General features: G+C 35.7%; 2 protein-coding genes and 1 long non-coding RNA gene across 3 annotated transcripts in view; 1 reads left to right on the top strand and 2 right to left on the bottom strand.

Annotated features, from left to right (window-relative positions):
* LOC136033104 (uncharacterized) overlaps positions 1 to 5062 on the top strand; it is a 10705-nt gene extending 5643 nt beyond the window's left edge. The window contains exon 2 of the long non-coding RNA XR_010618852.1: positions 4713 to 5062. This is a non-coding gene — a long non-coding RNA (uncharacterized LOC136033104). The remainder of the gene's footprint in view (positions 1 to 4712) is intronic.
* LOC136033102 (uncharacterized) overlaps positions 1 to 16035 on the bottom strand; it is a 52883-nt gene extending 36848 nt beyond the window's left edge. Inside the window, exons 1-2 of the mRNA XM_065713716.1 lie at positions 15834 to 16035; positions 13898 to 15021 (exon numbers count right to left, since the gene is read on the bottom strand). Coding sequence (XP_065569788.1) covers positions 13898 to 15021; positions 15834 to 15915 — 1206 coding nt within the window. The 5' untranslated portion in view covers positions 15916 to 16035. The remainder of the gene's footprint in view (positions 1 to 13897; positions 15022 to 15833) is intronic.
* Positions 16036 to 55322: 39287 nt separating this feature from the next.
* Positions 55323 to 115121, bottom strand: LOC136033096 (opsin, ultraviolet-sensitive-like). Its single transcript, XM_065713707.1, has 9 exons — positions 115009 to 115121; positions 110307 to 110390; positions 109256 to 109435; positions 104411 to 104626; positions 84024 to 84154; positions 81608 to 81780; positions 73862 to 74022; positions 60576 to 60677; positions 55323 to 55484 (listed from the first exon to the last, which is right to left on the bottom strand). Exons 2-9 carry the CDS (start codon positions 110336 to 110338, stop codon positions 55379 to 55381), a joined length of 1101 nt encoding a protein of 366 aa, XP_065569779.1. The 5' UTR covers positions 110339 to 110390; positions 115009 to 115121; the 3' UTR covers positions 55323 to 55378.
* Between the last annotated feature and the right edge of the window lie 24370 nt (positions 115122 to 139491).

Here is a 139491-nt window from a genome sequence, read left to right as displayed (position 1 = left end):
CGTTTTATATAGATAGATGGATAGATAGATACAATACAAATTAACTGCGTAAAACTTGCGAATATACAACATTTTTCGCTGTCCAATTGTCGCTGCATATAAATAGATTATCAGGTTTACCGACCCTCGAACATGCCAACGCACAATTGTCCATGGGAAAAACAATCAGTATTAAGATCTATACCACATTTTTCTAATGATTGACCTTGAGCTTTGTTAATGGTGATTGCAAATGCTAATCGAATTGGGAATTGCAATCTTTTAAAATTAAAAAGGCAGATCCGTTGGAATCATGGGAATGCGAGGAATAAGAACAGCCTCACCCTCAAAAGGCCCTGTCAAGATTGTGGGCCTCTATTAGGTTTTCCATTGTTTTTTTTTTACGGCAAGTCGCGTGCCATTGCAAAGCTTTGGTGGGTTGATATTTCTTAAAAGTATTATTGGTACGCCTATTTTTAGCTGTAGCACGTGTGGTGGAAACCCTGAAAGATCTATGGAATTTAAAAATTCAGATGGATAATTAACCGCTTCATTTGGTTCCAAAACTGTGTCGACTGACTTGTAAAGGACTGCCTGGTCTCGAATCTTGGTCAAAACAATATTGTTGATTTCGTGGACGTCTATATTTTTGGGTGCGAGAATCGCTCTTTCACTTAGCCATTTATTATTTTTTTAATTTTTTAAAATATTCGGAAATACTTTTTCAATCAATTCATTTTTGGACGTCACTAAATTACAGAAATCAGCAGGTAGTTGTATACGTCCTGAAATTGAGTCTATCGTATCATAAATGTCTTTTTGTTCCGACGTTAACTTGGAAATGTTATTTTGTACATACGACAATAGATCATTCGTACTGTAACTTTTTTCACGATCCAATTCTACACATGGCGAAACAGCAGCGATACGGTTAGGCGAAGGCATTCCCAAATCCTGAAGAGGTTTGTTTGCCATACGTACGCACAAATCTTCTATAATAACTAAAGTGTATTTATGAATTTCTGATGTAAATCAAAAGTCATATCTGACGTCTCTAACTGTTTTCGATGGAGTATATCTTCGGACATTTTTGACTTATATTTTTCCCATAACTCTGTAGGAGCTGATGGAGAGCAAGTTGTTAAAATGATGCCAAACAATGCAGGAATTTGACTTGGGGTTGACGTTTCGCACTAATGGGGAATATGGAACAACCCACTGGTTATCTACTTCGATGGTGGTACCGTTGCCATTGTAGGTTCTTCAGTCATTTTACAATTAGAAATTTCTCTTTCAACGGTCTTCTTAGAATTAAAACTTTGTCTTTGAACGATATTCTTAAATACCTGTATCCTGGTCGTCATTTATATTCCCTGTGTCCCGGTCGTCATTTGTGTCCCGGTATCCCAGTCTGTAATTTCTCTTTGAGTGTCCCGGTCGTTATTTATATTCCCTCTGTCCCGGTCGTCATTTGTGTCCCGGTCTGTAATTTCTCTTTGAGTGTTTTTTCTTTTTAGTATTTTTTAGTTTTTTACATTTTTCCTTTTTTCAGTTTTCTTTTTCTTCTTTATTTTTCAGCTTCACTATGAAATAAATATCGCCGAACCTTTGTTTTTTTAACTAAAATCTGGTAGGCATTGATGACCTTATCCAAGTCAAAATCCCAAACCCAATCATCATCGCTATCATTTTCAGTTTTGATATGTTTTGACTCTCGCTGTCCAGGTGGATCTTCATCTAACTGCGCGGTTTTGCGTTCTTTAGCCTCAAGCCTGTTTCCTTGCTGTTCTTTTGATTCCTCGGCACGCTTTCTTTTCTGACTTTCTCTATCAGCAGCAAGTTTTTTGGCATAGACTCTTTGAGCATCTTCATCGGCTTTTGCCATTGTAAGTTCATCAGTCATTTTAAACTTAAACATTAATAGATTTCTACGTGAACATATATGTCTTAAATATCTTTAATGACGTCACCGTCATAGTAAAAATGACGACAACTAACTTCATGACGTCAGCCGACACAGAAACATGACGTCACCTGATCCACAGATAGACACACAGACAGACAACTTATTTATATATATACTAGCTGTTGGGGTGGCGCTTCGCGCCACCCCAACACCTAGTTGGTGGGGCGCTTCGCGCCCCCCCCCCAAGCCCCCCCGCGCGCGTAAGTCGTTACGCGCCATATTAGTTACGCGCCATTGTAGTTGTGTCCCTATGTCCCACCTGTGAATATAGATATATATATATATATATATATATATATATATATATATATATATATATATATATATATATATATATATATATAATATATATAGAGTATATGTTTTTAACTACGTAAAACTTGCGAATATACAACATTCTTTGCTGTCCCATTGTCTGTGCATATAAATAGATTGTCAGGTTTACCGACTCTTGAACATGCAACATATAATGGTCCATGGGAAAACAATCCGTATTCAGATCTATACCTCATGATTCTAATGATTGCCCTTGAGCTTTGTTGATGGTGATTGCTAATCGACCATTCCCTGAGTCGCCATCGTCATTTATATATCCCCCTGTGCACCCCGGCGTCCCCTTTGTAGTTATGTCCCTGTGTCCCGGTCGTCATTTATATTCCCTGTGTCCCGGTCGTCATTTGTGTCTCGGTGTTCCAGTCTGTGATTTCTCTTTGAGTGTCCCGGGCGTCATTTATATTCCTTGTGTCCCGGTGTCCCGGTCGTCATTTATATCCCCCTGTGCCCCCCGGCGTCCCCATTGTAGTTGTGTCCCTGTGTCCCGGTCGTCATTTATATTCCCTGTGTCCCGGTCGTCATTTGTGTCCCGGTGTCCCGGTCTGTATATACATTCGTTTTTTAGTTTTGTTTTTCTCCTTTATTTTTTTCCTTTTTTCTTTTTTTTCTTTTTTAGTTTATTTAGATTTTTAGATTTTTTAGTTTTTTTATTAGTTTTTAGATTTTTTGTAGTTTTTACCATTTTTTTAGTTTTTTTAGTTTTTTTTTTTTACTTATGTCCTGGTCGTCATTTATACTCCCTGTGTCCCGGTCGTCATTTGTGTCTCGGTGCTTTGTTGATTGCTAATTTATATTATATTTATATTTATATTTTTTATATTTATTAATATTTTTTTAGTTTTCTTTTTCTCTTATTTTTCAGTTTTTTCCTTTTTTTTAGTTTTTTCTTTTTTAGTTTTTAGTTTTTTTTTGTTTTTTACCTTTTTTTAGTTTTTTTAGTTTTTTTAGTTTTTTAGCTTTTTTAGTTTTTTTATTAGTTTTTAGTTTTTTTTTTAGTTTTTGCCTTTTTTTAGTTTTTTCAGTTTTTTTTAGTTTTTAGTTTTTTACCCTTTTTTAGTTTTTTAGCTTTTTTAATTTTTTTTCTTTTTAGTTTTTTTTGTAGTTTTTACCTTTTTTAGTTTTTTTTCTTCTTTTGTATTAGTGTGAAATAATTCAGACGTCATATGCGGACAAACACGACGTCACTCGACAGACAGACAGACAGACATAACCCACAAACAACTTATTTTTATATATATTTATTCATATTTTTTTAGTTTTCTATTTCTCTTTTATTTTTCAGTTTTTTCCTTTTTTTTAGTTTTTTTCTTTTTTAGTTTTTAGTTTTTTTAGTTTTTTACCTTTTTTTAGTTTTTTTTAGTTTTTTTTAGTTTTTTAGCTTTTTTAGTTTTTTTATTAGTTTTTATTTTTTTTGTAGTTTTTGCCTTTTTTTATTTTTTTCAGTTTTTTTTTAGTTATTAGATTTTTACCTTTTTTTAGTTTTTTTTAGTTTTTTAGCTTTTTTAGTTTTTTTTTTCTTTTTAGTTTTTTTTGTAGTTTTTACCTTTTTTAGTTTTTTTCTTCTTTTGTATTAGTGTGAAATAATTCAGACGTCATATGCGGACAAACATGACGTCACCTGATCCACAGATCCACAGATCCACACACAGACAACTTATTTTTATATATATAGATATATATATATATATATATATATATATATATATATATATATATATATATATATATATATATATATATATATCTATCTATCTATATATATAAAAATAAGTTGTCTGTCTGTGGATGGATCAGGTGACGTCACCTGAAAAAACTGGATCAGGTGACGTCAAAACTGAAAAAACTAAAAAAAGGCAAAAACTACAAAAAAAACTAAAAACTAATAAAAAAAATAAAAAAGCTAAAAAACTAAAAAAACTAAAAAAAGGCAAAAACTACAAAAAAAAACTAAAAACTAATAAAAAAGCTAAAAAACTAAAAAAACTAAAAAAAAGGCAAAAACTACAAAAAAAACTAAAAACTAATAAAAAAAATAAAAAAGCTAAAAAACTAAAAAAACTAAAAAAAGGTAAAAAACTAAAAAAACTAAAAACTAAAAAAAACTAAAAAAAAGGAAAAAACTGAAAAATAAGCTAAAATAAAGGTAAAAACCAATAAAAAACTAAAAAAAAAACTGAAAAAACTAAAAAAAGGCAAAAACTACAAAAAAACTAAAAACTAATAAAAAAAGTAAAAAAGCTAAAAAACTAAAAAACTAAAAAAACTAAAAAAAGGTAAAAAACTAAAAAAAAATAAAAAATAAAAAAAAAATAAAAAAAGGAAAAAACTGAAAAATAAGCTAAAATAAAGGTAAAAACCAATAAAAAACTAAAAAGAAAAAAAGGAAAAAACTAAAAAAAATTTTCATCTAAAAAACTAAAAAAAACTAAAAAAGGTAAAAACTAAAAGAACTAAAAAAGAAAAAAATAAATGACGACACTCAAAGAGAAAGCGACCAGGACAAAAGGAATGTTCGATTAGCAATCAACAAAGCACCGGGACACAGGGAGTATAAATGACGACCAGGACATAAGTAAAAAAAAACTAACAAAAATAAAAAGAAAGTAAAAACTACAAAAAAACTAAAAAGAAAAAAACTAAAAAAAGGCAAAAACTACAAAAAAAACTAAAAACTAATAAAAAAGCTAAAAAACTAAAAAAACTAAAAAAAGGCAAAAACTACAAAAAAAACTAAAAACTAATAAAAAAAATAAAAAAGCTAAAAAACTAAAAAAACTAAAAAAACTAAAAAAAGGTAAAAAACTAAAAAAACTAAAAACTAAAAAAAACTAAAAAAAAGGAAAAAACTGAAAAATAAGCTAAAATAAAGGTAAAAACCAATAAAAAACTAAAAAAAAACTGAAAAAACTAAAAAAAGGCAAAAACTACAAAAAAAACTAAAAACTAATAAAAAAAGTAAAAAAGCTAAAAAACTAAAAAAAATAAAAAAATCCAAAAAAAGGTAAAAAACTAAAAAAAATAAAAAATAAAAAAAAACTAAAAAAAAGGAAAAAACTGAAAAATAAGCTAAAATAAAGGTAAAAACCAATAAAAAACAAAAAAGAAAAAAAGGAAAAAACTAAAAAAAATTTTCATCTAAAAAACTAAAAAAACTAAAAAAGGTAAAAACTAAAAGAACTAAAAAAGAAAAAAATAAATGACGAGACAAAAGGAATGTTCGATTAGCAATCAACAAAGCACCAGAACACAGGGAGTATAAGGCAAAAACTACAAAAAAAAACTAAAAACTAATAAAAAAAATAAAAAAGCTAAAAAACTAAAAAAACTAAAAAAAGGCAAAAACTACAAAAAAAACTAAAAACTAATAAAAAAGCTAAAAAACTAAAAAAACTAAAAAAAGGCAAAAACTACAAAAAAAACTAAAAACTAATAAAAAAAATAAAAAAGCTAAAAAACTAAAAAAACTAAAAAAACTAAAAAAAGGTAAAAAACTAAAAAAACTAAAAACTAAAAAAAACTAAAAAAAAAGGAAAAAACTGAAAAATAAGCTAAAATAAAGGTAAAAACCAATAAAAAACTAAAAAAAAACTGAAAAAACTAAAAAAAGGCAAAAACTACAAAAAAAAACTAAAAACTAACAAAAAAAGTAAAAAAGCTAAAAAACTAAAAAAACTAAAAAAACTAAAAAAAGGTAAAAAACTAAAAAAAATAAAAATAAAAAAAAAACTAAAAAAAAGGAAAAAACTGAAAAATAAGCTAAAATAAAGGTAAAAACCAATAAAAAACTAAAAAGAAAAAAAGGAAAAAACAAAAAAAAATTTTCATCTAAAAAACTAAAAAAAACTAAAAAAGGTAAAAACTAAAAGAACTAAAAAAGAAAAAAATAAATGACGAAACTCAAAGAGAAAGCGACCAGGACAAAAGGAATGTTCGATTAGCAATCAACAAAGCACCGGGACACAGGGAGTATAAATGACGACCAGGACATAAGTAAAAAAAAAAACTATCTATATATATAAAAATAAGTTGTCTGTGGATCTGTGGATCGTGGATCAGGTGACATCACCTGAAAAAACTGGATCAGGTGACGTCAAAACTGAAAAAACTAAAAAAAGGCAAAAACTACAAAAAAAACTAAAAACTAATAAAAAAAATAAAAAAGCTAAAAAACTAAAAAAACTAAAAAAAGGCAAAAACTACAAAAAAAACTAAAAACTAATAAAAAAGCTAAAAAACTAAAAAAACTAAAAAAAAAGGCAAAAACTACAAAAAAAAACTGAAAACTAATAAAAAAAATAAAAAGCTAAAAAACTAAAAAAACTAAAAAAACTAAAAAAAGGTAAAAAACTAAAAAAACTAAAAACTAAAAAAAAACTAAAAAAAAGGAAAAAACTGAAAAATAAGCTAAAATAAAGGTAAAAACCAATAAAAAACTAAAAAAAAAACTGAAAAAACTAAAAAAAGGCAAAAACTACAAAAAAACTAAAAACTAATAAAAAAAGTAAAAAAGCTAAAAAACTAAATGACGACACTCAAAGAGAAAGCGACCAGGACAAAAGGAATGTTCGATTAGCAATCAACAAAGCACCGGGACACAGGGAGTATAAATGACGACCAGGACACAAGTAAAAAAAAAATTAACAAAACTAAAAAGAAGGTAAAAACTACAAAAAAACTAAAAAGAAAAAAAAAACTAAAAACTAATAAAAAAACTAAAAAATCTAAAAATCTAAATAAACTAAAAAAGAAAAAAAAAGGAAAAAAATAAAGGAGAAAAACAAAACTAAAAAACGAATGTATATACAGACCGGTACACCGGGATACAAATGACGACCGGGACACAGGGAATATAAATGACGACCGGGACACAGGGACACAACTACAACGGGGACACTGGGGGAAACAGGGGGATATAAATGACGACCGGGACAAAAAAACTAAAAAGAAAAAAAAACTAAAAACTAATAAAAAAACTAAAAAATCTAAAAATCTAAATAAGCTAAAAAAGAAAAAAAAGGAAAAAAATAAAGGAGAAAAACAAAACTAAAAAACGAATGTATATACAGACCGGGACACCGGGATACAAATGACGACCGGGACACAGGGAATATAAATGACGACCGGGACACAGGGACACAACTACAACGGGGACACCGGGGGAAACAGGGGGATGTAAATGACGACCGGGACACCGGGACAGGGAATGGTCGATTAGCAATCATCATCAACAAAGCTCAAGGGCAATCATTAGAATCATGAGGTATAGATCTGAATACAGATTATTTTCCCATGGACCATTATATGTTGCATGTTCAAGAGTCGGTAAACCTGACAATCTATTTATATGCAAAGACAATGGGACAGCAAAGAATGTTGTATATTCGCAAGTTTTACGTAGTTAAAACCATATATATATATATATATATATATATATATATATATATATATATATATATATATATATATATATATATATATATATATATATATATATATATATATATATATATATCTATCTATATTCACAGGTGGGACATAGGGACACAACTACAATGGCGCGTAACTATTATGGCGCGTAACGACTTACGCGCGCGGGGGGGCTTGGGGGGGCGCGAAGCGCCCCCACCAACTAGGTGTTGGGGTGGCGCGAAGCGCCACCCCAACAGCTAGTATATATATATATATATATATATATATATATATATATATATATATATATTTACAGGTGGGACACAGGGGCACAATTACAATGGCGCGTAACTAATATGGCACGAAAAAAAGCTAAAAAAGAAAGAAAAACCTAAAAAGAAAAAAACTTAAAAAAAGGAAAAAGAAAAAAACAGCTAAAAAACTAAAAAAGCAGCAAAACTGAAAAAAGAAAAACTAAAAAAGAAAAACTAAAAAAAAAAACAATATCTTTATATATAAAAATAAGTTGTTTGTATATATGTTTGTTTGTGGGTTTGCATATGACGTCATTATAAGTATATAAAGCTTTGTATATCACATCATTATAAGATGACACTACAGACCGAGACACCGGTACACAAACGACGACCGAGACACAGGGAATATAAATGACGACCGGGACACTCAAAGAGAAGTTACAGACCACAGGCTAATACAGAAGGTATGAAAAGAAAGCTTGCCGGGGAATCACAACAACAGCGTGAAAACAGGCTTGCGGCTAATAGAGAAAGTATGAAAAGAAAGCGTGCCGAGGAATCACAACAACAGCGTGAAAACAGGCTTGCGTCTCAAAGAGTAATCAAAAGAAAGCGTGCCGAGGAATCACAAGAGCAACCTGAAAATTGTCGCCTGGCATTCAGGTACAGTCCAGTCGATGATTATAGCTTGAGTAGATGTGTTCAAATCAGGACTATGTCTAAAACTTGGCAAGGCCTTGAAATTTAATGGTTAAACAATGGGAATGTGTTGCGCCTCAGGAAAAGTTAAACTTCCTAAACTAGCTGCACCACCAGAGCCATTGAAGACTTTGCTTACTGGAACTACGTAAGAATCAAAGCGTTTTTTGTCAAACATCAGAAAATGTAACTCGTGTTTCCAAATGACGTCGTTTGGTGCCCAAATTGAAAATCAAGATCAGTTTATGCCTACTTTCAAAGTAAAAGGGCAAATTTATCATAGAGCAGGGTCCCTTCTACCATTCTGAGGCGAGAATCATAAATTTTTACAACTGTACTTCATCAGTGATAGAAATTCTGAATTGAATGCACGTTGAGAAATTTCTCCCGGCGTTGAAAGGACTATCGTTTCCCAATTGCATTTGAACGTCGAAAACAGGGTAAGTCAGTCGACGGCCAACCTACCATCTTCAAAGATACCACTATAGGAAGACTCTAAACCATTCATCCCAATCAACATGAATGCTTCTTTCTCCGCCTGCTTTTGGTGAATGTACCCGGTCCGACGTCCTTTGAGTATTTGAGAACTGTAAACGGTATTATACATGACACTTACCGTAGTGCATGCCAAGCTCTGAATTTATTGGAGAATGACCAACAATGGGATAACTGCATCAATGACGCGTGCGAAACATCAACTCCAAGTCAAATTCGTGCATTGTTTGGAATCATACTAACAACTTGCTCTCCTTCAGCTCCTACACAGCTATGGGAAAAATATAAATCGAAAATGGCTGAGGATATACTCCATCGAAAACGGCTAGAGACGTCAGATATGACTTTTGATTTTACATCAGAAATTTATAACTACACTTTAGTTATTATTGAAGATTTGTGCGTATGTATGGCAAACAAACCTCTTCAGGGTTTGGGAATGCCTTCACCTAATCGTAACGCTGCTGTTTCAACATGTGTAGAATTGGATCATGAACAAAGTTACAGCACGAGTGATCTATTGTCGTATGTACAAAATAACATTTCTAAGTTAACGTCTGAGCAAAAGGGCATTTATGATAAGATAATGCATTGTGCCGATAACAACGTTGGAGAAATTTTCTTTTTGAATGCGCCAGGAGGTATTGGTAAAATATTTGTGATAAAATTGATTCTGGCATCAATTCGATCAAAAAATGACATAGCGTTGGCAATTGCTTCGTCCGGAATAGCCGCAACGTTGCTGCCTGGTGGAAGAACTGCTCATTCCGCTTTGAAATTGCCTCTGAATTTGCATTCTACAGAAACTCCCACGTGCAACATTTCCAAATCATCTGGGATGGGTAAAGTATTACAGCAATGCATACTTATTATTTGGGACGAGTGCACAATGGCACACAAAAAATCACTCGAGGCTCTAGATCAATCGTTGAGAGATGTGCAAGGGAATTCGAAACCCTTTGGCAGCACACTGATATTGCTTGCGGGAGATTTCAGGCGAACATTACCTATAATACCTAGATCAATCCCTGCAGACCAAATGTTTGCTTGCCTGAAAAATTCTAATTTATGGTCACACGTAAAGACATTAAAATTAACTACAAATATGCGTGTCCGATTGCAAAACGATGACTCTGGTCAAACTTTTTCAGATCAATTGCTGGAAATTGGAAACGGAAGCTCCCAGTAGACTCAATTTCAGGACGTATACAACTGCCTGCTGAATTCTGTAATTTAGTGACGTCCAAAAATGAATTGGTTGAAAAAGTATTGAATGTCGTTAAAGAAAAAATAGTTAAAATGTCGTTAAGAAAAATACAACTCTGGACTACGAAAAATATCGAAAAAGGGGAGAGGCCAAAAAGTTGGGGGAAGGGTATTGGGAGTCCCTTGGAGGTGGGACATGGGTGACCATAAGTCCCTTCTAAAAGAAGTTTTGGCATAAGCACTCATTCCCATGGTAAATTATGATACAAGCGGTTACAATATGCACATAGATATACCAATGTTATAGATACTGTCATATAAGGTTCAATACTATTCTATTAGTCCAATTTGAAATCAAATGAAATGATTTACTTTCTTTAGTTAATCATGTTCAGATAAGTATTTGAAAATGATATACCAACTGTATTATGCTAATGATGTATCGCTCGTACAGTATACTCGTGTCAGTAGGTCAATGACCCGAATGCCTAAACATGGGTGTATCCCTCGTGTCTGGAACCCTAACACTACTGTTGTTGGAGCGGAAAATGATGAACTACAATAAATTCATGGATTATTTTGAGATGGGGCTTTCAAACGAAAGTAAAGAGCAATAGTAAAACCTAAAACATGTACTTTAACATTGTGAAACTTATCGTCAACTATATTTGATGACATAAAGATTAGTCTGTGCATGGGCTAACAACTTCTGATTAAAATTTTAAGAATCAAACCAAAAAGGGATATAAGCGTTAGTAAAATGGATGTTTAATATCTCAAGAGTGGTTGGACGTATGAAATGAAACTATCAAGAAGTGATGGAGTGGGGAGGAGGAAGGGATTGAAAAAAATCAGTAGATTTTTTCAACTTGGACCATCAAAGGATAGTACATAACAATATTAAAACGAAAAACGTGCACGAATAACACCTTCGGGAGGTCTTCCAAGCTAACCCTTGGGGAAAATCTCATTTATTTTTGATCCTGATTACTTTTAGTTGAAAAAGGAACAAACATAGCAGAATGTACACTTTGTTGTCTCTTTTGGCAGCCAATTTACCACTATCGATCATCATTTTCAGAGTAAAAAACACCACGTAAATCCCTTAATCTAAAAATACAAGAATTTATTTAAGCATATATCTAGATCAAGGTTGCAATTGTAGCTACAGCCAAGCGAAGAGCGAATCTCGGTCCATAGTCTAGTAACCAAAAACTTTAAAACGTGTGTCAAAAGAAACTTTATCATCTGAAATAGATTCACAAATAGCAATTTTAAATCATACCAAACCAAAAATAATTTCTTCTTACGAGAAACATATTTTGAAAATTTCAAAATACCGAGGAGCCTCTTGAAAATGGTTGCAAATCCAAAAAAAGTCGCTAGCAGAATCACCATGACCGAAACCTCTAGTTGGAAAGGAATGAATCCCTTATCTTTGAAATCCCGGGAAGATTTTGACACTAATAGCAGGGATGTGTCATTTCTTTCTATGGCCGAGTCAAAGTCATTGAAAGATGGATATGGTTTAATGTAAAGCCTATTCTACTAAATTTAATGCTATTTTCAAGCAGCAGAAGAGATCAGACGACACCAAACAACAATAGTTGGATATTTCGTACAACAATGTATGCCTCTTAAGCTCCGATGCATCGACACTGGTGGATCCAGGAGAAGGACGGGGAACCCCAGACCCCCACCCCAGATTTTTTTTCTGGTGCTCTCATTCCGAGTTTTTTTCTGTTTTTCACTTTTTTTAAAATAAATTTGTCAATTTGGTCAATTATTCACGCCCTTATCATATTGCCCCCCTTAGATTTTGCTCATGATCCGCCTTTGGGCATTGACTAAAGTGATTTTGATTAAAAGCAGTCAATTTAAAACAAATAGACTAAGAGTCCAGCTACGCATTCCCGTATTCGATTGAACCGATGGATGATTCTCATTATACCGAAAAGGGATCAACGACGTCTTTTGAGGTTTGTTTGCATATGTATATGTACTGGGGTCCGTGGATAAAGCACTACAGCCTATTCTGTATTTTAATGGTAAATATTTTACAGCATAGGCTACTTTATTTTCTAGCCTACATCTTATGTGCAATCAATAAAAAGGATATTGAATCATTTAACACGCCCTTTAATTCTGCATAATCAAAATTAGAATTTCAACTTGAAAAAAGGCAAGATAAGGTGAACAACAGTCCTTAATTTTGGCACTGAAAAAGATCTTCCTCGTGATATAATTTATAAAGCAGTCAATTTGATATAAATTCTGAATGAAAACAACCATCATTGCTTATAGAACTAACTCAGAAATCCCATTAAGCTTCCAATTCAACTATCCGACATCCCATGAATCATCTCATCATCACAGGCTAGGCCGTGCGTTTAATTGGCACCATAGTGGGAAAGCCTTCAGGCCCCATCACACCCGCGTGATTTACTGTCGTCGATCTCGTAACTAAGGGTGCCAATTTGAGCCGAAATAAATGCGTTGACACCCATTCAAAAACGTATCCGAGAGGCAGTTTAAGAGCAAATAGCTTCATAGGAAAAAAATTACAAAGCCCTAAATAACAGTGTTATGAAGAAACAGCGCAAAATTAAGTACAATGAAAGCAAAAAAAGACTTCTGGATTATGCACGGATAGTTAAAAATTTTAGAGGAGCAAAGTGTCCAAGACTCAAGGCCGTATCCAGGAGGGAGGGTAGCAGCATCCGTTTGAGGGTCATTCAGATAATTGCGGTTTGGTTTTGTTTTTCCATCTTCAGGGCATCTGGTAAGAGGGAGGGAGATTCAAACCATAAATAGAAAGGTCAGTGAGCAAGGATGGTGAAATGGGGGGGGATATAAATAGAAAAATGAGAAAGTATTCCCATTTACATCTTGGCACAAACAAAGCCCATAATAGCACTTGCCCTAGTGAAATTTCCTGACAGTTCTCACTTTCAAAAGCCCCCCGCCCAATTCAAATAGTTTTGACAAACAATGTGGTATGGGTTGAGAGAAATCTTTTCCGTTTTGGACATTTTGTTTTTACACTAAAAAAATATATCAACAGGCCTAGCAATAATAGACTGTCATGAAGCTTCAACGTAGACTTAAGGATTACAGTTGCATACCACGATTTGACTGGTTTTGAGAAGATGGCCAGAAGAAACTTCAGGCTCATCCTCGCATCCAGCATCAGGACATATGGAGGAATCGCCCTCACCTCCAGAAACCCCATCTGAAGGAATCCTCCAAAAACAATAGAAATGATAACGTATAAATGTGCCTTTTCGTGTTTTGTCTCCTCCTCCCCATTTAGGAAGACTGTAAAAGATGGGTCATGCATCGACTTATGGTTAAATCCACTCCGCTTAAATTACGCTAGTGGATAAAATACAACCAAAGTTTCTTTTCTTGACAAAGTTTCAAAAAGACCGAAAAACAATGGCTGATTCATGAAATTTGAATTTTCAAAAGTATTGGCGACAATGCATCGTTGACTATATTAAAGATTGCATAATGCTTATACCTAAAAATTCATAAGAGAAGCAGGCTTTACCTGATGGTTTGTTATAATATCCTGAATAGCTGATGACGCAGGTCCTCTTTTCAAGTTCTCACTACTTTCAGACGCAAATACTTCTGAAAAAGTTTTCCAATGACTTACTTGAGGATTGCTAAACTTGCTAAAGTTTGTTCTTTTTATTCCAAGGTCATCACAAGGATAAACACGACACGTATTTTCAACCGACTTAGATCTTTTCTTTTGCACTAAAGGTCCACTGAAACTCTGAGTCAAACTATCCTTTCTGTCGGTTTGAAATTTCTGACTTCTTTCTAAGGATCGCGATCTATTAGAACTGCCAAGCCCGCTAAGACTTGGAAAAATTCGTGCACTTGAAAAGCGTTCTAAACTCCGGGAGCGAGGTCGAAAACTTAAAAATGGAGTCCCACAGCGGGAGTCTTTACTCGCCCTTCTGGGTAACGGCACTGGGGTCAATTGTGTACCGTCACTTTCTTGTTCTTTAAGAGTCGATGTTTCACTTGCACTAAAACTTGTGTCACACCTTCTTGGTTGTGAACGATTGTTCCAAAACGTCGAGAAAATACTTGGAGATTCCCGGCGGTCTTTTGGTAGCCGAACGGTGGCAAATACAGTCAATCCTGAATCATCTTTATTGCCACTTAAAGGCTGAATATCCAATTTTGAACCGTGTAAATCTTGATCTGACTTTGACTTTTCTCTGAGTTTTCTGCGTCTTAAAGCACGAACAAAACTAAAATGTTTATTTGAATGTATGGGTGGCAGTCTACTATAAATATTAGCTTGTGGGTTGACGACAGGGCCTCGATGAGGGTGTGCGAATATTCGTGTCCTACTTGAACAAGTTATAGGGAATATTTCACTTTGAACACTGGATGGTGATAGAGGAGACTCCCCAAAGCTATCATCACTGGCAACCCCGCTACTAGGACTGCTGTAACGACTCTCTAAGCCATGCCGCCGCCAACGCGAAAAAGCATTTCGTATGCCCCTCCAACGCTGGTTGCTCTGTTCGTAATTAGATTCCGTTTGTTGGCAATTTAAGGGACTGGTTGTTGCAATTTCCGAAGTTGTACGACTTCGAGGGGCAGAGCTGACTGGCAAACGACTAGATGGCGTTAAAGCTGGACTTCCAGCAGCTGGAAAAATATATTATTAAAGCTAAACAAAGAGGAGAAATCTTAAAGAGTAATGGTGAAAATAATGTGACTTGACTAAAATCGAAACAGTAAAGAGACAAAAACTTAATGCGCATTAGTAACTATCTTTGTTGACGACGGGAGTGTCTACCAACGTAAACCTCCAATCTACATCTTCCAAGTAACTGGTCTTGAAAAGAAATAGTCTTGGGACAGCACCATCCAATTCAAATTATTTTTACCGAGAATATTTTTTGATGTGTACACAAATCGACAAACAAAAGAATGAAATAATCCTTAAACACCTATAGGGATAGATCCTTAGTAAAAAAAAAAAAAAAAAGAAAAAAAAAACTTAGTATCTGGTACAACTATTCAAGACGAGTTAACACAGTTTAGCTTAAACCATAGGATTTGTATGAGTGAAATGATGCACTTTAACACTAATCCCATAGAGTATGGGACACTGAGTAAAGAACTTCAGGACGTTATGGCTTAAATCCGCAAAAAAAAACTATTAGCATCAGTGACAGAATTTGGACCCAGCAGATAAGGAAAATTAAAAAAAAGAAAATATTAATTCATTAAAAGTTAGGGGGGATGCACATTTTTAAGCGATTTTGTATTGATTATAAATACATAGAGAAGGTTAGTATGTAGAACACAGGCTCCCAATATGCATAGCGTGTCCTCTAGGCAAAAGTGGTTTCCAAACACCAATGCTTCTATTTAGATTTTTATGCCTAATTTTATGATTCTGCTGGGTAACACTGGATTACGTATTGAAGTTAGTCAAAGGTCTTAGAACTTACCATGACTAGAAGATGGTGGATAAATGGCATAAGCAGGATCCTCCTCCAAGTACCTATATGACGTAGCCTTAAAATTTTTCATACTCCTGTGCAAATAGGCTACTTCACTTCCATTTCAAATACTCAATGTGTGTCACACATGTACCTAACTGACTCAGGATTATTGACTCTTTAAATAGAGATAAGAGGTTTTACAATATTTGTATTTCATTTGCATAAAACATATTTGCTTTACCTAAAATTAACCTATTGCTATAAATAGTTGTCAATTTGAGATAATTGAAATATATGCACAACGCGTGCAAATGCTGAAAAAGGATGTTGACTTGTAGCTCAGTGTGCAGATTTCTCAAGTGAAAAGTATCCGTTAAGTTTACTATTTCTATTCCAGATACATTTAGATATAGCCTTAAATGCAAGATCCTTCTAGAAACAAAAGAAAATGAAGTCACTTAGAGACAACGTTAACTCTGAAATAACATAAAACTGTGTAAACTATAGGAATTCTATACATCAGTTCGAATGTCGGACGTCTTGCAAGGGCAAAATTCGGGAATGAGTGGAACACTTTCAGAAGTATGGGAGACTATGGAGAACCTCAGAGCAAGTAAAAAATAGTCCATATCGCTAAGGACCAAGAATGTACGCAGTATATTTTTAAGGGGAGGGGGATCCAACAATAATAAACTAATTTTGTTTGATGATTTGAATGAGATGTAACCAGAAATTCGAGAAAATTCAGGATTTCGGCACGCACGTCCCTATTTAGAACTATCCATGAACTGCACAGCTGACCTTCGTGACAAAGGTTAAGCATCCCACTAGGCCTATACCAAGTTGGTCTAGACATTAAGATATTCAATCCAGCAGTCCCGAAGACATTCTGTACGCCAGCGGATTGAGCGGATCATTATCATACGCTCTTCGCTTTGATATTTACTGGAGAGTGCGACCACTAATGGTTTACAGTGATGTTCCTGTTCTAGCAAGACAGGGCAAGTTCCTGCAGCTCAAATGCCTCTGAAATTGGCTGAAAGCCTCTTTAGAGGCCGTATAAACAGTTTCGAGACTAAGTTTGTCACTAGGCATCCAATATCCCAGCACCTTAGCCTCCAAGACTTTGTCACTAGGCTAAATTGGGGTTATCTCAAACATCTGCTCAAAATGGAGAAAAAAAGGGCTTAAAGTCGTCCAATTTATTAATTATGTTTACATAGTGGACTAACTATAACCCAAAATTCATTCAATTCTGACATATTTAGGAAATGCAGTTTATGAAAAGTAGAATGGTATGCGTTTATTTCATCAAATAAAAATTACTAAAATTGCACTTACAATCAATAATATACTGCTCAATTTAGGGACCTAAAATGTCCCTGTTCAGCAGCAAAACTACAACAAATAAATGATAACTATTCATTCAAAATCAAAGAAATACGAAAAAAAAGAAAAAAGAAAAGAAAAAAAAAAAAAAAAAAAAAAAAAAAAAAAAAAAGACGAAACACTATACAATCTCTAAACAGCCATCTCTCATCATAAAAAAAGAAAAAAAAGGGATAAAAATTTAAACAATATAATTTATAATTTATTCAAAAAATAATTTTTTATTCCTACTTTAAATAACATAAGATTTTCAGAGATGGTTCCCCCTAGATACGGCTAATTTTAGAACCTTTGGTTTTATAAGATTGCCCTCTGAAACACGCGAAGAAGAAAGAGGGTTTTGATGTGTAAAAATTAAATAAAAAACAAGTTTTTTTTTACTGAAAGTAACGAGCGACATTAAAACTTAAAACGAACAGAAATTACTTCGTATATGAAAGGGGCTGCTTCCTCATCAACGCCCCGCTCTTTACGCTAAAGCTTGACTCTTTCTCTCAACTCTACTTTTTAAAACAGTAAAAAACTTTAGCGTAAAGAGAGGGGCGTTGATGAGGAAGCAGCCCCTTTCATTTACGAAGTAATTTCTGTTCGTTTTAAGTTTTAATGTCGCTCCTTACTTTCAGTTAACAGAAACTTGTTTTTTTTTATTTAATTTCTGGACGTTTTTGAATCAATGCATGTTTTGATTTTGGCTCTCCGCAGAGGAATTATTAAAACAAAATTTGTATATTTATTTTTTTGGCTAAATGGCTTTCTCATAGTTTTGATCGAATGATTTTGAGAAAAAACGGAGCGGGGGAGGAAGCCTAGTTGCCCTCCGATTTTTTGGTTACTTAAAAAGGCAAATAGAACTTTTGATTTTTTACGAATGTTTTTATTAGTAAAAGATATACGTAACTTATAAATTAGCTTGCGTAACGAACTTTTGTATTCTCATGTTTTTATTACATATATGAGGGGGTTCACCACCTCGTGAGTACCTCGCTCTTTACACTAAAGCTTAAATTTTGTCCTAATTCATTAAGAATGACCCCTGAATCACAAAAGCCGTAGAATGAATAGTTGAAATTACTAAAAATACTTTAGCGTAAAGAGCGAGGTATTAGGAGGAGGTGAGCCCATCTGTAATAATTTCTATTCGTTTTAAGTTTTGATGCTGCTCCTTACTTCCAGTTGAAAAAACTTTTTCAGATTTATTTTTTCATTGTTTTTTTTTAATAATGCTAGAAAATCCTGTACTCCCTTCATGGAAATTTTCTTCCCCCATAACAAATTCCTCGATGGAAAGTTCCCTCAACATATCCCTCTCTTCTCAACCCCTCCCCCACACCAAAAAATCACCCTGAAAACGTCTGTACACTTCCCAATACCCATTACTATATGTAAGCACTGGTCAAAGTTCGTAACTTGTAGCCCCTCCCACGGGGACTGTGGGGGAGTAAGTCGTCCCCAAAGACATAGTTATAAGGTTCTTCGACTACGCTGAATAAAATGGCTATCTCAGAATTTTAATCCGTTGACTTTGGGCAAATAATTAGCGTGGGAGGGGGCCTAGGTGTCCTCCAATTTTTTCGGTCACTTAATAAGGGCACTAGAACTTTTCATTTCCGTTAGAATGAGCCCTCTCGCAACATTCTAGGACCACTGGGTCGATACGATCACCCCTGGGGGATAAAAAACAACAAACAAATAAACACGCATCCGTAATCTGCCTTCTGGCAAAAAATACAAAATTCCACATTTTTGTAGATAGGAGCTTGAAACTTCTACAATAGGGTTCTCTGATACGCTGAATCTGATGGTGTGATTTTCGTTAAGATTGTATGACTTTTAGGGGGTGTTCCCCTATATTCTAGATAAGGTAAATTTCTCAGGCTCGTAACTTTTGATGGAACTTATATATTTACAATCAGTATTAAAATGCGATTCTTTTGATGTAGCTATTGGTACCAAAATTCCATTTTTTAGAGTTTCGGTTACTATTGAGCCGAATCACTCCTTACTACAGTTCGTTACCACGAACTGTTTGATGTCGTTCTTCTAGTTTCAAAAATTTTTGGTTTATCCAAACTTTGCCCTTTTGTTCCTTTCCTGAGAACGACTAGAAAACTTGGACAATTCTCCTTCAAAACAAATATCCGAATATAACATGCTCCAGTTAAGAGGTTGCGCGGCAAACAACTTGTGGTGCAATGAGCACTGAGGGGTTAATGAAAGATCTGAAGCCGAATTGGCCAGCCACGACAAAGAAACAAATATAGAAAACTCAATGAAGAAAACAGACAAAACGAAGCTTCGGCCAGTAGCGAGAAGACAAAAAAAACGCAAATATTTCGCCTGCATAAAAACGAGGCGTCTTCAGCGTAAAAGAAACAAAGATTAAAAAAACTGAAGTAGACTAAAAGACATAAAAAACCACCACTAATATTAAACTACAATTGTCGCAACAGACCACTTGGGTTACTGTTACTGATAAGAGTTACTTCGATGAAAGCACCAAAGAAACAAAGAGAAAACTCAATGAAGTTGCTTTGGTGCTTTCACCGAAGTAACTCTATTAGTAAAAGTAACCCAAGTGGACTGTTTCGACAATTGTAGTTAATGTTGGTAGTGGTTTTTTATGTATTTTAATTTACTTTAGTTTTTTAATTTACGCTGATGGCGCCTCGATTTATACAGGCGAAATACCCGCGATGTTTTGGTTTTTTGTCTTTTTGCTACTGGCCAAAGTCCCGTTTTGTCTATTTTTTTCATTGAGCTTTGTTTCTTACGCAGGGGTTAAACTCGATACAGGATTTGAGGCACATTAGAAAGAGCTAGAGACACAAAATGGCATCTACCAACAACAGAAAATGTGCTTCTGCACACAGCAATTTTCTTTTCCTCATTCCCGCAAATTAATACTTTGGATCCCAGTTAGAAAACCCCTTTTCTTTAAAAAGACAGTGATTAAAGATATATCGCACTTCTTTTGGATTATGCTTCGGATTGCTAGTCGTTAAAAAATAATTCTATTTAAAAACATATCACATATTCAGAATCAAACACATCTCGTTTTCCTTGTATTTATTTGATTTCTGTATATTTTCGCCGACTGAAAATTTAGAGACTAGTTTTCTTATGTTTCGCAAACCTAATTATAGTCGAAAGAACCAATTTAGACACAAAATATCCCAAGTTCAATCAATATCTATCATGGATACATGAGAAAACGTCTGGATAAAAAGAAGGATTGAAGGACACAGGAGATCATTATTCTTTATTTTAAGAGAGGGTAAGTTTACAGCATCTAACATCAAATAAACATAAAAGACAGAAACCAAGAATAAGCTAAGAATGAGAAATAAGGAATAAGAATGAGAAAAATAAACAACTTTGAAAAGTAAATTGAAAAACCCATTTTTTAAAAATACTTTACTATCGTGGTATTCATTAATATTATTATAGTAAAAATGCTAGGAGACACTGCCGTTAGATTGCCTTAAATTCAGAGTTTATCACTCTCTTGCCAACTCCATGAAAGCTTTTAACTCTTGTCCTACTCCTGAAGGTTAAGAATACGGCACTGGACTTTACAGTCCCTACCGGCGGACTCCTGAAGATTAACCAAAATTGTGTTTCTATCTGGAAACTTATAAAAAGCCTCATATTAATGTAGCTTTAAGGCTGTAACCAGGGGGTGTAACGGGTTTGAAGTCGCCACCAAAATTCGTGTCCGACTCGCTAAACGCAACAACAATGCATAAAAAAAATTGGATGCATTTTTATAAGTTTTTTGCAACCCCCCTACCCCACTAACTAAAACCTAGGATACGCCCTTGGGTGTTTTTACTTGTATTTAAGAATTCAATAATAGTAAGGGGTTTTTTCCCAAGAAATTACGGCCCAGATGTCAATGGTCAATGAAAATTTACGAATAAATCTGTGTTCTAAATTACATTTTGAGAGGCCTTCCCAAGCTCTTACCTACATGTCCTCTCTATAACAATAACCTCTCCTGAATTCGGAAAAAGCTTGTGCGACATGAATGAAACTTCTAGGAATTAATCTGCCCCCGAAAAAAGGGTCCAGTTACAAGTCTTCAAGTTCCTAATTCTACCACTTCCCTACTCCTTAAGATCGAACGATTCCTTAGATATGTCTTTAACGAGCACTCGGGGTATATTGCACACAAAACTGAAATTTGTCATATTATGTTCCCAAAATATTTAATAATAATGCTATAGTAATGACAACAGCAATTTAAACAAATTGTAAAAAATACATCAAATTGCGTTTGATTCAGAGCACCTAATGAGAATGAAAATAAAATTGCTAGTTAAATCCGGAAAGTAGAATTAATTTATTATGACTTGGAGAAAGACTGAATTGTCCAAACTGATAAAACAAAAAACTTGAAAAGTATAACTGGATACAGAGGGAGACTTGGTAAACTACCTCTTTCCTTCCCCAACATTTCAGACGATCCAGTCTTAAAAAATACGATTGCAGCCACCATGATAAATCAACTGATTCCCTCTCAAAGGCCAGCCCTGCGTACATCATTCTATCCTCGAAAACCATAAATATAAGATCAAAAGTTTAGGTAATAAGACAATATCAAAGAATGAATAAAACGATTTTATTAGTTTCTAAATACGGTGAGTTTAAATTTCTACCTAACAAAGAAAGTTTTAGAAAGTCTTTAATGTTCATTTTTGACTGATTGTATATTTTGTTAGACGTACACTCACACTACGACACACTTGATCGACCTGAAGTAACCTCATGATTGCAGAGATCAATAAATAAGAGAGTCTCATTTGCAAGAAATAGCTCCTAAGGCGGGAAGGTGACTTTAAAAGGACGAGTTAAAAATCTCAAGCAGAATTTTAATAACCGCGAACGAAGCCTTTAGGCATTTGATACAGCGCAGTGAATATAGTAACTGATTTAAGCTACCGGATTCTATGGATAGAATTCCTACATCTGAAGATAAAAATAATTAAACGGACTGATAAAAACCTATCGTCAATATTCAAATTTGAACAGCAGAAAGATAAGAAATTACTTTAGCTTCAGCAAAGCAATATCAGCATAGTTTGAATATAATTAAATTTGGATCCTTTGTTAAGGAACGTTAGCTTAAGCAACCAAAAGGGTAAAACAATTTTAACAAGTACACTATTCATCTTGGGTAGAAATATAATTTACAGTACAATGTAATTCAATAAGTCAACTTAGAGAGTTGCGTCAGGTATGTTGACAGCAACTTGTTCAGCGATAGAATTTACCTCAACACATTCTCTATACTCAAACACAGGATACAATATGCTGAGGTTTTCAACCAGAAGAGGGAACATTCAAAGTTATTAAGCTCGCGTACCATATTTCGGCAACCTTTTCGGATGCTTCTTGTATAGATGATACCGACTGGTCTTCGATACGAAACACTACGTTTTAAATAGACACATTTTATCTTGCGTGTACACATTAAAGAATCTTGGGAGGTTGGGGTTTCTCGAATTTTCTCCCAAATATCAAAAAAAAATTCCTTGAGACCTCCAGAGTCAAAGGGGATTCCCAACACTCATAATGTAAGTGGTTAAGCACGAAATGGTTTACTTAAATAATGGCATTTAGAATTTAAAAATATGTTTTACCATCTTTTATTTAATGCCCTGTTTACTTTACGGCCGTCCTGGCCGAGTGGGTTGGTGCGCTTGATTCGGGATCCCTTGTCTGAGAGAACGCGGGTTCGAATCCCAGTGTATCCAAATCTTCAGTTTGGGACGGGGGTCAGTGGCGTAACTCTGTAAGCTTAGCCAGAGTCGACCCAGCTTCAAATGGGTACCTGGAGAAATCTGGGGAAGGTAAACAGGAAGGGTGTGCGAAAGCACAGGATAGCTGGCCCCCCACCCCCCATTGCACTTCCTGGCTGAAGGGCCAAGAAACGGAGATCAGCACCACCGGTACGGACTGTAAAGTCTAATGCCGTATCCTTTACCTTTTACCTTTTTACAAGGAGGCAGATGGGATTTCAAATATTTTACTTTATATGTTAAAACTCCTAGTATTAATAAGCTATAATTTCATTGTGGAAATACAGCACCGGCGGTGCTGTGTATTTATATACACAGCACCGAATGAAAATACAGCACAACCGGCGGTTGTGTGTATTTAGTTTTTGTAATTTAGTAATTAATAAAGAGTTCATTAGAGTCAAAATTAAAAGCAGCCTTTTGATGACCTGACGATTTTGTAAGCATTCTTCTCGGCTATATGAAACTTTTATTAAGCAGGGGAGGCCGTAAATTTTCGATACCTTTTCGCATTCAAAACATAATTATGACCTCTCCCCCCTCAAAGAAAAGATGCAGTATTTTTAAAGGGTGTTAAATAAGGAAAGGGAAATAACAAACAAAAAAGGGAAAAAACTGGTACTACAACTTGGAACCATTAGTTATGCAAAAACGCTTTGAAATGAATACAATACACACGTTAAGCTCTTTTTCTCAGATTAAAATTAAAAAACAAGTTTTATAACTGAAAGTAAGGAGCAACATAGACACATAAAACAGAACAAATTTTAATCCATGTAGGATGTCTGTTCGTTTTAAGTTTTAATGTTGCTCTTTACTTTCAGTTCAAAAAAACTGCATTTTCTTTTAATTCATTTCTGACCGGTTTTAAGACATGGCAGGAAATACTCCCTCTCCCTCCTCAGTGTAAAAATTTTAATTGAAAATCCCTTAAAAACTTTCCTTCCCACAATAAATTCTTCCCATAGAGCCCCCCCCCCCGAAAAATTCCCGTGTGTTTTTCAATAACAAAAACTATAAACAAACAATGGTCAAATTGCATACCTTACAAACCACTAATCGGGAGCTGTGGGGGACCATGCCATCCCCAGAGGCGTAGTTACTGAACCTTTCAAATACGCTGAATGAAATGGCTATCCCAAAATTTTGATCAGATGTATTTGGGGAAAAGGATCATCTAGTACAATTGGTTCGATACTATCACCTCTGGGGAGGAAAAATAAACACGCTTCCCTTATCTTTCTCATGGCAAAAAAAATTGCCACATTTTTGTACATATAAGCTTGAAACCTCTACAGTAGGGTTCTTTGGTATGCTGCATCTGTTGATATGGCTTTCATTAAGATCACTTGACTTGTTAGGGATTTTCCCCCTTTTTGGAATATCAGCAAAATTTTTCCAGGCTGGTAGCTTTTACTGGGTAACAATAAACTTGATTAATTTAATCTATTTGGAATCAGCATAAAAAGCTGATTCTTTTTTTTAGCTCTTGTCAAAATTCCTTTTCAGAGTTTCGGTTACTATTGGGCCGAGTCGCTCCTTGTTTACAGTTCGCTACCCTGAATTGTTTGGTAGCATACATAGAAAAAATAAGTACCGTAATCTTTGTGCAACTTTTTTTTTTTTAAATACACGATCAAAAAGTATAATAGTACCAGCTTAAGTTCCATCGATTGCTGCTTTTACGTAAGAAAATTTTCACTTACTTTCGTTCTTTACTGGAACTAAATAAAGTTTTCCTTTACTAAAACAGTTTTTTTCAGTAAAAAAAACTGAAAATATATGTTCCTAGTGGAGCGTTTTACTTTGATTAATAACATATTATCAGGTTCGATGCTGTAAAATTACAATAGCCTCGAAGCGCATTTTGTTTGTACTGTAATCATAGGCAGCGCAAAAGGGCTGTCTAAGTAAAGAGCGATGTGGGCACAATATATTATTATTTTATTTTTTTATTATTATTATATTTTGTTTAGACCAGGGCACTTCGTGTTGTCGTAGAAACTACGAAAAGGGTTCATTCGATTGAAACTTGTCGAAAGTGATTTGGAGGGTATCTAAACCCCCTACCACTCCCACCATTTCCCCAAACACATACAATCAAAATTTTGAGACAGCCATTTTGCTCAACATAGTTGAAAGGTCCGGAAATTATGTATTTGAGGATGACACACCCCCTAGAGCCCTCAGGGCAAGGGTTGGAAGTTACTCCCTGGGGGGCATATAAGGTTTATATCGAGAAAGGATGATCCCATAAACTTGGGAGGGGGCCTATTGAATAGCTAATTAGACGTTACAAGGCCCTTTTCGAGATTCAGAGTGATTGGAGGGTGGATAACCCCTCCCATACACCCACACCTGGTATTTTCCCAAAATGCATCTCGAAATTTTGAGAAGGCAATTTGTTGTCGTAGAAACTTCGAAAAAGGCTCATTCGAATGGAAATTGAAAGAGCTAGTGCCCTTTCAAATTGTAGAAAGTGATTGGAGGGCAACTAACCCCCCTCCTACGTCCCCTATTTTCCCAAACACATCCAATCAAAATTTTGAGATAACCATTTGGTACAACACAAATAAAAGGTCCGGGAATTATGTCTTTGAGGATGGCACCCCCCCCCCCAGAGCCATCAGGGCAAGGGATGAAAGTTATACCCTGGGCATATAAGCTATATATAGAAAGGGTGATCGTATAAACTTCGGTTCATTGGATTGGTTATCAGAAGTTCTAGCGCCATCCCTAAGATTCAGGGTGATCGGAGGGTTGATACTCCCCACACACCTCGTATTTTCTCCAAATACATCTGACAGAAATTGTGAGACGGCCATTTGTTGTCGTAGAAACTCCGAAAACAGCTCATTCGATTAGAAATCGAAAGGGGTAATTGATTGGAAGGCAACTAATCCCCCTTTCACGCCCAATTCGTGTTGGCTTGATCTTCATGCTTGGTGTACGATTTCACGATATACCAGGGAAAAACCACTTTTCCCCAGACCTGCAAAGCAAGGGACTAGGAACTACAGCTGTTCTATATTTGGACAGATATTTCACCAGCATACAGATGTTAGAAGAGCTCATAGCTGCCAAATTAAATGCAACCGGGACACTTATGAAGATCCACCTGAAAGATACCCCAAGATAAAGTAAATGGGATCAACTTAGTACCAGTACAAAAAAAAATGGACAGTCCGCGTCCTACATCATTTTATTGATCTTGCACTCCCCAACACTTGGCTCCTCTATCAGAAAGGTACAATGGTAGCTAAGGACAAGTTCGAAGAGTTATTGTACTTCCAATTTCATGTTGGAGGGTATTTGGCTTTCGAAGCAGATTGTGTGGCGTCAAATAGTTTTGTGGAACCGGACTACCAGAATGACCTTGAAGATGAGGAGGATGAAGGTGGATCCAGTAAGAGGAGACGGTGGTGTTCTCTGCCACTACGCCATGAAAGAACAATCGGTGACAAGCATTTGCCAAGATTTGATGCTACTCTGAAAATGCGGCAAGGTGTCACTTACCCGAATGCGTGAAAAAAAACAATTAAGTTTTCTGTGAGCAGTACCAGCTGTTCTTGTGCTCTCACGTTGGAAAAGACGTAAGCTAGTATTTTACTGTGTTCCACAGGGGAAAAGAAGACTAAAGCCGAATATTTTTATTTTTTTCTAGGATATTGTAACAGATGAGTTTGGAGTAAAGTCATGTAACTAGAACCCATTGTCCAGCCGGTTGGACAACACCCCTACTTCCCCCCAGAAAAGCAATTTTTTATTAGTATTACCTTAATCTACGATTTTTTTTGTCGGGAAAATTTGAATTTCTCGAAGACTGAACATTGGGAAGTACATCAGGGATCAGGAGACTAGGGATTCTAGAAACCTTGGTGAAACATATATGCTGTTGTACAGTAAGCCAAAGGGTGGTATATTACAAAGTATAAATTTTACATGAGTGCCAAAAATCTGAAAAAAATATGTTTCAGGTTTTATGATCTATACTAAAATTGACCATACAAAAAAAATTAAGAGCCTCCAGAATGCGGCAAATGCAATTTGATATATAATATAAAAAGATCTGAATTCCAACAATTCCCATGAGCGCGGAAAGGGGCCATAACGCATTTGGAGAAAAAGGAAACTTCTAATTATCTTAGGAACAAGATTGGTAGGAGAAAACAGACTGAACCGATCAATAAAACTTACTTCGTTTCAGGGACTGGGGCTAAATTCGAATTTTAAAAATAAGTAAATAAATAACGCTTTTCGAATTGCCACGGCCACTATGGGTCACGGTTATACACAATTCAACCAAAATCTGGGCAGATCGGCCAAGATTTTCTAGTAGGTTAGTATGGAAATCATCAAATTGGGTGAGGTTTGAAGCCACCAAAACATATAAAATTAATATGCTTGAATACGTGTACAGTTTTACTTCCGTTCAGGTTAATATTAATGAGTACCACATTTCGAACCATCTCTAACCTGCATGGATCTCCAGTATTTTGCGCCTCTTGTTCAATTCCCAAAACTATGCCCAGATACTCCAACCATGGAAGTGATAGTCAAATACGGTAATAAAGAAGACACAATTCTAAATGAGGGGCTTTTTCGCTAACTGAGGGGCTTTTTGCTATGTTGGAAAGTAGTAGAAAAGGGAAAATTAAAGGGGAAAATTAGAACTTAAATTAACCATAGACAAGGGGTCTTTACACTTCTCCGATTTCTAGCGCTTAGAAAATTAGGGTAAGGTTCATTATAGGGCAGAAATCATTTAAAAAAAATGTATATACTATTACATTCTCCATTCAGTGTTCTTTCCACAAAATATTTGTTGTTGTCCCGGTTGCGATTATAAGCCCCCGTCCCCCTCCATTATAGTGGGGTCAGATATAACCCTGGACTATATTCTAAAGTTGCTGATTCGTTTTTTTAATTGGGTATACATAACATTACGAACTAATTTCTAGCAACAGACAAGTGTAGAACATGGTACTTAAGTATTACACAAGAAACACTCGAGACATTACCTGGTTTTCATCCCGATTAGTTTGCGATGTATAATGATATAATATAGGGCCTGACATTGGATAGCTATATTTTAATGAAATATTTAGTTGGTATTTTGGTTAGGTTAGAATAAATTTGTTTAGGCTACATATTTAACATGCTATGATTTACCGACACCCACCCACCCCCCCTAATGTGCAACTATATATCCCCAAACTTGTTTCTAAAATATTATATTTTTATCTTACTTAGGTATATTTCATTAACATTAACCAAACTTCACTTCTCTAGCATTATTCGTATAATACTTAAGTACTCCCACCCCCTTAGGAGCAAATATATAGCCCAAATTTGTTTTTAAACTATTATATTTTTATCTTACTTAGGTACATTTCATTAACATTAACCAAACTTCACTTCTCGAGCGTTTCTTGAATAATATTCAAGTACCCAAAAAATACTAGCAAACCCAAAAGTTCAGCAAACCTTTTTATATAGCCTGTGGCAACATCTGTCCCAATTAGAAGAAGCTGGGAAGCAATTGCGACGGAAATGATTCTTATATTTTGGAGGAACATTCCATGGAGAATTGACTCACGAATAAAGTGAACATACCACTCGATGCCTTTTATTAAACTCTTTAAAGAAAAAAGGATAAAGATCCTCCAGAGCCATTGCTGGCGCAAAGGGCGTCGAATCGACGTTCCAGTTGCTGGGTGTTTTTACAGGGATAAGTAGCAAGCTTGTCACCCAACCTTGCTGCGTCGGGGATTGAACCCTGTGCCCCGTATTGCCAAGCGTATCAATCCACTGTGTTACAACAGGTTTTAAAGCTCTTTAGGAATATAATAATCGCTTCAATTGCAAGCCTAACCTAACCTGAATTTGCTGACGTTTTGAATATCTATAAATTTAAACACCGCTTTGGATTGGAACTTCGCGGGATATTTATCTATGTCTTCTTCCGTCGGCTTTCATATTTTCGATATTTTATCGAAAACGTACACTTTAATTGAACATTTGGCGTCAAGAAAGAAAAAAATAGGATAATATTAAAAAATTTATTTATCCGACTTAATCGTGAAAAATCAGTGCTTGTGGATTATATAACATTAAAAAAAATGGATTTATAATGAAACACTAAGTTTGAGACCAATGTTTCAAGCCTTTTTTATACTCAAAAACTAGAAATATTTTGGTCATTTCCAACAGACCAACAAGTACTTAACTTTGAATTTGCGACAGTAGCGATTATTATATTCGTAAAGAACACAAAAAAGGCATCAAGTGGTATGTTCACTTTATTCGTATGACTAATATGAACAACGAAAAATTTACCGCTTTCTAATTTCTGCCTTACTTTAAACCTCATTCAAAAACTGCACAGAGGACAAGTTTATTTACGTCTTAATTTCAGAAAAAAAACATATTTCTTTAATTATAGTATGAGTCTGCTTCTCTTGAACTCTAGCTTTGAAAACACAATTTCAATATTAGTACGATCTTTAGTCATATCAAAGTTTTTTTTTTTCTCAAGTTTCAGATTATATCCGAATTTTCTAAAATTTTATAAATCAAGATTTAGCAAGGTTGTGATTCTAGAAACAATCCCCATGCCTATCTTTGTGCTACTGATCTGTTTTGGAAATTTTCACTTTTATGCCACAACGTTGATCAAACATCTGTCCCCTTTACAGGGGGGGAAGTGGATACTTCAAGAGACCTTTCCGTGGCATAATTCAGGCTTTGGGCCGATTCCTTAAAATATCATTTACACAACATCATTACTATGCACATCTGTATTAAATATGGACGGTTTTAAACCTCCAGCCCTGCATCTCGGGCCTTCATTTGGCTTCTACGTTTGAGCCTCTCATCTTTGATAAGTGAGCCATTGTACAATCCCTGTGTTTTGTTCAAATGATAGAAAAAATTGATCTATTTTTGAAAAATTGTGTAATCTAGACACACCCGCAAAACATATCTACATTATGCTATGTTCAAAATCATGTTCTCAGGTACGTGTATGTAAGAACGAATATTTAATATATACAGGATATTTTAAAACAAGATATCTTAGCTTTAGAAGCACTTATTAAACAATAATCCCGAGTCAGTTATCCTGAATTTCACTAAGCCAATGTAATCAACCTGAGCTAATATTGCCAACTAATTTTTTTTTCATGTGTCTTCACAGAAATCTCCAGAGTCCAAGCCCCTCCCACTTCATGAATGACGCTACACTAGTCAATGGACCAGAGCAGGCGCCTCGGCACAATTCACTGAATGAAAACTGAATCTGTGAAAGATTGCATGAGGGAAAGAAAGCATTTTTCCCCACAGACAATATAAACTTGGCACTTCCAGAAAAGTAGACGGATTTATTTACATATAATGAGATATCTTACAAGACAGAGAGAAAGGGTTCATTCAAAAATGAGATACAAAACAAAATATAAGCAGATTTCTTTGAAAATTAGAGAAGAGGGATATGCGAAGACTATTTTAAGAGCTTGGATTCGGAGCAGTAAAAAGAAAAAAGCTATAGTAACGTGAGTGTAAGCTACAGAAAAAAAAAACTGTAGTTGGCAGCAGGCAGTAGCCATCCTTCATATCTAGTCAAGGTTCAGTAAAAAATACAGCAGTTTCAAATAAAAGTAAAGAGCAATATTAAAGCTTAAAACGAATAATTTTCTCGTATATGATGGGTGCTGCCATCCCCTCAAACCTCCAATTATTGCACTAAATATTAACGAGTACTCGTCTGGAAGCACTTTTAAAATGCGAAAAATGCTGCCAAATCACCTTTCAAAAATTGTTAACTGAAATTTGATTATACAACGGATATGTGAACAAATCAGCCCTTCCATTCTCAAGTCATTGTTAAAAAAAAGGAAAAAAACTTACTGTCACGTTGCTGTGTGTTCGAGCGTTCGTTGTTGAAGTATTGGGGGAAAAAAGATTGTAATTTCAGCATGAAAAGCAGGGGATTGATAGAGGCTACCACCCTCTGATAACTTTTCCATTATGATAGTTCAAAATAAGGGCCATTTTTAATTGAACTGTCTTTTCGAAATAATATAGAGCCATCAATAATAAGGGAATTGAAATACCAGTCATTACACTTAAACTCAACTTTTCTCACAATGTTTTGGTATACAAAACTACCATCTTTTAAAGACCGTTATTTCTACAATGAGAGTGGAGCTTTTCGTCCTTCAGGAATCGTATTTGATGCTTTAGTCTATATTCATGCATACGTATATTCTGCCAAATGAAGGAGGGTCAAGGTTTCAATCTGAATTCATCATATTCATCTGAAGCACCTCTCATGAGAATTTGAAAAGATTTTGAGGCGATAGCTAACCCCCCTCCTTCCCATAAAATTCTAATGGCGTCTACCCTTCTGGCCTGCCACTGACAAGCGTTGCTCTTTACTTAAAACTTGTTACTAAAAACTGGTTAGTAGTGAGGATGTGCCACAACCCCTTGAAAGGTGAGGAAGGCCACAACCCCTTTCTCCATAACCTCCGTTGTTCACGATTTATTTAATTTCCGTTTAGCAGTGGTGGGAGAAGGGAAAATGATTCGAAAGGATGGGGACAAAGCCCTGAAAGAATCTTACCATCATGGTTTTCAAACTTTTTAAGGGAAGATCTTTGAAAAATATCTTTATAAGGGGTACCTCCTACCCCTCCCCCGCATATACAGATAACCAAGCGAATGCAATATTTTGCTAGGCACTTTAAATATTTTTGTATCAGGAGGGGGGCTGTGTAACTCCACAGCACTCATATTAGTCTGGCATAGTCTAAAACATTTCCTCAGAAGGAAAGGGCGTTGGGGTTAAACCCCCCCTCCATTACTTCCATATTTATCTGAAAGACCTATCATTCGATATTAGATAACACGGGCCCAAAAATGCACTGTTTGAAGTTTCGACCCCCCCCCCCACCCACTTAAAAAGGCCAATTGATCCTCCCTCTAATATTTGGCACGCAACTACGCACCATTATACTTAAATTTCTGTTGGTTAAAAATAAAGCTTTTCAAAAATGCTAAATCGGGTAATTTCGGAATTTTCACTCAATAGCAGCTGGGCCCTCTTCGCGTCAAATTGTTGTTTCGTAGCACAAAATGAGAGAAATACCATTTCTGTGTGGTAATCTCTTCTGTCACCTGAAACACTAGCCGCTTGAACTTCTACTTTCCGTTCTAAAGAGCCCTTTCCCTATATTATAGGAGCACTGCTTCGATACGATCACGCCTGGGAAAAAAACAAATAAACACCATCCGTTACTCGGAGAAAACACGTATAGGTCCTTGAAACCTCTTCCATGAGGCGTTTGGACAAGTGAAGGTTATCATGCAATTTTTGTTTCAATCTTATAGCTGTTGAAAAGAAAACGTATATAGTTGGGTGCCGTCAAAACGAATGATCCACCTCATGGAAATAAGAAGATATTTGAAAATATATCAAACATACACATGGTGCCTTGCTAAGCACGGCGGTATGCACATGCAAGGGTTATCATGTATCGTAGAAAAAAACTTCGACAGGGAGCGGGCTGAGGGTTAAATCCATCGCCTGGACACCATTTGGAGTTGTTAATCCTCTTCCAAGCAAGTGGGCAGAGAGTGAGTCTTCACTCCCCCCCCATTCAAACCGTAAGATATTTCGAATGTTTTCCATATATATTCAGACAAATGTCATATGATTTTCCTATCTTTGCTTTTGTGATGGGTTTACACCCAACATACAAATTCATTTTTGTGCATATACCTCCCTGACTTCCCTCCCTGTTTTTTTTTTATTCATACATTGTTGTTTTGAGTGTATTGGGGTTCAGTCTGACTAAGAATTCTGAGCCCCAGCCACCTACAGAAAAAAAAGGAAAAGTTAAAGAATTTGACATGTCCATGAATTTACGTGACATAGAAATGTCAGCATGCATGTCTGTCTAAACCGTAGCACAAAAAGGAGGAATTAAGACGGAGCTATGCAAAATAAATTCTCACATCCGGCAGCACAGTCTAATCAGAGCTGGACTGATTTCTAAACAATAACAAAATACAGGGCAAAATACTTGCAAAATGCAAGTTCCGGTCCAGCAGGATATTTTGTTAACATACCAACATGTACAAATTGACAAAACGACGAGATTAGTTTTGACTATTTTAAACCACTAGATTATGAAAAATATACAAGGAAACGGTCTCCAAGACTTACTATCTACTCTCCAGACAAACATAATCAAATACATTTCTCACGGCTGGAAGTGCTTTGAATATCAGCAAAAACTCAACGTCAGTAGGCAGAATACTCAAAAGAATTTGACATGTCCATGAATTTACGTGACATAGAAATGTCAGCATGCATGTCTGTCTAAACCGTAGCACAAAAAGGAGGAATTAAGACGGAGCTATGCAAAATAAATTCTCACATCCGGCAGCACAGTCTAATCAGAGCTGGACTGATTTCTAAACAATAACAAAATACAGGGCTCTAAAGTAATTTTGACAAAATTGCATTTGATTACAATTTTATCTTTTTAATTACAAAAGGCACAGGGTGCAGTTTTCATTTTGATCCGACACCATTTTCGAGGGTGTTCAGGCTATCTTTTGAAATTCCCATAAATTTGTTTTCGCAATAAACTTTTACTATTAAGATTAATCAAAATCCTTGTTACCTTTCGTTAATCAGTTTCAAATGTCAATTTTTTCTCACATGACAGTAGTTTTTTTTAGTTTTTTGTAAGCGTTTTGGAATTTTTGGTTAATACGGGCACTGAATCATTTCTAACTAGGTTACAGCTATCGCTGCAACCATTATTATAAAACAAGTTCCGGTCCAGCAGGATATTTTGTTAACATACCAACATGTACAAATTGACAAAACGACGAGATTAGTTTTGACTATTTTAAACCACTAGATTATGAAAAATATACAAGGAAACGGTCTCCAAGACTTACTATCTACTATCCAGACAAACATAATCAAATACATTTCTCACGGCTGGAAGTGCTTTGAATATCAGCAAAAACTCAACGTCAGTAGGCACCTTTCCAAGTGCAGAAAAATAGCAAGCGAAAAGTACAAAACTCAGCAGAATTTTGAAAGAACAAATGACCTGAATTGGCGATTTCCCATTTATCCCCACAGAGGCCAAAAATCTTTTTTTTTCTGAAGACTAAAAGACCCAATTTTATTAGGAATTAAAATAATGAAAATCGATATTTCCATGATAGTGAATCTATAAAATAAAATTAGGAACAATTGGCTTACACAAGATGTCCAAGCTAAAACAAGCAGAAATTACCACAGAAATTGCTATGAATGAAACAATGACACCTATACAAGCAAAAACAAGCTTGCATAAGATATAAAACCCAGAAAGAGGGGGGATTACTATAGACGAAGAGTCCTGTGACCTAAAACGAACACAAATGACACTGAAAAGTGAAGTCAAGATTTGAAGGATAGACATTATCACAGATATAGATGGTGGTGCCGCCTCACAGATGACTCGAAAAGCTAGAGTCATTCGCACTTTGTGGGAAATTAAATAAAAAAAAACAAGTTTTTTTAACTGAAAGTAAGGAGCGACATTAAAACTTAAAACGAACAGAAATTACTTCGTATATGAAAGAGGCTGCTTCCTCATCAACGCCCCGCTCTTTACGCTAAAGTTTGACTCTGTCTCTCAATTCTTCTTTTTAAAACAGTAAAAAACTTTAGCGTAAAGAGCGGGGCGTTGATGAGGAAGCAGCCTCTTTCATATACGAAGTAATTTCTGTTCGTTTTAAGTTTTAATGTCGCTCCTTACTTTCAGTTAAAAAAACTTGTTTTTTTTTATTTAATTTCTGAACGTTTCTGAATCAATGCATGTTTTGATTTTGGCTCTCCGCAGAGGAATAATTAAAACGAAATTTGCATTTTTTTTTGGCTAAATGGCTTTCTCATAATTTTGATCGAATGATTTTCAGAAAAAAAGAGCGGGGGAGGAAGCCTAGTTGCCCTCCGATTTTTTGGTTAATTAAAAAGGCAACTAGAACTTTTAATTTTTTACGAATATTTTTATTAGTAAAAGATTTACGTAACTTATAAATTAGCTTACGTAAAGAACTTTTGTATTCTCATATTTTTATTACATATATGAGGGGGTTCGCCCCCTTGTCAGATCCTCGCTCTTTACACTAAAGCTTAAATTTTGTCCCAATTCATTAAGAATGACCACAGAATCACAAAAGCCGTAGAATAAATAGTTGAAATTACTAAAAATACTTTAACGTAAAGAGCGTGGTATTAGGAGGAGGTGAGCCCCTCAAATGGGTAATAATTTCTGTTTGTTTTAAGATTTAATGCTGTTCCTTACTTCCAGCTGAAAGATTTTTTCATATTTATTTTTTCATTGTGTTTTTAAATAATGCTAGTAAATCCTGTGCTCCCTTCATGGAGATTTTATTCCCCCATGACAAATTATCGATGGAAAGTTCCCCCAGCATATCCCCCTCTTCTCAACCCCTCCCCCAACCAAAAAAATCCTCCTGAAAACGCCTGTATACTTCCCAATAACCATTACTATATGTAAGCATTGGTCAAAGTTTGTAACTTGTTGCCCCTCCCATGGGGACTGTGGGGGAGTAAGTCGTCCCCAAAGACATAGTTATAAGGTTTTTCGACTACGCTGAACAAAATGGCTATCTCAGAATTTTGATCCGTTGACTTTGGTAAAATAATTAGCGTGGGAGGGGGCCTAGGTGCCCTCCAAATTTTTTTGTCACCTAAAAAGGGCACTAGAACTTTTTATTTCCGTTAGAATGAGCCCTCTTGCAACATTCTAGTACAACTGGGTCGATACGATCACCCCTGGGGGAAAAAAAAACAAAAAAACAAATAAACACGCATCCGTGATCTACCTTCTGGCAAAAAATACAAAATTCCACATTTTTGTAGATAGGAGCTTGAAACTTCTACAGTAGGGTTCTCTGATACGCTGAATCTGATGGTGTGATTTTCGTTAAGATTCTATGATTTCTAGGGGGCGTTTCCCCCTATTTTCTAAAATAACGCAAATTTTCTCAGGCTCGTAACTTTTGATGGGTAAGACTAAACTTGATGAAACTTATATATTTAAAATCAGCATTAAAATGCGATTCTTTTGATGTAGGTATTGGTATCAAAATTCCATTTTTTAGAGTTTTGGTTACTATTGAGCCGGGTCGCTCCTTACCACGTTACCACGAACTGTTTGACTAAATAGATTGCTTAAACTGAAATTTTGCCTTAGTTATGCGTTCTGTTCGATTTGAGGTAGGCGTCACTGCTCATTGTAATTTCTATTCATTTTACTTTTCATCTCGTCATTACGAATAGTTTTTTTTTTCTTGCTCTAGATTTGGGAATCTTCTATAAGCCCAATTCTGCTCATTTTAAGGTTTAAATTCGCTCTTTGAGAAACAAACAAAAATGAACTTTGGTGGACATCCAACACAATTTGTGAACTATATACATAGTATGTTTTAATCTAGTAGGGTAAAGTAAAGGGGCTTCTGAAATGGTAACGGCACAAGAGCCACACTTTAGGTCCTCTAATCATTCAAAGCTGAAATCATTGCATGGCTGAGATTTCGACTAAGAATGTGGATTTGGTTGTTTTTTATTTCACTTGATTCAGTCAAGTATGAGTATAAATCGTTAGACAGTATAAGTGTCGAGTTAACAAAATAAGGCATTCACAGCATCTCAAGAATGGTTTGAAAGAACCAAGTGAACCTCGAATCTTGACTGGAGGATGAGGAAGAGGGAAGGGTCTTAAGAATTTGTTTTCTAATCTCTTTTAAACTTTTGTTACAATGACCCCCTGTTGAACTTTAATTTATTCCAGGTGAAGTAAAAGTGTAGACCAAAAGAGACAATGTGCACCCATTTTATCAAAATATTGTATCTGCATTATGTCAAGGACATTTTAGAGATCGAGTTGAAATTTTCGGTGTGTGCTGGGGGGTCAAGTGGACTTCAAATCTTGACTCAGGAGGATGATAAGCAGGTTATAAAAATGGCTTGTCTGCAACATCTCATGAGTGACCTGTGGAAATCGAACTGAAACTTTCAGAGTGTTGGGGGAGGAGGCAAGGGGACTTCATATTTTGTATCTAAAGCGAAGGGATATAAGAGCCAACAAATTTACGTCTCCATTCCATCTGAAAGTTCTTCACCATTAGCCACATAAGAACTTGAAATAAATTTATGGTAAAGCAGTAAAGTAAATTGAAAATAATATATTCACCCAGGCTGTCGAAATAGCGCATTAGTAATATCAAGAGAACGACTGGGGGATCAAGGTGGAACTTTCAGGGACTGTCTGGAGAACACGCGAGATATCAATAATTTATACCTAGGGAAAGGGAAAAGACTCCACAAAACGACTTTATCTCCCACACATTAATTCAACCGAAAAAGGACCAACGTAAATGTTTTAAACTTATCCATAATTCCTGTCAATTCAAGGACACCCGTATATACAGAAAAACTTGAAAAATCAGAAAAATTTCGCTTTGCCCCAAAATGGGTCCCAAATTATTATTTCTCAAAAATTCAAAATCATTTCAATATTTTTTTTCAATCAGCGAGGACTCATAATATCTTAGCTCAGCACAGTTATTTGACATAGTATATTTTGATAATTCCAGACCAAAAGACTAAAACACTTAGGATGCATAAAATAGGAGTTCAAATTTTGTCTCTCCAATCGGCTTGAAAATGGCATTCATAAATTTCTTGGCAAGGTCGACCCCTATACAGAAAACAAAGTTGGAACTAATTTTGGCTGGATTTGTTTGAAGCGAAAAAAAAACAGGCCACAATTTGTTTGTCTCTGATAGGCTTGCAACTAACAGGGCATTTAGACAGGACTAGGGAGATCTCAATGAACCCAAAGATATTTTCAATATTAGCTGCATCAAAATGTGACAGATGAAACTAGGCCAACAAATTTTGTTTTCTCAGGCTATTTCAGGTTTATAGGGCACCTGAAAAAGATAAAGGGGCCTCAATGAAGAAGAAAGTTAAAGAAAAAATTATTCTATTGATATGCAATGTCCAAAATAGGTCGAAATTTGGTTTGTCTCAATTGAGAGGCGACTTACTGGGCATATATACTTGGTCATACAGACCAAACGGAAAAAATCGTTTTGAAAAATGCACAAAGCATGGTATTTCACTGGTCAACATCAAACTTGCAGGTAAGTATACTGGACCAAGGGGACAATAACAAGGCAATTAATTTTGGAAAATGTGGTTATACCCTTTACGTTGCCTATACTAGTTAATAGGTCTTCAATGCATACTATCTAGGTAACTGATGTTCTCCGCTTGATTTATTTTTGCTGTGAATAGGTGATTTATCAATCTCCATTTTGTGATCTCTCCTGGTCAAATAGTTCAAAAACTTCTTGAGATTAAACTTATTAAGTTCCAAAGGTCTTGTCTCAAAATTTCGGTGCACTTTTTTAGTGAGGTTTTTTTAATTTATTTTGAGCTGTGACAAATTTTCCATATCTCCCTGATTTTTCTTTCTTTTTCTAATGGCATTTATTTAAATTTCTTTGCTGTCTTATGCTAGCTGTCATAACTGTCAATGCCTTTGTTATTGGAACAAATTTTGTTGTTGTGTTCCATTTACAAGTCTCTATGACTCTAGTCTGGAATTTCTCCTATTACATATTTACTCCATCTTGGCATATTGATTCCCGATTGATTTGCTTTAATTCCAACTTGATGGCATCACAGTCTGTAATTTTCTTGCTTTTATGTGTTTGGTAACTATTTATGACAAGGTAGTCACTTCTACCAATTGGTAGGAGATAATTCATCCTTTGGATCAGTTTACTATTCTTTACAAAACTTGATTAATCATCGATGGCAGTTGCCTTGGAAGAAAACATATGGGCTGGTTAACAGCTTGAAAGACAAAAAGATCATGAATGCAATCAATAAAGTTTAGTGGAAGTAGAACCACAAATAACTGGTCTGAGTTGGCATTAACAATGAAAAAGGTAAAGGCAGTGCTACAATGTGACATATAGTCATTTTCATCTTTACCATAACTATTTACACTATGTTCGATATGTAAAACATGTTTATTAAATTATATGAAACACTTTTACTGAATAGGAAGAATTAAAATTCAAAGGCAATTTTAAGCTTTTAATTAGAATTTCTTTATTCATCTGAAGAAGGCTTGACAAAGCCATGACAGCTTTGTATATGATTAGAAAAGATTTAATCTGACAAAGATATGATTGACAAAGCCATGACAGACTCCAATATTTAAATCACTATAAAATCTACAATAATACCATCTAGAAATTATTTTGTTTCACTACAAAATTTGTCTAACTCTTTCAATAAGAATGTGATTAGCAGGTATGGAAAAAGCTGCTAACACTTTAGCAGCACAACTTATGTTTCGACAGCTTTCCTTTGAGCAAAATGTAGTTTTATATATAAAAATGGTATTTTCAGACAACAAGTGCCAACAAATTTCACTAGGCCATAAAAACTGCTAAGCAGCATTGTAATTATGCTACCCCACTTTTTGCATGGCAGGTGATTAGCTTAAGTATTTAGCTGTATACAATGCTGAACATTTTTATGTGCTGGTAGTCCAAAGTGGAGCCTAATCTTGGAAACAGGATCTTAAAGTTAGAAAAAAGTATCTAAATCAAAAACAGATTTAATCTAAGACAAGTGTTGCAAAGTATAAACAAGATTTCATAACTGACATAGGGACAAGATCAACATACTACTTGATTCCTTTTTTTATGCTCTTTCCAGATATACTAATCAATTCACTCCAAAACACGCCCCCTCCTGATGGTCCCTTATATAGCACTAACAACTCTCCATTAAATCAATGCACTCATATATGACAGCTCATATATTAAACTAGTTATCTTCTCAGTCTGCAATTTATCTCTGTGTGTGATTGAGTGCATAGTTTACCCAAACATTATTTGAAATGATTTTTAAAAGTGTATAATATATAATGGAATGAAGTATGATTATCTGACTAATAAACACATTCTGCACAAAATAAAGTAAGGATTATATTGTTTTCTTTAAGTTATTAGACTTAATTGGGCTACACGTGAGACCATTTGACATATGAAAAGGGAGGGGGTACATTTGCAAGCATTGATTACTATATTTGGAAAGAGTATAAAAATGGAATTGAGTAGTTTGTTCACCTTGTCCCTATGTCAGTTAGGAAATTTTATATATATATATATATATATATATATATATATATATATATATATATATATATATATATATATATATATATATATATATATATATATATATATATATATATATATATATATATATATATATATATATATTGAACTGAAGGTTAATAATCCTATTCAAATAGGCAAGGCAGTATATATATATATATATATATATATATATATATATATATATATATATGGATTATTCTTTATGGTTGATTGAGTATGGCTATGCTGTTTAACCTGTATAATTGTGTGGATGAATAGGGTTAAGGCCTCATTCAAGTACTGATCTATATTAATTACTAATGTAGGAAAACAGTCTTCCTTTTCTCCTTCTGTTTTTTTTTATGTGTTTGTGCTGTTGCATATATATATATATATATATATATATATATATATATATATATATATATATATATATATATATATATATATATATATATATATATATATATATATATATAATATGTATATATATATATATATATATATATATATATATATATATATATATATATATATATATGTATATATATATATATATATATATATATATATATATATATATATATATATGTATATATATATATATATATATATATATATATATATATATATATATATATATATATATACATATATATATATATATATATATATATATATATATATATATATATATATATATATATATATATAAAGACAGAAGGAGAAAAGGAAGACTGTTTTCCTACATTACTGATTAATGTAGATCAGCACTTGAATGATGCCTTAACCCTACTCCAAAAATATATGAAAAATATATGATCACTATAATTATTCTGCATATTATGAAGTAAAAATTGTTGTTTTTACCCTTTTATAACCACAATAAGGGGGGGGGGGGTCTCTAAAGGTCCATTAAGGGCTTATGATTAAATTTCTGAGCAAAGCAATTATTATATTTTCAAAAAAAACACAAAAGGAGGCATTGAGTTGTATGATCACCTAACTTGTAATTCCTAATTCCTTAAGTTCACCTAATTGCTTAGTAAAGGAAAACTCTCCATATTTACCCCTAGACACACTTCACTTTACCCCCCCCCCCTAATGTGCAAATATACAACCCAAGCTGTACACATTCCATGTATTTTGCCTTACATCACTATTCTGTTCAAAAAAAAAGGGCCAAGAAGGAATGTTGAAAAAAAAAACAAGAAATGGAGAAATGCATGGTAAATATATAACTGGAGTGCATACTTGCACATAAGGGCAAGTAAACTGAAGCACTCTTAAGAATGAACTAAAGAAGTATTTTGGAATTTTTTCAAAGCTGTCAATTGAATTTCATTCCTTTTGAGTAGGCCTAACTGTAGACTAACACCTTTCAATTTTATAATAAAAAGACTTATAAAGGTCACCAAAGGTCTGTGCTTTCTGGAGGGAGAAGAGGTGGAGGTAGGTGCATCAAAACAGTTGCATCTTTCCGAAAGGTTATTATGGTTCTAGATGCATTCCTGGGAGTTTCATTCCTGGATACATTCCTGTCTCAACTATAATCCAAGATAGAAAAAATTGCAAAAGTGGAATTTTACCAATCTTTGAAGGTCATCAAAGGCCACTACCCTCTAGAGGAAGAAGGGTAAATGTTTAGTTTCATCACAAGTGCTCTAAACTAGAAACTATGCTGCAAAGCAGAATAGTTTCCAGTTTGGAGCACCTAGAAATGCTAATTCTAGAAGTGCATCCATTTCTGGTTGACCCTCATCCACCATGGGGTAAATTAAAAATGGTTAAAGTGGGCTTGCTTACTGGTAACATTACCTATAGAGCAAAGCATATTAGTCCATGAGCCCTGTGAGCAGTAGGGTATGGTCTGTATTCTACATTTACTTAACAAACCTTGTTTGATTTTTTTTTAGTTTTATCAGTCTTTTGAATAAATATAGAATACAGAGCTTGCCCCACTGCCTGCAAGGCTCATGGACTAATATGCTTTGATCTATAGGTAATGTTACCTGTAAGCAAGCCCACTTTAACCATTTTTAGTCTTGATGGAGAGGGATTTTAGAAAGCTAAAAAATGGATCTGCTTCTCTAATAATGACAATGAAACAACATACAATCACCAGAATCTTGCTATATGTAGTAATATGCACTTTAAACAGCTTGTGATGAAACTAAACATTTACCAGGAGAAGGAGTGGAGGTAGATACTTCAAAATACCTTTCCGGGACATACTTTAATCTGTAGACCCATCTCTGAAAGTTTTATTTTCATATCCTAACCCCTTTGAAAGATAGCATAAAGTAGCAGTAAAATTCTAGTTGATTGAATTTTGGCTATCTTGGAAAGGGGTTAGGTTAGGAAAATGAAACTTTCAGGGATGAGTCTAAAGGCTAAAGTATGTCCCAGGAAGTATTTTGAAGTACTCATCTCCACTCCTTCTCCCTCTAGAGTGCCCTGACCTTTGATGACCTTTAAAAATATGTGGAAATGAAACTTTAAAGAAAATATAGCATAAAGTAGCAGTAAAATTCTAGTTGATTGAATTTTGGCTATCTTGAAAAGGGGTTAGGTTAGGAAAATGAAATGTTCAGGGATGGGTCTACAGGCTAAAGTATGTCTCAGGAAGGTATTTTGAAGCACCCACCTCCACTCCTTCTCCCTCTAGAGGGCCCTGAAATTTGCCTACATGACAGGTCTATATCTATTGAAATTTTGACAAAACAACATTTTACCTTAATTTTCATTTACTAGTTGCTTTTTCTTTGCCTTTAGTTCTGAAAATGTAATTCCTGTTTTTTGAGTAGAATTTTAAGCCATATCAATGTTTTGTTCAAAATTTAGGAAATGTATTTGCATATCTTTAAAACCTTATAAAATGGAATTGAGCAAAGTTATCAAGCTGAAAACAATTTTGTTGCACTTCAATTAAGCAGAAGATCTATTGGCAAGGTTTCACTTTTATAACATACATATTTTTAAAGGTCATCAAAGGTCAGGGCCCTCTAGAGGGAAAAGGAGTGGAGGTAGTTGCTTGAAAATGCCTTTCAGGGACATATTTTAGTCTGTAGATTCATCCCTGAAAGTTTCATTTTCCTAACCTAAACCCTTTCTGAGATAGCAAGAAGTCAATTAACTAGAATTTTACTCATTTCCTTGGTAAGCCAATAGTCCAATGGTAGAGTCAAAGTTAGTCCCCATAGGAGAATTCTGGAGAGGGAGACCTTTACTGCCCACAAGCTATACTAACCAGAACTCTATTATCTTGAAAAAAAAATTACCTTCAAATAACAATATAGAGAAAATCCGGTCGGCTTTCGATCTCTGTGTCAAAAACAGAATAGAATACAGAAAAAGAATACAGAAGTTATAAATCTTCAAATTCGTCGCTTTCTTTCTTACAAAGCTAGCAGTGGATGTTAAACAACCTTGGAATGTGCTTCTTTCACGACATCTATTATGGACAATAATTTTGTGACTTGGGATTCTTCTCCTGATTCTGACTATAACTATTTGTCATTATCATTCACTAATATAAGTACTTCACTTAAGAGCGTAAAATGATCCGTGATTGATTAGCTGAAAAATCCTGCTTATCAGAATCAAGTTTACACTCTTATTAGGTTCATGAAAATCACTGTATTAGCTAAATTATTTTGTTAGAACGGTGACAACACAATCATTAATTTAAAAAAATTGTTTGCTAAAGCTCGTGGAAACGTAATGAATGGGGATAATTTGAGAGCCACAGCGCTTGGAAATAAACCTGAAAATTTCAGTGATTATTTGTAGGGTCAGTTGGACCTCCAAGGCAGAAAAAAAATATGTTTTGTATATGCCAAATTTAAAAAGTAGTAGTGCTCTTGAAATGCATCAATACTAAAGGTACATAAACAAATTATCCTGCTTTGCTGTGTAATTAAATAAAAAAAAAACAAGTTTTTTCAACTGAAAGTAAGGAGCGACATTAAAACTTAAAACGAACAGAAATTACTTCGTATGCGAAAGGGGCTGCTTCCTCATCAACGCCCCGTTCTTTACGCTAAAGTTTGACTCTTTCTCTCAACTCTTCTTTTTAAAACAGTAAAGAACTTTAGCGTAAAGAGGGAGGCGTTGATGAGGAAGCAGCTCGTTACATTAGAATTACTGTTCGTTACCACGAACTGTTTGATATTCATGCTGGGCTTGCCATCGGTCCCTCATAAATTATTCGTCGTTAATATCCCTTGTCTTCCAGGCTTAGAAAGACTAGAAAAAGTCAGTTATCCTTTATTGCACTTACTGATCTTAACATAAGGTCGGTTTTGGCTGTCCCAATTCGTTATTTTTGTTGATTTTATTACATAAAGGTAAGGCCAGATCTAAAGGGTGAGGGCAATAGGAGGCTAGCACCCTTGGCGCCAAAACAATTTAAAGAGTAAATTACAAAGAAAACTTTACGAAAGAAGACCTAACAAAACGACTTAAATCATCTAAATTATAATGCCTAAGTGTTTTTTCGAGTATGGTTATACGTTTTTTGTAGCCTCTGGTATATCCCTCTTGTTTTGATGGCATAATCATAATTTTGTCTAAATATTTGTTTAATTTACATTTAACGCCAAAGTGACTCAGTGCCAGTGAAAGAGGCAAATAAAAGTGTTTCTAACAGACAAAATCCCACCTTAATTGGTATTGTGGTTTTATATTTTTCTAATGTGTGCCAAACAAGTAAGTAAGCTTATATTGTGACCCCAGCACCGACAAAATAAATAAACATTAATAAGAATTATTAATGTCTGATCACTTTAAACAGAGAACTCTACATCTTCCTTCTATTGGATTTGTTGCTTCTTCAAGTGATCAAACATGGGTTCCATAGCTACAGGTTTAATCTAGTCGGCTCCCGTATAATACTTCCTTATCTTATTGTCTTCACTTTCGGTTCTATCTGATGTTCTGTAGTGGCAGCTTTGGAGCAAGGAGGTGTACCTTATGATTCCTTAATGTTTGGTTGTCCTTTTGCTCTTAGTGTTTGCTAAGTTTCTTCAGATGGGCTAAACCTCCCACTGATATTGGTTGATAGACTCGTAGCTTGGGGGGATTCACACGATGGACCAGGTTCCAAGGGCATCTCTATATTCGTTAACGGAATCTCTTTGTTTTGCAAGTAGGTGAACTCGTTGGTAGTGGATCTGGTACCTATATAATTCCTGTTGCGTCTATATACAGCCCCATCTTCTGTCTTTACAGTCACTGACCGGTTGCTTGATTCATCATAAATACCGCTTACCGTCGTCTCAATCCATCTTCTATTTGCTTGACCAGTTTTATTGAGCCATACTTGCTGGCTTGGGGTCAAGGATTTAATCATGTGTGTTCTTCTGTCATAAGACTTCTTCTTGGCTTTTTATTACTTTCGTCTTGCTGCCTTGTGTTCCTCTTTAGGCACGATTTTTTATATGAAATTGTACTCTATGGATGGTATAACTGATCTCAGCTGACGACTCATCAAGAGTTGTGCTGGCGATGCCAAATCGTCTACAGTCGTGTTGCCATACCCAAGTAAAGCTAGGTATGGGTCTGATGTGTCAATCAGCGCTTTTGACATGTCTTTTTACGATTTGGGCCGCTTTTTCGCTAAGGTCGTTGCTCTGAGGTATCAGGGGCTGGATGTGCAGTGTGTGATTCTCCGATGTCCTAAAAAATGTTGGAATTCTTCTGCTGCAAACTGGGGGCCATTGTCAGAATTGGCTTTTCAATTTAGCTATGATGGCTCCCTAGCTCGTGTTGTTTAGCTTGTCTCGTTTCATGTGTCTGCTGTAGTAGTCAGTGGTTATAAATTAGTTTTTTCCTTCCCATAATCAGTGCCTTCATGTTCCGACTGGTACTGTGGTATTTTAGAGTTCAGGAGAGGTTCTTTTGGTTGGCAATCGCTAAATTTTTTTTACATATTTTACATCCGGAAATATACTTTGTGATATCAGCCGTGACATTTAGCAAGAAAACGCATGAGCGTGCGCGTTGTTTTGTTTTGAAAATGCCTAAATGGGCCGTGTGAAGACGGGTCATTATGTCTCGGCACATACACCCCGGTATTATGATTCGATCACCCTTCAAGATGATGCCTTGGTATACCGCCAGTTCATTTCTATGATTCAGTACTCCTGAATTTCATCTGGACACTGGCTTTTGTGCTCTGGATACACTTTTTTGATTGTGTCAATTAGAACTAGCATTTCTGGATAGTGTTTGGTGTTGTCTGCAATACTTTGCACCATTCGGTCTTTCATTGGAACGTGTTTCATATTGTTATGCATGTATATTTAAGACTGTAGTTCTTTTTCTGGGTCTGTGTTTTCCATGTGTAAACGTGATGGGGCATCAGCGACAGGAATTTCTTTTCCAGCTTTGTACGTGAATCTTGGGTCGTAGGCCTGGATTGCTATCATTATCCGTTGTAATCTAGGTGGGGCTTTGCTGATTGGTTTTCTTAAAATATTTTCCAGTGGTTTGTGATCTGTAATGACGGAAAATTTCCCTCCAAATAAATATTGATGAGAATGTTTGCAAATACGCAAATACGATGGCAAATAGTTATTTCTCTATTTGAGAGTTTCTTTGTTCTGTATCACTCAATGACCGTGAACCACATGCTACTGTTTCGTCTTTCACTAGTAGTTGGGCTCCCAGGCCGTGTTTGGAGGCGTCAACGATTGTTTCAACTTCTTGACAGTAAGTTATCGAAATATGAGAGGTGTCCACGCAATGATTGGCGAATAATTTGACTTGTATCACCGTGGTTCTTCGTCCAAACAATTTATTTAGCCTTTCCGAGCTCCTGAAGAGGTTGATTCTGACTTGAAAGGTTTGGTATATATCTGGAGAGATAGTTGAACATTCCTAATAATGTCTGCAGTTCCTCTGTGTTTCTGGGCTCTGGTATTTCAGCTATTGCTTTTGCTATGTTGGGGTCTGGCTTGACACCCTCCTTGGTTAGCAAATGGCCAAATTATGCTATGGCTGTTGTGTTGAATATGCAGTTGTCCCGGTTAAACCTAACTCCTTTCGCTCTTGCTCTTTGGAGGACTGCTTTCAGTTGCATGTCATGATCTTCTTTACTTTTTCTTATGCCTGCTAAATCGTCCACTATTAGCCCAATACCAAATCCTCCAAAAACCCCCTCCATACGGCGCTGGTACTCATACTAAGCTGAAATTATTCCAAATGAATATCTTATCCACTTAAATCTCCCGAACACGATGTTGAACGTTGTCAGCTCTGATGATGCGTCATCAAGTACCATCGACCAGCATCCATTCCAGGCATCTAGTTTGAAAAGATTTTGAGCTCCGTGACATTTGTTTGTAATGACGTCAAACGTTGGTATTGGATAGTATGGTCTCTGTATCCACTTGTTCAATTCTACTGGATCTAGGCATATCCGGATGTCACCGTTGGACTTCTGTACTATCACTATAGAGCTTACCCACTCTGTTGGCTCAGTAATTTTGTCGATTATTCTGAGGGATGCCATTCGTTCCAGTTCGCTTTTCAGTTTGTCCCGAATTGTCAAGGGTACTCTTTTTGGAGGCTTTACTGATGGTATTGCGTCATGTTTCAGGTATATCTTGCACTTTCCAGACATTTTACCTATGCCTTCAAACACGTCTTAGTATTCTGCCAGAATCCCATATGTGACACTAGCTATTGTTATCTGTTCTAATTTGTATATGAACTTAGTTAAGTTCAACAATACACTGTTCTGTCTACTAAACATATACTTTTTGTCTGTGTCTACGCTGAACCTCTAGATGACAGGTGCCTGCTACTTTTAATGATTCACCAATATAACTTGTAAGTATGTCGGATGTTGGCCTAAGTTTTGGTTATGGGTATATCTTGTTAAAGGTCTTCCTTGGTATGATATTTGCTTCTGCACCTGTGTCACTTCTGAATTCTATAGTGATTCCTTCTTTTGCTAGATTCAGCCATTGATTCATTGCTATTTTCTTCCTTGGTTTGAAAGCTATCAATGAAGTACTGTGAAGAGTTATCTGTGTTAATTTCTTCTTCTCCAACACAATTGACTTTCCTTTGACTGTTTCTGCACATTTTTGCAAAGTGATTCATCTTCTTGCATTTTATGCAGCATTTTCCTTTGGCAGGGTGCTGATGGCTTTTTACTAAAAATCTCCTCCACAATTGTGACACTTTGACCCTTCACCCGAGTCCCTTGAGGAACAGGTGTGAAGCTTCCACCACATTCGTAGCATTTTCTTCCTTGCCACGTTACCACATCTAACTCTTGTTTTAAATGCACTTTGAAGTGTTCCTGGTTGGATATAATTATCAGCTTTGCTTGGGTCGCCTCTGCAGCTCTATATATTGCTGTTGCGCGAGTTAGAGTTAGTCCTGCTCCTTAAAAAAAGCAATTAAAATGCTAAGAGGAAGCAGGTATGACTATGGATTGTTCCAATCATCTTATACATCATCTTATATCAAGCTGCCAAGGCTGTATTTAGAAGGGGCTATGGTTTTACCCCCCCCCTGAACATGTTTGTCTTCACGTAAAAATAACAAAAATGGACATAAGAAATTTTGATACATTTAAAAAAAAAATTCGACCCCTACCCCTCCTGAAAAATACATACCCACCCCGAACTGAACCCTGAATGTGTCCCTGCAAGGTGGGATCTGTTTTTCGTAATTTGTGCATAACTTTTTTAAGATACAGATGCCCTATGGCTTATGTAAGCATCATCCATGGAAAAGCTCAACCTGACTCTTAAGCTTTTGCATTGTAACTAAATCGAATGTTTAAGGAGATTGATGGGTTTGTGAAATCTCAACAAAAATGCCGAACTAGCAAAAAAAGACTATAATAGACCTACAGGTGCTTTAATAACCGCTTGGGGCTTATATACGAACTAAATTTTTTCTTGTACTTCGGAGATAAGAAAAAAAGAAGAAGAGAAGAGGTTTGCTGAAACAAGAGCAAGAAAAGTAGTACTAAAAATAATTTATATTTATTTTTTTTGTTTTAAATTTCAAATAAAGTCTTTGTATCCATATTCATTTTTTAAATGAGCATTGGAATTGTAAAAGAAAAAAAACTTTTTCAATTTCGATATTTCTGATTGTTTAGTAAGTACATTGCTGTGTTCTAAATTATTGAGTAAAAAGACAAGTTTTTTCAACTAAAAATAAGGAGTAATGTTAAAACTTAAAACAAATGGAAATTATTCAGCATATGATGAAGACTGTACCATCCTTAATATCTCCCTTTTTATGACGAAGTTTTTTTTAGCACTTTAACACTACTAATACTACTTAAAACTTACTGCAGCACAAAGCCATCTGAGGCCAACACAGTTACACACACTCTTCATCCATTTAAATATATTCATAGGCCACCTCTTTATACCCTCCCAAGAAGCTCCCATTTCCCTTACATCTTTCCTAAAACATCCTACCACCATATTCGGGGACGACCTACTTATCATTTGGGCCTATAAGGTTGGCCGATGAGGACAATATTTGGCAATCTGTCATTCTTCATCCGTAGAACATATCCTAGCTAACTTATCCTTTCTTTTATTGTAGGCCTAGAAAGCAGGATTGAACAACATTTTTCGTAGAGCTTACTATTTGAGATATGGTCAGTCAGTCGGGTTCAATTAAGTTCAGTTCACTTTATCTATAATCCAAATACAATTAACTAATATCCCATTACCCGCCCCAAGAAAGATGCAAAAAAGCACTTGCGACTGGGCGGGTACATAAAACTCAGATTCTAATTAATAATTCACTACAAACATAAAAAAAATATAAACAATAACGACCAATCTCTCACCAACTCATCAATAATAATAACCAATCTCATAGTAATAAAAAAAAGAAAAGAAAGAACTATGAACATTGGCCTAATAAATACTTTTTCAATTTACTTTTTAATAACCCCAGGTGCTCAGCCGCCCGAATGCTCTCAGGAACACAGTTTAGTTCCACACTTTAGGACCTGAAAATCTAGTAGGGAAGCCGGCCGTGTTTACACTTCTGTGTGGGATGACGAAATCACTAGCGTGACGCGTTTCATCATGATGGAACGATCTATTTTCACTATAATAATCGCAAAAAACCTCTGGACTTAGATTATTCCAACATTGATAGGCAAAAATTCCAACTTGGTATTCCCGTAGCTGTCCTACGTTCAGCACTTGTAACTTTTTGAAGGAAGCTGTAGTGTTGTGCTCACCTTCAACATATCCACCAATAAAACGCATCGCTTTATTTTGAAGAATCTGAACACGTTTAAAATTCAGATAAAAATTGCTTGCCCATAACATGCACCCATACGAAATACAAGGGTGAATCAGAGCGTGGTATAAAAGCAATAAAACTCTCGGAGTTGAAAAAATTCTGAAACGTTGAATTGCTCCAAGGTCGCGGGCAACCATTGTTGCAACAATATCACTGTGGTGTTTCCACGAAAGATTAAAATCAATGTAAAAACCTAAATAACAGATTTCCCAAACCTGAACTACATGCTTATTATCAAACAAAATTTTACCTTTAATATCAATGGGCTTGCCTACTCTAGTATATAAAACAAAATTAGTCTTAGCAACGTTTACAGATAACAAACTCAATCTAGTAAAAACATGGAAATTTCTCAAAACTCCATTCACTTTCAACACAAGGCTATCCAAACAACGACTAGATAACGTAACTGCAGTGTCATCAGCAAATGACATTAGGCAACAATCTGGTAGATAGAGCTTCATACTATCTACATAAACTAGATAAAGAAGTGGACCAAGGACCGACCCCTGTGGCACACCACACGACAATTGATAAGATGAAGAAAACACATCATTAATCATCACATTAATACACATCCCGCGTAAATAACTTTCAAACCACTTCAGACACACTCCTTTGATACCCAAGCATTCTAATCTCTGCAATAAAACTCTAAAATCTACTGTGTCAAATGGTTTCTCAAAATCAAAAATACTGTTAGGGGGAACCACTAATATTTTGATGTTTGCCAACCCCATTCGAAAATTTCCTGCCGGTGCCCTTGTTCAATTCCACAAAAAGAAGAAAAAAAAAATCTTGGTTCATCAGAAATACTTTGCTCTTCATTCTATAGTTTTTTTAAGTATTTAAAAAAAGCTTCTTGTTGCTCCAATTAAACGATGGTTTAAATTTCAAAAACCAAAAACCAAGTTTAAAGAAATCAAACGGGTGATTAAAATCTACTTCAAAACCAAAGTATCCCATGGCTGTTCAGATGAGAAATAAGTAGACTCGGCTCAGTATTACCAAAACGGAACAAGAAATAAGAGCTCATATGGCACTTGTCACGAAGTCGGAAGAGCCAAGAGCTCATATGGTATGAGCTCTAGCAAAATTTTAAGAATCAATCGATTGATTTAAAAGAAAAATCAGAGACTTAATGCCGGTCGGGATTTAAAATAAGAGCTCTAAGTCACGAGATCCTTCTAAATATAAAAATTCATTAAGATCCGACCACCCACTCGTAAGTTAAAAATAACTCAATTTTTCTAATTTTTCCTCTCCCTTCAGCCCCCCAGATCGTCGAATCGGGGAAAACGACTTTATCGAGTCAATTGGTGTAGCTCCCTGACACGCCTACCAATTTTTATCGTCCTAGCACGTCCAGAAGCACCAAACTCGCCATAGCACTAAACCCAAACCTCTAACTCCCCCAAAGAAAGCGCATAACGTAAATGGATCCAGTCCGGTTACGTCAATCACGAATCTACGACATTTACTTATTCTACCCACCAAGTTTCACCCCAATCTCTCCGCTCTAAGCGTTTTCCAAGATTTCTGGTTTCCCCCTCTAACTACCCCCAAAGTCAACAGATCTGGTCGGTATTTAAAATAAGAGATTCTGAGATATGAGTTCCTTCTAAATATCAAATTTCATTAAGATCCGGTCACCCGTTCTTAAGTTAAAATACTTCAATTTTTCTAATTTTTCCAAATTAACAGCCCCCAGACCCCCAAAGAGAACGGATCCATTCCAATTATGTCAATCATGCATCTATAACTTTTTCTCATTCTTCGCATTAAGTTTCATTCCGATCTATCCACTCTAAGCGTTTTCCATGCTTTCCAGTTTCCAAGATTTCTGTTTCCCCCATCCAACCCTCTATGTCCCCGGATCTGATTCGAGTTGAAAATGAAGCATCTGAGACATAAGATACTTCTATATATCAAGTTTCATTAAGATTCGATCACCCATTTGTAAGGTACCTCGATTTTCACGTTTTCCAAGAATTCTGGTTTCCCCCTCCAACTCCCCCCAATTTCACCAGATCTTGTTGAATTCTAAAATGAGAGTTCTAAAGCACAAGATCCTTCTAAAATGTCAAATTTCATTAAGATTTGTTCACCCGTTCGTAAGTTTTTTTCTCATTTTTTCTAATTTTTCCGAACTCCTCCCCCGCCCTAAACTCCACCAAAGAGAGCAGATTCGGTCCGGTTATGTCAGTCACGTATCTTTGACTTGTGCTTATTATTCTCACCAAGTTTCATCCTGATCTCTCCGCTTTAAGTGTTTTCCAGGATTTCCAGTACCCCCCTAATGACACTGGATCTAGTCAGGATTTAAAATAAGAGATCTGAGTTTCAAGTTCCTACTAAATATGAAATCTCCTTAAGATCTGATCTCTCCTTCGTAAGTTCAAAATACCTCATTTTTCTAATTTTTCAGAATGAACCCCCCCCCCCCCCAACTCCACCAAAGAGAGCGGATCCGGTCCGGTCCGGTTATGTCAGTCACGTATATTTCTATTGTATGCATTTCGGGAAAATACGAGGCGTAGGGGAGGGTATCCACACGCCGATCACTCTGAATCTTAGAAAGGGCACTAGAGCTTCTGATAATAAATTCAAAGAGCCCCCTATGAAGTTTATATGATCAGTCTTTCTATATACACCTTATATGCCCCCAGGACATAACTTACAACTCTTGCCCTGAGAGCTGTGGGGGGTTTGTCATCTTCAAAAATATAATTTTCGGACCTTTCAACTGAACAAAAAGGCTATTTCAAAATTTTGATTGTATGCGCTTGGGGAAGTGCTGGACGTGGGAAGGAGTTTAGTTACCCTCCAATCACTTTCGACTACTTAAAAAGGCAATAACCCCTTAGATTTCTAATCGAATAAAACCTCTCCAAAGTTTACATGACAGTAACTTCGATACGAAACGCCCTGGTCTAAACAAATAAATAATACATTATGCCCACATCGCTCTTTACTTAGGCAGCGCTATTGCGCTGCCTATGATTATATTAACCCTCTGATGTACTAATGAATATGTTTAACTTCATTATCGAAAAAAAATCCATGTTCGGACACACCTCAAAAGCTGATTCCTTGATTTAATATTATAAAAATTTAAGCTCTCGTTATTGATAAAGATCACTCTTTGCGTACCATTCATCACAATGAGGAATTAGACTTTTTTACACCAAGTAAATCGTATAGAATAAAGAATTGCGAGAAGCTAGGAAAGGGTTATTCACTAATTAGAAGCTATATTGCCCAATTAAGTTTCAAAACCCATTAAAAGGACATTAAACGAAGTAATGTAGGCATTAAATTAATGAAATATGAAGTTGTGGCTGCAAGTAACATTAATGTAGATCTGATTGATACAGTTAGACAGCATGGAAGAAAGATTTTGTATTAACAAACTGGGGTTTGTAAGGCCGTAAGAAATGAGAAGGGAAATAGTCAAATTGTTATTGACGTTTCGAGCTGAAGGAACATTTATTCAACCAAGGAGAGTGAGGAAATATATCGGAAGAAATTCAAAACAACATTTTTGCAAATCCTGATAATAAGATACTTGAGTTAGGAAATATGCTTCATACTAAGTTAGAAAGAAGGCCCTGACGAATATTAAAATGATTTTTAGTAAAGAAAAAGTACCTGGTGAGCATAAGAAACTGTAATTACACTTCTATATAAGAGAGGACATGAGGATGAGTGCAGTAAGTATTGAGGCATCTATGTGATTTCGGAAGGATGCGTAACACATCAGACTAAGACATAATACTGGCAAGGTTATAGGAAGAACAGTGAAGTAAAGCGGTTCTTTCGAATCGAGCTTTAAGGTTTAAACACACATTCGATTCAGCAGACAGAAAAATGTTAGTGAAGATCCTATTCTTAAATACTAGACCGTATAAGTAAGCAACGTTAAAATGATTAGCCCTATATCGAGTTTAAGCTACTAGGTTGTTTGGATTGGAATCAGAAGTTTAGCAGGGCTGTGTTTTACTCATGCTTGATAAGCTGTTTTTAGTGGTTAATGCTCTGCACAAAAGTAATAATGCTGCGGTTAAGGTACTAATCAAGGTTATTAGCTGGTTTGTTATGAAGTCAGAAGATAAGCAGGGTTCGATTTGTCCCCTTTATATGGAAAATTTTATTTATTTTATTCTAAAAAATTAATAAAAAGACCATAGTAGAACTTGAGGTTTTGGAAGGTATACCTCTCCTAGTACTGAAAAAGAATAGTAAGTAGACTAAGATGCATAGGTTAGAAATAAACAAGGTTAAAAAGGTTTAATGTTAATAGGAGTCAAAATTTACCTAGTGAATAGTTTTACTTACCTAGCTAATATTAATAAGCAACGTGGATGAAGTAAAAGCATATAGTGTGGCCATGGCACTGATTTTGTTTTTTGTTGTTTTGCACTTCTGAAGAACTTTGGAAGAATAAGAACATAAGCCTTAGACTCAGATGGTAAGAACCAATGGCGAAGAAAATCGTTTAGTGTGGCGTGAAAACGTGGGTAATTTGAAAAGTCGGAGAAACTATGGTAAAATCGTTTCCAGAAGAATTGCATAAGGATAATCTTAGGTACTCACTTGAGCAAAAGCATACAAAAACCTAAGCTGTACGAAATATGAAGACCTAGCAAAACAACAAAAAGTGCAGGGTTTAAGACCTAACTCAATATTTCGCTTGGGTTTCTTTAAGACAATCTAATATATATATGTGATATATTTCCTACATTGTGACTATAAAATAAAAATGTAAAATCAGCTAGGCGTTGTTGCAGAAGTTCCGTTTGAGACAGATGTGGCATCACTTTTTGGCTCTTCTTCGTGTATGCAGAACCAAGGCATGCGCTTTTGTAGCTCTAGCCTAGAAAGAAAAGATCCGATCGCAATGAAAAGTTGTTTAGAAATAAGAGTAAGTAGATCTGCTTCATAGGGTTTGAGAAAGACCTATTGTGATTGATTGGACAAAATATTTCAGTAAATCTGTCATATGATTTCATGGACTTTATGCCAAAGTGAAGCAAAATAGCTCAGCTGAATATTATAGTTTCACAGATTTATCCTTTTATTAGTACTTTAAAAAAGCTGTTCCAAAGAATAGCTTGAAAGCCTTATTTTTGTTCTCCTGTAAATTCCAGAAGCTGTATGCGAAATTTTGAGATGGCTGCAACGCCATTATATTTGGTACCTTATATTTAAGGTACCATTATATTTTGGAAAGCTGCGAAATTTTGAGATGGCTGCAACGCCATTATATTTGGTACCCTGATACCTACATTTTTTGTGTATTGATGCATGCCCTGGTGTCAAAAAGCTGCTTACCTGCAGCAGGAATAGGCGTTCCCACTTCACTGAAATCTAAACAAAGCTTCAGAATGGGAGCTTCTCATTTCAGCCGATCCTGTGAGTAGTAGTTACATATTAATGCTTCCTGCTACACGCATAGGGGGTATACCTGGACTCATAAGGAGTCACTAACCCTTCAATTATTTGGTCTATTGTTTACATATGAAAATTCAAACGGCTTTGTCAGGGACAAAGGTTTTTTTGCAGATTTAAGTGCTGATTACCTAGATTTTTTTTGTAAATTTAAATGTCTAATACCCAAACGGGTTTTGAAGGTCAATGGAATTTGTTTTGGTTCTAAAAACCATCGTAGTGCGATGACAGTCCAATTATTTTGCATATTTATACGACTGAACACACCACTTTCCAGTTTCTATGCATTGAGATCTTTATTTCTAAGATTTCTCGACGGCATTTTGAATACATACAAAGCACAGTGATTAGAGATGGTTGCTCGGTGTGTTGTTGATGATATGGTATAATAGATCCAAGTTGAACTCCGCTCATCTGGATAGATAAGGAGTTCCCTATAACAGGTGGTCATAGAAAAAACCAGTTTCTATGCCTTGAGATCTTTGTTTCCTGGAATTTTTTGGCATCTTTCAGACAAGAAAAATAGCACAATAGTTTTACATGGTTGCTAGTCAGATATATTATTTTTTGTAATATAAAGGCCCCGAGCAAAATCGTTTTCCATTACTGAGCTTGTGCAAGAGTTTATTAATCTTCTTGCCGGGTGGTGAGCCGCGTAGTTCATTGTTCGTTCACGCTATATAATCTGCATACAAGCGGAAAGAGTTAACAATACAGTTTTCAAGAGGAATAGCGACAGATGCAATTACAAAAAGGATATGATCAATAAATACCTCCGGGTAAATAGACTTCTATGTATGCTAAGGAAATCATGAGATGGAGACAACCTTTATCCACAGCAGTGTCTTCCCCCTCAATTTGCCATATATATTCAAAATATTTGGTAATATTTTTAGATTGTCTCTCTTTCTACCCCTCTATACCTCTTCACTGTCTCTCTCCCAATGCCTCATCCATATCCTTCCATACATTCATCATTTTTAATTCCAAATTATACGTTGAAAGTCTAGTCATTATTGTAACGTTTTTATAAACTTCCCAATCGTCTTTTGACAGATTATGTGCTTCTAGCTTGAAATTCTTATCAAAACAACCCTAACGATCACAGGACGCGCTGTGTAAACCTTCATATCTGGTTTGTCGTCGGTTAATTAAACTGAATATGTATTGCACTTTTATTTTGACCAAGTGGAATTCGTTTTTGAAGGCTTAAGGAATAAAATCTTTGAAGAAACAGTGTATTATATAGACATTAAAATGATTGGGGTGAGGTATTTTTTTTTCACTGATAACTACAGATAGTTAGACAGGTGTCTTTTTGTACGTAATCACGATTTTTGATATTGTGCAAGCCCTCCCCCTAAGGAGGGTGAACGTTTAAATCAGAGAGCTCTCTTAAAGTTTAAATAACTCTTAGAGCAAAGACATTACGCATCATTTGCTAATTCTAGCTCCCACAGTCTCATCAGTACCGTATTTTGTATGTGTGTGGGCCCGTTGAGGCGGAATGGGGAGCAAAGGGAATGAGTTATACAAGTCAAATTCAAGGGGGACACAATACTTGTTGAAACTATGATTTTTGTGGCTGATTTAAAGGATTAATTCATCAACACTGGTCATCATAGTGTTGTCACATAGTCATCAACACTAGTTCTCACATAACTACCAGCTGCACAATCTATACAAACATAGTGGACATGCATAGAACATTTTTTCACTGTTGACTCTCACCATGTAAAATAGAAAATAACTAATGATTTAAAGGAATGTCCATTTCACTTATAGAGAGGAGGAGATATCAAGTAGCGTCGCATTTCAGAATCAACTAAACCTGTTTGAATAGGATTGTTTTAATTGTCGACTTGTCTATTATTCTCACGTAGAGAGAGAGAGAGAGAGAGAGTGCAGATAATTCAGATAGAGTCTTAAATTAACATAGAAACTAGGATGTCTAGGTTGGTCCAAAAGCAAATCTACAATATCACTTTGTTTTGTTTCAGCTAGTATGCCAACAAATTGAGTAAATGCGACGCATTAGCATTGAGCAATAATCCACAGCTGGAGACTCTTTTTTCATGATACCGTCAAATATTGTTTGAGAGAATATTTTCTTTGCACCGATAATTTTTGAAACATCTGGATATATGCATTATATTCACTTTTTCCCTGAAATATAATTATTCTTCCAACTTAAATTTGCTCAATGATATAACATATCTGCCAAAATTCTGATCCCACTCAAATATTAGTCGATACTCCTTTGTCGTTTACACTGCTACATTGGGGGATCCTGTTTTTCATACCATCACTGTCAATTTCTTCAAGTTGTAATAGTGTAAAACAACACATTTTTTTAATAATATTTCGAATAAAACTTGAAATAATCAAAATGAATCAAGTATCTATGTGGAACTGAGATACCAACTAACTCTCCATCAAACGTTTATGCTTAGACTCAAAGTCAAAGTCAATTACGCAATGCTCTCATTATCTGTTCAGATGCCCGGGCGCTCTGCTAGGATCTATTATACCATATAATCGGAAAATGCCTAGCAGCCATCTCATTGTGTTATGTATGTTGTTGCAATGGCGCCAAGCAATCCCAGAAACAAAGGTCTCAACATAGAGCAACCTTTTCAAAACCCGAATATAACTTGAGCTTTGCTAAAAAAACAAAAAAAAAAGAAAACAAATAACAGAGGATTATCAGTTTACTTGACATGTACTGATATTAATTACATAAAGTTTTGATAATTTTAATATTTATGAAAGTAAGAGAAGTGAAAACATTTAAAACGTATTATGCTCTCAGTAAAGTGCAACTTATGTTCTGGTCTTGAGAAGGCATAGGGTAATCAACCCTACTCATGTTAATTCTTGCTCGTTTTGAGTTTGAATCGGCTATTTATTGTAATATCTGCTCGTTTTTAGTTTCATTTATTTATTGATAGTGATTTGTTGTGGTTTTGTTTGCAGATTATTTGTCTTTATTTTTGCTTATTCTTAGCTTAATGGAGCTCTTTACTTTTCTTTGAAAAACTTATTTTGCGGAATTTTTTTTATTAATTTCAGTTTGCTTTTTATTGACATAGTCTTTTTCATGGAAAAAAAATATTTTACATCTTTTAAGTTTTTTTATTAGAACCCATAGTATGGGTTGCTATTTGTGTGTTGGAGAAATTCATTTTTAGCAAATTTTAATCCTGTCACAAACAGTATTTTTTAATTTAGTTTTATAGCTTCTGAAGTTGACCTAAAAAACAAAACTTAGTATGATCTGTAAATTAGGAACGAACCGGCTCAATAGTAACAAAACTCTAAAAAACTGAATTTTGATGCCAATAGATACGTCGAAACAATCGGATCATTATGCTGACTTCAAATATATAAGTTTCAACAAGTTTAGTCATACCCATCACAAGTTACAAGTCTGAAAATATTTGCCATGTTTTCAAAAAAAGGGGTAAATACCTCCAAAAAATCATAGAATTTTAAGAAAAATCACACCATCTAATTCAGCGTATCAGAGAACTCTACTGTAGTGGTTTAAAGCTCCTATCTGCAAAAATGTTGAATTTTGTATTTTTGCCAGAAGAAAGATCAAGGATGCGTGTTATTTGTTTTTTTGTTGTTTTTTTTTCCAAGGGGTGATCGTATCGACCCAGTCGTCCTAGAATATTGTGAGAGGGCTCATTCGAACAGAAATTAAAAGTTCTAGTTCCCTTTCCAAGTGAACGAAAATTGGAGGGTAACTAGACCTCCATTTTTTCCAAAAATCATCCGATCAAAATTTTGAGATAGCCATTTTGTTCAGCATAGTCGAAAAATGTTTTAAATATGGCTTTGATAATGACTTCATTCCCCAAAGCCCCTGGGGGAAGGACTGCAAGGTATGAATTTCGCCCATTGTTAAAAATAATTTTGCTTATTGGGAAGTATACGAAGTGCCCCGGCCTAAGACAAAAAAAAAATAATACTTTGCACCCACATTGCTCTATACTTAGGCAACTTCAACTTCAAGGGACACTTCAAGGGACGCTGCAATTTCAAGGGACAACTTTTAAAACTGATTTTCAGGATAAATGTTTGAAACAGTATAATTTTGAGCCGTCAATTTTATGATTATCCGGGCGTAAGTTGTGGACCTTGCCCCCCAACAACTATGATCTTTGTAAGTTAAGCCAGATATGCGTCTCATCACAGAAAATGCAAAGCAAAAATCACCTTCAGCTTGAAGCTGGTTGAAACTAAATTTAAATACTTGTACAGCAATATTAGAAGAATTAAAAAAAAAATGTTTTAAACTTACTGATTTTTAAACTTAATTGTCTTTGACAATCAGCCTTTTAATTTTGATTGTATCAATATGTCTTGAAGCAACAGAGTTTACCATATTTTAATTTCAACAGTTTATTATATACCTTACCTACCATTATATATTTAATTAGCGGAAATGAATGGATATTCATTTCTCTCTAACTTCTCCTCCACCCATATAAATTATGTAGTGCCCTACCTGTATCGCGGATGATTGATAGCATAGACCCAAGGATCAACACAAGCTACAGTTTTGCATGTGCAAGCTGGAATCATAGAAACCACTGGAGTGATGATAGCCCTGAAAATAAAAGTAGTCAGGTATAAATATTTTCATAGCTAGTCCGTTAAACTTTTGAAGAGTGTTACGTCTTCTATGCAGCTCCCCCTCTCCTAGAATAAGGAATAAATGATCATAGAAAGCTGAGGTGAGTTTTCATAGCATTATATACATATAAAAGAAAATAGTCAAGCTCTGGATTAAAATACAAGAATTACTGTGCAAAAAGTTACTTGGTCTTATATATAATTAGGATTTAAAGTTAAAATTTAAAAATTGTGGTCTTTTCATGTTGAGTTAATTTCAATTCAGCTGATCATTTCATTACATGAGTAACTCGTTGCAAGAATTCTAGGAATAAATATACTTTGCCTGATATTTTAAGGGAATTAGTAGTCATAGAGGATCCAAAAAGTGTTGGGCCAAGTTCAAGTCTCCATCGGTCGGTGTATTTGAAGGTTGGCGAAGGAAGGGGGGGGGGTTGCTCTGCATAAAATTTGAAAAATATAGTATTTTCTTAAGTAATGCTAAAAATGATGATTGATGACAAAGTTGTTTATGTGTTGCTAGTTTTATTTTTTTTTATTAAACATTGGACTCGAAGTGAGCTAAAATCGGACTCGCTTAAAGGGTAGATTTTAAATTAACTTTCTATTAAATTAGCTTTGGTGCAAAAAATTACTGAAACGCTAGTTTTATTGGAAGTTTGATAGGGTACTTATTTCAACTTTAATCAGAAGACAAGTTAAGAAACTTTACCCTGGCGCTAAAAGGTGGCAGAAGGTCACAATCCATTCTATGAGGATAAGGGTCAAAGGACAACAGTTTCGGTCCAGAAAGAAACCCCATTTGCAACCGTGTCGTCTACACCCACCAATTGTATCAAGGTCAGATTTGATGATGCTCTTCTAGGTTTTGACTAGCTTTTAACTCAGTCTATGTATGTGCCTTATGTACCTATAGTCAAACGAATTCAGAGTCTGAGTTTTGGACACCATAATCGGCCATGTTTCTTATCTGCATATGAGAATGAAGTAACCAAGAGATTCATTCTCTCGGTTTTTGATCTTAATGCTAATCCCAATTCTTTTCCAGAGCGGCCCAAAAAGTTACAAAAAGACGGAGGAGGCTACTGATGTACTGTTAGTGATTTCATCACTGTATCTGCCATTAATGTCTATGAATTTGAACAAGGTGGACCTATTTGAATTTTTCCACTATCTCAGCCTCCAGTGATTCAACATTGGGGGGTAAGTAAAACTCATCGTTGGTGGCTGCTTTTTTCTTCTCCATACTGATCTTCAATCCCAAGAGGGCAGCTGCTAAGGCTACTCTCTGGAACATGTTCTGCGTTTCTAGGGATGAACTAGCTAGAAGCAAGACATCTTTTGCGCAGTCAAAATCTGTGACATTGACATACGAATTTATTTTGATTCCAGCGCAGCCTTTCAAAACTTTTCTTAAAATCCAGCTAAACACAAAGTCAAAAAGCTCTGGGGAGAAGATACAATCTTGTCTAACTCCGAATTTAATGTTGAACCAAGACGAGTATTTTCTGTTAATAAAATACTGGCTCGGGTGTGTATGCGGTATGGCTTGATTAGGTGAAAAAACTTGGGGGGCGTTCCATCTTTCAGCGTTACTATCCAAATCCCACAACGGATTGCCGCGTCAAGAGCGGTGACAAAATCGATGAAGACTGCTGTTGCTGTTTGCTGATGTTTGGTCCAGTGTTTGAGTATCTGTCTCAGCATGAAGAGCTGATTTGTGCATCCAATGGCTGCTATTAACCTACATTCAGTCGTTTGAGATGTCGAGTGTCTTGGTGATTTGAAGCAAATTCAGGAGAGTAATAGCAAGTATCTTCGCAGCTATGCCAATGACGGGTATACTGTGGTAGGTTTTGCATTCAGCTCTTTCATCCTTTTTGAATAGAGGGATTATAACAGAGTCTCAGAAATCCTTGGAGAATGACTCTTGCGTCTAAGTTGTATTGAAAAGATCCTGAAGTGTTGGCCCCTGAAGTCTCTGTTGTTATTTTATCCCAATATAACTGACAGTCCTGGTGAGCTGATATGTGGAATTGATTAGTGATGTCTTGGAAGTCTGACACCACCCTATTGTTTTCAAGTTTCTACTTCATTCATCCCAGTTTGATAGTTTCTTCAGAGATTCTTTTTTTGCGTTTCTATTTCTTCTCCCAAGGATCTTTGTGGCTGCATCTTTTATATTCTATTTAATTGACCTCTGTTTGTATTCAATATTGCTCGCTGACCCGGAGCCAGGATGCTGATTAGATTAAAAAGCTCCAAGCAGAATTTTTCAAGGATTAGTTTGTCTTCCAGACGCCCTACATTGTATCTTTGGAGGGGGGATATCTCTTTTCGTGCTGTTAGCTTGAGGGCTAGGATAAAAATTTTCGGAGTCAGTGTCAGCGTCTCTAAAAGCTCTACAATTTGTTATAGAGCGTCTCGAATGCCCATATATTAAAATGTAGTCCACTTTGAGATCGTGTCCTTAGATCTCCGGATCCCCAGGTAATTCTATGAACGGTTTGTGCTTTAACAGAATATTAGCTAAGACTAGGCTGTTCAGCTGAGCAAACCGAGAGTCTTTCCTCTCTCGCATCTATCATTGAATCCAAATTTGCCTAGAGTTCGCTGATTATCGACCTTACGGTTGCCAACGCTGGTGTAGGCGGTGAAACTATCTACAATAATAAGAAGGTGGACTTAACTAACTCTAATAGCTTGTTAAAAAGTTTGTCTATTTGGAATTCCTCAAAGATTCTCTTGAATGTATATATATATATATATATATATATATATATATATATATATATATATATATATATATATATATATATATATATATATATATATATATATATATATATATATATATATATATATATATATATGGCAAAAACAGTGATGTTGAGCAGGTGGCTCTTAAAGCAGGTCATATCCAATCGCGAGAAGATAGTTTGCCATTGAAGGATAATGATTGCGAGTCCCTCACTGCTTTGACCCGAACCATTTTCTGGACCAAAATTGAGGAAGTGAAAGGGGCCCTATTCATTACGATTAAAGATAATTTCATTTTTATTGGTTTCGTTCGCTCTCGTATCGGATAGGCCAAGGATATGTAGCTCGTAGCCCTTAAATTTGCAAGCAATAAGTGTTCTTGTTGTTAAATATTTCATTGAGCAAATATTCCAGCACCCCACATTGAGGGATTGTTGTTGTTTAAATAGAGGGCTGGCTCACTGCCTTTTGCCGGGGTCACCGGAGTCGCCAGTGCATCACTTGTTGGGATACCGTAAATGTAAGATTTCCGTTGTTATTCAAATGGGTCCCTCTGAAGTTTATAGGAACACACCTTCCATAAGAACCATATATACCCCCAGCGGATAACTTGCAAATCTATCTCAAAATTTTTATCGAAGGGTCTGGGGAAAAAGGGCGTGAGGGGGGCTAGTTGCCTTTAGATCTCTTTTGACTATTGAAATATGACGTAGAACCTTCAATTTCTAATCAAATATGAGCCCTCTCTGAAGTTATATGATTTTCCCTTCCATAAGAGCCATATATGCCCCCTGGGCATAACTTAAAAACGGCTGCCCCCGTTTTTACCGGGTTTTTTAACGGATAACCGGGGTTTTGTTATCTGATCCTTGAACAGTTTTAACAAAATAGCTATTTCAAAATGTTCATATGATGCATTTGATTGCCATCTGATCTCTTTTGATTCTTAAAAGTGAACAAGAACATTAAATTTCCAATCAAATGAGCCCTTTCTGCAGTTTATACAAGCATCCCTTCCATAAGAACCATATATACTCCCTGGGCATAACTTACAACGCCTGCCCCCAGGCCCTGGAGATTAGTGTTGACACCGGAGTTTTTGTTATCTTACTTTTGAACTATTTTTAACAAAATGGCTATCTCAAAATTTTTATCTGATACATTTGGGAGGAAAAGGGCATGGTTACCCTCCAATCTCTTTTGAATCTTAAAAAGGGCACTAGATATTACGATTTCTAGCCGAATGAGGCTCCTCCAAAGTTTATACGACCACCCCTTCCACATGAAGTGCCTCTGTGAAAAATAAATAAATAAAACATTATAGCCATATGACCTTTACTATAGGCAATAGCGCATCTCTGATTAACTGTGTAGAACCTTCGGTAAATATGAACTTTTGTTCGTTACCATTTGAAGAAAATTATGGTTTTGCAAACTTAAGGCAGGCCCAGACAACCTTTATTTTTTAGTATTCGGTGTTTGCTATCCATTATAAAACTAATTTTAAAGACAAGTTTTAAATAGCTTAGAAACTCGTTTAGGATTATATTTTTTTTTAAATTGAAAATCCCTCTTCCTTGAAAGGTATCCCAGGCCCCCTGATGTAGATCCTATCTTCTTCCCCAGTCAAAATGATGAAATTGCGCCCTATGACAGTTTTAATCGGTATAAACAATTTATAACAGATTTTGACCAAGAACTGTATCTTACCTCTGATTTAGTAGATTTAAAATACCAAAGAAATTTCAGGTTCGAGAAGATTATCCGCCACCTTTGTCGAGTAAAAACATAATAAAAACATTATACCACTTCTTTCATAAAAACCGTATATATTTGCAATGGACAACCTACATAAAGTACATCCCTTTCCCTGGGGTTGGAAGGGAGGCTGTCAAGCCCTAAAGTTTAGTCGTCTTACCCTTAGAATATTTTGAATAAAATGACAATCTCAAAATTTTCTCGCGATACATTTGGGAAAAAGGGTGTGGGAGGAGAGGGTGGTTACACTCTGTTCTATTGTCAATCATAAAAAGGAACTAGAACTTTCTATCGCCAATCAAGAAAATGAAAATGGAGGGCTATGGCATGTGTTTTGGGATAAAAGTATGTGGGGGGGGGCTAGTTTCCTTCTGATCACGTTTAGCTCTTAAAAAGGTTAAACTAGGCTGGTTAAATCAGGTTTAGTTTTAATTTCACTAGCTTGACTATTTAAACTGGGCTAAATTTTCTTAGGTTATGTACAGTTAGGTTTAAGTTAAATTAATTTCGGCCAAATTGGCGCACAAACATTTTGTCGATGAAATTCGTGCTTTTTAAAATTTTTGTCAAGCAGAGTTAACTTACTTTTCAAGTACCGTGACGAATGCCTTAACGAGGATAGGTGGGTGTAAAAGGTTGGAACTTTTCCAGTTTGTGAGATAATTTGGGGTCTTCGTTCCGTATTAAGGTCCTTTCTTCGTCCATATCCCCGATAGGGAAATCCTGGTTGCGTTGCCTCGATGTGGTATCAGGGCAGACCTTTCACGGGGTTTCCTAAACAAAACCGTGACTGCTAACAGTGCTGCACTTTCGGCTCGAGCAGTAGCGTCCTTCGAGGAAGTTATAGCCTAGTAAACGACATAGCACTTGCACTGGATTCTGATTAATGAATAATTCTTCTTAGTTTGGTTTGTTTTGATGGGCTTTTTTGGCTTATTATTGGTCACCTCCTCGTAGTACCATAACATTTGTAGACATGGAAATATAATGAGTCAGAGGTAATAAGGTTGAGATTAGATTAGGCTTGAGATAAGCCTAGGATTGAACAAAGCTTCCATTCAACTGGGGATCCAACAGACCTCTTGCTGTCAGGTTCTAAGCTGTATTAAGTACTTCGTATAAACTTGAGAATACAAGAGACCTCAGTACAAGAGACATTATTAGGCAAAGATCTAAATTTAATCACAGTAAATTATTTCATCACCCATCCGCACTAAACTGCATACTGTGCTATATTACCAACTGAAATCTGATGCCATTCTTCTCAACACTTTGTAATTTCATTGAAAGTCACATCATTCCCTCTATGCCGTGTCTGCTTCGTAACAGATCAGACAATCCAATATGTCTTAGTTCATTGCCAGCCACATTGCATGGATACTATTACTCTCAAGTACCTCTGTTCCATGGCTAAAATACCTAATACTTTCATTGAAATCTTGAATTCTAATCTCCCTCCTTATGACGATAGAAATATATTTAAGGCGTCCATTGAGATCCTAAGAAGAGACACATCTACTAGTGACCATTTTGTTGTTGCGGGCGTACGACTCCTGATTATCTCATTTCCTTGATTAGTCACATTTATACTCTAGCGCTGTAGCTAGTGCAATAAAAAGGTCAAAGAACCTGCCTTTTATGTTCAAGGACCTCCAAATCTATAAAGAAGAAGTTAGTCGCTTAATGAGATAAACTATTGTAAATATTTTAGTGTACATTCATCCTGCGTTAGCTGAAACTACTTAAAATCTTATTCTTAACCTGGTTAACAAAACAAACAGAGATCTGCTACTTGAAAACAGCAACATCTAAAGGTTTTGGCTGCTGTGCAATGCTGACACCCATTTTCTACAGTCTGACACATTTTTTCGTAACAATACATTTTTTTTAGAATTCAGGGCAGTTTTCATTTTAATATTCCTCCTGGAAAAATTTGTGTTTTATTCTTAGACTAGAATAGAAAAAACAGTTGAAAAACAAAGCAAATGAAAAGTCCATGTTAATCAATGAAATGACCATGGAACGCACGGTAAAGACCATGGAACGCACTATGTAGCTGTTTATCCTGAAAATACAAAACACAATCAAAAACCAATTGATTAGCTTATATTTGGTTAACGAAACGACCAAAAAGCCTAATTAGAACCCAAGCAGGTTCTAATTAGACTTTCACCTTAAAGCTCACCCTACATGTGAGGGCGAAAAGGTTCTGTTGAGACAGGTAGCAACTTCATAAAAAAGGCAACGAAGCAACTAGTTTTACAGTAGATTCTAGATGAACCTCAGATGCACAATTGCATTTAAAGTCCTGTGGACATGGTCAGTCATAAATCTTTGAAATGATTTTATTTGGATCTCCAATTGCCTTCAAATGGCTCATATAAAGTCATATACTATTTGATGATGAGTGACAGACTATTGATGGATGGATAGATGATAGACTATCTATCAACAAGTGATATGACATCGCTTTTATACAATTTTGAAAAATACTTATGCCAGCTTTGCCTTTCACTCAGACTATCTGTCTTGTCTTTTCTCCAATTAACCATGACTTGATGGCAACTTGACTTTGATTCAAAGATCAAGTCAAAAATAAATATCGGAGGGCAACAGGACCCTCCCCGGCAACTTTCCTTGTCCTCCTTAGGTGCCGCTTCTGCTCAAAACTGATTAAAACTTTGGAATTGTCATTTTGCTCAAACTAAAGGTTTAATATAAATAGTCTAAGTCCCAAATTAATGTACTTATGGGAATGACATGACAAAACTCTACTCCAGTGGTTCCCAAGCCTTTTCAAAACTGATGCCCATTCAAAAGGTTTTGATCGTTTAGTGCCCTATCTCATGTAGTAATAATAACCACCTATACTACTTTTAAGAAATTATTTTGTTTTATTCGTCACTAGAGGCACATAGTGTTGTGTATAGTAAAGAGTAAAAGGATTCCAATATATTATTTTGTTTTTGTTTTTTGCTAGAAGCGCTACATAAGAAAGGGCTGGTCTAAAAATCTTTGGAGGAGACTCATTCGATTAGAACTCAGAAGTTTTAGTGCTCTTTCAAGAGACAAAAGCAATTGGAGAGCAACCAGCCCCCCTTGTCTTTTTTCCCCGAAATGTATCCGATCAAAATTTTTGGATGGCTTTTTTGTTCAAAATAATCCAAAGGTCAAAGAACTATAGCTCCAGAGCTAGAAAAACAAGACTTCCGGGGCAAGGACTGCAAGCTTCACAAGCCGCCCACTGTTAACATATTAGGTTTCTATGTCAGGGGCTGTCGCATAGACTTCAGAGGAGGTTCATTTAATTAGTAATGAATAGTTCTTATTCTCTTTTAAAGAGTCAATAGAGATCAGAAACCAGACAGCGCCCCTCCAACGCCTTTTTCCCCAAAAGCATCTGATAAAAAGTTCGAGATTGTCATTTTGTTGAAAATAATCCAAAGGTTAAATAATTTTGCTTCAAGGATTGGAAAATCTAGATTTGCCAATCAAAATTTTTAGCAGTTTTAAGATCCAAACAGATCAGAGGGCAAAAACCCCACCGCTACCTACGTTCTTTTCTCCAAATGCAATAGATAATAATCCTGAGGTTGCAATTTTATTCAAAATAATCGAAAGGATAAATAACTGTGCCTCAGGGAATGACATTTCCCAGTCTCCGGGGAAAGGGCTATAACTTAATGCGAATTGTTTGTTGCTAACATTTTTTTAATTAAAAGAAAAACATTTTAAGCAGTCATTTTAAGCAGACCGGTGTAAATTCCGCGCAACAAGAGTACGAAGAATTAACATTTTGTCTTTCTAATTATTAAGACTAGCCATTATTACTTTCTGGCCAATAGATAAAAATCCAGAAAACATGGCTTATCTACTCGTCAAATGAATATATAAAAAAATTCATGAATGAATTTAATTTTCGCAGTAACTTCATTTTCCAGTCCTGTCGGTTTGTTCATGTTCATTGTTTTTCATCATATAATGTTGTCTCACCTAGACGAAAGAACACGTTACACAGTCAGCTCATAATATCAATTCAGAGTTCAAAGTGTCAACATCTAAATTGGATATTGCATGGACATTATTAATTCAGTAAGTTTTTTGTGAAGAAAATCAAAATTTCGCAATAGGGATTGTAGTGACGCATAAGTATGAATCAGTCGTGCTCTTTGACCAGTTTGACTGGTTTTTCCCAGTAAAGGATAATGGATAACAGCGAGTATGTGCATTGCCCGGTAATGAACTTTTTGCAAAACAACTGGGAAGAAGGTATTGAAGACGCTACTATTATTCAACACGCAATAGACTTTTTTGAATGCGGTGTTATTGCTGATACGAAAAGCGAATTTCGGGCGAAGGTTGTGCCTAATGATAATTGCCCCCGGCGCATCGGTGCGAAAGCTTCTGCGAACAATGTGAAAGATATTCTTGATTTTATTAAGAAACTGGACTCTGAGGAGGTATCAACTCCGATTTATGTGATCAAGTCTCCAACCGAGGTCCCGGTTTTGCCCGCAGTCGCGTATTCTAGGCTGTCAACAAAGGTGAATCGTGTGGAACAACTACTCAAGGTTGCTGCCACCAAGCTGGATGCCTATGAACTGAATTACCCGCAACTGCCGAAACCTGCAATTCCTGACTCGCATGCTACTATTGTTGTGTCGAACCTTCCATCTACCCTTTCGGACCCAATAAAACGAAAAGATCTGATAGATCAGATTGATGGACACGAATCAATCACTAGCATTCGCCCCGTTCGTGACAAACTGTTTATCAATATAGATAAGTCAGTTGCTGAAGATTTCCGCTTATCGGTGACTGGTGCGTTTACTGGCTCTTCTGCGAAAGTTCTAATCAAGAAGTTTTACGGACTCCTGAAGGGAATCCCGCCTGATTTTGAATTGTCCCACCTGATATCGTGCCCTGGTGTTTCTGGTGCCTCTAGGCTAGGGAAATCGCTTGCAGTAATACTTGAATTCTCCGATGCAACCTCAAGAGTCGAAGCATTTAGATATGGTCTCAAAGTTGGATACGAAATCCTAAGTGTTTATGAGTTCAAAGCGATTCCCTGGTGCTGTAACAATTGCCGATCCCCTGACCGTCTCCAGTCGTCTTGTCCCAGTGTTACACCAAAATGTGCGCGATGTGCCGGTCCTCATGTTTCAGATAGAGACTCGCCTTGCAATTTGTCACCTAAGTGCGCAAACTGTGGAGGTGATCATGTTTCGTTTAGCCTCACTTGCCCTAAATTGAAAGCAATTGTCAGTCGCAAGTTACCGAAAACAAACTAATGTCTGAATCAGTATCACTCGTGTCCTTCAATATTAATGGGACGAAAAACAAGGACCTGACCATTGATGAACTGTACAGTAAGTTTGACATTGTATGCTTTCAGGAACATCTTTTGACCGCAACGAGTGTTAATTTCCTGCGCCGCAGTTCCGCCCACTTTGTTTTCTCAACAAATGCTAAATATACTTTTGGAAGGCCTTCAGGGGGCTTAGCATGTATTATAAAACAAAAGCTCAGCTTTCTGTCCCCGTCATGCTATTTCTCTGATGAACATTTATTGGCTATAAGACTTGGTAAAACCGTATTGATAAACACTTACCTGCCTCACGATGGGAAGAATATGACATCGCTTAATAAATTCTCCAAAGCATGCTCTAGTTTGAAAACTCTCCTTCAAAGTATAAGCAAAAATGGGTACGAATTTATTATTATTGGAGATATGAACACTGATGTAAAACGTGATTCTGCTCGTACTGTGAACCTACTTGATTGTCTCCCTGATTACAGAATAATTGCGAAGGATCTACCTTTCTCGTATGTGCATAATTCCGGCAGCTTATCGGATATTGATCACGTGATTTGTTCCCTGTTCATTACATCTTCAACAGTGCATTTCCACGAAGATGAGCAAGATATTGATCACCTTCCTTTATCGCTATGCTTTTCGATTAGAAAAGATAGTACTGACCAGGCTTGTGCTCCTGCCTCTAAATGGTTTGTGCGGAGTAATTGGAAAAATGTTAATATGCCATTAAATATTTCAACCCTGGCCATTCTCCTTGGTTCTTTACGTGTACCTTTTCACCTACTCCAGCTGAGTGTTAGTCCTACTAAAAGTAATTACGATCTGAATCATTATTATAACCAAATCGTGTGGTGTTTAAAACGCGCTGAGGAGGTTGCTGTCCCTCAGGAGCGAGTGAGGAAAAGTACAAGGAAACCAATCTGGTCGTGTGACCCTGAGCTGAAAAGTGTGAAAAATAAAGCCAAATTGTGGCTGCGTATATGGGTTGCTAACGATCGACCATTAGCTGGGAATGTGTTTGAAATAAAACAAAAAACTAAGCGTGAGTTTAAGAAATGTCTGCGATCGAGCCGTTACAAAGGGTTAGACTATCCTACCAATAAGAAAGAATGGGACAAAGTGATTAATTCAGCTAATTTAAATAACTCGGCAAATCCTAATTGCCCCATTACGCCTTCCGCATGGTCTGACCACTATTCAGTTATATTTTCCAAAGTGAATTATGCAGTGCACGCGCTTTATTCGAAACTGCTTGATTCGGTTCTCCCGCCTTCCCTGACTCAGGTACAAGTTATTCCCGTTTCAGTTGACGCTGTAATTGCATCTGTTAAGAAATTGAAATCAAGTTCTCTTAATATTGATGGTATCAGTGCTTGTCATCTAAAAATAAATTGCCCGTCTTTGTTTTTCCATTTACAGTTGTTTTTCCAAATGTGCCTTTGTTGTTCCCTCGTTCCTGACAGCTTTTTGTGTGGAACTGTCACTTCTGTACTTAAACGAGGTAAGACTCCTTTGGATTGTTCTTCTTACAGGCCTATCACGGTTGCTTGTAATTTTAGTAAAACCCTTGAACACATCCTACTTCCTTTCATAAGTATGAATGCTAATTTCGGGGAGAATCAGTTTGGTTTTCGGTCTGGCATCGGGTGCCAGCACGCTCACCGTGCTCTTGCTTTCCTTCTTAAAGATGCTTCGGCTAAAGGGTATGGTCTTCATATTTGTGCTCTTGATCTTTCTAAGGCTTTCGATAGTGTTGTACATAGTCAGGCTCTTTACTCTCTTTATAGTCACGGTATTAACCTTTCAGTTATTTTTCTTCTAAAGTTTTGGTATAGTAATTCTTATCTTCGAATTAAAACTAATGGTGCCCTTTCATCTTCTAATGTTCTTGTTCGTCGGGGCGTACGGCAGGGTGGAGTGTTATCTCCTAGTATTTTCAAATTTTGTATCTCTGGTATTCTTGAGAATATTTCTTCTATGTGTTTTGTTGGTTTGAGTGATATTTCTTACCTTGCTTATGCTGATGACATTCTTCTAATTAGCCGGTCTAAACTCAGTCTATCGCAGATGGTTCATAAAGTTTCTTCTTCTTTTACTAAAATCGGTCTTTCGCTTAATGTTGATAAATGTGAGTATCTTTCTTTCAATGTTCCCTCTTCTCCTAGGCCTCTAATTTTTCAAAATTTTTCTATCCCTCATGTAGATTCGATCCGGTGGTTGGATATTACACTTACAAAAAATCTTAAAACTCTTCGGGAGCGTGCTGTCTGGGATGCTAGAGTGAAAATCCAGATTGGTTACTCTATAATTGTAGCCAATCGAGGGAAATACAATCGTATTGCCCTTGGTAAGCTTTATTCTACTTTTTCCGATCATTCTGTTCTTTACTTTTCTGGGCTTTACCCTATATTTAAGAAAAAAGATATTAGCGATATTCGATCCTCTTATTTCCGTTTCTGTAAATTTCTTCTCTATCTTCCTCTGTGGTATAGGAATCGAAAGATAATCAAAAAGTTCCATCTTCCGAACATTACTGAGAAGCTGACTGATCTACACAAAAAGCTCTCAGAAACGGCGTATCGGCGTTTGTCGCCTCACCACGGTCTGATCCGTTTGTATGATTAATGTCTATTGTTGACTCTCGTTTTTTTTTTTTTTTGCAGCACATTTTTTTTTTTTTTTTTTTTTTTTTTTTATTTGTTTTCCGTTTTTCTTCAAGTTTTTACTCCACTATTTATCTTTTTGATGTAAATGGGTTAGAAATAAATATTATTTATGTAATAAATTAAATAAAAAAACAAGTTTTTTCAACTGAAAGTAAGGAGCGATATTAAAACTTAAAACGAACAGAAATTACTTCGTATATGAAAGGGGCTGCTTCCTCATCAACGCCCCGCTCTTTACGCTAAAGTTTGACTCTTTCTCTCAACTCTTCTTTTTAAAACAGTAAAAAAACTTTAGCGTAAAGAGCGGGGCGTTGATGAGGAAGCAGCCCCTTTCATATACGAAGTAATTTCTGTTCGTTTTAAGTTTTAATGTCGCTCCTTACTTTCAGTTTAAAAAACTTGTTTTTTTATTTAATTGTACATAAAATCATGTGTGATAATTTTTCTCTAAGCAATTTTTCCTGATCGAAACCAATCCTGAATAAAATTGACCGCCTTTCCTGACTGTGAAGTAAATTTTCTGCAAAAATCTTTACGAGGAAACCCTTAGCATTTCCTAGTTTGAGAAAAAAGTGTAAGGTACACGTTTTTGTTTTAAGCTTGGCGATTCATTTTTGGATTTTTATGATGCTTTGATTGAATAAAATTTAATCCTACCTATTTCCAAAAGTGCAGGTTAATGCTACGATAGCATAGGGAGTCCAGGACACAACAAAGAGTGCAACAATTCCAATAGCAACTTTGGCAATCCTAATCTCTGCAGACTGCTCACTTTGATCCTTACTGCTTCGTAAGCTTTCTACATTCATTTTCTTTGCCTAAAATTCGACAAAAAAAATTAAATGAAAGACATAGAACTTCCCAGTTAAGCTAAAAAGATAGTCCCTAACTTTTTAACCTTTCTGGTCCAAATTCCATGAAAGACATAAATTAGATAACATACAATAATAATTGTACAGAAGCTGATAGATTTTCGGGTTTAAAGTTAAAATCATGAAAGAATAAACAAAATAACAGCTGATTTGTTAGTTATATTTAGCTCAAGCTTCAGGTCTTGTTGTTCACTTTAAGACAAGTAAAAAATGCGTAACAAACATGATCTTTTCTTCGATTTGATGACTATATAGATAACCAACCCTGAACTTTTTTTATTTTTATTTTTTCACATCCAAAAATATCCAAAAATACCCGGAAATCTAAAGGTAAGTTTTGACTAACAATAAACCCCCTCCGCCCTCAAAAAAATCCTTAATTTTAGTTTTGTGACAAATTAAATAGCAAATGGCCCAATAGGGCTTTCATGTGAATAAATTTATCTATCCATTTGTTTTAACTAAATAGCTAATTTGGTTGAAATTAGATGAATGAAAGAATTAAAAGTAATTTAGGCCAGGAACAGATACATGAGGTCGGAGAGGACGACCCTCCTCCTAAGACACTTCTGGCGCACTTGTTCCGTTCCTTTTTTTTTAAATCTTTTTCAAAATAAACTTTTTAATTTAATGCCCACCTCGAGTCACACTGGCGCCCTTGGTTCAGCAGCCCCCTTACCCAAGATTTTGCTCTTGATCTGTTAGAGATTCAGAAATGAAACTGCTCGCACGATCAGTTTACGAATCATTTCATCATAAAACTATAAGACAAACCTCATTTTCATGAAAAATTAATCATATAATTAAACTTGCTTGCTAGATCTTCATCCTCAAAATGTATTCTTTTTTTATTTTTTTTTTTAGCAGATTTGTTTTATTCTCTATCTTGTGAGCCCGTCGATTTAGGGTGTGGTGTCTGGGCTTCAATGATAAGGATATGACAAGGCAACTTACAAAAATTAATTTATGCTAAACAGATATTTTTTTTGAATTGCCCCTGTCCACTCTCCACTAAAAAAAATTTATTAATTTTAGTTTTGTGACTAATTAAATAGCGAATAGCCCAATAGGGATTTCGTGTGATAAATCCGTCGATCTATTTATTTTACCTATATAGCAATTTTGGTTGAAATTAGATGAATAAAAGAATTAAGAGCAATTTAGGCCAAGAAGAGATCCATAGGGTCGGGGGGGGGGGGTCTAACCAGAAAAAATGACCTTACTGGTTCTCACAAGAGGAATGCTCAGAATTGATCATTTAGGACTTGATTGAGCGCTGGAGGTCAATATACTGATCAAACAGAATTAATGAAACCTTATAAATTCGTTCAGAAGAAAACCTAACTCAGAAAATTAATTTTGCCTCGACACTGTCAATTTACTGTCGACGAGTGTTGAGAGGAATATCAATTATTTTGGGTCACCTACCTTCGCTAGTATTTTTTAAAAGGGTTTTCTTTAACATAAAAAAACAATAACATTTCCTTCAGATGCCTCAAGTCTGTCGTTTCCCTCAGTTTGGGATGCTCATTCAAATTCAAAGACACTGACGATAACTTCAAGTTTGCCGTTACCCGTTACCTCTAGTTCTCACACAGATTCAACTACAGAGACACTGTCTACCTGCTCCACCAAGGACAGAAAGCTGTCACTACCGACTTTTTCCAACCATTCTGACACATACATTGAATTGAAACATTCTGATCAACTAAAAGAAGATCGAAAGATGGCACAATAGCCAATATGCGGCAGATGGAGATGACACACCCAAGCAGCAGTACATCCTTCTCGCTTGACACTGGCATCAAACCTTTCTCCGACTTCGGCTTCGCAGTGATACTAAAGGAAACAAACCAACTAACATCTTGAGATATTGCGTTTTGTCTTAACGAAAGATGGAAGCCTAAGAACCAAGCCGAAGTTCCAACTTCAATACAAAGACAAAAGGGTGGTGAAGTTACTCGTCGAGTTAACACTCAGCTCCTTGCCCGATTTTCCTGGCTTCCGGTGAGCCGTCACCAAGAACATGAGGGACTTTGGTGTAGTGTTTGTGTCATAATGAGAATCTCCAATAGTGGCGGACGGTGGTCGGCTCTGTCTGGGGGTGGGAGTAGGGGGCAAAAATGGGTCGGCTCGTCTTAGCACCCCTGAAAGACTACTTAAATCTGACTGGAAAACAGTATCATATGAATCACCAGTGTAAAGCTGCAGTGCTTTTAGCTTTGTTCAAGCAAGGCCATCAAGATATCAGGAATGCCTTGGACTCTGAATGAATAAAACAAATACACCAAAACTGTGAACTATTTACAAGCATTATGGAAACAATTAAACTTTGCGGGGTACAGAATATACCCCTCCGTGGCCACTGGGACGATGGTAAACTCGATAATCAGGGCCCTAATGTAGTCTCAGCAGAAAATGATGGTAATTTTCGTCACCTACTTCGGCATCGTGTTCAGGGGGCCAATTCTCTGCTTCAAAGGCTTGTAGATGCTGCTCCTGGAAACGCAAAATACACCAGTAAGCAGATCCAAAATAGACTAATCAGGACGATTGGAGAACTTATAAGGTCTAAAGCAGTCAGAAAAGTGAACATAGGAAGAATTTGGTGTCTCATTGCTAAAGAATCCACCCATAGCCAGACAAGGGAACTTATGGTTGTAGCGTGTCGTTATATTATACAAATCAGAAAAAGGTTACGTAATCAGAGAGGATCATGTTGCCATATTCAACGCTTTTCAAACCTTATCGGGGCTCTCTGAAGATGAAAAGACCAACACAAGCCAAAATTTTGAATAAGGGCTAGACGGCAAAAGCCTCGGCAGGCTACTTTTAAGTGAAGTCACCAAATCTGGCTCAGGCATGACAAAGTGCATCGGCCAAGGTTATGAAAAAGCCGCTAGCATTTTAAGCTTTGTAAATAAGGCTGCTGGCGAAATAAAGCGGAGTTACAAATTTGTAGGTTATTTTCATTGTGTAAGCCATGCCACTAATCTATCGTGCTCGAAGATAGTTGCTGTCCCAATTCTACAGAATGCACAAGATGTCGTACAAGAGACTATCTCTCATTTCAGCTCGAGTGCCAAACAAACAAGGCTTCTGAAGAAACATCTAATGTCAGACAACTGTAGAGCTGAGACCCAGATTGGTCCTTGTACCATAAGATTTGTACAGAGGCATGAAGCAATTAGTCTGTTCTGGGATTCCTTGTCGTCTGTTGTTTCCACTCTGGATGATATTGAAGGCTAGCTTGACCGAGAAGCCAGCAGCATAGCACATTTACTACGTTCTTGCATCGAGAAACCAGACACGTTGATCGGACTGGTCTGCTCGAATTCGTTTTCATCTCCAATGAAACCATCGGCAGAGTCACTTCAACAAAAGGACGACGATCTTGTCAGAGCCTTAGAACTCATAAGCAGCGTCAAGACAACATTAGAGGGAATGCGAGCCCGTGCAGAAACTGAGTTCCAGTGTCTCTATACGGAAGTCGAGAACATGGCAAAAAATATCGATGTTGCCATGAAAGTCGTTCAACCATGCATAGCCTCGCGCTCTATGTACCGAGCGGAAGTACCGAATGTGGATCCAGAAAGCCACTACAGGATGGTGGCATTCATCCCAACCATTGATGCCATTCTTCTTGATTTTTTGGTAAGATACAGCTCCCATTTCGCTCATGCGGCTAAACTTTCATCACTAATACCAACAATTGTCCATAGCAAGAATTAGGACGATCTGAAGGAAGGGTACTAGAAGTACAAGGACCTTTTAAGTGGCACATGTACTGATTTGAAAGTTGAATTCCTGATCTGGAAGAACCACTGGTCGAACATAGCAACAGAGAGGCCGAAAACGGCTATTTCGGCTCTCAACGGCTGTCAGGAGCAAATTTTCCCGAACATCTTTGCATTGCTCACAATCCTTGCGACGCTTCCAGTTTCAACATGTGAGGCAGAAAGAATTTTCTCCGAGGTCGACATAACGTGTTCTGCACTCAGAAGCACATATGAGGGGTTCACCCCCCTCGTCAGTACCTCGCTCTTTACACTAAAGCTTAAATTTTGTCCCAATTCATTAAGAATGACCCCTGAATCACAAAAGCCGTAGAATAAATGTGGAAATTACTAAAATACTTTAGCGTAAAGAGCGAAGTATTAGGAGGAGGTGAGCCCCTCATATGCATAATAATTTCTGTTCGTTTTAAGTTTTATTGCTGCTCCTTACTTCCAGTTGAAAAAATTTTCATATTTATTTTTTCATTATTTTTTTTAAATAAAGCTAGAAAATCCTACGCTCCCTTCATGGAAATTTTCTTCCCCCATAACAAATTCCTTGATGGAAGTTTCCCCAACATATCCCCCTCTTCTCAGCCCCTCCCCCAACCAAAAAATCCCCCTGGAAACGTCTGTACACTTACCACTACCCAATAACCATTACTATATGTAAGTACTGGTCAAAGTTTGTAACTTGTAGCCCCTCCCATGGGGACTGTGGGGGAGTAAGTCGTCCCCAAAGACATAGCTATAAGGCCTTTCGACTACGCTGAATAAAATTGCTATCTTAAAATCTCAGAATTTTGATCCGTTGACTTTAGGAAAATAATTAGCGTGGGAGGGGGCCTAGTTGCCCTCCCATTTTTGATCACTTAAAAAGGGCACTATAGCTTTTGATTTCCGTTAGAATGATTCCTCTCGCAACATTCTAGGACCATTGGGTCAATACGATCACCCCTGGAAAAAACAAAACAAAAAACAAACAAACAAATAAACACGCATCCGTGATCTGCCTTCTGGCAAAAAATACAAAATTCCACATTTTTGTAGATAGGAGTTTGAAACTTCTACAATAGGGCTCTCTGATATAGTGAATCTGATGGTGTGATTTTCGTTAAAATTCTATGACTTTTAGGGGGTGTTTCCCCCTATTTTCTAAAATAAGGCACATTTTCTCAGGCTCGTAACTGTTGATGGGTAAAACTAAACTTAATGAAACTTATATATTTAAAATTAGCATTAAAATGCGATTCTTTTGATGTAGCTGTTGGTATCAAAATTCAATTTTTTAGAGTTTTGGTTACTATTGAGCCGGGTCGCTCCTTACTACCGTTCGTTACCACGAACTGTTTGATATGTATATTCAGGTGATTAGTACTGCGTGCAAAAATGATACTGCTACGATTTAGGTAAGAAGTAAGATTGGTGGTTGGTTCTATGTGAAACCAGGTTTTAAGCGGGGTTGTGTTCTATATCTGTTTCTATGGGTCATACTGATGGTCTTCGGCCTAAGCGACACGTCAAAGGCTATTGGGGAAGGGTAACAAAAGGGAAGACAAAACATTATCAGATTTAGATTATGAAGACGATTTAAGTGTTATATATAAGTATGTTGGATAAATAAAAAAATCCGTAGATTTTTACGAGTTCAGAGCACAAACATAGGTTCAAAATTAATGTCAAGAGGACTAAGTTGCTTAGACTAGGGATGACTGAGAGTGAGGAGGTGATGTGACATAAGGAGGAAACAGATTAAGTGAATAGCTTCACTTCATAGTTTTTGTAGCATAAAAGGCAACATCTAAAAACGAAAGATGAACTCTATTTTGACACTTTTTAGTAAAGCATATTTGTCAACTGGCTTACACCAGTTGTATTAAAATATATCTGTAAACCTGATGCGTTTCAATGACATTTAAAACGTGTTGCACGCCGAACAAAAGTTCATCCACGTTTAAAAAAACTTACATTTTAGTTTGAAGATGTTTCTGAGTAACCCTGGTGATCTGGGAAGGAGGTCGAATTAATATTTTGGAGGGGGACCAATAAAAATCTGTCTCCCTATCGGCATTTTCCGCCCCTCCGCCTCTGTAAGTAGTACAATTTAGTGCCTAAATAACGACAAAAACCGCATTAGCTTTCCATCATACAAACTGTAACAGGTAAAGCATCGAGAGGTTAATCCAGGACAGAGAACTTTTATTTTTAAATGAATCCAATTAGGACTCTTTGTCGAACTGCTGAACTGTTTGAACTTTCTCGAATTAGTAATTTTAGAATTGTTTTATGCCGGACGCCCATTGCCCTAAGTAGCTTAAGTTCAGTAGCATAAGTTCTGGGATTTTACTTGGGTCCCTTCACATTAAAATGTTCCTATTCATATTGAAACATAAGTACTATTTTTATCATTCAAAAAATAGCGTTTTGGATTAAGCAAACATTTTGAATTTCCCTTACATCCTTGTCAATTGATGCCCCTGCTTTCAATGATAGTCTGTAATACTGACTGAAATGTCACAGCTTTCACCTCCAAAATTAAAAAAAAAAAAATCCGAACTATCAGCTAATGTTAAAATTTGAAAATGTACCAATAAATAACACCTAAAAATATTTATTCTGAAATACAGCTAGGCTAGTTTCAACTACAGTCTATTAAAATTCAAAGAGATACATGGAAGGGTGAATTCTTCCCAGTTTTGCTATTTCTTCTATCCTGAAACTTGGCAAAACTCCTCATAATTGGCAAAACCTTACAACAAATTGTTGCAGAATATGGCCTCTATTGTTTTTCTATAGCGCCTAACAGTAAAAACTGAAAATCTTATGAAAAACATGTAGTATCTTACATTAGTTTTCCATCAATAATAATAATGAAAAAGTATGATAGGTACAAGAAAAAAGGAGGTCAGCCAGTAATAGGTGTATTCTCTCACTTATCAAACAATTTAGGTCATGCTTCGAACTTGCTAAACAAATTTTAAAATTTTATTATTCTATAGACCCATGTCTAAAGTTTTATTCACTAGATTAAAAAGATTAAACATTGAGCACGCAATCCCAGATACACATAATAATCATGGCAAAATTCAAAATGAGTTGCCCATCTGGTAAATCGCTCTTGTAATTTTTGTTCTTTGAAGAGAAAAAATATGGCCTATTTCTAATAAAATCAATGTTCATATTTTCAAATGATCCCATTTTTCAAGCATAGGCAATAATAAATTTTTCAATTGAATAAATTTCACTAAGTTGAAAAATGTTCAACTTTATAAGTAAACTTGGACACGTGAGCTAAGTGAAAGTATAATTTATGTAAAGTAAATTTAGCGGATTTTTCACGCCAATGTGAATGGGACGAAAAACTAACGTGCGCCCGACATTAACTTTTAATTTGATTAAAATTTCGTTCACCCGTTTGATTTAAGTCTTTTTACATTCCTATATGTGCTTTGCTCAGGACGGACCTTCAATATATCTTTATAGATCCAAAATACTACCCACTAGATCTGCCCCTGATGGCGCTATGTGTTGCTATTGATTGCAAAAAAAATGGAACTACTGTAGAAGTAAATCCAAAATTTTCAGTTTTTGCATACAATGACCAAGGTTGCAAAGGAACATGAGCCTCCATTTCAAAACCTTTTAAAAGGGATCCAACTTCAAGAAGCCCAACTTCTTTGATTTTAGAGCATTGTCGAACCCCCATCTCTCCAATAAACGAGCTACTATAAAGAAATGAGACATAACCAACTAACCTGCTCTTTTAACAGCTGTTCATGTTTCCAAACTTGTCCAACAATTCTTGAATAGAAGAAAATTATCAAGCTCATGGGAATACAATACGACGTAAAGAATATTGTTGCAACGAAAAACCTTGTACTTGAATCTTCAGTAATATAGTCAAAAGTGCATGAAGTCAGAAACCCCTCTGAAAAATAAATCAAATTGTATTCCAATCAGTATGTGGGTATTGGCTGCAAGACCCCGAGGCTACGCCAAAATGAAATTTAGAGGTGGTGGACACAATTACACTGTCGGCGAAACGCCGTCGACAGTACTGAAAAATTTTCTGCGGCGCTCACACGAAAAATTATCGGCGACACGCTGTCAATTGTCCGGCCTTTGTTCTATTCTTAAATTTATTGGGCTACTTTTCAAGAGTTTTGCAAACTAATTGATATGAGTGTTTATCGGAATTTTATCCACATTTCTTTTTTTAGCTTCATTACCATGACTGAACGACGGATAAAAAAAGGATGAGAAAAATATATTAACTTCTCAAAAATGTTCTTTTAATCCAAATGATCGGTTAAATTGACTGATACTTGAATCAATCCGACAAAATAGGCAATTTGAAATTTAATTTAAATCAAGCTGTAAACCTTAAATTAAACAAATTTTCTTGTACCTTAAATCCATAGCTAATTTATGAAACTTCAGTGAAGTCTGATTTGTATATAATACTTCATGTCTGAATTTCTTGATCTTGCAACTCGTATTACACTTCTTAAACAGCCTTAGCCGTCAAATGCTTACTCTTTAACGCTACAGAAGCTATTGCCACTTATCAAACAGTTCGTGGTAACGAACTGTAGTAAGGAGCGACCCGGCTCAATAGTAACCAAAACCCTAAAAAATTGAATTTTGATACCAATAGTTACATCAAAAGAATCGCATTTTAATGCTGATTTTAAATATATAAGTTTCATCAAGTTTAGTCTTACCTTACAAAAGTTACGAGCCTGAGAAAATTTGCCTTATGTTAGAAAGTAGGCGGAAACATCCCCTAAAAGTCATAGAATCTTAACGAAAATCACCATCAGAATTCAGCGTATCAGAGAACCCTATTGTAAAGTTTCAAGCGCCTATCTACAAAAATGTGCCTATCCCCAGGGGTGATCGTATCGACCCAGTGGTCCTAAAATGTTGTGAGAGGGCTCATTCTAACGGAAATGAAAAGTTCTAGTGCCCTTTTTAAGTAACCAAAAAATTGGAGGGCACCTAGGCCCCCTCCCACGCTAATTATTTCCCCAAAGTCAACGGATCAAAACTCTGAGATAGCTATTTTGTTCAGCGTAGCTGAATAGCCTTATAACTATGTCCTTGGGGACCACTTACGGGGACCCTACATTCCCCGTGGGAGGGGCTACAAGTTACAAGCTTTGACCAGTGCTTACATATAGTAATGGTTATTGGGAAGTGTACAGACGTTTTCGGGGGGATGTTTTGGCTGGGGGAGGGGTTGAGAAGAGGAGGATATGTTGGGGGAACTTTCCATCGAAGAATTTGTCATGGGAGAAGAAAATTTCCATGAAGGGAGCGCAGGATTTTCTAACATTATTAAAAAAAAAAACAATGAAAAAATAAATATGAAAAAGTTTTTTCAGTTGGAAGTAAGGAGCAGCATTAAAACTTAAAACGAACAGAAATTGTTACACATATGAGGGGCTCACCTCCTCCTAATACTTCGCTCTTTACGCTAAAGTATTTTTAGTAATTTCAACTATTTGTTCTACGGCGTTGGTGATTCAGGGGTCATTCTGAATGAATTGGGACACAATCTAAGCTTTAGTGTAAAGAGCGAGGTATTGACGAGGGGGTGAACCCCCTCATATATGTAAAAAATTAAAAGTTGTAGTTGCCTTTTTAAATAACCAAAAAATTTGAGGGAAACTAGCCTTCCTCCCCAACTCCTTTTTTCTCAAAATCATTCGATCGAAAAAAAAATTAAACATGAAAGTTTCGTTTTAATTATTCCTCTGCGGAGACCCAAAATCAAAACATGCATTAATTCAAAAACGTTCAGAAATTAAATAAAAAACGAGTTTTTTTTAACTGAAAGTAAGGAGCGACATTAAAACTTAAAACAAACAGAAATTACTTCGTATATGAAAGAAGCTGCTTCCTCATCAACGTCCCGCTCTTTACGCTAAAGTTTTTTACTGTTTTAAAAAGTAGAGTTGAGAGAAAGAGTCAAACTTTAAAATAAGTAAAATAAATTTATTTCTGTAAAAATAAATTAAACCAACATTCCACCAACATTCTACCAACATTAAACCAACACAGAGCTTATTTTTCCCTTTTTACATTTGTATCGCAATTAAGAAAGAAGTCCAAAAATATCTTAAATTTGGCATAAAGCAATATTGGGATACAAAAACAAGAGATTACCTGGAACAAAACGGCCCCAGACTTCAAAAAAAGGAAGTAAAGTAAACGGAGTAGAGTACAACCAGCATAGCATAATGATCATGATGGCTTGCCCTTTTGACAACTTTCCATCTAGTGGGCGTGCAATTGTTCTGTAGAGTGAAGAATTATATTAAAATAACTAAAGGAAAAGCCATACAAAATCAATCGAATACGAGACAAAACCCTCTGGTCAGCAAATATTTTATTAGATTTTTCATATGGTTATTGTCGTAATTTTTATGAAGTTTGATGTTCGGAATCTATTTTCTTTCTTTCTTCTGTCAGTTATCAGATTAGGCCAGTCTTTTATTGATTGTTTAATTTTTCAGTTCGTTCACTGGGAATGATTTTCTAAATACAATCCTAGTTCTTGAGCTCTTGTTTCCAAGAATAAAATTGTACTTGAAACTAAACTTTCAAAAAAAAAAAATCATTTGCAAACAGAAACGAATATTGTATTTAAAATTAAAGGATATCAAATAGCAATACAATTATTTTTCATTGCAAATTCGCAACTAATTAAGTGTGACAACGTATACAAATATATGACAAGAGATAGGTTAAATTTTCATAAAAGTCAAACGAAGAGATTTTTTTGTGAACTAATATTTGATTAAATCTGACATAAAATAATCGCCATGGTTTTTAATCTTTGTCTATTTTCTATAGTTGCTATAACAATTCAAGATATAAGGATATTCAAAGAAAAGCAAAGTACTATTTTAAGACTTGAGATGACCAAAATAAAGTACTAAATTAATTCAGACATACAAAGACAAGGATTTACTACCGAAGAAAAATGAAACCCAAAACATACACATATTAAAATAAATATACATATTAAACATATAGATATTACATACCGAAATAGATAAATCCTAAAAGCGAGTCCAAATTAAAATGAAAGCCAAAAGTCGGACTTATGACAAACAAAAATTTCTGCAGTCAGGAGTTTGACTACTTTTTCCAATCCACTAATCGTAAAGCTTTTTAAAGCCACTCATTATGTTTCAATAAAAACTGTGAGTATCTCTAACAGCGTGCTTTAAATTTTCAGAAAATCGACGAAAAATTTTTTTTTGTCACAATTATCAAGACGATTGGAATCAACTTGACTTGACAAGAAGGGTATTCAGGCGTTCAAACCTTCTGTAGATTTCAAATGAATACTTCTGATAGAATTCATAATTTTTTATTATCTGAGTGTCCAACTTTGGCTGATATTTTTTTGTAGGCTGGCTTTAAGTCGCCAGTCGAGGCTCGCAACAACCAATCTATGGTCATTATTCTAAACAATGTACAATTTGTGACCTTCCTCGGTTAATTATAATGTAGTCAATTAACCTCCCTGTTCACCTATCATTGCTATACCAAGTTGATTTATTAATAGGTTTCCTATCAATGACTAGTTTGCGTATGGTACACAGCTGGAGGAGCCGGGTCTCATTTTGTTTAAATTGTTTAGCTTAAAGTTAAAATCTATTCTAATTTTAATTATTAAGGTGCATAAAGTGATCTTGGTGTTGTTTTTGATTGTGCTCAATTTAATTGTTGTATAAATTCCGGTCAATGTTTGGAACGGTCCTTGAACTAAGATTTTTATTCAATCCTGAGAAAGAATATATACTAGAAACATCACAGTGCTCACTATATTTCTGATTCTTTAAATTGCTTTATTTGTGACTTTGACATTGTGTGGTGTAGAACAATTGTCATTCTGACAACCTCAAAAGCGATTTTTTGATTGAATTCAGCAGGCTACATTTACTACGGCTACTACTGACATCTCACTGTAGCACCAAGCCACCTAAGGCTGACCCAACTACGAACTCTCCTACCTCATCCCCATTTGTCAAAAGCCCTTTTTTCGCCCTTTTAAACAGTTTCCATTTCCCTTAAATCTTTCCCTACTACATCCTGTTTGGTTTGCCTTAGACAGTTGGCTGACAAGTAAAACCTTCGGCAATCTGATTCTTCTCAAGACCTTCTCATGGGTTTTCTTAATCTTCTCAGGAACATGTGATTTTCTCCCATTAAGGCCCAATTACCCAATCCGTGGGTAATTATTCCCTGAAAGTTTAAAATTAATATCCAATCCAATTTTCGCAAACACGATTTTGAAAACCTGGATGCAAATGGTTTCTATTGATTTAATCCAACATCAAACTCAACATTCCCAGAATATTTTGACTTAAAACCCATACCGTTCATAAGATATTGCAAACACGTTTCTTATAGCCCTGACGCACATAGTATCATTTGCTTTTATTCAAAACCCCTCCTCCAACATTCACAGAAATTTTTTACTAAATACTGTTAGCCCTTTGGCATCGGCAATAAACACATTGTCTTTTAACTAAATTGAACATTCCTCCTCAATATTCCCTGAAAGTTAAACTTAACAAATTTAACTGTTCTTAATTTATTGCAGACATTGCATTTTGACAACCTGGTATCTTTTTATTTAGGTCAGCATCCGAATCGACATTTCCTGAAAGTTTCATCTTAACAATCTTAGCCGTTTCTAAGATATTGCAGCTATGCCCTTTCGACAGCCAAGATGCACATAGCATCGTTAAGTTCACTATCCTCTTCATTATTTTCTTAATATCGGAACTTAATACAATTCCCTAACCGTTCTTGAAATATAGAAGATGTTCCTTATTCACCAACTATATGCATGTAGTGTCCTTTGATTCAGTTTAAAACTCAATTTAGCGTTCCCTGTTTAGCCTACCCATATCCGTTCTTATGATCAACATACATACGCCCAGATACGCCCTTTTGATAGTCTGGAAGCACCTTGTTTCCCTACATTAAATACAATATCCTCTAAAACATTTTCCGAAAGTTTAACTTAATACCTTTACTGGTTCTTGAGGCATTACAGATACACTCTTTCGAGCATCTACATGCAGAGTCCTTCGGTTTATTTCAACACCCCATTACATATTCCCTGAAAATTTCAACTTAATAACCTAAACGAATCCTGTGATATTACAGATAATTCCTTTAGAAAACCAGGATACAATTTTGAGTCCTTTGATTTAATTCAACTTAAGTTGTTGAGCAGCTAGAATTACCTAGTATATCATTTAGTGCAATATTCCCTATGCATTCTCTGAAAGTATAACTTAACACCTTAAGCAGGTACTGAGATATTTCCAAATCACAATCAACTTATACTGTAATTAAATAAAAAATAAGTTTTTTTAACTGAAAGTAAGGGGCAATATTAAAACTTAAAACGAACAGAAAGTACTCCGTATATGAAATGGGTTGTCCTCTCCCGAATGCCCCGCTCTTTACGCCAAAGTTTAACTCTTTGTCACAACTCTACTGTTTAAAACAGTAAAAAACTTCAGTGTAAAGAGCGGGGCGTTGAGGAGGGAGGAACCACTGTCATATACTGAGTAATTGTGTTGCGAGAGCAACACTTTGGTTTTGTCCCGTTTCTTTTTGTTTTTTTTTTCCTATGCCGCCGATCTCAGCTTATTCCTGGAAACTGGTAAGGGTCTAACCTGTGCGGTTTTTACGGAAAGTGTGGACCTCAGGCCGGATTGATGAATATGACATTACATTTTGGAAAGCTCCGCAGAACTCTTGCCTGGGGCCAAAAAGGATGGTTTTTGCTTGTCCACGAGCCAGAGCCTATGGTGTGCGAAGCGAAGTGGAGTTATATAGCCTATGTCAGAGAGGAGTATCTGAAATTGTGCAGCCAAGCTTTCGTTTCATCAAACCATGTTTCTGCTTTCGAGTGGAAAGCTCCGTTCTAGCAGGCAAGCAGGCAGGCACCACTTTCAAATTGAAGATGGACTAAAATCTATAAGTGTTAAATATATGCGGTAGTTCCCCGGCCCCACAGCCAATATATCTTCTTTGAGTGATAAATAGAAAAATTTACAGAAACAAAAAAGTGCGATTTTCCCACGGGTCCGAAAGTGCTGCCATCTATTGTTTCTAGCCATTTCTGTTCGTGATTTCAGCTGACTTTACCATTCTTTTTTTTTCTACTTGGGATTGCAATAGAGAAATGGTATCAGATATACCTCTTAAACTTTAAAAGTTCTCTCATTGCTAAAGAAATTAGAGCTTATCCTTTGCTCCTTTCTAAGTGGTGGTGTTAGAAAGTTGGCCTCCGGCAAAAAAGTCAACTTTTGAACTAAGACAGATAGAATTTTTTTTTCAATGACAATCGATAGACCTTGATGAGCTGATCAAAGTATATGTCATCCATTTTTTGTTACAAAAATTCCTTCATGACATACACCAGTTTGAAAGTTTCAAGGGGTTGACAACTTCAGTGGTAAGGTACACACTTGAACCAAAAATAGGCCGATACCAATTGTGAGATATGTAGGGGACTTCCAAGCAACAGTCGATTATTAGCTTATAATCATCTTTGGCAATGAGGGGTTTGCAACTTTTGCTGATTGGTGTACCTATTATCTGTTTCTGGTGTAATTGATGGTAAGAACAACTTGGTTCCCGATTGTAAGACATGTAGGGGAGTTGTAAGTAATAATCGGCTGTTAGGCTACAATGACTTCAGCGACAAGGGGTTTGCAACTTTTGCTAGTTGGTGTACCCATTATTTGTTTCCGGTGAACTTGGATGTATATCACAGGAGAGGGACTTGTAAGTAAGAATCGGTTGCTAGAGGAGGTTCATCAGAGGCTAAAAATTTGTGCAAATTGGTGCACATCTATGGTATTTGATCCTGAAAAGTCACGAATAGCTTTATAATACCAACTAGATTATATAAGATAATGTTCCAAGTTTCCATCGGTCACGATGTCTACGATTGAAAAGGATAAAGTTCAACTGGCTGCAAACTCAATTTAGTCCCTTCTTCCGATATAATTTTGCTGTTGTTTTTTCAACGCTGAAGAACTTGATCATGTGATTACTGATTGTGTTCTGCTTTGAATATGCCGTTTTGAATGCTTTGATAGTTTTGACAACTTCAGAATTTAACCGATAGCGAAGAAACAAAACCAAAGTGTTGCTCTCGCAACACTTTTATCGGCGAAGCCGGACAAAGGTTGCCGCAACACTTCACGTTGCCCACGCAACGTAGGTCTAGTTTCTGTTCGTTTTAGGTTTTAATATCACTCCTTACTTTCAGTTTAAAAACTTGTTGTTTTTATTTAATTTCTGAACGTTTTTGAACTAATGCATGTTTTGATTTTGGCTCTTCCCACATGAATAGTTAAAAGGAAATTTGAATATTAATTTATTTTTTTGGCTAAATGGCTTTCTCATAGTTTTGATCGTAAGATTTTGAGAAAAAAGGAGCGGGGGAGGAGGCCTAGTTACCTTTTAAATTTTTCGTTACTTAAAAAGGCAATTAGAACTTTTATTTTTTTGCGAACGTTTTTATTAGTAAAAATATACGTAACTTACGAATTAATTTATGTAACGAACTTCTAAATTCATATGTTTTTACTACCTATATGAAGGGGTTCGCCCCCTCGTCAATACCTCGCTCTTTACAGTAAAACTTAAATGTTGTCCCAATTCCTTAAGAATGACCCCTGAATCACAAACGCCGTAGAATAAATAGTTGAAATTACTAAAAATCTTTTAGCGTAAAGAGCGAGGTATTAGGATTAGGTGGACCCCTCATATGCGTACTAATTTCTGTTCGTTTTAAGTTTTAATCCTGCTCCTTAGTTTCAGTTTAAAAAACTTTTTCTATTTATTTTTTCATTTTTCAAAATGATAGAAGATCCTGCACTTCCTTCATGGAAATTCTCTTCCCCGTGAAAAAACTTTCATGGTAAGTTCCCCCACATAACCCTCTCCCCTCAAAACCTCCCCCCTACCAAAAAATTCCCCTGGAAACGTCTGTACACTTCCCAATAACCATTATTATATGTAAACACTGGTCAAAGTTTGTAAATTGCAGCCACTCCTACGGGGACTTTGGGGGAGTAAGTCGTCCCCAATGACATAGTTATTAGGTTTTTGACTATGCTGAATAAAATGGCTATCTTAGAATTTTGATCCAGTGACTTTTGGGAAAAATGAGCATGGGAGGGGGCCTAGGTGCCCTCAAATTTTTTTGGTCACTTAAAAAGGGCACTAGAACTTTTAATTTACCTCAGAATGAGCCCTCTTGCAACATTTTACGACCACTGGGTCTATATGATAACCCCTGAAAAGAAAACAAAAAAACAAAACAAACAAACAAATAAACACGCATCCTGATCTGTCTTGTGGCAAAAAATACGTAATTCCGCATTTTTGTAGATAGGAGCTTGAAACTTCTGCTGTAGAGCTCTCTGATGTGCTGAATCTGATGGTATGATTTTCGTTAAGATTCTTCTTACTTTCAAAGGGTGTGTCCCCCTATTTTCTTAAATAAGGCATATTTTCCCAGGCTCGTAACTTTTAATGGGTAAAACTAAACTTAATGAAACTTATATATTTAATATCAGCATTAAAATGCAATTCTTTTTTATATAACTATTGGTAACAAAATTCTATTTTTTAGTGTTTCGGTTACTATTAAGCCGGATCGCTCCTTACTTACAGTTCGTTACCACGAACTGTTTGAACAGAAGAGTCCTTTGATTTAGTTCAGCATCCCCTTCCATATTCCCTGAAAATTTTCACTTAATAGCCGTAGTCATTCCTGAGATATTGCTGATATATCCATTCGATAACCTATATGCACTTAAACTATTGAGGTATACATCAATAAATAACTACTGTGTAAAGGCTTTAAACGGGGACGATTTGTCATTACTATACGTTAAATTAAAAAATAAAAATTCAGAAAAAGGAGTTTTAGAGATTAATGTAAAGAGCCTTATTAATTCTGAGACCAGCAAAAATCAATTATTATAATAATTCCAACTCAAAACGACAAGAAATTCCTATTAAGGAATAGATAAACCAAAAATGAATACAAATTAAACAAACAAATCATAGGAAACAAACAAACAACAAGTACTAGCATAAATGAATTAAAAAATCTTAAAATGAGTAAAAGTCAAATTGAGTATTCAAATGAAACAATACGAAGAAAAAACCACTACTGATAAGTGTTTGGCAACTAGCCCATTCCCTCTCTCCTAGCTGTTAAAGTCTAAAGCCTACTCCTTCATATGCGTTTGATTGATAACTAAATGTGTCTTGAACATGTCTTCGAAAGAACTAGTAAAATTAACCTACATATTCGATATATAAATTATATTAATTGTTGAAATCTCAATAGTCGAAGATTTTATTTCAGCCCCCCCCCCATTTGGCGTGGACAAAATTAGATCTCTGTGACTTGAATGCGAGGTCAACGCTTGGATCAACGCATAATCGTCAGCATCAATAGAAGTGTGTAGCCGTCAGCATCAATTGAAGTGTGAAGTGTCTAAGCCAATCAAAAACATCGAATATATAAAAAAATTCTGTGAAAATGATATCAGAAGCTATATGGATAGAATTGAAAAAATTCATTTTGCAAGAAACAGGGCAGAGACGGAAAGAGATTTTTCAGTTGTACTTGCTTTGAAGAATTCCATTGGTTGGTACTCATAAATATATACTTTCTCATAAAAACAATCAGTGTATCTCACAGCAAACTGTTTGTTTTCAACCTTCAAATTTTGTGTTTTCGGGGCAACATATTTTTCCTCCAATACTATCGAAAGCACGATTACAGGTTATTATTTTTCAACTTTACAACCGAATTCTTAGAATCTATCTCAATGGAGGCAAAATGCTGTCTACCTTAGTTCTGCCCCGAGTAGGATGGATGGATGATAGACTGTCTATCAACAAGGGAAAATGATATCATTTTATACATTCCCTGACAAAGGCTTATTCCAGCTGTGCCTCTCCACTCGGACTATTTGTCCTGGGTATTTCTCCAATTAGCCATGGATTAATGCAAGTAACTTGATTTTAATTCAAACTTTATTCGAGACTGTGATCCTTTTTTATTTTTAGCTTTCTAGATTGAAAATATTCAATAGCTTCTGTTTAAACTTAAATACAAGTAAAAAATGCCTGAAAGTGAATTACACCCATAACCACGGGTTTCAGCGGTAGCTGAAATAGAATCTCCAACTATTGAGATTTCAGCAATTAATACCATTCATATATCAAATACGGAGGTTAATTTTACTAGTTCTTTCCAAGGAGTGTTAAGATGGCTCAAAAGGTGTATGTCCAAATTTTATAACTCCAAGTCAATCTTTAGATACATATTGAAGAGGTTTTGTAATGGATGGGTGGATATCATTCCCTACTCTCCTTTCACTAACATCAAAAACAAGAAGAACAATAGGGTATTCTTTTCGTAAGACAGTGGAATTCTAATTTGAATGAATATTCAATATGTCCATGGGCCATCCTCAGCAAAACACAAATATATAAAAGAAAAAAGACTTACAACAACAAACAACCAGTAAAATTAAAATGAAAAGCTTTTAAAATAGTCCTAGTATCCTTACTTCAGAGAAGTTAAACCAGGATTGATAGATGAAGCGAGGTGAAACGAGGCAATTCATTGAAATGAAAGAAGAATAATCAAAAATGTGTTTTTATTGCTAATCTTGCCTTTTTGGCAGCTACCTAATAGGTCTTTTTGTAACTGGTTCTGTGTTAATGTCTACTGGCTTTTCAAATATTTTGTAAGATCATTTTTAATTAAATTTGTGTATGCAGGATTTAGTAAATATTCTCCCAAGCCGGATTCACAGCCGGATTTACAGGTGCGCCGGATACAGGATCCTTTGTCTAAGACTACGAGGGTTCGAATCCTACTGTACCTAATTATTTAGTTTGGGACGGGGTTCAGTGGCGTGACTCTGTAAGCTCAGCCAGAGTCGACCCAGCTCTAAACGGGTACCTGGAGAAATCTGGGGAAGGTAAGCAGTTAGGGTGTGCGAAAGTACAGGATAGTTGGCCCCCAGCCCCCCTTGCACTTCCTGGCTAAAGGGCCAAGAAACGGAGATCAGCACCACCAGTAGGGACTGTAAAGTCTAATGCCGTATTATTTACCCTTTTTTACGTATTTAAGTATACATTACTATAAATCTTAAGTCTAACTTCAATTCCTTCTCAAACTACCTTCTTTATGCCTTAAGTAGGTTCTTCAAAAAGTGTTTTGGGGCTTGGATTTTCAAAATCATGGCCGCTTAAAGTAGAATCAAAAGAAATATTAGCAATATAAGAATTTAGATCTTTGGTGGTATCATTTTTATGCTGTTGTAGGCGTTTCTCTAAATTCTGGTGAGTTCTACCAGCATAGCATTTGCCCCAATCGCATGGTATTTGATAGACTCCTCTTTTGCGAATAACTGGGGTTTTATCTTTACCAGAATCTAGGAAATTTATGATTTTGAAATTATTGGTAAATATTACAGACAGATTATTTTGTATACAAACTTTTTTAAGTTTTATAGCGATTTTTGGGATGCATGGGAAATAAATTTTGCTTAAGGGCTTATCAAGATTCTCACGCGGTTAATTACCATTGATTTTACAGGAATTCCTTTTCAGTCTACGGTTAATTGTATTATTAACAAATAAGATGGGATACCAATTTCCAAAAAGTATGTCCCTGATAAAGTTCAGTTCTGCTGTGACGTGGGAATCCAAACAAATGTTTAGGGCAAGATCGAAGAAAGAGATTACGATAGTTTTTTTAACTTGCGGGGTGTGGTTTGATTAGCTGCGGATCCAAGACTTTCTTTAGGGGGGGGCGCATAGTAGGTAACTTCGATAAACTTGCAGACAAAGAAATACTTGCTATTTAAAGGGAACCTTGACAATTATGTATCATCGTAGGCAGTTGAAATGGTCGTAAATTTAATCTAAAATCTTGTGAGGGTTAAAGTAAAATGGTATAAAAATATTGATACAAAAAATAGTAAATTATGAAAGCCGCCCCACCATAAAAAAAACTGTTCACCATCTATGCAAAAATATGATGTTTTTATTTTCTGTATAATTTTTCGCCTTTGTACTCCTGACCACTATAGCGAATGACTTAAGCTTTTATTGTCAAAATTGGTCTTGAACCATCCTTCTAGGTCATGTACTCTTTGTGACAATTTGCATAGGTCAAGCTGTTTAGCATGTTGCCTAACTTTATGGCACCGCTTGGTAACTATGATAGTAATGAAGAGTAGGAAATGAGGATAAAGATATAACTTGTATATTCGCAAAATATATATTAAACATTAAATACTAGTTCTTTTAGGCATGTAAAAAAAAAAAACAGAACGAAGAGATAGAAATACGTAGAAGAAATTTAAAACAAGGGTTTTAAGTATAGGCAATACAAAATTAACTAATCACTGTGGTCGATGTCTACCTCAATAATTTGGTGAATGTTTATTATGCCTAGTCCTGTCAGTCTAGAATCCTTTAGAGTTATTCGTTAGTATTTCCTCTTCTATTCATCCGAAAATATTCGAATAAAGACCAAAATCGTCAGAAAATATGAACTCTAGTAAAGATGCATGTAGGTATGCACTTAAAACTAAGTATATGAGTCGAAATACCCCTTAAAAAACAAATAATTACGTGTTTGTCTTTTTTGTATTTGATAGGTATAGATTGGTGATTTAAATTCTCGGAGTCTCAAGCTCTGGTAGATTTCTAATTAATTTTTTTTTTATCTTGAAATTTTCATATATTCAATTCAAAGTTTAAATCTCGATATATCTGTTGAGCACAAAATAAAAAATTGAAATTTGACTCAGATTTAGCATTAAGCAAGAGAAACGTCCTGTAAAAATTTTGATTTATAAACAACTAATCGAGGAAATATGATTGGATGGCATGTATCAAAATAAGTATAAAAATCCTCTGCGGTATATATAACACTTTAGATAATTTTATGGACAAATATATGCAACCTCTATACAAAAACACAGCTATGTTCTTGTCTGGTTGGGGTTGAGAAGCTAAAAAATTCTGGAGTAATATTGTAATTCTATTCCGTTCCCGTGGTTAACTCAAGTTGTGCGAATTTCCACTTTTTTATCAGCATTTTATTACTAAATGTCTGAAAAAAAATTGATGCCATTCCACTGATTCAAACTGAGAATTCAGAGACCCGTCTATACCTGCTAGATAAAAATTTACACATAATTATTTGCCTTCTTTTATCCACAATTTTTTGAAAATCTATTCTTCTTGAAAGTCCTAAAGGGTTGGCCTATATTCTGATGTTTTAAGATGAACAGAAGAGGTGATATGTCATATAATCGAGAGCCTTAATTAGATGAAAATAGGCTGCAAAGTGGCCACCATTTGCTCAACAAAATCCAAAACTTAAATTAATAATCTTTATACCTCTCATACATTTACTTTCTATTATATAAATCCCCTACAAAACAGCAATGTTGTAAAAATTACCCAGCTTTGCAAAAAAAGTAAAATAAAAAAAACCAAAACAGACAGCCAAAAACAGTAAAGATAATAATTTATTCTTCTCAGTGTCATAGCAAGGCTCGAAAACAAATTTTTGACAGAAAAAAGAAGTGAATATTTTGTTTTTCAACCCCGTTGTGACAGCAGAATCCTGAAATATCATTTTGATAGCCTAAAGAAGTTAGTATTTTACATTTCCCCTGATTGTTATTACGAAATGAAGATTTTCACCTCCCAGTTGACTTTTGTGATAAGACAAAACATTCCCTTGATAAACCTAAATTTAATTAAGTACTTTTTGGTGGTATGCGTCATTAGTAAAATCTAACAGAGACCACACAAAGTAACTGAAACCTTGTTTAAAACTTGTTTGCAAAAAAGAAACAGTCTTAATAATTAAGAACTTATCAAAAACTCAACTGTTAAAACCAATTACAAAAAAATTAGTTTCTTCTTAACCCAAACCAGAGCAAGCAATCCCAACCACAATTCTATCACTAAATCAGGGGGGGTGATCCCTCGCTCCCTGGATCCGCCACTGGGTTTTATTTAAAATGCAAATATCTATTACTTTGTGTTGGTTTTCTTTAAATAGTAAAATTGAATTTATCTATACTACAGATAATCAACACATCTAGGAATGAAACTTTATTTGCAATTTCAATTTCTAATGTATTAAATTACATATGTATTAAAGCAACCCAAAAACCCCTAAGTTCATTTTCCCATAATTCCATAGTGAAATTACGTCATCCATGTAAAATCAGGGGGGGGAGTGCTCCCTCACCCCCTGGATCCGCCACTGGGTTTTATTTAAAATGCAAAATTCCTAAGGTATTAAAGTACATATGTATTAAAGCGACCTAAAAACCCCTAAGTTCATTTTCCCATAATTCCAAAGTAAAATTACATCATCCATGTAACGTCCCCAAAAGATATGCTTCAAGAAATATGACTTTAATGCCCAATTTTCAATATATTCTACATAAATATTAGCCAGTAACCCGAAGAGGGGTTTTCCCATCGACAAGCCCTTTATTTCCTGGTAAAAAGAATTATGGGATTGTTGATGCATTGAATACTTGCTGCAGAGATTAACCAAGGTCATGAAGACCTCGCAATCTATTCCTGTTGTTGAAAATTCTATTAAATGATAATTCTCATTTATTTTATTTTCTATTAATTGCTCATATATTGCTACATCGATATTTGTATACATAGAAACAATGTCGAGACCGCTTATAATTGTGTTTTCTGAGATACTTGCGTTTTTGAGTTTTACGACTAAATTTGACGAATTACATATGTATGAATTTTTAGAATAAAGCAAAGGTTTGAAGGCTGTACATAGCCATTTTCCAATATTGTACGGGGGCTTTCGTACAAGCTACGACGGGCCTTAAGGGAATGCCTTGCTTATACAATATTGGTAGACAATAAAATTTTGGACAAAAGCTACCACGGAAGAAAAATTTATTGCATAATCGTGGGGTAATTTTACCCTTTTGTTTTAGACAATTTAATTCATTTCTAATTTTGTTAGCAAAATGATAAGTATGATCATAGGTTTTAATTGTATATGTAGATTTTTCATTTAGATATGATTTCACTGAAATAGATTTATTAGAACAAGAGAATTGATTTTATCTGCTTTAGTTACAATAATGAACAGGTCTTTGCGGAGATTAGATATTATTTTTAGGTCATATGAATTATCTGGTTTGGCAGGGGAATTAGCCTTTTTTTGGTTGTTGTAAAGTGTATCAATAAGACTAGCCCTAACTTTCTAAAGATTTTGTTTCAGAAGAAATAGTGTATCTTTTTTCTGTCTGTAATAATATGTATTAATGTTTTTAATTGTAGTGTATGAGCAAATTGCTCTTCTTTCTGGGTATTTAAGTGTAATCTAAATCTTAAAGACTTGAAAATAAGCTTTTCAATTTATAAGATTCCATGAAATTTTGCTGGTTCATAATATTAGCGTGTTTTTCGCCTAAACTAATAGAATAAAAGACGTCATTGGTCAACTGCTCCCAATAAGCCAGACGTAAATAGCGAGGAAGACCACACTGCCTTTCCATCACAAACATCAAACACAAAAAGAACAATTGGGAATTCTTTTCGTATGACATTGGAATTCCACTTTCTTACGAAGTGAATTCCTTATAGCTCCTTATATAAACAAAACAACACAAAATAAATTAATTGAAAGTTGTACTAAAGAGATTTTTAAAGAAATTCTTGTCCAAGTTCATTCTGCCAAATTTCACAGTTTGGTTGTTGATGAAACGACGGATGTGTCACACCACTCACAACTAAGCATTCCCTTTGCCACAATTACAATTACACAAGACACGAGGATTTCTTTTTTTAGATCTACAATAAACAAAACCTATTGCTCAAACAGCATTGAAAACTTTGAACTGATCATTAAAAGGTAAACGCTTGGAAATGTTGTGTTGGATTTTCTTCGAACTTATGGGCCCGACTTGGAAAACTGTGTGGGCATAGGCACGGATGGATGTGGTGTGATGGTTCTAGGGCATTGTTGTACTGTAAAAAATGTTCAAAAGATAGCAAAACATGTCCTGCATTGTCCATATTTCAACCATGCTCAAAATCGTTCTATGTCAGGACTTTTTCTGTCCAGAGTGTTAAAAATTTATTTACTTAGGCTTAGGTCCTCCCAAGCCTGAAGGCGCATAAGGCAGCAACAGTGACTCGCCACGACGACCTGTCCTGAGCCATCGACCAAAGTTCCTCCATCGAAGACCTCGCCAACTTTGCCTCCTTCTCTAACATCCTGCCAATGGTCATTTTCGGTCACCCTGACTTGCGGAGGCCAGGGGGTGTCCAACACCACATGTCATGTGGCAGCCGTCCATCACCCTTTCGCACCATGTGCCCCCAATACATCCAACGTCAATTTCTAATGACATCAAGGATGGGGGTATGATTTGTCATGCTATAAATTCATCGTTTCTTATTCTCTCCGCCCGATGTATATTCAAAATAGATCTTAGGCAGTTATTATTGAATGCTCGTAGTTATTTTTCTAGTTGCGCAGTGATGCCTTCAAGTTTCAAATACAGAAGAGAGAATAATGAGGACTTTTTTTCCCAAGACAGTGAACCAACAAAACCTATCTGAATATTTCGGCCCTATATCTAAATGTCGTCTTCAGCAAAGAAAATAATAAACAATAACACACTTACAATAATAGTTCTCGGTAAAAAATGATTTTTTTTAAAAATAGCCTTGGCATCATTACTTCTTAACGAAAAGTTCAGCCAAGACTGTGTGATAAAGCTAACATTTTACAAGCTAAAAAGGCTCATTCATTTCGCTAACTGTATTCATTAAAAATTGGAATAATTTCTGCAATAAGAAATTATTCCAATTTTTGCCTTCTCTGCAGATAATTTTGTAGTTTTTTTGGGATTGGGCTTGTTTTTATTCTTTCCTGTTTTCGTTTTATTTTGAATTAGGTTATTTTCTATAATTAATTTTGTGTACATAGGGTTGAGTGTGTATTCACCCAAGTCTCTATCTAGGGAGGTATTATTATTTAAGTTTCGTTTGATTTCTATTGTCTCGCGGATAGTTTGTTTGATTCCTAGGTTATTGCTAATTAGAATTGTTTCGTCAAATAGAACATAATGGTTTGGATTTTCAAAAATATGATGCTTAAAGCTGAATCGAAAGGTATGGAGTTATTTCTAGATTTTAATACTTTTTCAATACTTTGTGTTGGTGTAATCTTGTTCCTAAATTTTGTTGGGCTCGACCAATGCAATAATTTCCACACCTACATGGTATTTGATATAACCCTCTTAGACGAGTAGCTGGGGTTTCATCCTTACCAGAATTGAGAAGATTTATTATACTTAAATTACTTGTGAATACAACACGTAAATTATTTTTTAAACAAACTTTTTTCAGTTTTGAAGTAATTCTGGGAATATAAGGTAGGTAAATCGTGCTTGTGGGTTTATTCGAATCGTTTACTCGTGCTTGTGGGTATATTTGAATAAACCCACAAGCACGATTTATCTACCTTATATTCCAAAAATTACTTCAAAACTGAAAATGTTTGTTTAAAAAACAATTTATGTGTTGCATTCACAAGTAATTTATTTTAATTGTTGTATTTACTCAGGCTAAATATCAGGTCACAACACGATCTGTTTTGCCGGAATCCATGTTGTTCATCTCTCAGACCTTTCTCTACTTTATTTTGAATTCTATTGAGAATAATTTAGCACAAAACCTTGCTACCAACTGATTGTAAAGCGATGCCTTTCCAATTATCACATTTAGTCTTTTGTCCTGTTTTGAAGAGTTTGACAATTACTGCCTTTGACCATTCACTCGGGACTTTTTCATCATCCCAAACACGCGACAAAAGTTCAAACATGGGCACTGCTAGGGCGCCTCTACCATATTCCAACAGTTCTGGGGGCATGCCATCGTTACCGGCTGCCTTTCCGTTTTTCAAAGTCTTTAGAGCCTCTTTTACTTCACTCAGCAAGAGAGGTCCGGAATGTATTCCAAGATCGAACAATGTTTGTTCAGGGATATTTAAAGAAGTTTTTGGGAGGTATCTGATTTAATACCTCGCTGAAATGCTCCATCGGATTATGTCATCCGTCTGGGTTAATGAGATTCCTTCTTTGTTTTCAACTTGGGTCGAAAAAGCCTTCGGTATACCCGCAAGCTCCTTCGTTATAGCGTACACAGTACGACTATCTCCCCACCTGGTGGCTACTTCAGCCTGATCAGCAATAGCTTCGAGGTACACCCTCTTATGATTCCTAGTACGTGTTTTGCTTGTTTATTGAGACGCTTATACTGCGCTTTTAGATCATCTAGATATTCTCTATTGCATGTCATGTTACGCTCACGCCTATCTACGAGAATTTTGACTTCTGCCCTTTGATCAATGATATCCCAGGTACTTTCAGACATCCACTGCTCTTTATTCTTCCTGTTATATCCCACAACTTCTTGTGCCACCTCTTTCAGAGATTCAACGATCTTTTCCCATTGATCATCAGTTGACAACTTGTCCTTTAGCATCGAAAACTTATTTGACAAAGTAGATGTATACTTCTCTACTTCATACGAGTCCTGCAGTCTTCTCACATTAAATGTTTTTACTGACCGCTGGGGTCTTATGACAGTTTTTAGTTTAAGCTTGAACTTAGGAACAACAAGTTGATGGTTAGAATAGCAGTCGGCGCCTCGAAAGGTCCTAACATCCTCTAAACAACGTCGCCTGTGCTTGGCAATTAAAATATGGTCTATTTCATTTCTTGTTATACCATCAAACGAGTTCCAAGTATATTTGTGATAGAAAATGCAGCGGAATAATAAAGAAAAATGATTGCTCTTTAGTGAGTCTGGAAAGTGCAACTATGTTTTTACAAGAGTAAGGAAAGCACAGTTATCTGCCATGCGCTGGATCGAAATGGACGATTATTTAATCCAGTTCGTGGTAGAGACCCTAAATTTTTGGAAGCTCTTAGGATCATCTGTGGCGGAGCAGAATGCACAGCTGCGCCAAAATCAAAATCCTTGTTAACTGATATCACATCCTCGGATCTGAAAGTAACTCTTTACATTTTCAGTAACAAATATGGACTACTTTTACCGCTCAGTCGACTGTTTCGGAAGAAGAGCTTGGACATTGCGTCTGCAGCAAGCAATGTTAAGAACATTCTTACCCTACTGGAAGTCAGGTGTCGGGAGAGTAAAAGCGAGTTCAAACAAACATTTGACGAGGTAACTACAGTAGCAAACGAGCTAGGTAATAACAGTCCTAAGGATACCGTAAAGCAAACGAATCAGGTTAAAGTTCCTTACAATTCACACGAGGAATATTATAGACAGTCAGTTTTTATTCCCCTGTTTTACACGATTATATTGGAAACAGAAAGCTGTTTTTCTTTAAGATCACTGGACATTTTCAAATTCAGTATTTTCTTGCCAATAGATTTTACGGAAACGAAGAAACAGCAATTAACTGATACATTCATGACTTATCAGCGCCATACTAGCTGTAATTGGTTTACCCTCCTAATCGCTTTGTGAATCTACCCTGACCGGCTAATTGACAATATGGCGAGCTCGGCAGGTTCGTTTGAGAGAATGAAATGCAGGCACATGTAAAATACCTGAAAACTACGGGAAGCCAACACAACTACAATGCTGATATTTTCCGAATTTGTCAGCACTCTTTTTCAGATCCTCATGATCCTACCCGTCAGTGTGGCATCTGTTGAACGACGTTTTTCTACTTTGAGAAGAATGAAAACGTGGCAAAGGAAAAAACAAATGACTAAGGAAAGACTCACCGGACTTGCCCTTATTCATGTTCACCATATTATCATCATAAGTGGAGAAAGCGTTATTGACAGATTTGCTAATAGTAGATATAGGAGGCTAAAATTTGTTGTGTATTATCGTTACGGCTTCTATAAATGCCCTTTCCCCCCTTCACGCCCTTTTTCCAACACGCATCCGATCAAAATCTTGAGATAGCCATTTCATTCAAAATAATCCAAAAGTCAAATAACTGTAAGTTAAAAGTTAACAAATCCTCCAATTCACCTGGGGAGGGTTGTAACTTATGCAAATTGCCCATTGTTAACATATAATATTTTATGTAAGGAATAGTTGTATAAGCTTTGGAAGGGTCTCATTCGGATTGATAATGAAAAGCTCTAGTTTCTTTTTCACGACACCAAAGTAATCAAGGGGCACCCCCAACCTATTTTCCCCAAATGTATGTGGGCAAAATTTTGAGAATTTTTCCAAATAGCCCAAAGACCAAATAACTGTACTTCATTTTATACGATCACCCCTTCCATATGAGGTGTCCCTGGGAAAAAATAATAGTAACTAGATCTACGTTGCATGGGCAACGTGAGGTGTTGCGGCAACCTTTGCTCGGCTTCGCCGAGCAAAGTGTTGCGAGAGCAACACTTTGGTTTTGTTTCCTCGCTGCGACTAAACGCTGAAGTTGTTAATCTGTAAGGATGCTAAAATACATACTAGGTACACCAACTCGCAAAAGTTGCAAACTCCTCATTGCTAAAGATGATTGTAGCCTTACAGCCGATTATTACTTACAAGTCCCCTACATGTCTTACCACTGGAACCAAATTGGTCTTACCATCAAATACAACGGAAACAAAAAAATAGGTACACCAACTAGTAAGAGTTGCGAACCCCTCATTGCCGAGGATGATTATGAGCTAACAGCCGACTGTTGCTTACAACTCCCCTATATGTTTCACAATTGGTATCGGCCTATTTTTGGTTTCAGTGTGTACCTTACTACTGAAGTTGTCAACCCCTTTAAACTTTCGAACTGGTATATCTCATGAAGGAATTTTTGTACAAAAAAATGGATGACATATACTTTGATCAGCTCATCAAAAGCTATCGACTGCCGTTGAAAAAAAAAAAATCTATCTGTCTTAGTTCAAAAGTTGACTTTTTTGCCGTAGGCCAACTTTCTAACGTCATCACTTAGAAAGGAGCAAAGGATAAACTCTCATTTCTTTAGCAATGAGAGAACTTTTAAAGTTTAAGAGGCACATCTGATACCATTTCTCTACCGCAATCCCAAGTGCGAAAAACCGAATGATAAACCCAGCTGAAATCACGAACAGAAATGGGTAGAAACAATAGATGGCAGCACTTTCGGACCCGTGGGAAAATGCCGCTTTTTTGCTTTTCTAAATTTTTCTATTTATCACTCAAAGAAGATATATTGGCTGTGGGGCAGGGTAACTGTCGCATATATTTAACACTTATAGATTTTAGTCCATCTTCAATTTGAAACTGGTGCCTGCCTGCTTGCCTGCTAGAACGGAGCTTTCCACTCGAAAGCAGAAACATGGTTTGATGAAACGAAAGCTTGGCTGCATAACTTCAGATAGTCCTCTCTGACATAGGCTATACAACTCCTCTTCACTTCACACACTATAGGCTCTGGCTCAAGGACAAGCAAAAACCATCCTTTTTTGCCCCAGGCAAGAGTTCTACGAAGCTTTCCAAAATGTAAAGTCATATTCATCAATCCGGCCTAAGGTCCACACTTTCCGTAAAAACCGCAGAGGTTAGACCCTTACCACTTTCTAGGAATAAGCTGAAATCGGGGTGCTAGGAACAAAAAAAACAAAAAAAAAAACACGACAAAACCAAAGTGTTGCTCTCGCAACACAATAAAACATTGAATCCATATGGCCTTTCCTGTACACAATGCTGTAGCATTGCCTCGGATATTGAAAGCGGTGGGGAATTACAATACAGTGTTTATACTTCACTAAAATTCTTCCAAGAGGCTGAACTTTTGAAAAATTGCCCCCCCCAATTTTTTATTCCATATTTTATTTTGTTCTGTAAGATTACTGCTAAACTGAGTTTTGTTTTGCACTAACGAGAATATTTCATTGGATTTTAATGATGGTTATTGCACTAACCATGGAAGGTCTGAAAACTAAAACAATAGGCTAATATTTTATTTAAATACTTAAAAAGGAAAAAAAAAGAATGACTCAGACTCTGACAACCTTTGAAAAGTCACTTTTGAAATGTCCTTGCTGCTACCATACTACTCAAGAAATACTGATTTCAGTTTGTTCGTTTTGAATCTTATTTTTGTGCATAACAATCAAAATTCCAAGCTATTTGGGAAAATTTCAAACTTTATGTGCGTCTAAAACTTTTGATATTTTATCTTTTTACTTTTGCTAAATAATGTAGTTTCGCTTTCTTTTTAATTACTTTACATCGTGATATTGTTTAATACTCTCCTGGCATTAGCTAGACGCACTGAACTTTCCAGACAATGGTGTATGTACAACACAATGACAATCTTCTACTATACTGATCAGCAGTAAATTAAGACCAAAGTTCCATGCTAAAATCCTAAATTTCCACTTAGTTCTTAAAGGAATACTTACCGATATCGATCAAAAGAGATGGCTGCATTTGTAATTGCTGCTCCAATCCCCGAATAAGCTCCCATGAAGCCATATATATCACAGCCCAGTTTTCCCCAAATTGGCCCCTCATTGAAAGAGTTCAAGATGAAAACTGGCGTTTTCAGCATCATTATGAAGTCACAAATTGCTAGGTTAATAACGAATAAATTTGACGGCGTCCGAAGTTTTTTGGACCTAAAGAAGAACAAAAACAGCGTGATGAAAGCTTATATCACAGATTAATAACGGTCCAAGAAATTATCTTAATAGAAAGATATGCTTGATTTGTATTGACATTTATTCAATAGTATTTTGAATAATGACGAGAGAATTTTTTTGAATCCGGGCCTGCAGCCCCCTCGAACTTTCAAAAGTTTTAAAATTCATCAGATGGACACTTAAAACTTTTCCATCTTTGTCACCTCAACAGTAAGTCCCTGCGCACTTTAAATCCATTACAAAATGCAAATAACACAGTAGAAAACATGCAAATCTTTCATAATCTAAAATTAAAGCAAGAATAAAAATGCAATTAGTTGGTTCCTATTAAACCAAAGTTGAATAAACTTGAATTCCCTGGCTTGTAAATTCAGTCCTGACGAAATCCATAAGATTTTACAGTGTGAAATCAAGTTTATGCTTAATTAAATACTTAACAAATGTTCACCACATTGTCAGATCAGAAGCCAAAAAATTATACAATTTAAATGATATTATAGCCTATAATTTCAGTATTTCAAAAAATGATATAGCCACCATAATGTTCCTTCCATAAAATGTATTTGGCATCTAACGTGGAACTTTCTAACGTCAAACGTTTAATTAAGCAGAATGTGCATAATACTCCAAGTCCATAAAAAGCAAACACCCCCTCCAGCTGTCTTACTGGTCCATTCTTTCACAGGCAAAGGAGATATTCAGTTTGGAAATTTTCTTTTCAATCTATACCAAGATCTTCCCAAACACCTTGTTGAAGAACTAAAGTTAAAAAGAACAGCTGGTAAAAAAAAAGATCCGCTTTCCTGAGTCTCCAATTGTTTAAAAAAACTTAAAATTCTGGGAGATTTCCCCTCCCCCGCGTTCTACGTGGGGGGCCTCTAATTCAAATTTTAAACCAAACCTGATGTCTCCTGCAGAAAGAGTATTGGATACATATAGATTCGATTATTTGAACCCAAAATAAAAGATTTTTTTTTTATTTTTTCAAGTATTTTTGAAAATTAATTTCTGTTCGTTTTTAATTGACATTGTTTTTTTTTATTGGCTTGTAAAACGAATATTTGTAAAGTTCTTCGGTTTTTCAGTTTATATTTTAAAAATTAAGAATTTGGTTTTCCATTCATATTTATAGCAAAGTTTTGCAGCACGCTAATCATAGTCTTACTACTGAACATTGGAGAAATGGATAGGGAGATATTATTCAAATAAATGGAAAGAAAACCTGCATTATTTTCACTTGTAAAATTCGAATTTAACAGCTTTAGTTGTTTCTGATATATTGCAGATGGACTGTTTTGGCAAGCTGAATCAACATATTATCTTTTGATGCAGTTCAGCATGGCCTGAGAGTTTTAAACTAATAATTTAAAAAAAATAATAATTTTAGCCGTTCCTGAGGTATTACAAATACTCCGTTTATTATCTGGATTTATATAATGTCTTTTAATTTAGCTCAATATTCCCTTCAACATGTCCTGTAAGTTATTCTTATTACTTAAGTTATTACCCTAAGCCATCCCAGTGATACTGCAGATACGCCTTTGTGACAACCTATATGTACACCATGTTTTTTAATTTAGCTCAACATTCCCTGAAAGTTTCACCTGTCACCTGGTCTTTTCGAACACCAGGATTAAGCATTCCCCCTTCCCAATAACAAAATCTATAAGTGAACAAGTGACAAACAGCATAATGCAAAATAATTGTCTCAGGGCTTATCGGGGTTATGTCATACCTAGACGGTCCGACTACAATGAATAAATTAGCTATCTCAAAATTTTGATCTTGTGTTTTATGCGTTCGGCAGGGAGTGGGTAAATAGTAAGGACATAGGAGGGGGCATAATAGCCCTCTGATTATTTCTAACCCCAAAAAAGGATCTAAAACTTTCAATTTCCAATCGAATGAGCCTCTTGCAAAGTTTCTGTGACCCCCTTTCCATACGAAATGGCCTGGTCCAAAGAAAAAATAACATGTTGAAGCCATATTGCTCTTTATTAGGCAGCGTTATTGTACTGCCTATGAAATAAATAGAAAACGTCAATTGTAAGGACAAACTGTTAACAATTTAATGCCAGATCTTGCTTAGATCCTTACACAATCAATGTCAGCTCTTCATAAATAAAATACAACACTGAACCCAAAATTTATATTTATTTGGTTTTAAAATATATGGTTCTAATAGAGCTTAGCTAATGAATTTGAATAGGAAATTAGAATTTTCCCCAGCTAGCATAGATTTCGTTTTTTATTTTATTTAAGAATTAACGACTCTTTTTGACTACTAAGGTCCCTGCGTCGGCCCTGCAGTGCATATAGATTTCGTTTTCATAAAATTAGTTCTGTGTTTTGAAATTTGGGAATTTTTGTAATAGAAAATTAAATCACTTAGAAAAGTTTCTTTCCACAGTTTTGTATCCTAGCTTAGTACAAGCAGACAATTTTAGTCCTTTTTTTTAATTTACTCTTTTTATGAGACACCAAAAACGGAAAAGTATAAAAATTAATCCACAAAACTATGAGCTTTAGAGAAAATCTGATGACATTTTGGAATTTAATATACTCATTTGTGCAACAAAATAGAAACCACCAAAATTTTGAAGATAATTTATAATGGCAATAATGGCTGGACAAACACGATATCTCGCGGAAGAATTTAGATCTGAGCTTTATTTATTGTCATCAAAAATGATGAGCGTACAGTATTTGTCGAAAATATATGGAAGTTTGTAAACCAACTTTTTCGTAACAAAACTATATTACCCAGTATATCCTTACTGTTTGGTTGGTAGGGAGCAGGAGGGCTCTAAGAAGAAATTTTTGTTTTTTCGTTCGTTTACCAAAATAACAAGAGCCATGCGCTCATATGGCACTTGTGGCGAGGTAGGAAGAGCCAAGAGCTCATATGGCATGAGCTCTAGTAAAATTCTAAGAACTAATAGATTAATTTAAAAGGAAAATCAGAGGCTTAATGCCGGTCGGAATTTAAAATAAGAGCTCTGAGACGCGAGATCCTTCTAAATATCCAAATGCAATAAGATCCGATTACCCACTCGTAAGTTAAAAATATTTCGTTTTTCTAATTTTTCCTCTTCCTTCAGCCCCCCCCCCCCGAAATGTCAAATCGGGGGGCTGAAGATGGTCGAATCCCCAGATGGTCGAATCGGGGAAAACGACTTTATTAAATCAATTTCTGCAAGTCCCTGACACGCCTACCAATTTCCATCGTCCTAGCACGCCCAGAAGCACCGGACTTGCCAAAGCACTGGACCCCCCTCCTAACTCCCCCAAAGAGAGTGGATCAAGTCCGGTTACATCAATCATATATCTACGACATTTGCTAACTCTACCCACCAAGTTTCATCCTGACCTCTCCATTCTAAACGTTTTCCATGATTTCCAGTTTCCCCCTTCAACTCCCCCCCAATGTCACCAGATCTGGTCGGGATTTAAAATTAGAACCCTGAGACATGAGTTTTTCTAAATATCAAACTTAAAATACCCCACGAACGGTAACCCGTTCTTAAGTAAAAAATACATCAATTTTTCTAATTTTTCCGAATTAACACCCCCTCCGACTCCCCCAAAGAAAGTGTATTCAGTCCGGTTATAACAATTATATTTCTAGGACTTGTACTTATTCTTCCCACCAAGTTTCGTCCTGAATTCTCCACTCAAAGCGTTTTCCATGATTTCCATCCCCCCCAACTCCAACAATGGCACTGGATACGGTCGGGATTTAAAATAAGAGGTTTGAGTTACGAGTTCCTTCTAAACATGAAATTTCATTAAGATCTGATCACTCCTTCGTAAGTTAAAATACCTCATTTTTTCTAATTTTTCAGAATCATTTAATTTTTCAGTCCGATTATATCAATCACGTATCTAGGACTTGTGCTTATTCTTCCTACCAAGTTTCATCCTGATCTCACCACTCTAAGCATTTTCCAAGATTTCCGGTCCCCCCATTCCCCCAATGACACTGGATCCGGTCGGGATTTAAAATGAAAGATCTGAGTTACGAGGTCTTTCTAAATATGAAATTTCATATTTGACAGTTAAAAATACCTCATATATGAGTATACCTAAATATGAAAGTTAAAAATACCTCGTTTTTTAATTCTTCAGAATTAACCCTCCCCCCAACTCCCCCAAAGAGAGCAAACCCGTTCCCGTTACGTCAATTACGTATCGAGGACTTGTGCTTATTTTCCCCGCCAAGTTTCATCCTGATCCCTCCACTCTAAGCGTTTTCCAAGATTTTAGGTTCCCTCTCCAACTCCCCCCAATGCTGCCGGATCCGGTCAGGATTTAAAATTAGATCTTTGAGACACGATATGCTTCTAAATATCAAATTTCATCAAGATCCGGTCACCTATTTGTAAGTTAAAAATACTTCATTTTTCTAATTAACCGTCCCACCACTCCCCCCCCCCCCAGATGGTCGAATCGGGGAACGACTATTTCTAATTTAATCTGGTCTGGTCCGTGACACGACAGCCAAATTTCATCGTCCTAGCTTATCTGGAAGTGCCTAAACTAGAAAAACCGGGAACGACAGACAGACCGACACAATTTGCGATCGCTATATTTGCGAACACTTACGCTGTAAATATCCAAATGACGACACCATTTCCAATCAGAGATCCAGCTGTCAGAAATATATAAAGAATTCCAAGAAAGTAATGAAGAAACGGGTTAGGCGCATCAAATTGTTTCCAATGGGGATGAACATACTCTAAGTAGTCGGCTGGAGTATTCCATCCTAAGGGCTGTCGTTCATATCTGAAATTACAATAAGCCCAGTGAAAAAACAACAATTTCATTCTTACCAATCTGTTTATCAATAGAATGCAAAGACATTCGCAGCGATGTCTTGGAAAGAAGGAGCTGTCTCACTAGTAAACTATCACAAAGGCTATAAAAGTTTTAGCTTACGAGTTCCTTTTTAAATAAGTCCTTAAGCCTGTTGCAGAAATAGTTTCGTAGACAGCACAGTCTTCTGATTTATATTCATTTTTGTATTACCAAATATTTTTTTTTTTTATAAATTTCTTCACTATCTTAATTAAGAGTTTTACACGTTATCATATATTTTAATTTATTTAATATAATTTTAAGTATTAAAAAATGAAGTGAAGTCACATATTTATGCTCTTTTAGTGCAATGAATCCAGCACAGAAACAAGGAGCTGTAGGAGTCCCTGGCACATGGCCTTTCAAAGACAATTGACTTTTATAATGCTTAGACACACGGAGTAGAGTTAAGAACCGGGACATCGAAAGCTAACATAGTCTAGTTTAAGGGAAAAAATATAGCATTTTTCAAAAACAAAACTGGTAAGTCTCTTTTGAACTATTTGATGAAAGAATTATGGGCAAGAGGGTTTCAGTTATTAATAATTAGATACTAAGGAGCAACGTAAAAGCCAGGACATGAGCATTGATGCTTATGGTAATCAAAAACAAAGGAGAAAATTAAAGATACAAACTTAGAAAAGATCAAAATAATCTAAATAGTAAAAGAGAAAAAAGAGCAAACTTGGCCTTTTCCTATATTAAAACTGCTGAAAAGATGTAGTTCGATAATTTAAAACCCTTTTAGGATTGTACAACTTTAAGGAATGATTTTTAATATAAGGAAGAGGCAACTAACCTGAAATAGTCAAAAGCTGAATCGTTGGACATTTTTTTGGTCGGTCTTGATTGTTAGCAGAAGCTGTTATACGTTGATTATTTTCTGAAATCATAAAACCTAAGATGAGTTTTCCCCTAATGGAACCAGCTAGATTGACAACTAAATGAAACAATTTTAAACGCCTAAATAGAATATGATATTGACTGGCGTTGCTCCGTTAGATAGCACATACCAAAGCTAACGTTTTCCTTCTTAGGATTCAATTCTTCCCCAATGTTTGGAAATGCAATTTATATCTACATCTTTTCATTCGTAAAGAGAGAATGATTTGATATGCACCAATACGAGTTGGTTGTTTCAAAAACTAACCCAATATGAAGTGGAGTTGATTTTATGGCGCAAGACAAACTTGATGTCGAACATATTACCCTTGGTGTTGTCATTTTTATCATCTATCACACAGGTAAAGCATGATAATGATTAGACCGGTGGTTACTATTGGGGAACTGGCAACTTAGGTTCCTTTATATTAAAACACCATCAACATTTATTATGACTGATGGATCAATCAAACAATTGATCGATATTCCATCAGTATAAAAAAGCCTAAGTGGGAACTTCCCTACATCAGTATAAAAGAGCGCAAGTGAGAACTTCCCCACAACCATCAGCCTAATCCTTACAGTTGCTATTTTTTAATCTGAGTAACAAGTCCATATATTTTTTTTCGAAATGAGCTGCCGAATTGGCCCACTAGAACATACCATGAAGTTCCTTGAAATGAACAGGATTAGATTAGGATTAAACTAGACCTACGTTGCCCGGGCAACGGGAAGTGTTGCGGCAACCTTTGTCCGGTTTCGCCGACCAAAGTGTTGCGAGAGCAACACTTTGGTTTTGTTTCTTTGCTATCGATCAGTAATCACATGATCAAAGGCTATTCCTCAGCGTTGAAAAAAACAACAACAAATTAGTATCGAAAGAAGGGATTAAATTGACTTTTTAGGCAGTTGAACTTTATCCTTTTCAATCCTAGACCTCGTGACGGATGAAAACTTGGAACAATACCTTATATAATCTAGTTGGTATTATAAAGCTATCTCATTGTTTTACATTCTCTTCTGTGCTCGTTTCTTCACTATCGATTAAATGATGAAGTTGTCAGCCTATCGAAGTTTTTAAAACGGTATGTCCAAACAAGAACGCAATCAATTATCACATGACCAAAGGCTATTCCTCAGCGTTGAAAAAACAACAACTACAAAATAATATGGAAAGAAGGGACTAAATTGACTTTGCAGCCAGTCGAACTTTATCCTTTCCAATAGTAGACATCGTGACAGATGAAAACTTAGAACAATATCTTATATAATCTAGTCGGTATCATAAAGCTATCCGTAACTTTTCAGGATTAAAATACTATAGCTGGCACTAATTATTACGAAACTACCTCATTGTTTTACGTTATCGTTTGTACCCGTTGCGTAAACACTTAACTCTGACAGATTTAAAAGGATCGAATACAATGTGCACCAAATTTGCACTAATTTCTAGCCCAAAGTGAACAGATTCTTACTTACAAGTCCCTCTCCCGTGATAGACATCAAGTTCACCGGAAGCAAATAAATCGGTACACACACTAGCAAAAGTTGCAAGCCCCTCATCGCTGAAGGTGATTGTAGCCCAACAGCCGACTATTACTTACAAGTCCCCTACATGTCTTACCACTGGAATCAAATTGGCTTAACCATCAAATACACCGGAAATAAATAATAGGTACACAAACTAGTAAAAGTGGCAAACCCCTCAGTGCCGAAGATGATATGAGCTAACAGTCGTTTCTCGTCCATAGTGAACCAATTCTTGCTTATAAGTCCCTCTCCCTTGATAAGCATCAAGTTCACCGGAAACCAATAAATGGGTACACCAACTAGCATAGTTGCAAACCCCTCATCGCTGAGGTTGATTGTACCCTAACAGCAGATTATTACTTACAAGTCCCCTACATGTCTTACCACTGGAAACAAATTGGTTGTACCATCAAATACACTGGAAACAAATAATAGATACACCAACTAGCAAAAGTTGCTAATCCCTCATTGCCGAAGATTATTATTACCTAACAGCCGACTGTCACTTAAAAGTCCTCTATATGTCTCACACTTTGTATCAGCCTAGATTTCGTTTCAGTTTGTATCATATTAACGAAGTTGTTAACCCCTTGAAACTTTCAAACTGGTATAGCTAATGAAGGAATTTTTGTACCAAAAATTGGATGTCGTATACTTTGATCATCTCATCAAGAGCTATTGATTACCGTTAAAAAAAAATTCTATCTGTCTTAGCTCAAAAGTTGATTTTTTTTGCCGTAGGCCAACTTTCTAACGTCACCACTTGGAAAGGAGCAAAGGATAACCTCCAATTTCTTTAGCAATGTGAGAACTTTTAAAGTTTATTGGGTACATCTGATACCATTTCTCTACCGCAATTCCAAGTCCGAAAAACCGAATGATAACCTCAGCTGATCACGAATAGGAATGGGTAGAAACAATAGATGGCAGCACATTCGGGCCCGTGGGAAAAAGCCACATTTTTGCTTCTGTAAATTTTTCTATTTATCAATCAAAGAAGATATATTAGCTGTGGGGCCGGGTAACTGCCGCATATATTTAACACTTATAGATTTTAGTCCATCTTCAATTTGAAAGTGGTGCCTGCCTGCTTGCCTGCTAGAACAGAGTGAACCCAACCCACCGTGAATTAGCATGAGAGGGTTGACTCTAGTTCAGCGTTGTCGAGTGATAGCCATGAGAGGAGAATTTTCAAGTAATTTAACCCGTAGTCAACCTGCGTGTGTTCCCCAGCGAGAACCTCCAACAGGTACGACTCTAGTTTGGCATTTGTGAAGGGACACACATGCACGGAAAGGTGTAGCATAAATGGCAGACAGTAACAACGGCAATCAAAGGGATAAAATTAACCCTTGACTGGGCTGCCCACTTAATTCAACAATCTGTCTTGGCTTTTTTCTACAATTGGCTATGACTTCCACTTTTCCCACAACTATTCCCTCTTTTTTAAATTCAAAAATCAACGGATTTTTTGAATTTAAAAAAGAGGGAATAGTTGTGGGAAAAGTGGAAGTCATGGCCAATTGTAGAAAAAAGCCAAGACGAGAATTTAAAAAAGAGGGAATACTTGTGGGAAAAGTGGAAGTCATGGCCAATTGTAGAAAAAAGCCAAGACTCGAAAGCAGAAACATGTTTGATGAAACGAAAGCTTGGCTGCACAACTTCAGATACTCCTCTCTGACATAGGCTATATAACTCCACTTCACTTCGTACACCATAGGCTCTGGCTCGTGGACAAGCAAAAACCATCCTTTTTGGCCCCAGGCAAGAGTTCTGCGGAGCTTTCCGAAATGTAATGTCATATTCATTAATCCGGCCTGAGGTCCACACTTCCCGTAAAAACCGCACAGGTTAGACCCTTACCAGTTTCCAGGAATAAGCTGAGATCAGCGGCACAGGAAAAAAAAAACACAAAAAAAACGGACAAAACCAAAGTGTTGCTGTCGCAACACAATTAAGATTCCATTACGAATATAGATCTAGGTTTTATAAAGCTTATTTAGGCCGGGGTTGTGTCTACGTGATCTATGTTAAATTATAATTTGACATGTGGTGGAAAATTTAAGAAAAAAAAATCGAATAAGAAGGGAAAAGTCATGCTTTATTTGGTCTGACCGAATAGCAACTGGACGAACAAGGGAAATGCCTGGTTCAAGTCTCAGTGGTGCTTATTGTTAAATATGGCACGAAGGTTAACGATGTTTTCATGTGAGACAAGCCAAAAGCCCATCCAGCTTTAGACGGGTACTAAGAAGGATCCATGGAAAAACACGGGAAGCGTCGGGTCATTTTCCCCAAATTCGTATAGCACTCCTGCGCAAAGGCGAGATCAGCAACTACACTGTGCGGACGTATTGGTTTGTGCGCAGTTTGTTTCGTTTTCTTTTTATCGACAAACCTGATCCAGAGTTCATCCATACTTTTTTGAAGCCATGATCCGTGATCTGCTGTGTTAATAATTCAAAATCGTGTTTAAGTAAGATGTCAAATCATTCTTAATGTGGTATTTCTACAAAGACACCAGGCTAAAACTGACCGACCTTCTAAGCCAAGAAATAGTGCTTCAAGAACGCCTAGCTTCTAACGTTTAGCATTTTAAAAAGGTCGTCTGCTGAACCTCTTGAACATATGTCATATTTTGCTAGTAATTTTGTATTGCTTCTAAGCAAGGTTTGGGTTCTAATCAAGAACTCTTTTATAATTCTTAAAAATGGGAAAATGGTACATACTTAAATACATAGGAGGGAGACTAAGATTTTCTAAACCCGTTCTAGGAGTGCTTCACCCCCCTCCCTCTCAGAAACATTTTGGCCCAAAAATATCTTTAGTTGTGTTTTACCCTTCACAAGAAACATTTTTAGCTAAATTTTAAATTCTAATCCAGTTTGCCATTTACAATTATAAATAATTTCAATAATAGTCGACTGAATAACAAGAAACTAGGAAATTTTTACTAAACTAAAAACTAGACATGCTTCCTACGCTAAGAATTACAGAATGGTTCAGCTATGCATAATCCCAGATTAATATCTTGAACCCCGCACTAGCTTCGAAGATATTTAAACTGAAGTGAATACGAATGTACTTACAAGGCTTATATCCTGATCCGACTAAACTCAAAATCCAGTGGTTAAAGCTTATATATTAATTCGAAATTTGGTTATGTCATCACGGGAACTTGCAGGGTTTATAGTTTATAGCACAATATAGGCTTCATTCTGATTTTACACCGTCTTTTAAACTGGAAAATTGGATCAAAGAAAAAAATTCACTTTATAAGTAGATTACTAGTAGAAATTTTCATAAGCGGATTAGCTTTCCGCAGCTTAGTTTATTAGTTGATGGACTCTCTTTTACAAAAGACAAACATTGTGAAGCCTGAAAAGATTATATATAGGAGATTTCAAGTGATTTGTCACCATTCTTTCTAGGTCATCTTTGAATTTGTTATTTTAGACAGTTTTTTTTTTATCATGCGAAGTTGAATCTTTTTGATTAGTAAACACATTTAAGTAGCAAAAATCTAAAAACTGCGACGCAACTGTTACAAGAGAGAGGAAAACTACTAAAAAGCAAGATGAAAAGACCACGTGGCTTATTCTGGCTTGCATTAATGACCAGTTTCTTTTTCCATGTCGTTACACTTCTGGTGGCCGTTTTTCCAGAGGGTCACGATAGAACAGCAAAAATAAGATGTAAAATTTTTCTATTTTTCCCATTGTGACCTTATCCATGTGTACATCCAAAACCTATTAATCATCGCTATCATTTTCAGTTTGTTTAATTCGTTTTACATCGATTTGTCTTTCGTCATTATGAAACACATATCGCCGAACTTTTGGTGTTTTTTTTTTTAATAAGGGTATGGTAGGCACTGATGATCTTATCCATGTCAAATTCCCAAACCCTATTATCTCGCTATCATTTTCAATTTTGACAAGTTTTGATTCTCACTGTCCAGCTCGATTTTCATTGACTCACTCACATGTTTGGTGTCGCATGTCTTGTAACTGTGTGTGTCTTTCCTTTTCACTTTAATTTTTTGCTCGCTCACAAGCTGAGTGTCGTATGTCTTCTAAATGCGCATGTCTGCTCCTCATTATCATTTTTGACACGCAGCCGCTAATTTTTCTAACCGTGTGTGTCTTGCTCTTCATTTTCATTTCTGACGTGGCGCCGCTTTTCTTATAACCGCGTGCGTCTTTGCTCTTCATTTTCATTTTTGACTCGCTACAATTTAGTAATGGTCTTTGCTTTAGCTGTTCGCAATAGCGTTGTCGCAATTGATAGTCCAGATTATCGATTTTATTGTCTTATCACGTTTGATAGTTCAGATGTTGGTTCCAAAGAATCAATATTTATAGTAGCTGCAACTGCAAATTTTGTTTTTTGGGTCTTCTAACAGACACTGTGTTATATAAATGGTTGATGTGTTTGAAATTCAACAATCTTAACTATGCTATGTACGACATCACATAAGAAAATGATTGTTTCATATAAGAAAAATGCTTGTCATATTAAGAATGAAAAATCCATTCTTAATATGATGTCATAAGAAATGATTATATGATGTACTAGATGTTAGGGTGGCTCTTCGCACCTCCCAAGCCCCCCCCCCCGCGCGTAAGTCGTTACGTGCCATATTAGCTACGCGCCATTGTAGTTGTGTCCCTGTGTCCCACCTGTGAATAGATATATATATATATATATATATATATATATATATATATATATATATATATATATATATATATATATATATATATATATATATGTTTTTAACTACGTTAAACTTGCGAATATACAACATTCTTCACTGTCCCATTGTCTGTGCATATAAATAGATTGTCAGATTTACCGACTCTTGAACATGCAATATATAATTGTCCATGGAAAAAACAATCCGTATTCAGATCTATACCTCACTATTCTAATGATTGCCCTTGAGCTTTGTTGATGGTGATTGTTAATCGAACATTCCCTGTGTCCCCGTCGTCATTTATATATCCCCCTGCCCCCCGGCGTTCCCGTTGTAATTGTGTCCCTTTGTCCCGGTCGTCATTTATATTCCCTGTGTCCCGGTCGTCATTTGTGTCCCAGTGTTTTTTCTTTTAAGTTTTTTAACTTTTTTAAGTTTTGTTCTTTTTAGGTTTTTTCTTTTTTTAGCTTTTTTCGCGCAATATTAGTTACGCGCCATTGTAGTTGTGTCCCTGTGTCCCACCTGTGAATATAGATTGATATATATATATATATATATATATATATATATATATATATATATATATATATATATATATATATATATATATATATATGTTTTTAACTACATAAAACTTGCGAATATACAACATTCTTGGCTGTCCCATTGTCTGTGCATATAAAGAGATTGTCAGGTTTACCGACTCTTGAACATGCAACATATAATTGCCCATGGGAAAAACAATCCGTATTCAGATCTATACCTCATTATTATAATGATTGCCCTTGAGCTTTGTTGATGGTGATTGCTAATCGAACATTCCCTGTGTCCTGGTCGTCATTTATATATCCCCCCTGTGCCTCCCGGCGACCCCGTTGTAGTTGTGTCCCTGTGTCCCGGTCGTCATTTATATTCCCTGTGTCCCGGTCGTTATTTGTGTCCCGGTGTCCCAGTCTGTAATTTCTCTTTGTGTGTCCCGGTCGTCATTTGTGTCCCGGCGTCCCGGTCTGTACTTTCGTCAGTCGACAAACATGACGCCAGTTGACAAACAACTTCATGACGGCATACAGCTCAATCCTTATAATGACGTCAGTCGACTAACATGAAGTCAGTCGACACACAAACATGACGTCAGTCAACAGACAAACAACTTATTTTTATATAGATAGACTAACATAGTACGCGGCGTCATTTACTACTACTGCTACTAATAACTCACTGCAGCACCAAGCCACCTGAGGTCAACAAAGCTACGCACGTTCCTCCTCCAGTTAACCTATTCAAGGCCTCCCTCTTACACCCTCCCAGGAAGTTCTCATTTCCTTTGAATCTTTATTTATGACACCCTCCCACCCAAGACGAGGACGACCTGCTTTCCATGTAGCCCCAGATGGTTGGCCAAAAAGGACAATCTTCAGCATTATGTCATCCTTCATCCGCAGAACGTGGCAAAGCCATCTCAACCTTTCTTTCATTATAGCCCTAGAAAGCGGGATTGAACCATATTTTTCGTACAACCTACTGTTTGAAATACGGTCAGTCAGCCGGGTACCCAGAACTATCCATAGGCAATTTCTCTGGAAAACATCTAGTAAATTTTCGTCCATTTTTCGCAGCATAAATGCTTCAGAGCCATATTTGACCACTGTCATCACTGTTTCTTTCAATATTCTAGTCTTGGTTTGCAGACTTATCTTCCTATTCTTCCATATTTTTTTTTAACTGTGAAAAACACCCTGAGCCTTACCTATTCTACTTTTAACATCTTCACTGCTCCCACCGTCTTCACTGTTCTCCACTTTTTCTAAAACTAAAAACCATAACCATCAACTTCTTTATGTTTAATACTGGTTTCTTATTCCTAAATTAAGAAGATGCTAGATCTAGCAGCAGTTGCAAATGTTCATGACGTTCTGCTACTTATGCTATGTCGTCCGCAAAAAATAATGCCATAACACTTGCACTTGAAAGCTTAATGATTGGGACGCCTCTGCCTATCAAATGTTCTTCAAAATCATAAATATACAATGAAAATAGCCTTGGGGATATAATTTTACATCCCTGCTTAACACCATGTCTACTCGTAATAACCCTAAATAAATCTATGCCAACCCGTATACAGTCTTAACTATATTATACATGGATGCTATAATCTTAACAAATACGCTTGGTAGCCCTAGTCCTAACAACGACTCTATCATTAAGCTTCTATCCACTCTATCAAACGCCCTTTTTAAATCAAGAAATGCAACAAATAGCCTGCCCTGTTTTCTTCCAACTTATTTCCTAATCATCCATAATAAATAAAAATCTTATCTATAAGACGATAGCCTTTTCTGAACCCTGCCTGCGAACCTGATAAAGTTCTATTTTTGTCTATCCAACTATCTATCCTATGACATAATATCTTATCAAAAACCTAACTAAGAACATTACTTAGGCTTATGCCTCTATAGTTCCCATGGTCTAATCTATCCCCCTATCCCCTTAATCATCACTAAATGCGCTACTGAATGACTGCATAGATGTGGCGCTTGAGTTCGATAACTGTGAATCCGCCCTCAGTTTTCCGTCATCTATCAACGTTACGTTTGAATCTCCAGCAGCAATATTTGATGTGCACTAGCAACTCCCCTTTTATATCCACGACCAGGTACTGTGGCTCCTCTATCGCATCAGTTGCGAAATTGTGTATATAACTTCTGTTCTCCATAAAAAATTCATACCACGCAACTTAGCCTCTTTTCCCGCTGATTTCGCTGCCTCAAAGGCAAATTTTATTTCTTTCTCGCAAGCGATTCTCGTTCTGTGTAGTCATACGTAATCCAAATTTTTGTGTGTCTGAAATGTTGACCTGATCTCAGAACAAAAGTGCTCGTAAATTTAATCAAACCGGGGTAGTGGTTTTGATAACATTTATTACAGAAAACGTGTTTCATGTCGCTAAGATGTATCAAGGCATTCGGAACAAACTGGTTAAAACTGGCAACTACATCTTCAAGTAATGTCTGTGCTCCGTCGTCTGACGGATCAAAGGTGTGCAAAATCACATTTGTTCCGTTCGAATCAGCCTCCATATTACTCATTTTAAGTCGCGTCTTCTCCAGTTCTGTTCTCAGAGAACCCACTTCACGCTGCGTATTTGTGTTTTCTGCCTTAACTTCAGAGATCGCTCCTTCCAGCTTAGTTGATAAATTATTCCTGAGACCACACTGACTGATCTAGACAAAATATAAAATCACGAAGAAACTAAAAAAAAACAAGGGCAAAAAACATCCAGTAAAAAAGTTGAAATATTATGCAATAATTTCGGTCAATACCTCCGCTTGACCATCCTCAGTGCAAAATAAAACTTATAATAAAACAAATTAACTGATAAAATTGATAAATAAAACTGATAAGTATAAAAAACTAAAAACACAAACTAAAACAGGATGACTCTTTCTTAGTAATGGTAAAAGGGTAACTGAATAAAAACATAAGTTTAGATGGCATTTTTTCATCTTACGTAAAGCACTCTTAAAGGCTAATCACTTTATAGGTAGATTATTATCAGAGATTCTATTTGATTCCATAACATAATTTTGTGGATGTATGTCAAAACGATCAGAAATAGTAATTTCATCATAAATGGGACTTATGATGAAGTCAATTATTCTTGAACTTTCTATTTATTGAAAGCCTATGCATAGAGATAAGTATTTGCATTTTTCCTCCAACCACTCTCCCTGCATAAAAAATGAGTAGTTATTTCTTTGGTTGACCCAGTAATAAAAATATGCTCGGAACTTCCCATATTCTCCGAATTGAATTATATTAAGGACATTTTATTTTGCAATGGGTACCCCATAAAACTACTTGAAACCATTATAGACAAAAGACGAAAAAAGGCAGAAAAGGATGCATGAACTCCACAGACCGCAACAGATATCGTTCCATTGGTGGATGATACGAAACTTTTCACTGTTCTATCCGACATTCCAAAATTAAGTGACAAACTGAAAAAAATCCTTAAAAAACACAAACTTAATGTTACCTTTAAAAATTCAAATAAAAGACAGAGCTTTTCAACAGTGGGAAAGATAAAACCAGCCCCATTCTCGGTAGTGGTGTTTATAGAATAGAGTCACTACAACTCCCTGTTGTAGTGACAGCTTTTATTTTGGGAGAACCCAACGGCAATTAAGGAGAGGTTATGAGAACATAAATCCTCAATCAACAAGACCACGGGGCTACGCCAAAGGCCTGATATTTTTTATTCCGCCTTATCTCCACGTTTGTGCAACAATCCACATTATTTCATTTTATTTGACAGCACCTCCGTTATTGCCCCCCGTTAAAGGTCTCATGCAAGTTTTCATGGAGGAAGTTGAAATAAAAAAAAAGCACGCACACCGAAAGGTAGCTCTCAATAAAGACACTGGAGAAACTTTGCTGTGTCCCATTTACGATGAGATTATTAATTCTGATCGTTTCACATCCACATCCACATAATTTTGTTGTGCAATCAAATAGAATCTCTGATGATAATCTACCTGGAAAATGGTTAGCCTTTAAGAATGCTTTCTGCAATTTTTCACTGGCTGTTTATGTTTCTCGTTTTCTTCCTTTCTTCTCGATTATATGTTTTATCTAGATTAGCCAGTGTGGTCTCAGGAAGTAGTTATCAACTAAGTTGGAGGGAGCGATTGATGAAGCTAAGGCAGAAAACATAAATACGCAGCGGGAAGTGGATTCTCTGAGAACAGAACTGGAGAAGATGCGACTTAAAATGAGTAATATGGAGGCTGATTCGAAAGGAACAAATGTGGTTTTGCACACCTTTGATCCGCCAAGACGACGAGCACAGACATTACTTGAAGATGTAGTTGCCACTTTTAACCAGTTTGTTCCGAATGCCTTATTCGGAATAATGCCTTATACGGAATAATGCCGTATAATGCCTTATACGGAAAACACGTTTTCCGTATTAAAAGTAATCAAAACCACCACCCCAGCTTGGTTAAATTTACGAGCGGTTTTGTTCTGAGATCAGGTGAACATTTTAGACACGCAAAAATTTGAATTACGCCTGACATTTTCTTTCTGCTTGCGAGAAAGAAAATAAAATTTGCCCTTGAGGCAGCGAAATCAGCGGGAAAAGAGGCTAAGTTGCGTGGTATGAATTTTTTATGGAGAACAGAAGTTATATACACAATTTCACAACTGATGCGATAGAGAAACGCATAGTACCTGGTGGTGAATATGGAAAGGGAGTTGCTAGTGCACATCATATATTGGCTGCTGGATATTCAAACGTAACGTTGATAGATGACGGAAAACTGAGAGCGGATTCGCAGTTATCGAACTCAAGCGCCACATCCATGCAGTCATTCGGCAGCGCATTTAGTGATCCTACTAAATGTAATCAAAGTGCATAAAACTCCCATTTCTGTTGCTGCGTCACAAGTTGAAAGGGACGCTCCAAAGAGAGGCGATTCTGAAATTATTAGCCCGAATGATAGTGCGCGAAATGCAACACAGCCACCCTTTCTTAGAGGTAGAGCCACAATAAATGAAAGGTAGATCACACCTTGTAAGCAATCTTTCCAAGATCAAAGTAATCAGCCGCAAAAATAGGGAGACCAGGGCCATGGTGTTGTGCATGAAAGAATAAATTTAGTGCATTGGAAAATTCAAGGATTGAGTGAAATGAAAATTAATAGTCTATTGGTATCACAGTGCATGTTTGATATTGTAGCAGTATCTGAAACTTGGTTGGAAAATAAAATTCAGTTTGAAAGGTTGCGGCATTTCGGTGTCCATCCTAAAAAAATCTAAGAATGGACGAACTTTTGGCGGAGTAGCAACTTTTGTATCTGATAATTTTTTTTCTAGGCACGAAGTTTAACGACTGAAGAGTGTTTCGTGGAATTTAATATGGTTAAGAGTCGAAGCCGATAGATGGTTTATTATTTTTTATGCAGTTTATATTCCTCCAGAGTCGAGCTCGTACAGTGAGGAGAGTACGTGGCGTATATTAGAGGATGAAAAAGTAAATTTACTATTTAGTTCCCTTCCGATTCGTTTTGTCTTATGGGGGACTTTAATGGTTATGTTGGGGTTACTCCAGAAGTTTCGATGACACCTTATGTCTGTACGGATTAAACCGCTTGGAAGGTTTGGGATGATTTAGTAATCCATCTCCCTCCGAGGGCAAGTAAGGACCGTAGTAGACAGAAAAATAATTGGGGTCGTAAAATTTTGGATTTTGTGGTAAGGGAAATTTTTGTATTTTGAATGGAGGAGTTGGAATAGATGGAAATGTAGGAAACTTTGCTTGTTTCTCAGGGGCTTCTCCAAGCGTGATTGTAAATATTTTTTGTGGATGTTCCTCTTTGGCGTACATGTGCGAATTTCGAGGTGATGGCAACGGTAGGTTCGGATCACTTACATGCTAAGACTACTTTTGAATGGGTTAGTTCTAAGAAAGTAGCGTCTAATAGTAATAGGAAGAAAATACACAGGGAAAAAATGAAGATTTAGAGATTAGAAAGGCACTGGAAGTAACAGGAGAGAAAGATTTTCAGAGTATGATGATGAGTGAAGAAGTTGAGCAAAAATTAGAGAATTATTTGATTTTATTAGGTGATGGAAATAAAGAGGAGTGGTTAGCATTAGTTTATGATGTTGTATTTGAGGTAGGTTCAAAGTTAGATTTCATAGTTAAGAATTAAATCGAAAATGGATATTTTGATGAAGATTTTGAACGGAAACGCCAGGAAGCTTTAGATGCACAGCGGAAAACGAGAGATAGGATGGGTAGTAGGGAAAATACTAAATCTTATGTTGATTATTAATTTATTCGGAATGAGGAATAGAAAATGTTAAGAATTAAGAAAAAAGAACATGAAATTAGGACAAGAGATCAACTGAAGAAAGATTATAGAGAAAGGGATAATAGGACCTTTTGCCGTATAGTTGAGAAATCTATAGGAGGAATAGAGGCTTATGATGGTATACCAGCAGTAGAACTACTTTGAGTGTAGATCTAATATCTGCAGTACGTGATGTAGTAGATAGACCAATGAAAGAATGCGATTATGATTTGGTTGCTCCCATCCAGGTAAGTGAAGTTTATGATGAAGTTAAGTCCCATTTATGATGAAATTATTAATTCTGATCGTTTTCACATACATTCACAAAATTATGTTGTACAATCAAATAGAATCTCTGATAATAATCTACCTGTAAAGTGATTAGTATTGAAGAGTGCTTTACGTAAGATGAAAAAATGCCATTTAGACTTGTGTTTTTATTCAGTTACCCTTTCACCATTACTAATAAATGGTCATTCCTATTTTAGTTTTGTGTTTTGTTTTAAGGTTTGGCTTTTTATATTTTGCACATCAGTTTTATTTTGCACAGAAGACGATCAAGCGGAGGTCTTGACTGAAATATTTCCATAGTTTTTCAACTTTTTCACTCGCTCTTAATTCTCCTCCTTTTTCCTCCTTTCTTCATCATTTTATGTTTTATAATTGATAACCGTGCCGTCCCTCATTTATTCCAGCTATTTCTGATGAAATTGGGTCTATTTTTGCTAACTGACCATTCATTAGGGTAAGCATTGGCATTATTCAAGATTTCGCATCATTTGACATATGGCTATTCACTAGATTCTGGCCTTGTGTAAACATTCCTTGGAATAAAATGATCAAATTTAAAGCTCTGCTTATTATCTCATTTTAAGAATACCAAAAGTTCAATTAATGCAGCAGACAAACACTCCAGTCAATTCGATTTATCCAGTGACGTTTACTTGTTCCACTCGGTTACAGACACTTAAGGCCGTGATTAAGTGAACTTGAAAACATCGAGGTTTAAAATCGAAGTTAGGGTAGCCTTCTCTCTCTCAGTTCTCTTGAGACCGTCAATTGTCTAAAACCCTTAAATGGCACTTATTCATTGGCGATTTAGAATCTGAGCGATTCTTAGAATCTGAAGCGATTCTTTCTGGGAAAAAACTTGTAAAAATTTCAGGTAGCTGAAAATATTCTATGGGACTGTTCGAAAACGGGAAAATGTATCGAAAAATGGTTGCAATCATCTTATAGGTTATTGTCTTCTGCTCATGATAGTACCGATTTTGTTCTAAAAGCAATATCCTTCATAGAGTAAGCTTGTGTAAAAGAGCTAGACATTTTCTAAAAATTTCTAAGCAATTAGAGGAAATAGAGCAAAATCCTAGCAAACATTGTGTACCATCTTCAAGAAGCTACGGCCTGATATTAAAAGCGGTATCTTCCGCCAATGAATACTTGAGTACTTTTTAAATATAAATTTTCAATTTTAACATGGGATTTTCGAGTTCCATCAGTTCACTTAATCACGGCCTTAATATACATTTATAGTAGTTTATAAGAAGTAAAAATTTTCTCACTATTTTGTAACTACTGAAAGGATTCAGTGTCTAATTAAATCAGAATAAAAATCTTTTACCAACAACTGGTTCAAAACTGAGATTAGTCCTTTTTAAAGGAATGGATAGGTCTTAACTATTCAACAACTGACCATATACTATGACTGACAGAATATTTAGCAACTAGTTTCTATACTTTCAAATTAAACAGAATTCGAAAAAAAGTAAGTGGCCAGATTAAGTATTTTTTTTTTAATTAAAAAGTATACTAATTTTCACAAATGCACTAATTCTTACGAAGTGCTATGTTAATTTTTAAACATATTTTTCCAGAGAAAGTGGATTAGTATTAAATTTTTTTAAACACATACAAAAATTAGCATACAGCACTGTTCAAAATATATATTACTTTAGTAAAAATACATATGACACTTCAATTTTCAGGAGAGCGGAAGCTCAACTGTTATTCGTGGTTATTTCTATTCGTTTCAATTTTGACATTACTATTGTTTTTAGTTTATGATAACCATAAACTAAAATTGTTTTTAGTTTATGATAACCATAAAGCCAAGGTTTGAACCTTGGCTTTAGCATTAATACAAAAGAAGAAAAAAACTAAAAAAGGTAAAAACTACAAAAAAACTAAAAAGAAAATATATATATATATATATATATATATATATATATATATATATATATATATATATATTTATATATATATCTATATATATAAAAATAAGTTGTCTGTCTGTGGATGTGGATCTGTCAGGTGACGTCATGTTTCTGTGTCGACTGACGTCATGTTTTCGACTGACGAAATTACAGACCGGGACATCGGGACACAAATGACGACCGGGACACCGGCACATAAGGAATATAAATGACGACCGGGACACAAGGAATGTTCGATTAACAATCACCATCAACAAAGCACCGGGACACAAATGACGACCGGGACACAGGGAGTATAAATGACGACCAGGACATAAGTAAAAAAAAATTAAAACTAAAAAAAGGTAAAAACTACAAAAAAACTAAAAAGAAAAAAAAACTAAAAACTAATAAAAAACTAAAAAAGCTAAAAAGCTAAAAAAAACTAAAAAAGAAAATAAAATGAAAAAGGAAAAAAATGAAGAATAAAGGAGAAAAACAAAACTAAAAGAAAAAAAAACTAAAAAAAGGTAAAAAACTAAAACCTAAAAAAAGACCAATTCAAAAACGAATGTATATACAGACCGGGACACAAATGACGACCGGGACACCGGGACATGACGACCGGGACACAGGGACACAACTACAACAGGGACGCTGGGGGGCTCAGGGGGATATATAAATGACGATGGCGACACAGGGAATCGTCGATTAGCAATCACCATCAACAAAGCTCAAGGGCAATCATTAGAATCATGAGGTATAGATCTAAATACGGATTGTTTTCCCATGGACCATTATATGTTGCATGTTCAAGAGTCGTTTAACCTGACATTCTATTTATATGCACAGACAATGGGACAGCAAAGAATGTTGCATATTCGCAAGTTTTACGTAGTTAAAAACATATATATATATATATATATATATATATATATATATATATATATATATATATATATATATATATATATATATATATATATATATATATATATATACATATATATATATATATATATATATATATATATATATATATATATATATATATATATATATATATATATATATATATATATATATATATATATATATATATATATATATATACATATATATGTATATATATATATATATATATATATATATATATATATATATATATATATATATATATATATATATATATATATATATATATATATATATATATATATATATATATATATATATATATATATATATATATATATATATATATATATATATATATATATATATATATATATATATATATATATATATATATATATATATATATATATATATATATATATATATATATATATATATATAAAGCCCCCCAAGCCCCCCGCGCGCGTAAGTCGTTACGCGCCATATTAGTTACGCGCCATTGTAGTTGTGTCCCTATGTCCCACCTGTGAATATATATATATATATATATATATATATATATATATATATATATATATATATATATATATATATATATATATATATATATATATATATATATATATATATATATATATGTTTTTAACTACGTAAAACTTACAAATATACGACATTCTTTGCTGTCCCATTGTCTGTGCATATAAATAGATTGTCAGGTTTACCGACTCTTGAACATGCAACATATAATTCTCAATAGGCAAAACAATCCCTATTCAGATTTATACCTCAAGATTCTAATGATTGCCCTTGAGCTTTGTTGATGGTGATTGCTAACCGAACATTCCCTATGTCCCCGTCGTCATTTATATATCCCCCTGTGCCCCCCGGCGTCCCCGTTGTAGTTGTGTCCCTGTGTCCCGGTCGTCATTTATATTCTTTTCAGTTTTTTTTTGGTTTTTACTTTTTTTTTAGTTTTTTTTCTTTTTTCTTCCCTGTGTCCCAGTCGTCATTTGTGTCCCGGTTTCCCAGTCTGTAATCGCTCTTTGAGTGTCCCGGTCGTCATTTATATTCCCTGTGTCCCGGTGTCCCGGTCTGTATATACATTAGTTTTTGAATTGGTCTTTTTTTTAGTTTTTAGTTTTTTACCTTTTTTTTAGTTTTTTTTAGTTATACCTCATGATTCTAATGATTGCCCTTTTGCTTTGATGGTGAGTTGATGCTGCTTGCTAATCGAACATTCCCTGTGCCACTGTCGTCATTTAGATATCCCCCTGTTCCCCCGGCGTCCCGGTCGTCATTTGTGTCCCTGTGTCCCGGTCTGTATATACATTCGTTTTTGAATTGGTATATGATGAAATAAATTTTGTGTTTTTTTTCCTTTTTTCTTTTTAGTTTTTTTGGTTTTTACCTTTTTTTTAGTTTTTTTTTCTGTTTTCTTTTTAGTTTTTTTTTGTAGTTTTTACCTTTTTAGTTTTTTTTTTAGTTTTGTTTTTCTCCTTTATTTTTCAGTTTTTTTCCTTTTTTTCTTTTTTAGTTTTTTTTTAAATTTTTTTATTAGTTTTTAGTTTTTTTCTTTTTAGTTTTTTTTTGTAGTTTTTACCTTGTTTTAGTTTTTTTTAGTTTTTTTAGTTTTTTTTATATTTTTTTTTGTAGTTTCTCAAACCTAGAACCTGGAACATAACGCATTACCAACTCAGCTACTCGGGTTTGAATACATTCGTTTTTGAATTGGTTTATGAAATAAATTTTTTGTTTTTAGTTTTTCTTTCTTTTTTTTTATTTTTTTTGCAGTTTTTACCTTTTTTAGTTTTTTTTCTTCTTTTGTATTCAGGGTTGAACCTTTCAGATCTACAACCTGAAACATAACGCTCTACCAATATTAGTTACGCGGCATTGTAGTTGTGTCCCTGCGTCTTTTAGTTTTATTATTGGTTTTTACCCTTTTTTTTAGCTTTTTTAGTTTTTTTCTTTTTTCTTTTTAATCTTTTTTCTTTTTCAGTTTTTAGTTTTTTTAGTTTTTTTTATTAGTTTTTAGTTGATGAAATAATTCAGACGTCATATGCGGACAGACAGACAGACAGACATAACCCACAAACAACTTATTATTATATATATATATATATATATATATATATATATATATATATATATATATATATATATATATATTCACAGGTGGGACATAGGGACACAACTACAATGGCGCGTAACTAATATGGCGCGTAACGACTTACGCGCGCGGGGGGGCTTGGGGGGGGGGGAATTCTTTTGATTCCTCGGCACGCTTTCTTTTCTGACTTTCTCTATCAGCAGCAAGTTTTTTGGCATAGACTCTTTGAGCATCTTCATCGGCTTTTGCCATTGTAAGTTCATCAGTCATTTTAAACTTAAACATTAATAGATTTCTACGTGAACATATACGTCTTAAATATCTTTAATGACGTCACCGTCATAGCAAAAATGACGACAACTAACTTCATGATGCCAGTCGACACAGAAACATGACGTCACCTGATCTACAGACAGACAACTTATTTTTATATATATAGATAGATATAATTCTAAAATTGTCAGGTAATTTTCTATTTTGAAATAAAAACTAAAAATTATTGCTCAGACAACATAAATATTTTTGATATTTACATAATAGCTTTAGTGGTTCTGGACTGAAAACTAAATATGCTAATCAAATTGGGAATTGCAATCTTTTAGGTTGAAAAGGCAGATCCATTGGAATCATGAGAATGCGTGGAATAAGAAAAGCCTCACCCTCAAAAGGCCCTGTCAAGATTGTTGCCTCTATTACGTTATAACAGACATAACACGTAATTTGTGTCCCGGTGTCCCGGTCTGTAGTTTCGTTAGTCGACAAACATGACGTCAGACGACAAACAACTTCATGACGACATACAACTCAATCCTTATAATGACGTCAGTCGACAAACATGACGTCAGTCGACACACAAACATGACGTCAGTCGACAGACAGAAAAACAACTTATTTATATATATATATATATATATATATATATATATATATATATATATATATATATATATATATATATATATATATATATATATATATATACATATATATGTTTTTAACTACGTAAACCTTGCGAATATACAAAATTCTTCGCTGCCCCATTGTCCGTACATATAAATAGATTGTCAAGTTTACCGACTCTTGAACATGCAACATATAATTGTCCATGGGAAAAACAATCCAAGCATGCTAAAGCTCAACAATTTATAATAAACCTCAAAATTTTAAGTATCTGTTATAAGGTTTTCGAATTACTTTAATCTATTGTCAAAATATTTTGAAATATTTATGCAATTCCAAGTTTTTACATTTTTAGTTTCAGTTTTCTTTTTCTTCTTTATTTCTCAGACGTAAATACATATCGCCGAACCTTTGTTTTTTTTAACTAAAATCTGGTAGGCATTGATGACCTTATCCAAGTCAAAATCCCAAACCCAATACTCATCGCTATCATTTTCAGTTTTGATACGTTTTGACTCTCGCTGTCCAGGTTGATCTTCATCTAACAGCGCGGTTTTGCGTTCTTTAGCCGTAAGCCTTTTGGCATTAACTCTTTGAGCAGCTTCCTCGGCTGTTTCTTCTGCCATTGTAGGATTTGGTAACATTCTATCTTTTTCAATGTTTTTCAATTTGTCAATGTTCATTATAACATTGACAGTTGGAAAATCTTCACGTGCCAAGCATGCTAAAGCTCAACAATTTATAATAAACCTCAAAATTTTAAGTATCTGTTATAAGGTTTTCAAATTACTTTAATCCATTGTCAAAATATATTGGAATATTTATGCAATTCCCCGTTTTTACATTTTTAGTTCCAGTTTTCTTTTTCTTCTTTATTTTTCAGACGTAAATACATATCGCCAAACCTTTGTTTTTATAACTAAAATCTGGTAGGCATTGATGACCTTATCCAAGTCAAAATCCCAAACCCAATCATCATCGCTATCATTTTCAGTTATGATACGTTTTGACTCTCGCTGTCCAGGTTGATCTTCATCTAACAGCGCGGTTTTGCGTTCTTTAGCCGTAAGCCTTTTGGCATTAACTCTTTGAGCAGCTTCCTCGGCTGTTTCTTCTGCCATTGCAGGATTTGGTAACATTCTATCTTTTTCAATGTTTTTCAATTTGTCAATGTTCATTCTAACATTGACAGTTGAAAAGTCTTCACCTGCCAAGCATGCTAAAGCTCAACAATTTATAATAAACCTCAAAATTTTAAGTATCTGTTATAAGGTTTTAAAATTACTTTAATCTATTGTCAAAATATATTGAAATATTTATGCAATTCCCAGTTTTTACATTTTTAGTTCCAGTGTTCTTTTTCTTCTTTATTTTTAAGACGTAAATACATATCGCCGAACCTTTGTTTTTATAACCAAAATCTGGTAGGCATTGATGACCTTATCCAAGTCAAAATCCCAAACCCAATCATCATCGCTATCATTTTCAGTTTTGATACGTTTTGACTCTCGCTGTCCAGGTTGATCTTCATCTAACTGCTCGGTTTTGCGTTCTTTAGCCGCAAGCCTTTTGGCATTAACTCTTTGAGCAGCTTCCTCGGCTGTTTCTTCTGCCATTGTAGAATTTGGTAACATTCTATCTTTTTCAATGTTTTTCAGTTTGTCAGTGTTCATTCTAACATTGACAGTTGGAGAAATCTCTACGTGCCAAGCTTGCTAAAGCTCAACAATTTATAATAAACCTCAAAATTTTAAGTATCTTTTTTAAGGTTTTCAAATTACATTAATCTATTGTCAAAATATTTCGAAATATTTATTGAATTCCCAGTTTTTACATTTAAACCCTCAACACAGAAATTCATACAACTTATTTTTATATATATAGAAGACTAGCTGTTGGGGTGGCACTTCGCACCACCCCAACACCTAGTTGGTGGGGGCGCTTCGCGCCCCCCAAGCCCCCCGCACGCGTAAGTCGTTACGCCCCATGCTAGTTACACGCCATTGTAGTTGTGTCCCTGTGTCCCACCTGTGAATATAGATATATATATATATATATATATATATACTAGCTGTTGGGGTGGCGCTTCGCGCCACCCCAACACCTTGTTGGTGGGGCGCTTCGCGCCAACCCCCCAAGCCCCCCCCCCGCGCGCGTAAGTCGTTACGCGCCATATTAGTTACGCGCCATTTTAGTTGTGTCCCTGTGTCCCACCTGTGAATATAGATAGATTTATATATGTGTTTCAAACTACGTAAAAATTGCGAATAAACAACATTTTTGGCTTTCCCACTACTGGGAGCTTTCCGTTTCCAATTGCCAGCAATTGATCTGAAAATGTTTGACCAGAGTCATCGTTTTGCAATCGGACACGCATATTTGTAGTTAATTTTAATATTTTTACGTGTGCCCATAAATTAGAATTTTTCAGGCAAGCATTCATTTCGTCTGCAGGAGTTAAACTACGTAAAAATTGCGAATATACAACATTCTTGGCTTTCCCATTGTCTGTGCATATACAAAGCCGTATGTACTAATAATGACGTCATATGCAAACGCTCTTTTTACAAACAAACAAACATGCATACACACAACTCGTTTTTATATAGATTGATAGATAGATAGATACAATACAAATTAACTGCGTAAAACTTGCGAATATACAACATTCTTCGCTGTCCAATTGTCGCTGCATATAAATAGATTGTCAGGTTTACCGACCCTCGAACATGCAACGTACTATTGTCCATGGGAAAAACAATCAGTATTAAGATCTATACCACATTTTTCTAATGATTGACCTTGAGGTTTGTTAATGGTGATTGCAAATGCTAATCGAATTGGGAATTGCAATCTTTTAAATTGAAAAGGCAGATCCGTTGGAATCATGGGAATGCGAGGAATAAGAACAGCCTCACCCTCAAAAGGCCCTGTCAAGATTGTGGCCTCTATTAGGTTTTCCATTGTTTTTATTACGGCAAGTCGCGTGCCATTGCAAAGCTTTGGTGGGTTGATATTTCTTAAAAGTATTATTGGTACGCCTATTTTTAGTTGTAGCTCGTGTGGTGGAAACCCTGAAAGATCTATGGAATTTAAAAATTCAGATGGATAATTAACCGCTTCATTTGGTTCCAAAACTGTGTCGACTGACTTGTAAAGGACTGCCTGGTCTCGAATCTTGGTCAAAACAATATTGTTGATTTCGTGGACGTCTATATTTTTGGGTGCGAGAATCGCTCTTTCACTTAGCCATTTATTATTTTTATAATTTTTTAGAATATTCGGAAATACTTTTTCAATCAATTCATTTTTGGACGTCACTAAATTACAGAAATCAGAAGGTAGTTGTATACGTCCTGAAATTGAGTCTATCGTATCATAAATGTCTTTTTGTTCCGACGTTAACTTGGAAATGTTATTTTGTACATACAACAATAGATCACTCGTACTATAACTTTGTTCACGATCCAATTCTACACATGTCGAAACAGCAGCGATACGGTTAGGTGAAGGCATTCCCAAATCCTGAAGAGGTTTGTTTGCCATACGTACGCACAAATCTTCTATAATAACTAAAGTGTAGTTACAAATTTCTGATGTAAAATCAAAAGTCATATCTGACGGCTCTAACTGTTTTCGATGGAGTATATCTTCGGACATGTTTGACTTATATTTTTCCCATAACTCTGTAGGAGCTGATGGAGAGCAAGTTGTTAAAATGATGCCAAACAATGCACGAATTTGACTTGGGGTTGACGTTTCGCACGCGTCATTGATGCAGTTATCCCGGTGTTGGTCATTCTCCAATAAATTCAGAGCTTGGCATGCACTACGGTAAGTGTCATGTATAGTACCGTTTACAGTTCTCAAATACTCAAAGGATGTCGGACCGGGTACATTCACCAAAAGCAGGCGTAGAAAGAAGCATTCATGTTGATTGGGGTGAACGGTGTAGAGTCTTCCTATCGTGGTATCTTTGAAGATGGTAGGTTGGCCGTCGACTGACTTACCCTGTTTTCGACGTTCAAATACTTTATTTTTAGTATTCCACGTGTAATACGAAGGCACTTCAGTATACAGCAGTTTTTTTGCAAAAGAATCATTTTTGCAAAGCGAAAAAAAAGCTGTTAATTTTGTATCCGGTGGATTCAGGGCTCTTTGTTGCACGTTGGTTTCCGAGAAATAAACACGTTGACCATTCTGTAAATGTACCGCTAAGTGAACAACAGCTGGACTACGTTCATGTATCGGAAATGAAAGAATTCGCCAAACAGCTTCATTACTGCTTATGTATCTTCCAGCCTTTCCAATTAAAAATTTTCCAGCCAACAATTAAAAATTTGTCTTTGAACGATATTCTTAAATACCTGTGTCCTGGTCGTCATTTATATTCCCTGTGTCCCGGTCGTCATTTGTGTCCCGGTATCCCAGTCTGTAATTTCTCTTTGAGTGTCCCGGTCGTTCTTTATATTCCCTCTGTCCCGGTCGTCATTTGTGTCCCGGTCTGTAATTTCTCTTTGAGTGTTTTTTCTTTTTAGTATTTTTTAGCTTTTTACATTTTTTTTTCAGTTTTCTTTTTCTTCTTTATTTTTCAGCTTCACTATGAAATACATATCGCCGAACCTTTGCTTTTTTAACTAAAATCTGGTAGGCATTGATGACCTTATCCAAGTCAAAATCCCAAACCCAATCATCATCGATATCATTTTCAGTTTTGATATGTTTTGACTCTCGCTGTCCAGGCGGATCTTCATCTAACTGCGCGGTTTTGCGTTCTTTAGCCTCAAGCCTATTTCCTTGCTGTTCTTTTGATTCCTCGGCACGCTTTCTTTTCTGACTTTCTCTATCAGCAGCAAGTTTTTTGGCATAGACTCTTTGAGCATCTTCATCGGCTTTTGCCATTGTAAGTTCATCAGTCATTTTAAACTTAAACATTAATAGATTTCTACGTGAACATATATGTCTTAAATATCTTTAATGACGTCACCGTCATAGCAAAAATGATGACAACTAACTTCATGACTTCAGTCGACACAGAAACATAACGTCACCTGACAGACAGACACACAGACAGACAACTTATTTTTATATATGTAGATAAGTTGTGTGTCTGTTGCCATTGTAGGCTCTTCAGTCATTTTACAATTAAACATTTTTCCGTCCACGATCTTCTTACAATTAAGAATTTTTCTAAGAACGATTTTCTTAAATACTTTTAATGACCTCATCGTCATAACGAACATGATGACAACTAACTTCATTACGACATGACGACATGATGACATGACGTAACTCGAAAGTTGTGTGTCTGTTGCCCTTGTAGGTTCTTCAGTCATTTTACGATTAAATATTTTTCCGTCCACGATCTTCTTACAATTAAAAATTTGTCTTTGAACGATTATCTTAAATACTTTTAATGACGTCATCGTCATAACAAACATGACGACAACTAACTTCACGACAACATGACGACATGATGACATGACGTCACTCGACAGACAGACAGACAGACATAACACACAAACAACTTATTATATATATATATATATATATATATATATATATATATATATATATATATATATATATATATATATATACATATATATATATATACTAGCTGTTGGGGTGGCGCTTCGCGCCACCCCAACACCTAGTTGGTAGGGGCGCTTCGCGCCCCCCCAAGCTCCCCCCGCGCGCGTAAGTCGTTGTGTCCCTATGTCCCACCTGTGAATATATATATATATATATATATATATATATATATATATATATATATTTATATATATATATATGTTTTTAACTACGTAAAACTTGCGAATATACAACATTCTTTGCTGTCCCATCGTCTGTGCATATAAATAGATTGTCAGGTTTACCGACTCTTGAACATGCAACGCATAATGGTCCATGAGAAAACAATCCGTATTCAGATCTATACCTCATGATTCTATTGATTGCCCTTGAGCTTTGTTGATGATGATTGCTAATCGATCATTTCCTTTGTTGCCGTCGTCATTTATATATCCCCCTGTGCCCCCCGGCGTCCCCGCTGTAGTTGTGTCCCTGTGTCCGGGTCGTCATTTATATTCCCTGTGTCCCCGTCGTCATTTGTGTCCCGGTGTCCCAGTCTGTGATTTCTATTTCAGTGTCCCGGGCGTCATTTATATTCGTCAGGATATCGTAGGGCATCGTAGCATCGATGAGTTTAAGCAATTCTTGCCAACTGATTGTTTCGCCTATAAAGAATATTATCTCGAGGTAAGAACTGATCACCGACCACAACGATTGCCACTTTGTTGATAGTTGCGTATCAGGAGGCATCAATTCGATTGCTGTTTTTAAGTAGAAGCACTAAATTATTATTTTCGTGGAAAAGATGATATATATAAATATATATATATATATTTTCTTTTTAGTTTTTTTGTAGTTTTTACCTTTTTTAGTTTTTTTCTTCTTTTGTATTAATGCTAAAGCCAAGGTTCAAACCTGGAGCCTCTCGGACCTAGAACCTGAAACATAACGCTTTACCAACTCAGCTACTTCGGCGTGAATACATTCGTTTTGAGCAGCTTCCTCGGGTGTTGCCATTGTAGGTTCTTCAGTCATTTTACAATTAGAAATTTCTCTTTCAACGGTCTTCTTACAATTAAAAATTTGTCTTTGAACGATATTCTTAAATACCTGTGTCCTGGTCGTCATTTATATTGCCTGTGTCCCGGTCGTCATTTGTGTCCCGGTATCCCAGTCTGTAATTTCTCCTTGAGTGTCCCGGTCGTTATTTATATTCCCTCTGTCCCGGTCGTCATTTGTGTCCCGGTCTGTAATTTCTCTTTGAGTGTTTTTTCTTTTTAGTATTTTTTAGTTTTTTACATTTTTTCTTTTTTCAGTTTTCTTTTTCTTCTTTATTTTTCAGCTTCACTATGAAATACATATCGCCGAACCTTTGTTTTTTTAACTAAAATCTGGTAGGCATTGATGACCTTATCCAAGTCAAGATCCCAAACCCAATCATCATCGCTATCATTTTCAGTTTTGATATGTTTTGACTCTCGCTGTCCAGGTGGATCTTCATCTAACTGCGCGGTTTTGCGTTCTTTAGCCTCAAGCCTGTTTCCAGTATTCAGACCTATACCTCATGATTCTATTGATTGCCCTTGAGCTTTGTTGATGGTGATTGCTAATCGACCATTTTCTTTGTTGCCGTCGTCATTTATATATCCCCCTGTGCCCCCCGGCGTCCCCGTTGTAGTTGTGTCCCTGTGTCCGGGTTGTCATTTATATTCCCTGTGTCCCCGTCGTCATTTGTGTCCCGGTGTCCCAGTCTGTGATTTCTGTTTGAGTGTCCCGGGCGTCATTTATATTCGTCAGGATATTGTAGGGCATCGTAGCATCGATGAGTTTAAGCAATTTTTGTCAACTGATTGTTTCGCCTATAAAGAATATTATCTCGAGGTAAGAACTGATCACCGACCACAACGATTGCCACTTTGTTGAGAGTTGCGTATCAGGAGGCATCAATTCGATTGCTGAATATGCTAATCAAATTGGAATTGCAATCTTTTAGGTTGAAAAGGCAGATCCATTGGAATCATGAGAATGCGTGGAATAAGAAAAGCCTCACCCTCAAAAGGCCCTGTCAAGATTGTTGCCTCTATTACGTTATAAGACATAACACGTCATGTGTGTCCCGGTCTGTAGTTTTGTTAGTCGACAAACATGACGTCAGACGACAAACAACTTCATGACGACATACAGCTCAATCCTTATAATGACGTCAGTCGACAAACATGACGTCAGTCGACACACAAACATGACGTCAGTCGACAGACAGACAAACAACTTATTTATATATATATATATATATATATATATATATATATATATATATATATATATATATATATATATATATGTTTTTAACTACGTAAAACTTGCGAATATACAACATTCTTCGCTGTCCCATTGTCTGTGCATAAAAAAAGATTGTCAGGTTTACCGACTCTTGAACATGCAACATATAATTGTCCATGGGAAAACAATCCGTATTCAGATCTATACCTCATGATTCTAATGATTGCCCTTGAGCTTTGTTGATGGTGATTGCTAATCGACCATTTCCTGTGTCGCCGTCGTCATTTATATATCCCCCTGTGTCCCCCAGCGTCCCCGTTGTAGTTGTGTCTCTGTGTCCCGGTCGTCATTTATATTCCCTGTGTCCCGGTCGTCATTTGTGTCCCGGTGTCCCAGTCTGTAATTTCTCTTTGAGTGTCCCGGTCGTCATTTATATTCCTTGTTTTCCCGGTCTGTATATACATTCGTTTTTGAATTGGTCTTTTTTTGGTTTTTAGTTTTTTACCTTTTTTTTAGTTATACCTCATGATTCTAATGATTGCCCTTGAGCTTTTTGATGGTGATTGCTAATCAAACATTCCCTGTGTCCCCGTCGTCATTTATATATCCCCCTGTGCCCCCCAGCGTCCCCGTTGTAGTTGTGTCCTGGTCGTCATTAATATTCCCTGTATCCCGGTCGTCATTTGTGTCCCGGTGTCCCGGTCTGTATATACATTCGTTTTTGAATTGGTATATGATGAAATAAATTTTTGTGTTTTTCCCTTTTTTTCGTTTTAGTTTTTTTTTTGGTTTTTAATTTTTTTTTTTTAGTTTATTTTCTTTTAGTTTTTTTGTAGTTTTTACCTTTTATTTTTTTTTATTTTTTTTTAGTTTTGTTTTTCTCCTTTATTTTTCAGTCTTTTCCTTTTTTTCTTTTTTTTAGTTTTTTAGTTTTTTTTATTAGTTTTTTTCTTTTATTTTTTTTGTAATTTTTACCTTTTTTTTAATTTTTTTTTTACTTATGTCCTGGTCGTCATTTATATTCCCTGTGTCCCGGTCGTCATTTGTATCCTGGTGCTTTGTTGATGGTGATTGCTAATCGAACATTCCTTGCGTCCCGGTCGCTTTCTCTTTGAGTGTCCCGGTCGTCATTTATATTCCCTATGTCCCGGTCGTCATTTGTGTCCCGATTTTCCGGTCTGTAATTTCGTCAGTCGACAAACATGACGTCAGTCGACACGCAAACATGACGTCACTCGACATACACACACACAGACAATTTATTTTTATATATATATATATATATATATATATATATATATATAAATATATATATATATATATATATATATATATATATATTTAACTACGTAAAACATGCAAATATACAACATTCTTTGCTGTCCCATTGTCTGTCCATATAAATAGATTGTCAAGTTTACCAACTCTTGAACATGCAACATAATAATTGTCCATGGGAAAACAATCCGTATTCAGATCTATACCACATTTTTCTAACGATTGCCCTTGAGCTTTGTTGATGGTGATTGCTAATCGAACATTCCCTGTGTCCCCGTCGTCATTTATATATCCCCCTGTGCCCTCGGCGTCCCCGTTGTAGTTGTGTCCTGGTCGTCATTTATATTCCCTGTGTCCCGGTCGTCATTTGTGTCCCGGTATCCCAGTCTGTAATCTCTCTTTGAGCGTCCCGGTCGTCATTTATATTCCCTCTGTCCCGGTCGTCATTTGTGTCCCGGTCTGTAATTTCTCTTTGAGTGTCCCGGTCGTCATTTATATTCCCTGTGTCCCGGTCTGTAGTGTCATCATATAATGACGTCATATACAAAGCCTTATATACTTATAATGACGTCAAATGCAAACCCACAAATAAACAAACATGCATATATACAACTTATTTTTATACATATAGATACAGTTTCTTCTTTAGTTTTTTTTCTTTTTTAGTTTTTTCTTTTTTTTAGTTTCTTCTTTTTATTGATTTGTTTTCTTCAATTTGTCAATGTTCAATCTAACATTGACACTTGGAAAAATCTTTACGT

The sequence above is a fragment of the Artemia franciscana genome, chromosome 11, assembly GCF_032884065.1.
Source record: "Artemia franciscana chromosome 11, ASM3288406v1, whole genome shotgun sequence".
NCBI lineage: Eukaryota > Metazoa > Arthropoda > Branchiopoda > Anostraca > Artemiidae > Artemia > Artemia franciscana.
This window is presented reverse-complemented; position numbering and strand designations above follow the sequence as displayed.

What these genes read in the sequence shown, in the direction of transcription:
- LOC136033096 (XM_065713707.1), bottom strand. Translation starts at nt 110,338, where the DNA reads ATGTCCAACGATTCAGCTTTTGACTATTTCAG. An exon ending in ACCTGCACTTTTGGAAATAG is followed by an intron (nt 60,678 to 73,861) that starts GTAGGATTAAAT and finishes TTTTATTTTCAG; the next exon opens with GGCTATCATCACTCCAGTGG. An exon ending in ATCAATCATCCGCGATACAG is followed by an intron (nt 55,485 to 60,575) that starts GTAGGGCACTAC and finishes TTTTCTTTCTAG; the next exon opens with GCTAGAGCTACAAAAGCGCA.